General features: G+C 35.5%; 1 protein-coding gene across 1 annotated transcript; it reads left to right on the top strand.

The window, feature by feature from the left end:
- Positions 1-21,527: 21,527 nt before the first annotated feature.
- Positions 21,528-24,265, top strand: LOC131051534 (small ribosomal subunit protein uS10c). The gene is made up of 3 exons (XM_057986107.2): positions 21,528-21,710; positions 21,797-21,955; positions 23,784-24,265. The coding sequence occupies exons 1-3, from the start codon at positions 21,621-21,623 to the stop codon at positions 24,096-24,098; spliced, it is 564 nt and encodes a 187-aa protein (XP_057842090.1). The 5' UTR covers positions 21,528-21,620; the 3' UTR covers positions 24,099-24,265.
- Positions 24,266-144,179: the final 119,914 nt, after the last annotated feature.

Genomic DNA, 144,179 nt, shown 5'->3' with positions numbered 1-144,179 from the left:
CAAGGGTTAGGATTGAAAGATATTCAATCCATATGAGACTTTCAACCCAATCCCATGTTGACAAGTGTCACCATGAGGAGGTTTGAGAGGAGAGATAAGAAACATTAAATGCTTGAGGGGACATGATGGTTACCCTGGGGTGCTGGGTTAGGGTTAGGTTAATGGATATTCCTTTTATCCAAGGGATAAATGAATGTGCAAGGGTTAAATGGTTACCTTAGTCAAAGAAATAAATGATTTGAAGAGACCCATGAGTCAAAAGGATGGTTAAGTTAGAGGAAAGTATCTAACCAAAGGTAAAAGGTGAGTTAACCATAAATGGTTATGTAAGAGCCTTTAATGGTTTGGAAGACTTTAGAGGTTAACCATTTGAAGACATAAAGCCTGTAATAGTTATTGAAGGCTTTGGAGGTTTTTGAGAAGTGACTTCCTTTTATTTAGGAATGTGACAATGATTGGGATAGGATTAGGCTAATTAGAAGGAGTTAGAATAATCTAGAAGGGATTTAGGCATGCAAGTGGATTTTGTAGGAGAATGCAAGTGGGAGGAATTTTGGGATTTTCAATTGAAATAAAATCATTTATTTCAATTAAATGGTGTAATTTGCATTTGGATAGATATTTAAATAAATATTAATTTATTTAAATGTGAATGTGAATTTTGGATTTTATTTAAATAAATCTTAATTTATTTACATGAGAAAAAGGAAGATAAAGCATTAAATGCTTGAAGACTTTGAGGGAAACCATTAAAGGCTTGAGAAGACTCTAGAAGGAAGCCATTAAGTTTGAAGACTTTAAGGGAAACCATTAAGGGCTTAAGAAGACTCTAGAAGGAAGCCATTAAGTTTGAAGACTTTAAGGGAAACCATTAAAGGCTTCAAGTGGGTGAGGATAAATAGGATTTTAATTAATAATTTATTTATTTAAAATAGTTGTGTAACTTGCATTTGTAAGAAAATGCAAGTGGGTGGAGGATAAAGGTGATTTAAATAAATGTTAATTTATTTAAATGTGAGAGATATGATTTTGGGGGATTTAAATAAATATTAATTTATTTAAATGTGAGATAAGATTTAATTAAATAAATATGATTTATTTATTTAATTAATGGTCTGAATTTGGTTAAGTGAATTAAATCAAATAAATTGAATAATTTATTTAATTAATAGGAGAAGATAGTTAAGATGAATTAATTAAATATTAATTTAATTAATTATTGATTGATGGTTAAATAATCAAATAAATACTAAATATTCATTTAATTAAGTGGACATATTTATGTGACTAAATTTGCCCCTCTTTGAGACGGTGCGATTTTATCACGTCGTTTCAAAGAAAGAAAAATAGGTGTGAAGAAATATGCCCCATAAATGTTAATTTAGTGGGTGGTATGCCCCCTCGAGAGATGGGCCGATTTTTTTTTGAAAAATCGAGCGATCTCTCGAAAAAGAACGAGAAGTGGAGGGGAGGTAGAATAAAAGAAATTAACAATAACGGTGAAAGAATGGAAGAAAACAAAGTGAATACAAAGAAACAACAAGCCAACGAGTACCCTTAGGTCATGCAGGAGATATAGTGCAAATGTGGTGTTGTGCTTTTGATTGATACTATACAATTGATCAAAATTGGTTGGACAATCTGGTGCAATCGGTTTGATTGCCCCGGTCGAGTCAAAGCATGACAGTTGATGTCAGTTGTTTGCTTGGATAGGATAAAGTTTGAGTAAGTGAATCAAAGTGACCTGATGGTGACTTAGACAATTGATGTAATTGCCCGATGAAGTCAAGGTATTTGAAGCAAAATACTCGTTGAGACTTAGACAATTGATGTAATTGTTCGTTATGATTGTGTTTGATTGGTTGATCAATTGATAGTGTATGTGTTGTGATGGATGGTTGTGGTGAATCATAAAAGCCTCGTTGAGACTAGGTCATTATGATAAATGCTTGTTGTAGTCTAGGTTTTTCATAATCGATTACTTGTTGAGACCCGAAGATACTTGATCAGAGTATCTGTTGATAGTCTAGGTGTGTGTGAGTCGATGTGCCTGTGTAGACAAAGTAATTAGCTTGATTGGGTTGATGGGAGATGATGTAGGGTATGTGATGTTGATTACCAAGATGGGGAGGGTGAGGGGGGGTTTGATGTTAGATAGAAGAAATGGAGGACCTATGACACATTCCTATGGAAGAAGAGGAAAATAGAGTATCCATTGTCATTACTATGTATGCATGATATGCATATATTATGAATGTATAGATGGATGGAATGCAACAAAATGCAATATATACAGATGAGATGGAATGACGATCCATAGTGCTTTATTTTTCATCATTGAGCATGGTAGTATCAATCTTGGATGAGGCAATAGGAACCAAAGATGGAGCATTGTACTTGCAAACAAGCAGCATAAATAAATAAAGAATATGGACCCTCCATAATGGTTCATGTTCATATGGTTGAGGTATATGTTGTAGTCAGCAAGTCATAGTGATCCATGACTGTATTTTGCATAAGATCATGTAACTTAGTGAACTTCTCAGGTAGACACCATTAGTGCATGCCCCAGAACTTCATTGGAATAATTCGCAAAAGACATACAAACAATGCTTAGGAACCATCTTGACCACTCTAATCACTTGTAGATATCCCAGAGTAGTGTAGGAACCTGATATAAATGAATAAATAACCTACAAATCAACCAAGTACTTGATAGCTTAAACAAAATTTTCTTATCAAAGAAAATGTCATCTTGTCTTTGTTTTGGTAAGGAAGAATGCATCCTTGTTAAGATAGTTTGTGTGTAGATGTTGATTGTTTGGTTGATATGATAAGTGGTCATCATTTGATTATTTCACAATGTTTGTTTGGTATCTTCTTTGAAAAACATATGTACAAGGTGTTGCCATGTTTTTGTTTGTTTGATGTTTTCTGATGTTTTTGGATTTTGTGAGATAGTTTTTAAATGTTTTTGGATTTTGTGAGATAGTTTTGAATGAAGAACTCAATGAATCACAAAATAATGTAGAATCCACTTCCATCAACTAGATTAAGGGCATTGCCCCCAATTTAGATATGACTATGAAAAAGCGGGATGCAAGATGCATGAAGTACTATCCTTGATTGCAGATCAATAACAAGTCATGGTTTTGGACTGATGGATGAGTGAATGTGATTGCAACAAGTCTGAAAGACAATGGAGCCATAGCCTTTACGAGTGGCGCCTGTTTGCCAGGTTTTCACCATCGCACTTACCCACGGTGCCACCGAAGTGGTTGTTCACCGTTTGGACGCATGATTTTTCTTTACTATTTTGATTTTTTTGTATTTTCTTCAGGACATTTATCTGAATGTTTTTGGTGTTTTTCCCGATATGCATGGGAGCCTGATGCTCTGTACAGCTTATGTATAAAACTTTTTAAGGTGCATGTTGTTGATCAGATTTGCTAGCGGTTCTCCTTCTGAAGTAGCCAACTGATATGCCTTGGACCCAAATACAACAATGATAACATATGGACCCAGCCAGTTTGATTCAAACTTCCCCTGATGTTCTTGGTTTGGTTGGTTATGAGGATTCTCTCAAAGAACAAGATCACCTACCTCGAATGTGCAAGGTCTAAATCGATGATTATAGCTTCTTCTCATACGTTGCTGATAGGCCTTGAGGCGATTGTATGCAGCTTGTCATTTCTCATCAAATAGCTCTAAGTCTTGGAGATGGGATACTTTGTATGCTTCATCATCGATGAGATTGTGCAAGGAAACCCGTAGAGATGGTATCTCGACCTCGATAGGTAAGATAGCTTCTGCGCCATAGACTAGTGAGTAGGGAGTTGCGCATGTAGGAGTTCGAATGCTAGTTCGATATGCCCATAGTGCTCGATTCAATTGAACGTGCCAATCACGAACGACATCATTGACTATCTTCTTGAGGATTCTTAATATGTTCTTGTTTGATGCTTCGACTTGACCATTGCCTTGTGGGTAATAGGGAGTAGAAAAGCGGTGTTGGATGTGAAACTTCTCACAGAGCTCACAAACATCTTGATTTTTGAAAGGAAGCCCGTTATCTGTGATGATAGACATGGGTACACCATACCGACAGATGATGTAATTAAGGATGAATGAGGTGATCTGCTTGCCGGTAACTTGAGTAAGTGGAATAGCTTCAATCCACTTTGTGAAGTATTCGGTGGCGGTAATGATGAATTTGTGGCCATTGGATGAAGATGGATGAATCTTACCCACGAGGTCAAGTCCCCATTGAAAAAAAAGCCATGGTGTTGTGATGGGTTGCAATTCCTATGCTGGTGCATGTATTAGGTCTCCATGAACTTGACATTTCTTGCATTTTCTGACAAAGTAATAGGAGTCTTTTTCCATAGACGACCAATAGTATCCAGCGCATATGATCTTCTTTGTTAGGGAAGGACCGCTTGCATGAGTTCCACAAATTCCTTCATGTACCTCTTCCAAGGCCTTTGTTATCTCATCCTGTTCTAGACATCGAAGGAGAGTACCATCAAGACTGTGTCGGTATAGGGTTTTAGCAATAATGGTATATCGAGCGGTTTGGTGAATGAAGGTTTTACGTTGGTTATTTGATTGGTTAGGAGGAAGTGTGTGATCGCGAAGGTAGGTGTAAAACTCACCATACCATGGGGATTCAGAACTTACAAGGTGACATATCATCTCGGATTCGGGGATATCATAAGTGGGAATCCAAAGCTGTTCTACCAAGAACTCGTAGCGTGTTGAATTCTGTGGAAGATCTAGGAGAGATGCAATGGTAGCCATAGTGTCAGCAGCTTGATTCTAATCTCTGGGTACCTACTCAAAGGTGATAGTAGTGAATGATGTTTTTAATTTGTCCACCATTTGTTTGTACGACATGAGTTTGTCATCCTTGGTCTGATATTCATCTGTTGCTTGTCGAATGACCAGTTGGGAGTCGCCATATACTTGTAGTTCTTTTAACTTCCAGTGTATGGCTAGCCTGAGTCTTGTGATCAAGGCCTCATATTAAGCTATGTTGTTTGTGCATGGACATGTGAGCCTGTAAGACTTCGGGATGCTATCACCTTGAGGTGTGATAAACAGAATGCATGCCTCTGAGCCATGCCTAGTGTATGAACCATCAAAGTATAGTTTCCATGGTTGTGCTGCTGTGATCATGAATATCTCTTCATCTGAAAAATTGGAAATGGATGATCACCTATGAGGGGAGCATTAGTCCACTGATCTGCAATAACTTGGCCTTTGATAGCCTTACGGTCCACATACTCGATGTCAAATTCACTTAGAATCATCACCCATTTGGCCAAGCATCATGTCAATGCTGCTTTACTGAGTAAGTATTTGAGTGGATCAATCTTTACAATTAGCTGTACTTTATGTGTTAACAGATAGTGCCTCAGTTTAGTGGCTGCCAAGATTACTGCTAGGCAAGCTCGCTCAATAGGTGTGTAATTGAGTTCATAGCCAACCAGTGTGCAAGAGATGTAGTAAACAACACTCTTTCCCTTCTGCATTGTGTTGTGCCAATAGTACACCCAATGTTGTATTTGTTGCTGATATATAGAGTAGTAGAGGCTTACTCAGATCTGGTGGGATCAACAATGGTGTATTCATGAGATAGTCTTTAAGCATTTGGAATGTTTGTTGGCATCTGGTATCCCATTGAAAGCGAATGTTCTTGTGTAACAGGTGTGTAAATGGGTGACACTTATCTACCAGTTGTGCAATGAATCTTCAGATGGATTGTAGCCATCCTTGTAATGTCCTTAGTTGACTGATGTTCTTTGGTGGTGGCATGTCCATGCTTGCTTTGACCTTTGCAGGAACAACCTCAATACCTTTACTTGAGACAATGTATCCTAGAAGTTACCCTGAGGTTACTCCAAAGACACATTTCTTTGGGTTGAGTTGAACATGATATTGTTCCAGTCTATCAAAGATTTTCTCTAATATTTCTAGATGACCTTCTCTTGTTAGTGATTTTGCCAATAAGTCATCAACATAATCTTCCATTATGGTATGCATCATGTCATGAAAGATGGAGGTCATTGCTCTTTGATAGGTCACTCCTGCATTCTTTAGACCAAAAGGCATGACATTCTAGCAGTATGTGCCCCATGGACATGTGAAGGTCATCTTATGTTGATCCTCAGGTGCGATCTTTATCTAGTTGTACCCTGAAAAGCCATCCATGAGAGAAAGCATGGCATGTCCTGCTATTAGGTCCACTATTATGTTGATGTTTGGTAGGGGGAAGTCATCTTTAGGACATGCTTTGTTCAGATCTCTGAAGTCAGTACAGATACAGATGCCTCCATTTGGTTTGCCGACAGGCACAATATTGGATATCCAATCTGCATAATCAATTGGTCTAATAAAACCAACATCTAGGAGTTTCTTAAGTTTTGCTTTGACTAGTACTACAATCTGAGGATGCATCTTGAGAAGCTTCTGCTTGATAGGTTTGGTTCCTTCTGCTACGGTGAGGTGATGCATGACTAAATCAGGATCAAGCCCAGGCATGTCTGCATATGACCATGCAAAGTTGATCTGACACTTCTGGAAGAACTCTAAAAACTTAGGTTGTTCCTCTGGAGTTAAAAGAGATGCCAGATGTATGTGGTGAGGTGTTTCAGGAGTCCCCACATTGTATTCTTTTGTCTCTTCAATGATAATTGTTGATCGTTCCTGCTGTGTACTAGAGGGGAGAATGTCAAACCTTTCATCCTCAGGTGCCTTAGAGAGGTTTTCACCATTTGATACACTCTTTCTTTTTACTTTTGCGAGATCAAATAGTGCCATAGTGTGGTTTTCATTGGAAGATCCATGTTTTATTGTTATATTTTTGTACCTGAAAGGTTTGGCATCCGCCCCGAAGTATGTTGCACTATTAAGTTCAATGGTGAATCCAGCTTTGTGATCCCCACTTGGTATGTTATCCCGTAGTTCCAAAAAGTCAATGATCACCTCATCATTTTGGAAATGGTCAAGACATGGGGGATTAGGTTGGTTCCATTCGATGAGTTCAGGATGGATAATGGGCATTACCTCATGGATTAGGTTAAGTTCGTTAGATGTGTCAGTGATGGTTAAGACATTGTGGTGAAGGTCGTTGATGGTACTCTCCCTGTCAGAATCAGGCGTAGGATGTGACATAGGGTCTGTGGAAGATGTTTCCAGCTCAAGAACCCAAGAGGTCTTTATTTGTGCTTCTCCGTAAACAGGGATGTCTTTGCGGGGTGGAGGTAGTGATGTGTCTTCCTCATTTGAAGTATTAAGCTGGATGGAATCAAATTCTCATTCATGTGAGTCAGTCTCCGAGTCACTTTCCAGTATTCGATTACTATACCATACTGGGATGTCCTTTGAGTTAAACACTGCAGGTGTGATCGGTTTTGTAGATGAAATGATTGGTGTTGCAGGAAGGATTATGGGGATCAATGAATCCAATACGGGGAGTATTGGTAGTGTTGACTCTGCTGCTTTTGTTGGAACTGCTGGTGATGAATGGCGTCAAAGTACATGCTGGCTTGTCTAGTAGCGTTTGAAGTAACCATTGAGGTTTGCCATGTGTTCTAGGAGAAGTGGGCAGTTGTCCAAAACAAAATAGTTGGCTGAGATTGTATTCCCCGAGACCTTCCTCTACTATTTTCATCTTGAGCTTCTCTTGCTTGGGTATAGTGGTGTTTGAACTGGAAAGAGAGGCTGGACTTACGTATGAAGTGGATGAGATGGCTTCTCTATTGTTGGGAACGATAATCTCTGGTTGATGACTTATATTATGACAATATGCAAAGGGGTTTGCATCACCCAGGATTGTATTTTCTACACCATTATGCAGGAACTTGATACACTGATGGTAGGTGGATGGAACAACTTGCATGGTGTGTATCCAAGGTCTTCCTAATAATAAATTATATGGCAGAGGAAGGTCCAGAACTTGACAGATGATGTGTTTCACCACAGGGCCCACTCGGATTGGTAGCACCACAACTCCTTTGGATGAATGCTCTGCATCATCATAGGCTTTGATTGTTATCTTCTTGCGGGGATCCACTAATTCAATTGCATATCCCAAAGTTGTGACTAATTGCAGCGTACAGATATTTAGGCCTGCTCCATTATCGATCAAGACTCGCTTGATCCTATGTTGGTTGATAAACCCTTGAATATGGAGTGAGGCATTGTGAGGTTGCTGGAAGGATGAGTTGTCACTTTCAAAGAAAGTGAGACAAGGTGATGATCTTAGGTTTCCAACCATAGCTTGGAACTGATCTGTATTTAGGTCTGCAGGGACTGACGCCTCCGGGAGAGCTTGATCCAAGATTGTTTTATGTGATGGAGATAGGCGCAATAGCTCTAAGATAGATATCAGTGCGGGTGTTTTGTCTGACTGTTCCATAAGGTTATACTACTTTGGGATAGATGGGGTGCCCTGTGAAGCTTCTTTTATGGTAATCTTGTCGTGACGTGTAACAACATTGCAAGTGGAGCTGGGATTTTTTATGGTAATAGTTGCAGTTTGTTCACTGGCATCATATAGGTGATTCACAGTGTAATTATATGTGGCTTGCGTATAATTGGTGGTATCTATGTTTCGCCTTGAAGTGGAAGGACCCCTTTGATCTTGTGATGGAAGTGGATTTTTAAACATGAGATGATCATTGTTTGTTGTCTTTGGGTCATGTCCTTTGATTTTGATTTCACCTCAGCCAATAAGATCCTGAATAAGATCTTTCTATCTGTGACAATTTCTTGTCTTATGTCCTTTCCCTTGATGGAAGTCACAATGCTCCGTATCCCTCCACCATGAAGGTTTGACTTGAGGTTCATAATTTGATGTTTTGGGTAAGGTCACTAGATTTTGAGAAACCAACTGACGTAACACCGTTTCAATGGGTTCCCCTAAGGGAGTGTATGTTCGTTTAGGTTTAAAATTTTGTTGACGTTGTCTGGGTTCCTCTTGAGATGTATTGCATCCTTGACTTGGAGGAGAAACTGTGTTATTCTTGGGTGGGGGGTTTTTGTCCTGCAAATCGTACCACAGGTTGTGCACTTTTGATAGTTCTTGCATCCACAACCCCATCGTTGACGACGTTTTTGTTTTTGTTCTAGAAGTCAGGCTTGCCACTATTGCAGCGTGGGCGAGGGCCATCTTTTGGTTCATTATATATTTTGATAAGCCCTTTTTTGATGAGAGCTCGCTCACATTTTAAGCCTTTTGTGATCATGTCATTGAAAGAGTCGGTGTCTTTTACGTCTAAGTGAAATTCCATTTTGTCATTTAAGTTGGAAATAAATATTTCTACTAGTTCTTGTTCAGGTAACTGAAGAGAACGTCTGCTAGACATTTGACGCCATTGTTGCAGAAAGACTGAAAATAGCTCACCTGGTTTTTGTTTAGTGTTACATAGATCAGCCATTGTGATATCATGTTCAATGTTGTGTGAGTAATGTGCGAGGAATTTCTGGATGAGTTCTTCAAATGTCCTAATGCCACCTGGTAATCAGGAAAACCATGATGTGGTTGTTCCTCCCAAGCTTTGGGGAAAAAGTCGCATTAGGTATGTATCCTCGTATGCCACTTTGAGCCAAGCTGAATGGAATTCTCTAACATGATCACGAGGATCTCCTTTTCCTCGGTACTTTTCAAACTTGGGTGTTTCAAACCCTCACAGAAAAGGTGGCATATGAAGATTCCTATCAAAGGGATAGGGACAAATGTCATTAAGTGAAAATTGATTAGTTTTCACACCACTATGAAGTTGTTGGGCAAGATTCTCAACTTGTTTCCGCAACATTCCTATTTCATTTAGAGGAGGAGGAGGTGGGGGATTACCTTGATGAAGGTTGTATTTGATATGTTCTCGACCTCTTTCATCCTCATTACAACTTTGACGTTCTGATGCTTGTCTTAGTTGTGCAACATCAAAGTCAGAGGGTAGTTTAGCCCCCTCTTGAGCAAGTCTTAAAAAGTGAGCATCAGCGTTGCTCCTGAGTATTTCATCAAAAAGTCTATTAAAGAGAGGGTTGTGTTGTGCCCTTTCTATTGCCATCGGAGTAGGAGTGCCTGGATTTTCATCATTTATATTTCCTCCTAGGGCTTCTTGGAACTCATTGATATTTTCTTCCTCTTCCTCTTCAATTTCTTGTTGTCTAGATCTTGATCTGGTATGAGCCATTTTATTTATAAGTTTTTGTTGAAGTTTGATGAAAATGATGATGAGTTGGTGATGAAATGAAAGATTGATGTTTGGTGAAGTGTTTCACATATGAATCTCTAGCACTAAAGGTAGATGGTACCAAAGTTCTTTCTTGAATTGCTTGTTGTGTTTGATTGACAAAGTTTGATGTGATACAGTTTAGAGAAATCTGAGATGTATTACAGACTCAACTACCCAGTAATGAGAGGATTGCACTCATAGACTAGTTTTAACCTGTATAGAAATGTCTCTTAGGATGAGTTTATCCTAGATGTAGAGACACTCTAAAAAGTGATGTAGTGTGTTGGATTCAAGCAATATCGAAATATAACTTAGGACAAAAATCTCTTGATGTTTTGAGAGTTGGAAGTGGATTTCATGAGATATGGATATGATAATGGATGAAATGTGAACTTCAATAAAAGCTTTGTGTCACATATGGGACAAATTCTTCCTCTTCTCTTTTGGGAGTTGGTGGTTCTTTCCGAGCTACGTTATATGTGATGCAAATGTCGGGAAAGAAGTTAGGACTGATTTTGCCTCCTTTGTTCTTGTGATAACTCAAAGCTCGATATTGCATAAAATCTCTGCAGTTTAATGACTCTTGATCAAATTTCTTTGATTTACCTTGAAGATATAGATGCATGCAACGTAGGAAGGTTCTATGAGAGACAAAGATTTATCTATTAAGATAGAATAATTTCCTCCTTTTGATAAGAGCCTTTGAGCTCAACGGTCTTTTTTTCAAGTTGATGTGTTGATGAAGATTCTACTTTCTCAAGATGTGAAGAATGGTCATATAATTCGACACTTTTGTTGTTGCTCTTGGTTTTTCAATCTTTTGTTTTTGAAAATGTTTGTGTTGGATGAATACTTGTTTTGGATTTTGGTTTATGATGTTTCTTTGACAAGAAAACAAAGCAAGCACACAAACACAAGAATGTTTCCTCAAAAGGCACAAGTAAGTATGGGTCTAGATCAACCCAATCTTTTGAACTTTTTATGACCCTTTCCTTCAAATGTTTTTTTTAGGTGTTTCCCAGAGCCTGAAGTCGGCTCAATTTGCACTGGTCTTGACTAAAAAACGAAAACACTTTAAACACTCTTTATCCCTAAGGTCAAATGGCCAGTTGCGATAATTTCAACCCACATCTTGATATTTCTTTGACTTTGGTACTACATACCTTATGAATCCCATCGTGGCAGGTAAGGATGTGATATACTAAGTCTTGCGCGAGCATAACAAATAGATGATCCCTATGATGGGGGAGTCACCACTTTTATCGGGCTACAAGTAACCTTTCAAAAAAGCTATGTTTCTACTCAAAGAAATATGTATGGTGAGTATCTTGAGAGCAAAACCTTCTATGCTCTTGCACTGAATTTATCACAAATATCCTCAATCAATAGAACGGGTGGGCTACTACTTAAAAGTGTTTAGTAATTTTTGATGTTTTTGGACATAAGTTCATTATGCAGTGACTCACTTAAGAGCCTTGTAACTTGTGGTGGGGCCCATTTGTCCTTTCCGCAAGTTACACTGTAGGAACAACTATACCCAAGGCTACAACTTTAGCTCTCACCTGATTTCTATAGCGGCTCAAAGGATTTACCACGCGAGGTCGTTCCCAAAAGTGATGTGCCTCTTGACAGGCCTCTCTTAAAAAGATAAAATTTTGAGTGTTACTAACACTTTTCTCTTGCACCTAGGACCACGAAAGCCAAGGGAGAGGATAGTGTGTGTTAGAAGTGGGACCACTCAACAAACTCTTTTTGCACAAGTGTGCCAAACACAAAATACAGTTGTTCTTTTTAACTTGTCATTGCAATGATGTTCTATCTAATTAGAGATGTTGCTCCAACAACCACGATGTTCTTTTTTAGCCAAGATAGCAAAATGAAGTGTTCGTTTTATCCAAGATTGCAAAATGATTGTTCTCTTTTAAACTCAAAAAATAACAAGTTGATCGTTCTTTTTAGCCCATATTGCAAGATGTGAATGTTCATTTTAGCCAAGATTGCAAAAATGATAGTTCGTTTTAATCCAAGATAGCAATGTGATTGTTCTTTTTAAACTAAAAAAAATAACAAGTTGATTGTTCTTTTTAGCCCATATTGCAAGATGTGAATGTTCGTTTTAGCCAAGATTGCAAAAATGATAGTTTGTTTTAATCCAAGATAGCAATGTGATTGTTCTTTTTAAACTCAAAAAAATAACAAGTTGATTGTTCTTTTTAGCCCATATTGCAAGATGTGAATGTTCGTTTTAGCCAAGATTGCAAAAATGATAGTTCATTTTAATCCAAGATAGCAATGTGATTGTTCATTTTTAGACCAAGATAGCAGAATGAAGACAATGTGAATGACTATCCTAGGATTGATCAATTTTTCCAATTAGAACATGTTAAGGAAATTTTTTGTTGTTGCAAATTTGACACTTTCAACACCTGCAACAATATGTTAGAAATACACTCCTTATGTCCTGCACAAGATGTAAACCCAAAATTAAATTAATCATATTAACACAAATCACACTAACAAACAAATTAGATCTAAATTAATAAAACTAATTTAAATCTAATCGAAAACTAAATTTAAAACTAATTTAAAATCTAAATTAGAACTAAATGAAAGACTAATTTAGAAAAATCTTAATTTAAAGACTACTTTAAAAATAACAAAAAAAAAAATCTAATTTTAAATAAAAACTATTTTAAGAAACTTAAAAAAATCTATTCTAAAAGACTAATTAAAAAAATAAAATTTAAACAACTAATTTAAACGTCTATTCTAAAAAAGAAACCATTTAATAAAAAAAAACATTCTAAACAACTAACTAAAAAGGCTTATTAAAAAATAAAAATAAAAAAAATTTAAAAGCAAAATTCTATTCTTTCACGTCGGGTTCACCAAATGATGTCATGGAAATGGGGACAAGGCAACAACAAAGTTCAATGTTAATAAGTTAGTTTCAACCATAAATCCAAAACAAAGAACTAAAAACCATTCCAAACATATCAAAAGAGACTTCAAAAAGCATGAAAGAAATTTAACAAAACTTTAATGTTTCCTTCTTTGCTTGAGGAGAAGGGTTCTATTTATAGAAGAAATAGGGAAATGAAGGGTTAAAATTGAACAATCTTAATAAGGGTTAGGATTGAAAGATATTCAATCCATGTGAGACTTTCAACCCAACCCCATGTTGACAAGTGTCACCATGAGGAGGCTTGAGAGGAGAGATAAGGAACATTAAATGCTTGAAGGGACATGATGGTTACCTTGGGGGGTTGGGTTAGGGTTAGGTTAATGGATATTCCTTTTATCCAAGGGATAAATGAATGTGCAAGGGTTAAATGGTTACCTTAGTCAAAGAAATAAATGATTTGAAGAGACCCATGAGTCAAAAAGATGGTTAAGTTAGAGGAAAGTCTCTAATCAAAGGTAAAATGTGAGTTAACCATAAATGGTTATGTAAGAGCCTTTAATGGTTTGGAAGACTTTAGAGGTTAACCATTTGAAGACATAAAGCCTTTAATGGTTATTGAAGACTTTGGAGGTTTTTGAGAAGTGACTTCCTTTTATTTATGAATGTGATAATGATTAGGATAGGATTAGGCTAATTAGAAGGAGTTAGAAGAATCTAGAAGGGATTTAGGCATGCAAGTGGATTTTGTAGGAGAATGCAAGTGGGAGGAATTTTGGGATTTTCAATTGAAATAAAATCATTTATTTCAATTAAATGGTGTAATTTGCATTTGGATAGTTATTTAAATAAATATTAATTTATTTAAATGTGAATGTGAATTTTGGATTTTATTTAAATAAATCTTAATTTATTTACATGAGAAAAATGAAGATAAAGCATTAAATGCTTGAAGACTTCGAGGGATACCATTAAAGGCTTGAGAAGACTCTAGAAGGAAGCCATTAAGTTTGAAGACTTTAAGGGAAACCATTAAAGGCTTAAGAAGACTCTAGAAGGAAGCCATTAAATTTGAAGACTTTAAGGGAAACCATTAAAGGCTTCAAGTGGGTGAGGATAAATAGGATTAAATAAATTATTTATTTATTTAAAATAGTTGTGCAGCTTGCATTTTTAGGAAAATGCAAGTGGGTGGAGGATAAAGGTGATTTAAATAAATGTTAATTTATTTAAATGTGAGAGATGCGATTTTGGGAGATTTAAATAAATATTAATTTATTTAAATGCAAGATAAGATTTAATTAAACAAATATGATTTATTTATTTAATTAATGGTCTGAATTTGGTTAAGTGAATTAAATCAAATAAATTGAATAATTCATTTAATTAATATGAGAAGAGGGTTAAGATGAATTAATTAAATATTAATTTAATTAATTATTGATTGATGGTTAAATAATCAAATAAATACTAAATATTCATTTAATTAAGTGGACAGATTTATGTGACTACAGTTTCCATTTATAAAATATCATATCCACATATTTTTGAAAGCAACTCATCATACTACACATAATTTGCATATAAGTTTGCATCCTATCACTTACAGGTAAACTTCCAAATTCAATCAATATCAAAGACTCAACCAAAATACTATTAGACCATACACATCTACATCATTTCAGTTTTGGACCAACATCTAGACCACCAACACGGCAACAACCGGATCAACAATATACTCCGTACATCTCTACAATATATTACTTTTAGACCAATATTCAAAGTGCCAACAAGTATCACCAATAGAAACCACCAAGAAGTACCAACAATTTTGACATCAATGACAACAAAGACTCATACGTGGAACAAAATTAAGCTTGTGTTCATGTCACATCTTTGGTTGAGTTCTTGGAAAGTTTGGGTTGAACTCTAGCTAATACCTCTTTTATTCAAGTAGTTTGGTCTAGTGGCCCTACTTTCATTATTTGGTATCTTTGGTTGGAAAGGAATCGAATTATCTTCCAATATACAAAAATAGTGATGGTTCATTTATGGAAAAATATCATAAGTGGGCTACAAGATACTATTGTAGAAAATGTGATCTTTTGATTACAAACCTTAGTGATTTGGTTGTTATAAGAACTTTGAATATTGTTGACAATAGTTTTGGCTCCTATATGGGTAAAAGACCTCGACAGGTGAGGAAGAAGATTCATTTTGAGGGTCAGTGGCTTAGTCCTACTCAAGGAGATCTAAAGGTAAATATTGATGGCTCTTCTAGGGAGAAACTTAGACATCCAGGGATTGGTAGCATTGACATGGATAATGTTGGAGGTGTTATGTTTTTCTTTTCTATCTATAAAAGGCAACATACTAATAACCTTATGAAGGCTCTTGATATTATGTATGTAGTGAAAAGAGGTTGCTCCCTTTGATGGACAAATATTATTTGTGAATTCGATTAACAGATTGTGGTGGATATGTTAAATGAGAAAAGGTTGGATGTAGTTATTGGTAATTGGCCTTGGTGGTTAAACAAATTTTGAGTTTGGCTTGTTATTTGGAATATGTTTCCTTTTGTCATATTCATGGAGAGTGGAATAGAGTACTAGATTGCCTCATTAAATGGGATTCTAAGAATTTGGAGAGGTGGAATGTTGGGGACTAGGGACTCTTGTCTAGAGTTCCTAGAGTATTCGTAAGCTTTGGAAAAGTTAGTTATGGAGGGTAGGAATATGTAGTTGGTTCTTTCTTTGGTGACCCTCTTAGGGATTCTTTTGACTTTGTATTCTTGCTTTAAGTTGAATAAATTTTTACCCCCCTTTCAAAAAAATAAAAAATAAAAAATAAAAAATAAATGTATTTTAGTAATAAAATAATATAAAATCACAATAACTTTATATAGTTATAATAATACAATAAAAATGTTAGATTATAGTTTAAATAAAATAACATATCTAAAAAATATATTAAATAATTATGTTTATAATAATATATGTATTATTTATTAGATTAAGCTTACATATGTTAATAAAAAATATGATAATTATATATATAGCAATGGGGTTGCACCCGTTTGTAGTCAAGATAGAAATTTGCATATGCTTATCATTGAAAATGTCCTTCATTGGACTAGAGAGTATATTATCAACCCAATAGCATGCTCCTGCCCCAAAACACAATTAGTTAACAAATGGCTCACAACCCTATCCAACTCTAGAGAACAAAGGATTTAAACAACAAACACATAAACCAAAACATAAACAAACACCCTTGAGCTCTAGGGAACAAAATGGAGTTTGAAGGAAGACAAATGGACCAATCAGAGGGGGGGGGACGAATCAGTGGTAACAAAACTTGAACTTTCTAAATAATCAAAACATTAATAACAAAAATCAAGAAATCCAAGCAACGATACTAAACACACTCACAAACAAGACATACACATATCGCTAGATATACGAGGAAAAACCATGATGGGAAAAACCTCGGTGAGAAATGTTGCTAGAGTCTACTATTCTAATTAAGCCTCACAATAAAAGTAATTTGATTACAATGTTTACGGGCACCAACCCAAAGGAGCACCAACCCCTGTAGTTTATGGGCACCAACCCTTGTTCTGAGTACCTACTCAGATGCTTTACAATAAGGTTAAATTATAAATAAATTTCAAGTACCTTGTTACAAATGATGTTTTGCAACACTCTATTGTTTTCTAGCCTTGAGATTGACTCAACTATTCTTCACCTTAGCTCTTGGTTTTCTGGTCTCCACTTTTCTTCTCTCAATCTTTGTTCTCTATCCTTTGTCCTCTGTCCTCTTCTCTCTTCTATCTACTCTTCTTCTCTCAAATTTCTACTCTGAACTCTTTGTTCTCTATCCCTTGTCTCTCTTCTCTACATGGTGCGTATTGCTTTCTGATTTCGTCTTTGCCTTTTTGTATACACTCATTAGGTAGCACACCTCTCTCTCTCATTCCCTTTATTCTATTTTTCTTTTTCTTCTCTACACTATCCTTGTTAGTACACACTTACACCTTTAACAATTGAATATTTAGAGGAATGTTTTGATAGCCTTTCTCATGAATTTCTCACCAAGGTCATAATTAAATGCACTACTTGAGATACACAAAGATTTGATCTTCTGCATCTACCTTGTAGACTAATGGCCACCATTGTTAATTGCATCCCTTCTATCCTGAGATAATATTAGTTGTGTTCAGATTACTGTCTTTAGTAATCTCACCTTCACTTAGCTGTGATTTCCTACCGATTGAAGATTTCAAATCCCCTCGAGCTACACAAAGAATATTCTATCTGTTTTGTATTAAATGCAACTGACCTTCTTGAGTTCTCATACTCTGCGATCATATTTGATCAAATAACTAACCACAATTTTGGTGTGTTCATATGACTACTTTGTGTCAGCAATATCTTTCTTAGACATAAAGAATTTCATTTTTCCGTACATACCACGTCCTCGACTTTCACTTCATCATCAAGTCATCCTTGGTCAACACCTATGTGGACCACAATTCTATCAGCATTCACTTTTCCCTTTTATCGCAATATCGCAGATAGGATGGCCAGGTGGAATTTCTATTTTGCAAGGTTGCGATGATGTTTTCTCTTCTCACTGCTCGACCACAAAGGTCTTGGTAGCCTTTGTCCATTGACTTGCGAGACCGCAATAACATTTCGCTTTTACCGCTATACTATAGTAGTGTTCCATTGTGCAGGCCCACAATAACATTTTTCTACTTACCGTTGTACCGTAGGTGGGTTGATCGTGGTGATGACCCATCTCGTGGGGTTGTAGTAACCATTTTCCACTTACCACTGTACTGCAAAAGGCTTGGTAGCTTTGATGCATAGACTTGCGGGACTATGGTAACCCTCACTTCTCCCCATGGTACTACAACTGACCTGGCAGTGATGAAATTGAGACTTGCAAGGCTGCAGTAACCCTTTTGTACTTATCGCCCCATCATAGGAGGCTTGGCAGTGGCAATTATCAACCTACAGGACTGTGATAACTCACTCTTCTCTGTGCAGTATCGTTGAAGACTTAGTAGCGATGGAGTTTTGGCTTGTGGGAGTGCGGTAACAATCTCTTCCGAGTCAAACCGTCAAACTAGTTGTTCGATTTGCCTTCACAATATTATGGCCTTTGTCATCTTTGTCCAATTACATGATCCAATGCCAACAATCTCCCCTTGCTTGTTCATCCTGCTCACATTTGTTGCCATGCTGCACTCATCTCTACATTTTTGTCCAATGCATGTTGACATCAATGACAATTCAATGCCAACAAAGTTGACCACTAGATGCCATAGACCATTCTATAGAGCAAAAAATTGGATATTATCTAAGCATAAACACTACCCATAACAGACTAAACCCTTGGCATCACATGCTAGGATGCCCATGCTTCACAATAGTCAACCGAGCTTTAAACATGCATTCTAGCCCATAATTGGCATGTTTCTCTAGAGTTGCCACCTCATCCAAGTCCTTCTTCATAGTGGCAGACTCACCATTATATTTTGTCCACACTAAAATCAACCTCCTCCATCCCAAAGCCCATCAAACTATCTTCCTTGAGATAATTTTGCAACCAACCATCGGTCCCTTCCAGACCCATCCCCAACATTATTTTAAAAAATGACACTCTTTCAACAACAAGCTTCCTCCATGGGAGAATAGGAGGGTCTGAGGAGTGAATTAGTGGAAACTTGGCAACCTCCCTACCATGCTAACAAAGGATGTAGTATTCCTTCAATAATGGGACCCCATGCCCTAGGTCCATATTCTCCAAAACATTGTCCATTTCACTTAGGAAATTGCTACAAATCAACTTCTTGCAAATGGTCTTTGTAGTCACCTTCATTAAACCCACATTTAGCAATTTGGTTAGAAACATTGCTGATATATTAGTATTCACCCTATGATGATGATTTTCACTCAAAAACTCATCTCCAAGCACCATCCTCATAACATGAATAATTAAACCATGGTCTATTTTGGATATCCACGTTAAAATTTTGTTAGAAACTTCCCCTAAGGATGATATTTGTATCTTCTTACACACCAAATGTAGAGGGTTATCCATAGTTTTCACTCTCTTCACACTAACAGACTTCCAGACAATTGACTCACCAATATGTTGCCAAAAGCTCAAGGAAATAATATAAATTAATCTTACACACAATTGTCTCAAAAAATCCTCATTTGTGGTCAATAAATGACAACCCCTTAACATCACATATGTTCTTAATCATAATTGCAAACTCCTTCAACCTAGGGACAATCGATCATTAATAAACCATCAATCGAGCATGTTGAATTCCAAGTGTTGAGTTGGCTAGAGGATTGGCCAACTCATCCCAATCATGTGCCATTATGCCAATCAATCACTCGCATTCAAAATATAAGAACTTGCACAACCAAGACAAACAAGCCTTAATTGAACTGCGATTGATGTACACCAATCATCAATGGTAGGGAGGAGGTCATCCCACATAGTGACTCCATCATGTCACATGATTGTCCTTAGGATTCATAGATTTCACCCAGATTATCTGGTACCTCCATCTTGACATTTCCAATCGTGACGATTCAAAAGGAAATCAAGCTATTTAACGCCACTCCACGATTGACTGAATGCCAACTCACTACCTTGCTGCCTTCTTGGCCAATTAATCTACCTGGTCATTGCCCTCACAAAAATAATGTGAAATTTTAAAGTCGTCAAATTTAGCAATTAATTCCCAAATTGGTATAAGCCATTTTTGTAATTTCTAGTTAGGGGTGGTTTTTTGTCGAATAACATTCACCATAATTAGAGAATCTCCCTCTGAGTGTAATTTGCTTACTTCCAATTCATGTCCACACTATAGCCCAAGTATGCAACTTGGAATTTTGCATTATTATTAGTCGTGACCCCCAAGAATTTAGTTTTCCCACTCAACACCTTGTTTGTATGATATCTAGCCACACATATTGCACATTCACCATAATTAGAGAATCTCTCTCCAAGTGTAATTTGCTTACTTCCAATTCATGTCCACATTATAACCCCAAGTATGCAACTTGGAATTCTGCATCATTATTAGTCGTGACCCCCAAGAATTTAGTTTTCTCACTCAACACTTTGTCTGTATGATCTCTAGCTATACATCCTGCACCACTTGAGTCTAGGTTGTCTTTTTAGGCACCATCAAAGTTGATTTTTACCCACCCATCTTGGGGGCCATCCACATAACTCCTTCCTTGGGAATTACAAGAAGATTATCTTTCTGAACCCCATTAAGGAGGACGAATCTATATAATTATGATTAATAATAAAATAATAATATTAAATAGGTTATCTATTGATTATACAATATATTTGATATAAAAAATAATGTTATTTGAATATTAAATAGTATAATAAATATATAACATATGTATTATTTATTAAATATTATATATTAAAGATATACATTTACAATAAATATTAAATATTATCATATCTATAAACTATCAAGGCAATTCATCATGGATTGCGGAAATTTCATGCATTTAATTATTACGAAATAATAAATCTATATTAATAATAAAATAATAAATAATCACAATAAATCATATGGTTATTATTATAAAATTAATTAATAATTAGATTACAATTATAATAAAATAATATAATTTTTTTACAATTCATAATCAATTTTTTTCAGATTATTTGTCCATATTAAATAGTAGTTATGAGTCAATTATATTGAAGAAAATTAAAATTTTAATATTTTATTTAAGAATAAATTTAATATAATAAATATGAGCTATGATTTGTTAAAAAAGTTCTTTGATAACGAACTACAAATAGTCCCTTATCTATAATTCTATAAGAGGGATTAATGATAAGAGATTTCCACAGTCCGATATTAGATGATGCAGTTTGGGGATTAAATTGTGTTTAGCTTATTGGATCAACGTTTTTAATCACACTTTGTGATCCATCATTTTGATTGCTATAGCTCTAAACGTGATATGAAACTTTGATCCAAAAAACTTAATGCAATTTAATCCAAAAACAGCATTATCTATGATTAGTACTTCTAAATAATATAAATTATGAAATGTTGATCTAAAAAACTTAACACAATTTAATCCAAAAACAACATTATCTATGATTAGTACTTCTAAATAATATAAATAAATAAAATAATTCTTAAATAAAAATAAAATTCATATACAATAAATAAAATAAAATTAAAATACATCCATCCTAGTTGCAATCCTTTCAATCCTTTCATGTTAATAAAAAAAAGTCTTCCCCAAATCAGGAATTCACTTTTTTTTGGTTAATGTCGATCAACCGAACACAACCTAAGGCTAACTAGTGACCATCCTGATGGACAAGGATAAGGCTGTTGTACATCAAAATAATCCCACAAATAGAGGCGGAGAAGGAAGGAAGAAGATACCACCTTAAAAATGGCCATTGCTGTGCAGTGTGCTCTGTCCATCTCTCAAACAACCTCATTTGTCAAAGCACATTCTTTATCCAACAAGGGCATTCAAAGGGTAAGCTAAAATGTCGTTTCAATAAATTTTTCTCTCTTTTCAATTTGGAATCTTTATGGTGACATTCAATTTTTTTGTCAAATCAGGTCCAAATTGGGTTCAATTCATTCCAAGGCATCAGGTTGAATAACCATGTTAAAACTAAAGATATTCGGCAATCATCCAGGAAATCGCAAGTAGGTGTAGGACTTAGTGGGTTTTGTGTTAAAGCCACTGCCGCTACGACACCTTCAGTTCCTCCTCTGGTTGGTTAATTATATTTACTGATCATCCAGTTCATTTTTTCCAAATTATATCTGCTATTTTTAATCAATATAATGTATGCAATCATCGCTAAGTTTAGTTTTTTCCAAGGATTATGTTGTTTTTAGTGCTAAAACAATGATGAAATCGTTTGGGTAAATTTGGTGCATATCTCTTTTTAGTGCAGAAACAATCCAGAAACAATCTGGGTATATTTATTGTCTTTTCAGTGCAGAAAAAAGTAATGAAATCTTTTGGGTATTTTGTGCTTATCTGGTAGACACATGGGTTGATCATGGGATAGTATATTTAGGGTTTTGCCATGCCTTTGAAGAACTTATGAAATAAAGTCACGGTTACTTGTACCACATCCTTTAAGATTTATAAACACGGGTCATTTTGCAATGTACTTTCAATGGTTATGCCACAACCTTGACACTGTTCGCTGAAGTTATGGGCTGCCGTATTGTGGTAGGCTTTTTGAACTTGATTCACTTTCTTAAAAATATAGGGTTTTCAGATTTGCCTGTGTATATCAGCAAGTCTATGGTTGCCATTCAACAGAACTAGTTTCCATTAACTGAAGACAGGTTGTCAGCTAGCAGGAACGGTTCCGCTTAACTGATATTATGTTTCCGCTGGAAGGAACAGTTCTCCTCAACTGCATAGAAGTTACTTTTGGCCGAATTGACTCTTTTTGGGTGTATGCCGAAAAACCTCTATGCTTTTCAGTCATTATTTCCCTTAATTGAATGGAAGGTTTGTACTGACAGTATGAACATGGGAATAGGCATGCATAAGTATGGGCAGAAGAAGCAGTCTTTATATCCAAAGTTTTATGTTGTCTATTAATCTACATGGGCACATCTGGTGTGGATTGATTGACAAGGTTTGGTTTTACTCTGGAGTCTGGCCTCGAGGGTGAAACCTATGCACAATATATGTAAGGTAAGATAGAAATGCTTTCCACATGAAGGTTTTCAAATGCAAAATTGGCATGTTGGCTAGGTTGGGACCTAATAAAAATTCTTCACTGTGTTTCTTCCCCTGCGGTTCTATGGAAGGAACTTCACTAAGGTTGCCCAACCAGTGTTCAAGGGTAAACATGGAAGCCTCTTGCAGTGAACAATGATTGCCATATTTAAGATCTACTGCATGTCTTTAGGAGTATTAGTTGCCAATTACTAACTTTTAAACAAAAATTATTTACTATAGAAAGATTCTTAGTGATTCCGTGTAGATTAAAATTTTTGAGTTGCTTCAAATTTTGAGTTTCTCCTCTATAGAAGTCCCTGGAAATCTTCCTCTTACAGATTAGCTGCTTGATGTTTTTGCAGAAGATTATAATACATATATCTCCCTGTTGCCACTCTCTTGTTTGGATGAAAAATAGGACTTAAAGTTGAGTCATACCATATTGATGACAAGGATACACTCAATACATTGGATGTTTAGTTTGATATAGTTTATAAGATTTGGTTTGACATTATCTTAGCATAACCATGCGATATAAAATCATAGGAGATGATGCTATGTATATGTAGTGGGATTTTCTTTGTGAAAAGGATTTTCTATTTCTTTTCCTACATATCAACAGCACAATAAGTCATATAATTCATCTTGACCCTGTCATTTCTGCTAGTACTTTCTCTGTCACTTTAAGAGTATTTAAGTTCTGTTAACGATGCTTATCTTTTATGTTCTAGATACTTATTGTACAACTTTTTGGTTTAACCCTGTTATAGTTTAGTTTTGCCATTTGTAAATCTTCTATATCAATAAGGAAATGTAAAATTCTTTGTCATCTCACTTTGAAATTTGTTTTTTCAGACAATTCCCAAGCAAAAGATTCGAATTAAACTAAAGTCCTACTGGATTAAACCAATAGAAGATGCGGCCAAGCTAATCTTGGATGCAGCCAGGTCTACCAATGCAACAACCATGGGTCCTGTACCTCTTCCAACCAAGCGTCGGGTTTATTGTGTTCTAACATCTCCTCATGTGCACAAAGATGCCCGTGAGCATTTTGAGAAGAGAACTCACCAAAGGCTCATTGATGTTGAGAATCCAAGTGCATCAACGATAGATGCATTGATGACACTGAATATTCCTCCTGGTGTCCATGTAGAGGTCAAATTGAAATAGGATATAAAATATGATCAAATTCTGTTATTGGCGTTTGTTGTTGTTGTTGTTTGAACAAATTGCAGAGGTTGATATCTCTGCTTAATGGTTCTACAATAATCGGCAGATAATACTTCAACATTTACCAGTGCTTGTGTATATAATGGTAACATTTTTGAGTTCGCATTTATTCTTCTTGATGCTGCTACCATTTACTTACAAAAGCAAAGGTTTAGGAAATTTAGATTATTGAATGGTATCATTTTTTGTCTTCTGGTTAAACATAGCTTAGGAAAGTTACTACTCTGAAGAAATATGGCACAGAAACTGTTCCTGATGTATAGGTTAGGAGAATGGTTACATGTTTTTTCTGACAGCACTACTGTTATCTTTAAAAATTTGAATGCATTATTGGATTTAGGTTTGCAAGCTGGAAAGGGCGGTGCATAGGTTGTTGGTTGTGAGTTGTAATAGTCTAATCTTCATTGGTGCTTACATTTCTGATCGGTAACTGTGGTAAATTGAAGTAAACTGGATTTAATCTTTTTCTTCATGGGATTTGGTGCATCTTTCTTGTTCACTTACATAGAAGTCTAGCTTATTTTGTCCTGGGATTGCTGTTTCCAAAGATTGTTTGCAAGGGAACATGTCAGTTGGATAGTATCAAATGGTTTACATACCTTGGAGACCATTAGATTTAGTTCAATCACTTTTTAGAAAATTTGCATAGTATATTTTGTCATTATTGTAATATTTTTTTTGAATCTTTTGGATAATCTGAGTAATTTTATGCAACAGAGGATTTCTTATGCTCCAAAGATATCCTTATTTTGACTGGGGATAACGAATATATTATTTAATGGGCAAAAGCCAAAATATTTAATATTATCAATATAGCTGCATAGGTTTTATTCTTCCCACTGTTTGACTTGCTAACTAAATGGGATATTTGGGTGGGCCTTTCTAGGCTTGTTCCCTTATTGTCGCTCATATTATAATTATATAAGAGAAAATCAGAAAAATAAGAACCATAAAACATAGCGACTTTACCAATTTTTTCTTTCTTTGAGCTGGAAAGAGGGATTCCTCCACCTGCTTCAGCAATGTGAATCTCTCTCTCTCTCTCTCACTTAGTGTATTCCACATCAGACATATCTTAAGGAGTAGTCCCTTTTCTTCTTTAGTCCATGTTTTTCTTTCCTCCAGCCTATCTGTGCTTGTAGTCTTGGAAGTAGAACTGAAGCCCTGGATCAATCGTCCACTACTCATTTCCATTGAATTTGACGCATTTTCTTTCCTTGTTAGTCCAAATTCAATTTTACCTTTTGGGTATTACTGTTCTTGGCTTCAAAATTTAAATTGAAGGTGTTGTATGGTCAAGCTCGTTGCCTCAAAAATTTTCTGAAGTCTTATTTCTGGGTGTCAGTTGCTAAAAATCTTTGCAGGATCCACTGCATTCCATTAAAATTTAATGTCAAATTGAAATGGGAGGGCAATAAATGTTTGTAGCTGCCATGGTCTCTCACTTGTCTTTACAACTATCAAGAGATCATAATGATGAATACAATTGTTCAGGTTTTGTCTAACTCCAATTGTCTCCTGTAATTTTTGGGAGCAAAAAACTGAACTGAATACTGCATTTGTTTCCTCAAGTTAATGGTGGCATTTATAGTTCATTAAATGACAACTCTCCTGTATTTAGTGTTATTGGCTAAGAGGTCATCCATCTTGTTGACAACAAATCTGAGATAACCTTTTTCGTGGCTTCATGTCGTTAAAGTTTGTATGTTTTATCCTCGCCCCCATGTGAATTTTCATCTTTTTTGCCTTGGTCGAGTTCTTGGTTATGTTTTCATGGCAGACCAGTATTCATAATTGAATGAAAGCCAAAGGGGTTTGCTTAGCTTATGCCATCTATGTCAAGTTTGTCCATTGACTTGTTAATGGCAGACACATTTCAAAGTGGCTCGTTTCTGTCTATTTAGTGACCGAATTAATATGGATCTATGGGCTGGGTTGACTATTTAAATACCCAACTCTCGATCCATTACAAAGGTCAATATCGTTAGTATATCTTTGGTGGAAGTTTCTTGTGGAAAGGTGACATGCATATTCTTGATTGGGCCTTTAGTGTAGCAAGTCTGCATCTGAAGGTACAGGTGGCAAGGCTGAACAATTACATTTTTAACTGTGGGATCCATGGCTATGTGGCAGCATTTCATTGTTTTTTGTATATTGGTAGACCAAATCACCCACCCTTAGATGATTTGACAAAGATGTTGATCGTGGGGATAGGTTGATCCAAACCATTGGTGATCATTGATCTTATTGTGAAGACAGGAGGCATTAAGAAGTGGGATAAAATAGATTTGATTGAGGACACATGTTTGAATTTGGCTGACTTCTGTATATCAGCGAATGATTCCAACCAGTGCCTTTGCAATCTATATATATGCTTTAATTGTAGATTTAATGGCTAGATGAATCTTTGTTGATTGATTGTGGTGGATACGTAATGGGTAAAGAAAAAATATGGTTGGGGAAGTATGAAATGTACAGAAGGAAGGCATGCTTTGGTGAATAGCAGCCTATTAGTAGACAAAACTATCTAGTGCCTCAACCTACTTCTAAAACCATTGATCTTGACAGGGTAGATCAAAGCCATCAATTTGAAGCAACGTTGGATCTTGAATGGCGACATGAAGTGGTTGTGATGCAATCTATGTGGTATGATCCTATTGATATATGTATATTGGTGGGTCAAAGAGTACATTTTAGGTCATTTGTAGAAATGTCGAGGATGTTGATCATGAATGCTATCAATAAAGTTTGTTGGTTGGTGTTGAGATTCATTGAATCAAAGAAAATATAGGTAAGTGCTTTAGTCTTGAGACTTTGTGAATCAAAGGAAATATAGTCAAGTGTCGAGATAAAGGGCTATGTGGTGTGTTTTGTCTGTCTCTTGGGATTAGTGATTTTCTTCGTAGGTGTTCAAGTAATTTGGGCCACAGTGATGATCCATCTTACTAGTTTGTTTCGAAGGCCAATGTGTATCAACTGTTGATCCTGCTAAGTGTTTAATGAGTTAAAGTGGTAGATCAAGGTAATACTTGGAAAACACATGGTGTGATGTGGTTGCTTCTTTTAGGTCGAAGGATGAACATCTGGAACATAATTTTACCATGTGGAGTTGTAATGTCCCAAATATAGAATATATGATTCCTTTTTATATTTTTTTGACATTGTGAAACAAGAGAACAATAAACTCAAAACTTAATCAACTTTTCGAACAACCTCCTTGGTTAGATCTGAATCATGTTACATCAAAAGAAGGTTTGATTTGCAAACCCTAGATGCTGAAACGTACAAATGTAAGAATTACACGTGCAAACATCAAACTCACATTGTATTAAGCTACAGATCATTTGTTGACCAATTGTGGAAGGTTGTTATGCATGGATCGAACTTGCTAAAATGATGATTGGTTATTTGTGGTGACAAGGTTTGTTGAGTCAAGAGGTGATTCCCTGGTGTATACATTTTCCTTCAATTCCAGGTGCTTGTAAAAATATATGCTCAACCGTAAATAACTAAGGAATTTTTCTGATTCTTGAGTTCAAATTTGGAAATGCAACAAATCCTACCTATTATTTGTTTTGAGCAATCTGTAGTCTTCCCTAAAAAACTAGTGGTAGCATGAAAATTTTGTATGGTGTCGCATTGGGAATACCATTCGGCATAGATGACCAAACCTTAATCTAATGTTGTTTGGCGGAACATAAGAATGTAGAATATCAACTAGTAGCATATGACAATTCTTGTAATCTGCTTTTACGATTGCACTTAGGCAAAGTGACAATCATCCTTGATGATGTAAATTGTGAACAATTGAAATACTTCCTATAAATATAAATTGTGACCACTCTTGGTGAATGATGTTGAGTGCTACACATGGTCAATGGATCACTTAAACTTTGAAATTGGTAATGACACAAAACTTTGAAATTGGTAATGACACCCTTAGTATTTGTGTGCAGTTCAAATCACCCAACAGAAACTTGACATGAACTCTCCAAAATTAGCTCCTATGCAACCTTTTGTTGAGGATGCCCTAGAACAAAATGAAGATTTTAGTTTCTATTTCCAAAAGTGAAGTCTAAGAAGGTTTTCGTCTTTCAAGACCTCCAAAAGCCAAGGGTTTTCATTGTTGGTTGCAAATTTAAACACAAATTCTCCAAGTGAAGAATGCCAAATGAAGCCAAGCGCCATCTTTTTAAACATTTCCAAAATGGGGCCCTAGATTAAAATTTCCCTTCAAAGTATTTAAAAATACTCTCTTAAATTAATTATAATAATATTATTAATTTGCTCCTTAAATTATAAGATTATTGGTTAACACTTAAAACAATATTACTAATTCTTTAGCTCTAAAAGTGGGCATGACAATCCATTAACCCAAATATTTAGGTATCATTGTGCTAATATGATAAATTATGTGGCAATATACATAAAGTCTAGATCCCATGCATGTAAATTGAATTTGTTGTGAAAAGGCACTATGGGATCTACTGTCTTCATCATCCATAACATGGTTAAGCAATCCATGGAACTTAATCACTTCAAAATTTAATTTGGCCACTTGAAGAGAAATAACAAAGGAAGGAGTGTGCATGATTCACAATATAAATGCAAACATTTGGGATGCTTGTGATTAGATGCGTGATTGTGCCTTATCATCTTTGACTTGGATTATGTGAGGGATGCCATCGACTCAAAATATGTTCCTTTGGTGTGATGACAAATAAAGCCTTTTCTCTAAAGCTTGAGGTCATCCTCAAACTTCACAAGGCCAATGACTTTCTTGTGTGCTCATCACCATGTGTTTATTGCATCACTTTACTATTCCCATGAGATGAATCCAAAGCTCTTATTTGAGCTTCATAGCAATATCATTGAATTCCAAGGTATCCTACAATGATGTTGCATTTTGTATCATCTACCAAATGGTGTTGATCTAGACACAAACCATTTGTCATCTCCCTCAAATCAATATTATGGTGGTTGGAATGATTTTGCTTCATACCCCCAATAATTGTAACCTCCCACAAACACCAAGTGATTAGATTCTCAAAATATGCAAACCTATAGTTGTTCATGATTGATAACAATAGTTTAAGATATGTAATCACAAAAACCAACAATAAAAATTACACAACTACAAAACTGAAAATTATTTAGAGAAATTCACAATGTGGACAATGTAGAGGTTGAGAACACCCATGCAATGATTGAAAATACTTCATTAGTAATCACATTGAAAGGTACCCCATCCCAAGATTAAAAACATCCGCAAAAAATGTATGAATGCAAATGAAGCGATGTAGTGGTTGATAATGATGATGCTAGTAGCATTAGGGTTAGAAATCAGGTTCATAGCTGTTCTAGATATGTTTCCACTACCACTTGATAGTAGTATATTATCACCACTTGCTTCGTTAATGCCTCATTGGGAATCCATTGCACAAATATCAAAATTTGAAGTTACTCAACCATGCTTATGTTGCGCTACTTTGATATTTATGTTAACTTCTCCTTGAGATCTTGTGGTGCCAATGACTTCCTCAATAGGAAAGATGTTTCCAACATCTCTTCTTCATCTTGATGAAATCCTCTATTTGGGGGCCATCCTAGAGGTATAACATTGAAAAATATGTTTTGCTAATCTAAACTAGACTAAATATCACTATAGAAAGGTATCTCACCTATGAATGAGGTCATGATTGTCAAAAAGTGATGTTCCATGCTTCTTGCTATGACAACTCTTGGAGCTCTATCTTCTATGCCTTAAAGAACTACCTCTTTTCCTTTATATTTGAATTTTAGCTCCTTAGTTTGGTAGTTTAGGGTGAATTTCCTAAGGGAATCCGACCACTACAAACGCATAACCATGTTGGCCTCTTAGTCTAACAACATAGAAGTCATGACACATCTTATGTCTTCCCAAGGTAATGTCAAGCTTTATCTTCTTAGTACAAGGATGGTAAAGCCATTTACAACTACAAAATTGGATCCTTCAAAGTCCTCTATGCCCGATCCTCTCCTGGATACTAAGCCCACATCTATGAAATTATGAGTGGCTCTACTATCAAGCAATATTGTGATCTTTTACCCATGCAAAACCTCATGAACTCTAAATGGATGATATTTAGGACTATCAAATTGTGAAGAAAGGGCGCTCTTTCAAGTCTCTTCCTTTTGTTCTTCCTCTTCAACCTTTGGTTTTTGATCCTCTTTTTCTAACTCTTCATTCAAGAATACCTCTATCTCATGTATTTGTCCATGGGAAAGGAACGAATGACCCAATCCCATGCTTTCTGATAAGAAAAACACAATTTTTTCCTTCTAAGTTCATTTTTGGTGTTTGCTTCTTTGTTGATACCCTTTGGCATGTCTTTTGAATGAGTAACTTTCTTTGGAAGTGGTTTCTTCTATGGTCCTAAAGGTGGTTCCCTCTATTGAAATTTGTTCTTATCAACCAAAGTATCCAAGTTGAACACTCTTTTGATGGCTTCTTATAAGGATACTTGAAGCTTTAAACAACCCTTGACAAATTTAGTAAATTCTTTTATAAATAACACATACTATTATCACAAATAATCTGAAATTCAGCCACACAATTTTTCATTATCCTACCATGCTTCAATTACATCTCTTTAATATAAAATTTTGGATTCTCTAGTTAAATCTCTGTATTAACCATTGATAGATGTTTTCTAAGGTGTTGATACCTTTGAGTCACCATGCCATGATACTACTACTTATGAGACAAACTTTTTGAATGGAGGGTAGCGAACTTGATTACCTCTTTAAAAATGGGATTCAATGAAAAATATATTTCTAAAATTTGCAACCAAGACCTAGCAAAACACTTGTTTGATCCATCATATGCATGCATAATGAAAGTACCCAATCTATGTTGTATGTCTTGTTGGGGATGATCGAATTGGTTTCCGTTTCCTTTCATATACCCATTCTTTATCCTCCATCATAGAACTCATTGAAGAATAGACTAATATAGATTGCTTGACTTGGATCATTATATTCCCCATGATACCTATCCATATATCATCTACCACAAGAGGCTAAAATTGTTGTTCCTCTAGTGGATCTTCTTCTCTTTGTAGAAAATTAGTGCAACGAGTCCTTGAAGGAGGTTTGATTGAAACCCATGCTTGAATTAATTCCTTCCCCTAAATTATTTTGGATTGGTATAGATGCACTTATATTTCAATTAGACTATTGTAACTCCCTTGCTATTTTTGACATACTCATGGAATTTTGGAATTCCCTAGCTAATTGTTTTTTCCATTTAATGCATTTCAAATTTGGGTGCCCAAACACACTTGGCAAAACATGCCTATTTTGGGTTTGAGAAAGTCTTAAAAGTTGCTATTTTGATTGGTTAAGAATGAGGTGACCATTTGCAGTTGGGGGAGAGCAATTTAAGTAGTTTTGTAAATTCGTTTGTAGTCTCCTTATCTTGGTGTGAGAATTTGGATGCTTTTAATCTTGGGATGGGGTACTTTTCAATGTGATTACTAATGAAGTGTTTTACTATGGGATATTTGTCTACGTGTCATAATCTTGTTGCACATAAGACACTTAGGTGGATTGGTCACACCTATTGATTATTATGGGTCCTTAGTGGCTAAAGTAAAGTGCTAGTGAGATGCTCAAGGAAATGAGAAATAGACATGACACATTTTTAAAAATTCGCTGTAGTGGATTGATTTACCAAATGGTAATCATTTTTGTTGGTCCACTAGCCACAAGTTACAATTATTGATATAGAAAGCAATGTAAACAAACTATTAAATTTTAAAACCATTAACCTAGTAAAATAGACTCCCAAATCTTGAACAAAATGTAATAGGAGAAAGGAATTTGCCAAGCACAATAGATCATTTGCAAATTTGATTGAGAGGGATGAAATATTAATTTAAACTCAATTGAAGATATATTCCTTAATGATAGATAAGGGCTTATGGTTATATAATGAATGCTTGTAGAAATAGATGTGATTTAGGGATGCTAAGCTGCTTAGTTGAGGGAAAGGAAGCTTGAACAAGAGTGAATGAATGGACCAGCAAGAAGTATTATTAACAATACTCATGCAACAATATATGATTTGATGTTGATGTTGATGTTGATATGGTTGTAAAATATTTTTCCCTTCATCCTTTGATTTGCAAATTTTCCTAGGTGCACATGACGCTTTTGACTTGTTCAAGGAGTAATGCCTTGATAAAAGGTGAACATTATTAGAACAATTAACACTTGATCATAATTGATAAATTTAAATAGCTGTGGGAATTCACAACTATCTAAGGGTTACTCTACAATAAGTGCATTGACATATTTTCTATTTAGAGGTTGTTGCAACAAATTTTGTAACATCGAATTGAATGCATACTTGAAGTATGATGTAAGACTTGGATTCTATGTGCAATAAAATAAGAACATATCCTTTTAGGGCCTAGATTGTCAAAAACACTCCGAGACTGAGAGGGGAGGGGGGTGAATAAGTCTCGATTAAATTTTTAAACTTTATTCCACAAATCAATCTCAACTTAAGCTTAACTTTATCACCAACAATGAAAGATAAAACAATGAACACCATGCACAAGAGAACATTATATTTACGTGAAAAACTAAAACTAGGAAATGCCATGATGAGAGTCAACTCATAATATATGAAAAACATTACAAAATTGTTTTAGGCTCACTGCTCCTGGAAGGACTTGTAGGCTAAGGTGCACTACCCCAAGGCAAGACACAAGGGAATTCTAGGCCGAGTCTCACTACCTAAGGACAAGATACACATAACTTGCTGGGGAGAATCACTATTTCTAAGCAAGATACATGAGTATATGAATCAAGATGAATAAGCCTTCGGCAACACTGCCTCCAACAATGTCCAAGTTTGGAGCTTCCCTTGAACCTCTATCTCAAGAAACCAACTTCAAAACCGTCACCACATACTACCTTGACTTCACATTATATACACTACAATGGATATGATCATGTAGGTGCATACATACTTTGATCCAAAAACAATGTACACCAATCACTGATTTGATCTTATATATATATACCATCTTCTTTATTGCAAAATCAATTGGTTGGCCATAAAAGGGGATAAGCATAAGTCTTATCAAGTTAGCCACCAAACTCAACTGTGGTGAAAGAAGTCCAATCCAAGAGATAGAGAGGACCTAAAACATCATATCATATCTTTCTAAGATGTCCCAAACATTTCACATGCGAGTACACATCCTCCAAAGTCAACAACAAGGTAACATGTAGATAAACCATGTAACACATAACCAGTCGACCCAAAAATGTATCTTCTAGATGAATAAACCCAATGCGGATCCCCACACGTTAGAGTAGGACCCAAATACAACATAACACAACTTCCAAAGCAAGCAAAGACACCTAAGAGTACACCGCAATCAAGAGGACAAACTTAGTTAGCCTAACTACATCAATTGCCTTGAAACACAAATACCAGTCATAATACAAGGGTGAACTCACAATACTGGTTCCCACTTTTTGACCAACTTTGACACTTAGATGAATATTTTGAAAAAAACCTTCACTTTCTGATACCTATAACTTTTAAACCGTTAAGAATTTGAAGATGAATTTAAACTAGTGATTTTTAACATCTTATTTGTAGATTCTAAATATATTTTTTGCAAATTTGTTTGAATAAAATTTTATTGATTTTTCCATCTCCCTCAAAATGTAGTTGTTTACAACAAACAACATTTTTTAAGAGTGATGTGTATTCCGAAACACATAATTTTTTTTCTATAAATGATAAAAACTTAATTCTTTTGAATTTTGGTTTGTAACATCAATACCCAGGGCATGCACTTGGTTTGATAGTGATATGTTAAATATTTTTTTATTTTATTAAGTTTTGAAGTTTGACTAATTATAATTTGGATATAGGTGTACGTTTGAACACATAACTTGTTCTATATATATCCAAATTCAATTTTCTTTTTTTTGTTAGAAAGAAAACACCAATACCTAGTGCATAGATATTTTTCAGAATTTTCTTGAATTAGTTTACTATTTTTCCCAATGCATTGAATAAAGAAGTTCATGTTCGGTGAAAAACCCGCATTCATAAGAAATAAAATAGAAATATATTAATGATTAAATATATTAAAAGTTATACTATTTGGAAAAATTATAATAAGGACTAAATACTTAAAAAAAAAAACTTTTAAAAGAATTAATTTGACACCCCAAAAGCTAATGTAAAATTGGTTTTTTATCAACATTTGATAGATGCAAAGGAGACTCCATTGCAAGTATGATTTAGAAGTAGAGAGGTTCTATCCAAGAAATTTTGATCTAAGAGCCTTTGATTTAACTCTCTTCAATTAATTACTTCAAATGGGACCTCTTAAAGCTTCATTATATTTTTTTAAAAATGTATGATTTCAGCAAAAATCAGGACATACCAAAAAGTGGGAACCAACTTTGTGAGTTCACCCACAACACCAGATAGATCATCTAGCATCATGTGGATCATGCAAGGATGTTCCTTGAACATCTAATTTTTTTTCCAAATGCTTCTTTCCTACTATCACATGAAAAACATGCTGGCATAACACAATTGATACATATCACTTCATTGCAGAGGGCCAAAATACAAAGTCATCAATAGATCATCATTGTTAACTCTTGTAGACCAAATCAACACTTTGTTGGATATTGTTGGCATATGGGGAGATTGTTGGATATCATTGGCATATGATGAACCGGTATGTTGATATGATGATAATGTATGTTGTCATTGATGTCAATAAAGTTCAAGTAAACCGGTATGAAGAGGTAGGAAGAGAAACAGTGAACCAGTGTCAGGGTTTCACTAACTCAGCTCTATGGTTATCGATTTGGCGATCCATCTTGTGCGATGCAACCGGTGATACTCTGTGATGAGTTAGCTAAGAGATATGAATGAGATCGAGGTGCCACGTCAACCTTGTGCGCGTGAAGGATTGAGATATGAGAAGATCGACTGCGTTTGAAGTCTACCTTGGGAATGATCATTCTTCTTAGTGGTATGAGAAGAAAGTGTGATGGGTTACTGATTCCCATGAGCAGTGATGAATGAACGATGCAGATTGTCTTATGATCTGTTTGAAATTGTAATACTCTATGCAATATGTTTGGACGGTCAGGATTGGACCGCCTGTGTTTGTAAACCTAAGATGCTTAGGGTTTAGGGTTTATGCTACCGACCTATCTATTGTCTATAAGGTCGATGATGTTTGTTATTGTAAAGTTGTTGGCAAATGTTGTGTGTATCCGAGTGATGAGATACTTGCCAGACCAGTGAGTGGAAAACTACAGAGTGTGATTGCAGAGTAGAGGAAATGAAAATGATCTACCTTGGCATGTAGTGCTGTTATCAGATCAAAAGTTTTACCTGTTGTCTTCTAATCATTTCAATAGTTGGAAAATCCCTTTACCGGGTAGCTTTAACAGGCTTATTGTAAAACCTGTAACCAAGTGACTCAAGATCATTGATTTCTTCAAATCCTTCTAGCGAGGTAACCTCTAACAGGGTTTCAACCTTTAACAGGGTATATAGCCATCCCTTAACCGGGTGATCTCTAACAGGATCGGTTCCTAGCAAAACCTTATTGTAAAGTCTTTAACTGGACTAGGCTCCTAACAGGGCAAGCTTCAAAAGAGTTCAAAAACAAGCTTGTGGGTATTCATCCCCACCGTGGTTTTTCCCATTTGGGTTTCCACGTGAAAAATCTATTTGTTATGTGTTATGCATTTTTCATGTGATGTTTATGAAGTATTTGGTTAAAAGATTATGCATGCAGGGTTAATAGGTTATGGTATTACTAGTATACCACATGCATATGTTTATGGGTGAAGTTGATATCAAGTATTGATCATATTTGAAGTGATTAGCCTTATCAGTTTATGGTATCTGATGTCTTACTATGTTTAACTGGTATTGCCATGGTTAAGTTCAGTAATAGTGACAACCAGTTGGTATTGCTTTAGCTAGATAAGTTGTTGAGAAAGTTTTTGCCTGTACTGATTCACCCCCCCCCTCAGTACCGGTTGGGGTATCTGTTGTTCATCATTATTCATCAATTGGTATCAGAGCCGTCCAGGTCCTCGGTGATATAAGCTTAATCGCTTGAGGTAAAAGATCCCGCTGTAATGATGAAGAGGGAAGGTCTTAAGTTCAATAGAGATAACTTTAAGATATGGAAAGACAGAATGAAGATTTACATCAGGAGTATGGATGCTCAACACTGGAGCTATGTTGAGAATGCCTATGTGACTCCCACTGGCACTTTGACTGATGATCAGAAGAGAGAGATCTAGGAAAATGGGTAAGTCATGGAAGCCCTTATCAACAACCTGTCAGATATTGAGTTTATTGATGTACAAGACAAGGACACACCTAAGGATGTATGGGATGCACTAGAAAACATCTATGGTGGGGATGATAATGTAAAGAAAGCTAAGGAAGAGAGCCTTAGAGGTAAATTTGAGGATATGAGGATGGTTGAAGGTGAGACCATTCAACAGTATGGCATTAGGATTATGACCGTGATTGGTGATATCAAAAGCGCTGGTGGAACTATTGATGATACCACTATTGTTAGTAAAGTTCTTAGATCATTGTTACCAATCTATGCAATCAGAGTTGCTGCTATCCAGGAACTAAGGTCTATTGATAAAACCAAGGTATCCTTAGATTCTATCATTACAAAGTTAACCACATATGAGTTGAATAGCTATGATGGCAGTGTTTAGAAGACTGCGTCAACCTTTAAAGCATCTACTGTACCATCCAGAAAAGGAAAAGAAACTAGTACCAATTATGAATCCAGACAATGCAGAGATATGGATGATGAAGAGATTCTAATGGAGTTTGAAGCTCTTCTTGCTAAAAGACTTCCGAAGGGAACTGGAAAATATAGAGGTAAACTTCCTTTGAAATGTTTTTCCTGCAACAAGATAGGACATATAGCTGTTAATTGTCCTAACAATGACAATAAGGATAAACCGAAGAGGTTTAGAAAGTATAAAGGAGGAAACAAAAGAAATTGTCTAGTTGTTGTGGGTGAAGGTGTCACTGATGAAGAATCAGAGGATGAAGAAAATGAAGACATAGTGTTTGTAGTAGTAAAGGAAGAAGTGTCTGACAAGAAAGCTCTTGTCTCTTGCATTGACAACTCTAATGAGTGAATAATTGATAGTGGTTGTTCTCACCACATGACTGGTGACCGGAGAAAGTTTCTATCTCTGGAGGAATATGATGGAGGTGTTTTTAGATTTGGCAATGATGCACCATTCTTGGTGAAAGGTAAAGGATCCATCTCACTGAATGGAAAGAGTAGTGCAGATGATGTCTACTGGGTAGAAGGTCTTAAGCATAACCTGTTGAGTGTTGCTCCGCTGAATGACAAAGGACTATTTCGGGAATTCAAAAGCGGAGTCTGCAGTATAATTGGGAAGAGTGGTGAACTTATTACCATCGGTAAGAAGACCAGAGGTAACCTATTTCAGTTGAATGCTAAGATAAGTCGGTGTCTAATGGCTAAGTTTGATGATAGCTGGATATGGCATAGGAGACTCTATCATATGAAATTTGACAACATTGTTAAAGCCGATAAGGTCAAGGCGGTAAGAGGATTACCTTTGCTAAACAAACCTGAGAATTCTTTGTGCAGAGAATGTCAACTTGGGAAGATGTCTTCCTCAACTTTTAAAGGTAAGTCTTTTTCAACAGAAAATTTACTTGATCTTGTGCATACTGATTTATGTGGTCCTATGAAAACTAGTAGTATTCAAGGAGATAGGTATTTTATGATTCTTACTAATGACTGCTCAAGAATGATGTGGGTCACATTCTTGAAAGACAAGTCTGAAGCATTTGGAAAGTTCAAAGCTTTCAGAGCATTAGTAGAGAAAGAAAGTGGTAAAAAGATAAAATGCCCGAGAATTGATTAAGGAAGAGAATTCACTTCTGATGAATTCAATAAGTATTGTGAAGATAATGATATCAAGAGGCAGTTGTCTGCCCCAAGGACACCACAATAGAATGGCATAGCAGAAAGAAATATCAGGACTGTAGTTGAAGCGGCTAGAACAATGCTGATCCAAGGAAAGGTTGCTGACACCTTTTGGAGAGAAGTGGTGAGCACTGCAGTCTATACTATGAACCGGTTACTCATCAAGAAAGGCAAAGATAAAACCCGTTATGAGTATTGGACAGGGAAAACTCCCACTGTGAGTTACTTTAAAGTGCTTGGTAGTAAGTGCTATATCAAGAGAGGTGAGCATTTGAGCAAATTTGATGCAAAATGTGATGAAGGAATATTTTTGGGATATTCCACTAAGAGCAAAGCTTTCAAGTGCTACAACAATAGAACTCAAAAAATTGTTGAAAGTATCAATGCCAGGGTTGATGAATCCCCCGAGGAACCTGAGGAAACATGCAGTGAAGAAGTGGAAGATGAACCAGGTATAGCCTTTTGGGAACCGGTTAAGAAAGAAACTTGTAAATATCTCAGTGTTCCTGTACTGGTAGAAGTTGCACTAAGTGAAGAAGAAGAAGAAAAGCTAGCAGATTAGGCTAGAGTCATTCCTAGATATGTGAAGCTGCATCATGATTCGAAGCAAATCATAGAAGATAAAGATGCAGGGATACTCACAAGAAGAAAAGTGAAGGAGAACTCTTGCATGATTTCTGAATTTGAACCCAAGACTTCCAGAGAAGCTCTTACAGATGAAGACTAGATTAAAGCAATGGAAGAGGAGCTAGACCAGATAGAAAAGAATGCGACATGGTCTTTGGTTCCTAGACCAGAACATAAAAATGTCATAGGTACCAAATGGGTCTTTAGGAATAAGCTGAATGAAGAAGACACAATTGTAAGGAACAAGGCTAGGCTTGTATGCAAGGGATACGCTCAGAAGGAGGGAGAAGGCTATGGAGAAACCTTTGCTCTTGTGGCTAGACTAGAAGGTGTTCGAATGCTACTTGCATTTGCATCATTTAAGGGATTTAAGGTTTATCAGATGGATGTGAAGTCTACTTTTTCTGAATGGAATCTTAGAAGAAGAAGTGTATATAGAGCAACCAAAAGTGTTTGCCTTATCAGAAGATAGTGACATGGTGTGCAGATTACACAAAGCCCCGTATGGACTGAAACAGGCACCTAGGGCATGGTATGAAAGACTACACTCTCATCTTGTGAAGATTGGATTTCGGAGAACAAGTGAAGATATCAACATCTACTTGAAATCAGAAGGTGATCAAGTTCTAATATGTGAAGTGTTTGTGGATGACATAATCTTTAGAGGAGATGATAAAATGAATCATGCGTTTGCAGATGAAATGAAGAAAGGGTTTGAGATGTCTTTGATAGGAGAAATAAAGTTCTTCATTGGTTTACAGATTCAACAAATGAAAGAGGGTATCTTTATTACCTAGTCCAAGTATGTCAAAGAGGTATTGAAGACTTTTGGCATGGAGGAAAGCAAACCAGTTGGTACACCGATGGTGACTGGCTGTAAATTGACTAAGGAAGATGATTCAACACTAGTGAATGAAAAGGAGTACCGGTCAATGATCGGTAAACTGCACTATGTGGTGCACAACAGACTAGATATTGCTCATGCAGTGGGCATAGTAGCTCATTTTCAGAAATGTCCAAGAGAATCCCACTTGGTAGCTATCAAAAGGATTCTTAGATATCTGAAAGGAACAGTTGATTATGGATTGTGGTATCCATTTAATGGTGACTATAATCTCAAGGTATATACTGATGCCGATTGGGGAGGTAATGTGAACGACCGGAAGAGCACAACTGGTGGAGCGTTCTTTCTTGGTGGAAGATTAGTATCATGGACAAGTAAGAAGCATAGCTGTATTTCCCAATCTACAACTGAAGCAGAATATGTGGCAACATTTATGAACTGCACTCAAGTAATTTGGATGAAGCATGTATTGGAAGGTTTCAAAGTACCTGTATCTGAACCGGTGAATATATTTTGTGATAATACAAGTGCAATAAATATTTCCAAGAACTCGGTATTGCATGCTAGAACTAGGCATATTGAGCTTAAATATCACTTCTTGAGAGAGAAAGTTCAGAATAAGGAGGTTGTACTACAACATGTTTCCAATAAGGAGCAACTAGCAGACATAATCACTAAGCCCTTACCGAAGACTACATTTACCTATTTGAGAGGTGAATTAGGGGTTCTGCCCCTTCATGAAATCAATTAAAGTTGTGTGCTCCGCATCAGTCAAGTACTACAATGACAAATATTTCAGGATTGATGTGTTGAAGGATGCTACTCCTTAGGGGGAGCAACATAGTAGATTTTGGAAGCTTGTACCTCCACTTTGGCATTGTTGTCAAAGGGGGAGAAGATATCTGATGTATGGGGAGAAGATATCTGATGTATGGTGAGAAGATATCTGATAATGCAGATACACTGGTCTATGAGGTTTTCAGTTGCAATGCTACACTGAGTATTGCCATCAATGCCAAAGGGGGAGATTGTTGGATATTGTTGGCATATGGGGAGATTGTTGGATATCCTTGGCATATGATGAACCAATATGTTGATATGATGATAATGTATGTTTTCATTGATGTCAATAAAGTTCAAGTAAACCGGTATGAAGAGGTAGGAAGGGAAACAATGAACCAGTGTCAGTGTTTCACTAAGTGTGACTACCGGTTGGTAGTCTCAGCTCTATGGTTATCAGTTTGGCGATCCAGCTTGTGCGATGCAACCAGTGATACTATGTCATGAGTTAGCTAAGAGATATGAATGAGATTGAGGTGCCACGTCAGCCTTGTGCATGTGAAGGATTGAGATATGAGAAGATCGAATGTGTTTGAAGTCTACCTTGGGAATGATCATTCTTCTTAGTGGTATGAGAAGAAAGCGTGATGGGTTACTAATTCCCATGAGTGGTGATGAATGAATGATATAGATTGTCTTGTGATCTATTTGAAATTGTAATACTCTATGCAATATGTTTGGATGGTCAGGATTGGACCACTTGTGTTTGTAAACCTAAGATGCTTAGTGTTTAGGGTTTATGCTACCAACCTATCTGTTGTCTATAAGGTCGATGATGTTTGTTATTGTAAAGTTGTTGGCAAATGTTGTGTGTATCCGAATGATGAGATACTTGCCAGACCAGTGAGTGGAAAATTGCAGAGTGTGATTGCAGAGTAGAGGAAATGAAAAGGATGTGCCTTGACATGTAGTGTTGTTATTAGATCATAAGTTTTACCTATTGTCTTCTAATCATTTCAACAGTTGGAAAATCCCTTTACCGGGTAGCTTTAACAGGCTTATTGTAAAACCTGTAACCAGGTGACTCAAGATCATTGAGTTCTTCAAATCCTCTAGCGAGGTAACCTCTAACAGGGTTTCAACCTTTAACAGGGTATATAGCCATCCCTTAACCGGGTGATCTCTAATTGGAATGGTTCCTAGCAAAACCTTATTGTAAAGTATTTAACCGGACTAGGCTCCTAACAAGACAAGCTTGTGGGTATTCATCCCCACCGTGGTTTTTCCCATTTGGGTTTCCACATGAAAAATCTGTGTTATGTGTTATGCATTTTTCATGTGATGTTTATGAAGTATTTGGTTGAAAGATTATGCATGCAAGGTTAATAAGTTATGGTATTACTAGTATACCACATGCATATGTTTATGGGTGAAGTTGATATCAAGTATTGATCATATTTGAAGTGATCAGACTTATCGGCTTATGGTATCTGATGTCTTACTGTGTTTAATCGGTATTGCCATGGTTAAGTTCAGTAATGGTGACAACCAGTTGGTATTACTTTAGCTAGATAAGTTCTTGAGAAAGGTTTTTCCTGTATAGATTCACCCCCCCTCTTAGTACCAGTTGGGGTATCTGCTGTTCATCATTATTCATCACACTTGAAACTTGAACTAATACACAACACAAAAATTATAAAACATGTTCTCTACACTATAGCACCTGCAACATCCGTGTAGAGAAAGGCAAAGCATTTTCTAAACCAATCTTGACTGTGAGCTAGACTGCCAACAAACTACAATTACCAACCATATCAATTGCAACACCAGAGACCTGAAAAGATTGGAGCGCAATGTCTATAGAGCATACATATTATGTCAAAATCCACAAGACCATATCATCAAATTTAGAGGACTATGGAGCATTCTTCCAAAAAGTCTTCAACATACATTCTTGCAAGAACTTTATCACACTTCCAAGCACTAGAATATATCATAAACATAACCACCATCTTGTAGCATGCCCTAGATCAATACAAACACCTCTATTTTATTTCTATACTTCTAATCCTCATCTTAATGCTTATTAATGCATCTAATTCTTATCTTAATATGATATCATCATCATGCTTCAATACATTAGACTGAGTGTAGACATCAGACACCAAGAAGGCAGACATCCACAACACAAAGCAACTACCACCATCATCCATCTGTACTCTATATTAGTGACAACAACTTCAAACAATCTCCTCATACACAAATAATCATCATATTAGACATATTATCAATGACAACACACAACCACTACCAACAATGAAAGAAAACACATATTGTTAGACATCAAGTTGACATTAATGATAATAGATATTGCAAACAATATCTCCCGTCATTGATGACAACACCTACCAATGCTTACTAAATGCAACGTTATCTCCTTCAATATCTACATTATTTCCCCTTTTCACTAGTATATTTTCAACATCTCTCCAATATCTCCCCCCCTTTGACATCAAGGACAAAGGGCACATGTATTCATTTGAATCTACATTCTTATTTATCAACACTATCTCCCCTTTTCGATTTCTACATTTTTCCCATTTAATAACTACTAACAAACTACTCACTCCCCCTGAGAGCAACAATCACATCAATCCAGGAGACAATGAATATATCTTGAATTTCTCCCCATAGATAGCACCAACTTACGAATCTAGTTAAAAGGAGGGGCAATAATCCCTGGCTTTTATCTGAGCTACTCAAAAGTGTCCTTTGAAAGTGCCTTAGTGAAGATATCTACAATTTGATCTTTTGTGGGCACATATTCCAATATGACTTCCTTCTCTACAACTTTCTCTCTTACAAAATAATATCAAATTGAAATGTGTTTTTTTCTTGAGTGCATCACCAAATTATTTGAAATGTTTATAACACTTGTATTATCATACATGATAGGAATAGGCTCATCATACATCACCTTAATATCTTTCAATGCTAGCTTCATCCATATTACTTGAGTGCAACATGATGCTACAACAATACACTTAGCCTCTGCTATTGATAAAGATACCAAATCTTGTTTCTTTTTAGAACCAAGAAACTAATATGTCTAAAAAAATGCACTTCCATTGGTACTTTTTGTGTTGATTGACATAGCCAACCCAATTAGCAACAATATAAGCCTTCAAAGATAAATCATTGTCTTTCCTATATCACAAACCATAATTCAAAGTTCCTTTCAAGTATCTGAATATTCATGTTTGATAGCCTTGTCATGATATTTATTAGGATTAGCTTAATATCTGGCAACCAAGCACACTACATGCATGATATCAAGTGTAGAAGCAACCAAATATAGCAGTCCTCTAATCATAGACCTATAGAGAGTTTGGTCTAATCCTGAAGACTCATCATCCTTACTCAATTGATAATTAGCATCCATGGGAGTACTCACTGGTTTAGAATTCTTCATACCAAACTTCTTCAACATCCCCTTAACATAATTACCCTAAGAAATGAAGATACCATCATGTAGTTGAGTAACTTGAAGTCCATGAAAGAAAGATAACTCACCAATCATTGACATCCCTTTTTTTTTTGTATTTTTTTTACAAATCTCTTACATACACCATCATCTCCACCAAAAACAATAAACATCTACATATACAACAGCTATCAAGTGCCTATCTTCTACAACCTTAAAGTAAAGATTACTATTTGTTGTATCTTTCTTGAAGCCTTCTTGAAGTAAATAACTGTCAAACCTTGCATACCAAGCCCTGGGGGCTTGTTTAAGACCATAAAATGCCTTTTCAATCTACACACCATGTTTGGATCCTTTGTCAACTAAAAACCATTAGGCTTATCTATGTACACTTTTTCTAACTCTTTGTTCAAGAATGCTAGCATGAAATCCATCTGATATACCTTAAAGTTCTTGTGAGCTTCAAAGGCAAGAAACATTCTAATTGCCTCCATCCTAGCCACTAGAGAAAAAGTCTCTTCAAAGTCAATACTTTCTGGTTGAGAATATCCTTTACGAACCAATCTATCCTTGTTCCTTGTCACTTCTCCTTCTTCATTCAATTTATCTTGGAACACCCACTTTGTTCCTATAACATTTTTATCTATTGGTCTAGGGAATAGTTCCCATGTCTAATTTTTCTCAATTTGATCAATTTCTTTCATTGCCTTCAACCATTCTTCATCCTTTCTATCATCAAAAAAAGTTTTCGGTTCTATCTTTGATAAAAAAATAAAGATTCACCTGCTCACTTGCTTTGGTAAGTCTTCTCCTAGCCTGTACTCCATTATTATCACCAATAATTTCATCCTTTGAGTGATTATTTTGAACATACTTTGTCAGAGTCTTAGAATCCTTTTCTAATTCTTTTTCCCTTGTTTCCTTTTCTTCTTTCTCTTCATCTTCTTCTTCGACAATGCAGGGAGAACCTTCTGTTCCACAATCCTCAGGTTCTTCAGTGGCTCAGTTCTAGTTTTCATCTACTCTAACATTTGTGCTTTCAATTATTTTCTTAAGTCTCTTGTTTTAACATCTATAAGCCTTTCTTATTTTTGAGTAACTAAGGAAGATTCCTTCATTAGTACTCGAGTCAAAATTTTCAAGATCTTCTTCATCTCTTTAGATGTAACACTTTCTTCCAAAGCTTCTGAAATACTTGAGAATAGCAATTCTTCCATGCCACAACTCATAAGGGGTCTTAGAATTATTGATCCTTACTTGCACTTTGTTAAGAATATAGACAAAAATATGCATAACCTCTTTCCAATATACATCAAGCAAATTAGCATCTTTTAACATTGTCCTATCCATCTCTTGAACTATTCTATTATTCCTTTTAGCTACTCCATTTTACTAAGGGGTCCTAGGAGCAGACAAATGTCTCCTAATAACATGATATTCACAAAAAATATTAAAATAATTTGATGTAAATTCACCTCCTTTATTAGACCTTAAGCATTTTATTAGCATCTATTTCATTGTCAACCATAGACTTGAAAGCTTTAAACCTATCCAGGGCTTTTGTTTTTTCTCTCAAAAAAGTAACCCATGTCATTCTAGAGTAATCATCAACAAGTAGCATAAAATACCTTACCACTTATCCATTTTTTCCTGGTACTTATGCATAGATTAGTATCCATTAGATCCAAGGGTTTTGTGGTAGAATATTCCTTGCTCTTGAACCTTGTCTTTGTCTACTTTTGCATCCAACATTCCTTACACAATGTGTTTATAGGCTTGATAATCTTTGACATATCTCTTATTGCTTGTGTAGAGCTGATCTTCACCATGTCAAAAATTGATGTGTCCCATCCTCTTGTGCCAAAACCAACATTCACCACCTTGAGCCATCAAACAACTATCCCCTTTAGCTTCTTTTAGATGATAAATATTACCCTTAGTTCTTGTTCATTCTACAACTAGTCTTCCTCAACTACCTTTTCTAATTTCACACCCTTTCTCATGAAATGTAAGTTTGTATCCTTTGTTGTACATCTGACTGCCACTAAGAAGATTATGTCTCAATCCCTTAACATGGAGATCATCCTCTATCTTATATTATGTCTCAATCCCTAAACATAGAGAATATCCTTTAATCTTTTTCTTTCCATCAATGGTTATGGTTCCCTTGCCACAAATATTAGTAGACTCGTTGCCACCAAAATTAATTGATCTACCATTCCACTTTTTAAGATTAATTAATTTTTTTGTATCACTATTCATGTGATTAGAACACCCATTGCCAATCACCCAAGCATTTGGTTCTTCTTTTGTATGAAGAGCAGTCCACACAATTAACGATCTTTCATTGTTTTCATCACTAGATAGTGCACTAGACTCGTTACTATTGAACACACCTCACGACTAAGAGGGGGGATGAATTTCTCCAAACCTTAAAAAACTCTACTTAAGATTTTAATCTCCAAAACACAATCACCTTATCTTTAACCTTATTAGAGATAATGAAACATGGGACCATAAAACACAATACAGAAGGGAACACTAGATTTATGTGGAAAACCCTAAAGAGAAAAAAACCATAGTGAGAGTCAAGACACAATATATGAAATCATTACAAATTTGTTTTAGGCAACCACTACCAAGGAAGCACACTTCCACCTGGAAGACTTTCAGACTGAGATACATTATCCTAGGGCAAGATACAAAGGAATTTCAAGCTGAATCTCACCACTCCAGGGCAAGATACACAAACATCAAATTCATGAATAAAAAAAATAAGGTCTTTCTTAGACTCTGAAGTTTTCCTTGAACCTCTGTAACAAGCAACAACCTGCAACAACAATCACCACCACATTCACTGTCTTTGCATCACAACGCTTTGCAAATGATATGATCATGAAAGAACTTGCACATGAAAACACTTCACACATTAATTCATCATCTTTGGCACTTCACAACACCTCAAAAGACACACACTCATATTGTTTTGATCTTCTATATATACCATATGTTTTAATGGGAAAATTAGTCACATCTAATTAGATTTAAGAGAGTAAACCACTAATACTCTAATATAATTCACTGATCCATAAACACAATGAAATATACAATAGAAATCGACGACTTTAGAAATTAAACACATCAAACTCCCTCATTTCAACGCCATTGATGGCTTCCATTGCTCTTCTTCATCATTGTGTTGTGTGGCTCTTAGTGTCACGCTGGGATTACTGCATAAAGATGGCACAATAATTTTAAAGATAGTGGTTAAGAAAATTGGGAGAATGGATGTTGAATTTATAGATTATGGAGGATGATAATAGATGGTTAGATTCATTCGGGAACAAAATTGATCGATGGATGAGATTGCTTGAGACAAAACTGATTGGGAGTTAAACTCATTTGATTGATGAGTCAACTGGATTGATTGATCAGTGAACTGAGTTGATTGGTTTTTTTAACTGATTTGTTTGCCCTGTTCCAAAAAGCTAATTTGGAGTTGAAAAAGGTGATTGAGGAATGAACTGAGTTAACTGGGGAGATGACTGAATAGATTGCTTAGTTGATTGAATTGATTGCGCAGTCAGATTGAAAGTTAGTGGGAGTTAAATTATCAACATGTGCTATAGGACTTTGACATGAAATTTCATTTGATTTGCATTTTATTTGAATTTGGATTTTTGAAAAGTGAAATGCATATGTAATTAATTGAAATCTGATTAAATTGGAATTTGGGGATTTTTGGATTTTGAATTTTGAATATTTGAAAAGAATGAGTTAGTTATTTAAATAATTTAAAGAAATTATTTAATTATTTAAAATTGAATTTAATTAACTAATAAATATTATTTAATCAAAGGATTAAATCATAATTAATTAAATACTAAATATTTAATTAATTATATATAGAAAGGGTTAAATGATTAATTGATTAACAAGATAGAAATAGAATAATTAGTGATGTTGAAATGATGATTAAATTAATTTGGAAGAATTTAATTAGTTTAATTAAATAATTATTTAATTAATGAGATGAATAATTAGTGCATGATTAATGAGACATTTTTAGGTGTCTACATTTGCCCCTCTTTGATACAATGTTGGAACAACATCGTTTCAAAGAAAATGAAAAAAGTTCTTGCCCCAATGTGCCCCGACGACACTTAGGGTGTAAATATGCCCCTCGAAAAATTGGTCGAAAAATTATGGCACTAAGACCAATTTAACGATACCATGCTAGTGAGTAATAGTATCCAGTTTCATGCGATTTTGAGTTTGTTTGATTGACCTACAAGTATGTTGAAATTCAAGGGGTCGAAGAGAGAAAAACCCTAATTTTGAGCTATAAATAGAAATTTCACCCCTTCATTTTCTTATTTGCTTTCATTTGAGTTCATTGTCTTCCTTGCAATTTCAGAGTTTTCTACGAGTATTTGAGCACAATGGCTGGCTACAGAGCACGACTACACTTGTCTAAGCGAGTTTGATCATATCAGAGATCACTTGGGACTGGAGGCATGGTGAGTTTCCAAAAAAATTTGCCCATTTTTTGCCTGATTTGTCCAATTTTCCAAATTTTGTCTAGAGCTTGAAACTTTATTCATTTCACATTTGTAATTAGTTCTTGTCACATATGTTCTAAATATGTTGCATTATCTTTAAAAATTGCACTATCATCTAATTGTTTCACATAGGGCAAAATTGTGTTGCAATCGATTGGTAATTGTGTATTTGTTATTAGTATATTGTATATGTCATAATTGTTGCGCAAGCATTTTAAATGTGTCACATAAGTGATAAGTGTTGCACAAAAGTAATAATCATATCACATTCATTGTAGTTGTTGATTTTTTTAGTTGTATGCATACAATTTTTGTTGTGCGATCATATTTGACAAATTTATCATTTTTCTCTGTAGGAGGCACTTGGTGTGCTAGGGACTAGGCAGACTAGGCCTAGTGGGTTCTATCTTCAAGATTAGTTGCTTCCTGAGGATATTGCTTTGATTAGACATGTTGGAATCTATCATGCTCTTCATTTGCTTGAGGTTACGACCAATAGGGATTTGATCACTACATTAGTTGAGTGATGGCACTCCGAGACATGCTCTTTTCATATTTCAATTGGTGAGGCATCCATTACCCTTGAGGATGTCTAGCATATATTACATATCCCGATCCACAGCTAGAGAATTGTTTATGATCATAGGGTAGGTGTTGCAGGACTATGCTAGCTATTTGAGTGTGAGGAGTAGGATCTTCACATGAGCGGTCGATATGAGATAGCTTGGGGACAGTTGGAGGGAGATTATGATGATTTGACCATCATACTCTGCAGCCTTATAGGAGGTCTTCTGATCCTTGATAGGAGATGCCATGGATTTCTAGTTGGTTGGGGGAGAGTCATATATGGTATGGTCGCTAATAGACACATTACGCATGGGGACCTTGCCTCCTTGCCATACTATATTATCAGATGCATGGTATTGTATATTTAAGATATCGATATATTAGCTTTGGCGTGAATCTACTCCAGGTTTGGGCTTGGAAGCACATTGTAATTTTCAGGCAATTGTTCATGTGTAGTTCAATCTAAGGAGCCTTATGCTTATATATATGCTACAGGGATCAGACACAGGGGTATAGGGAACATCCTATATTAGAGACATTAGATAGATGTATTGTAACACTTCATTTGGAGGCCATACCTAGATTGCCCCGGTTAGGAAGATGATGCTCAATATTTACCATTTTGCAAACAATAATGTTACTTGATTGGTTAGACAATTGATACCGTTGTCACAAAATTTTGCCCCCTATCTTAACACTAGTGCTCAACAACCTTGTGAAACATGGAAACATCCTCCAAGTGTGGGACCTTGCACAAGTGAGATTGAGTCTCTGGAGACGGCTGGCTTCCTTATCAATCAAAGTGTAGCATTGGACCAACCCAACACATATAAAACATATTCTAATGATTTGAGGGGAAAAGGGGAGAAGGAATGTTGAAAGGGAAAATAGGTGATGCACTTAGATTGAAATATGTTTCTTTCCCTGCTTGTGAATGCACAAGACATCAATAAACCACCCAAAGATATACACAAATCTCAATCTTAACAAGTATCTTCAAGAGAAAATAGGAAGGTTATGATACAAGTGTGGTTGTCGTTGCACCAAAAGATCGACCTATTAATGCTCGATACAACCACTAGACTTATAGAATCCATAGGAGGCGGTTAAGCCATGTCACAAACCCGAGCACTGTGCTGCACAACACAAGGAGACCAAGGGTACACACTGATGAGACAAGATTATGGTCATATTTTCTAAGGATTTATTATGATGTCCATGATGATACTTTAGATTTTGATATTGTGATGACACTATTTTTAGTGCTATTCCCTTAGAAACTGTTATCTTTCGGGCTTAAGTTTGACCTTGAAACAGTTCATGATATTAATACATATTGTATATAATTATCTATTGAATGTGCATGTGTTGGAAAGGATGTTGTTTTTCAGATGATTTGGGAAATGTGGATTGTTTGTATGTGCTAATGTGTTTTGCATATTTGTACCAAGAAAGTGGTGTTATGGAGAAGCTTGCAACAAGGAGCAGGACTCTTACCAGTTGGTCTGTTATTGAAGAGGTCAAGGAATAACTAATGTAGAGGAGCTCTCTCTACTTAATTTTGCAACTACCTTCTAAATTAATCATGTACAATCAATTGAGTCTATTTAGGGGCATGCTGTGCTATATCTCTGTTGAGGAAGTCTTATCTGACTTAGCTAAGCACATGCATGAGCTTCCCTTTCCTCTTTTCATGCTTTCAATAAATGGCACCCTCCTTATGTTGTGGAGTTGGTCGTCCAGTTAGTTAGGATAGTTGGTAGTTTTTCTTCTATAAATAATGTTCAAATAATCTCATGTAGGAGGTTGAACATTCTGATAATGTAAGTTTACTTTCAACTTTACAGTTTAAGAGCATGCTATCAAATCTTATGTAATTCTTCTTTGATGAATAAAATGATATTCCGAGTTCTTAGCACTTGTGGTAATCTTGGAAGTCTCACTCAAGGGGGTCCACTTGGTGAGAAGTTTTTTAGTAAGCTTTGTAGTTATTTTTCATTCAATAGTTAGTATCGTTCTAGCAGTTGACTGTTCCTACAACCACAAAACTCTGCTCTGTGTCTATTCCTACAACGAAAGGAGACAGAGTAGTTTGCTGTCTATTGTCTAGAATCTCATTTTTGTACCTTGTGTTAGATTAATATTTGCATGTTTAGATTAGTGGTTGATTTAAGTTTGGTTTCCTTCATTAGTTGATTACAACATTCCAATTCTAGCATTGTCCTTTGTTCAAGTCATGATGGCCATAATAGAGTCTTAGTGCACATACAATGCTGACCCATTTCAAGTTTATGTCCCTGAGTTGATAAGTTAAATGAACCTCCATAATGAGTCTGATAGCTACTTAGTATGGATGTGTAATCTCTGAGTCATAGCTTTAAAGGATTAGTTATTGAACCATTAGAGGAGCATTTTTTGGTGCCGTTGCCGAGGATGGTGTCCAACTAAGTTCTTTAGGGTCATTTTTAGTTTATACTTCTGCAAGTTGCTTTTAGAATAATATCTCATTTGAATAACTTATGTTCATAATTCTTTCATAAGTTATTTGTGTGGAATGTGCGGATACTGAGTGTATGCATAGAAGAAGAGATTCTCTAGGGAGATTTCTTCCTATCGACCCTTATCTTAATAGTCATTTTGAGGAAGCCAACAATCAGTCCCAAGAAGAAGACCAAGAGATAAATCCTTTGGCTGATATATTTGCCAACTTCAATAATCCAGAAGATCCAACTGACCAAGAACCTATTGATAACCCATTTGCCTTGATACTTTACCAAGAAAGAATAGCTGTTGTTGCACAAAATAATCCTAACCAACCCACTTTTGAATTCCCCATCACTAACCAGTAAGATAATAATAACCTCAAAAATATCCCTGCTTCAGTCCTCCCTAAGTTTTATGGCCTTGTAGCATAGGACCCATATATCTTTCTCTTTGAATTTGATATCCTCTATAGAAGCTATGACTACAACACTGATGCTCATAGGATTAAGCCATTCCTTGCTACTTTGAAGGTAGGAGCCTCAAGATGGTTTATGAGCTTGGAGAGAGATTTTGTCAATAGTTGGGATGCCATGCAAACAAAATTCCTTGAGACATACAAAGATTTTGTGGGAGTGGTAATATGAGGGGAGACGATATCTTTAGGATGCAACAGAGGAAAGATGAAAATTTGGAAGACTACATATCAAGGTTCTTGTTCTGCCTAAAGAAATCGTCAGACCATAATCTTAATGATGAATCTTAGAAGTTGATTTTCCTTAGGGGAATTAATGATAGTTAAACTGATGCCCTAGATTTAATAGGAGGAGGAGACATTAAGAAGATATGTCATAATTACTTCTGAGTAGTTGTAAAGAAAGGAATATGTTACCAAATGGGAAAATCATCTGCTAATGGGGTCTCAAGGGAAAAAATCACTAATCTGCTTTCAAATTTTAAATAGAAAATCATAAATGATATGGCCACTCAGCAGGATACCCTGAAAGTAAAGAAGAAACAAGAGGAGGTAGAAGCAACTTTGGCAGAATACTGCCCTCATTGCAGGCATAAGAAGGACTACATATGTAAAATGGTAGCCAATGTAGATAGCAAACAAATTCCACCCGAGTTCAAGATAATTGAGGGAGATGAAGAACAAGTCTTCTATGTTGCACAGAGAAGACCATGGGCTCCAAGACAAGGTATGCCACTTGATCCATTATCTTTTACTAGACCTTACATGAATTTTTATGCATCTAATAACCAGTGGAAACACCAATATCTATCCAATTTTGGGGGGTATCCACCCCACTCTTGGAATAATCCTCAGAATAATTGGCTTGATTACCAAAATGCTCCACCTCATTGGCCACCTTCTTAGGGGAATTGGTAGCAACCCCAATGAAATTGGCAGCAAACATCCCAGTGGAGGGGTGGCCAACAATGACCGAATCAGGAAGCTGGTTACATGCATCCACCTCCACAACCTCAACAACAAGATATCATGCCCCCTCCTAATACTAACACTAGTACACCTAGACCTACTCAGTTGCCAACTCAACCCACACCTAATCCAAATAATAAACCACAATAACAACAAGTTTATTTGGCCGATCCAAATCTATACCCTGCATATGCTGTGGGTCTAGGTGATATTCACCTACATTCAAGAACTACCTTGCCTACTCCTTCCACTCCTCTCATAACTGATCTCCCTGAGGAGGAAGAGGAGCATCCAAATCTGGGTGAGGCACCTGCTCAACCAGAACAATTCAAGGATCTTGAACCAACCTAACTATCTATTCTAGAACCACCATTTCCTCAAAGGTTGGCAATTGTCAAGCAAAAGGAAGAGACCACCTTTGACATTCTGGATCAGTTGAAACACATGTCAAGATAAATTTGTTTCAGGCCATTAAAGATGTCCTAATATATGGGAAAGCAATAAAAGAAGCATGTGTCAATAAGCCAAGAAGGAAGGTGAAAGATCCCAAAACTGTTCATGTGGGTGGCCAATTGGCAAACATCATGCTTGGGAAAGTAACTATCCCCAAGTATGCTGATCCAGGTAGCCTTATACTTATAGTCAGTATCAATGGTATGAAAATAAATAATTATTTAATAGACCTAGTTTTAGCAATTAATGTGATGACTAAGGAAATCCTGTAGCACTAAATATTGCCAATCCAAGACCCACTGCTACAATCCTGCAATTTGCTAATAGTTCTACCATCCAACCAGATGGCATAGTGGAAGATGTAGTGGTTACTATTGACTCATGGTTGTATCCAACGGATTTCATGATCCTTTCCCTTAAAGCCACAATAGGAGGATATCTTATTGTCTTGGGAAGGCCATGGTTGGCCACAACATATGCTTATATAGGATGCCATTCAGAGGATATGACCATCTTCGATGGTAAGAATACTAAAAAGTTGCTTCTCTATCCACTTGCTTAACCAACCCAAGACATGGAGAATCCTATTTGGCCAAATATTAGAGAGGAAGCTGAAGATATTAATTCACTAGCTAATCTCATGATGATAGATAGAAGCCCTTTCTTTCAACACTATGATGAAGATGAACTTCTGTCCCAGTTAATCCAAAAGCATTATGAGGCTAATGTAGAACTATCCCATCATGCATTTAGTTTAGAAATCCCTTTTCCAATACTTCTTTCGAATGCTCAAGTTGAAGAAACATATATTATGCCTACACTATTACCCAAAGAATTGAAAACAACTAGTGTTAGTGAAATAGCCATGATGGAATTGACTACACAAGTACAAGTTGCAGAAGGAAAATATTTGAATATCAATAGTCATCTTACTCAAGAGCAACATTTGTCTTTAACAAATCTATTAAAGAAGCATAAGCAGGCATTTTCTTGGAGTTACCATGACATGAAGGGTCTTGATCCTAAATTATGCACTCATAGGATCTATATCAAAGATGATTGTGCACCAGTGAGGCATCCACAAAGAAGAATTAACCCCGCATTAAGGGAGATTGTGAAGGAAGAATTATAGAAGCTCTTGGATGTAGGATTTATCTACCCAATCTCAGAAAACCAATGGGTATCTCCTTTGGTAATTTTCCCTAAAAAGAGAGGTAAATGGAGAGTTTGTGTTGATTACAGGGAACTCAACGCTAAAACTAAGAAGGATCATTTTTCATATCCTTTCATAGACCAAGTATTGGATTCACTAGTAGGAAAACAATACTTCTATTTCCTAAATGGTTTTAGTGGCTACAATAAAATACAAATTGCACTAGAGGATCAAGAAAAGACAACTTTCACCTGTCCATGGGGAACCTACGCCTATTCAATGCTTCCATTTGGTCTCTGCAATGCATCTGCAACTTTTCAAAGAGCAGTGATAATTATATTTTTCATGAAAATTTATATGGATGATTTTACTACTTATGACACTAATTTTGCTGAAGCATAACAAAAAATAGAAAAAGTGTTGCAAAGATGTGAAGATCATAATCTATCCCTAAATAGTGAAAAGTGTTTCATGATGATGCAACAAGGAGTGGTCCTTGGCCACTATATCTCTCAAGAAGGAATATAGGTAGATCTAGCCAAGATTGTAGTAATTTATAGTCTTCTTCCACTTGCAAAGCAAAAAGATGTTAGAAGTTTTCTAGGACATGTAGGGTATTATAGGCGATTCATAAAAGATTTCAGCCAAATCGCAACACCACTTTATAACCTTTTGACTAAGGATGCAAAATTCCATTGGATAGAAGATTGTGATAAAGCATTTTCTAATCTAAAAGGAGCATTAATACAAGAACCTGTGCTCAAGGGTCCTAATTGGGAACTTCCTTTCCAAATTCATACAAATGCATCTGATTATGCAATAGGAGCTATTTTGGGCTAGAAAGAGGCATCACTCGAGCATGCAATTTATTTTGTCAGCAAGAACTTGCAAGGGGCTAAGTTTAATTACATAGTCATAGAGAAAGAAATGTTGGCAGTCATATATGCCCTCAACAAATTCAGACATTATATCACAGGGTATCAGACCTTTATCCATACTGATCATGCAACAATCGAATATCTTATGAATAAACCATTGATCATAGGAAGATTGGCAACATGATTACTATTGATGTAGGAATTTTATATCACAATAATTGACAAGCCTCCCAAAGAAAATATTGTAGCATATTTCTTATCTAGATTGAATACATCAGAAGATATTCAGGTGATTGATGACACTTTCCCTGATGAACATTTATTTTTAATTAACGTGCATACACCTTGGTATGCAGACATAACAAACTATTTGGTTGTAGGGAAGGTGCCTCCTCACTTCTCTCCAAAAGAGAGACGAGTTCTCATTGAGAAAACTTTCCCTTTCTCATGGATTGATGGATTCTTATCCTACACTGGACCAGATCATGTGATGAGAATATGTGTCAGAGAAGATGAAACCTATGAAATTTTGCATGCATGTCATGATGAACCATGTGGAGGACATTTTGCTGCCAAAAGGACAACAATGAAAATTCTCAACAAAGGTTATTACTGGCCCACACTTCATAAAGATGCAAGCAAGTACACAAAGAAGTGTGATAGATGCTAGAGGATGGGACGACCAACTAAATCAGATGAGATACCCCTCTACCCTCAAGTTGTTGTCACACCATTTGACAAATGAGGCTTGGATTTTGTGGGTCCAATTGATCCACCATCTAATGGTAAGTCCTATATCCTAGTGTGTACTGACTATGTCACTAAATGGGTTGAAGCTAAGGCAATGAAACATGCAAGGGATAATAAGGTTGCAAAATTTCTTTATGAGGAAATCTTCACAAGATATGGGGTTCTAAGGGAGATAGTAACAGATCAAGAAACTCAATTCACATCAACCCTTGTTACAACACTAGTTAATGCATACAATATTAGGCATAAAAAATCTACCCCTTATCATCGTCAAGAAAATGGCCAAGTTGAGGTAACCAATAAATAAATTGAGGTAATTTTGACAAAAAAAATGGCCATTCATAGGAAAGATTGGGCCAACAGATTGCCAGAAGCTATCTGGGCATACGAAACTACATGGAAAACAACCACTGGTTTTAAACCATTTGAATTGTTGTATGGAAAGACAACCATGATGCCAATTGAGTTTGAACATAAAACTCTAAGGACTGCAGTGTATCTGGAAATAAATCTATGAACAACACAAACAAAAAGGATCATCCATCTCAATAACTTAGATGAAATGAAGAAGTTATCTGTTCATCACACTAAAGTTGTGCAAGATCAACAAATAAAATGACATGATAAATACATTAAAGAAAAGCAGTTCCAACCAGGTGACTAGTCTCTTCTTTATGACTCTCGATATCAGGAAGGTGTTGGAAAATTACAAACCAGATGGCTAGGGCCATATGAGAAAGCATAAGTATTTTCAAATGGAGTTGTTCAACTTAACACAATTGACCCTATTAGATTTAAATTGCTAGTCAATGGTCATCGCTTGTGGTTATATCACAAGCCAACTTCAAAAGCGGAATTCATGCAACAATTCACCACCTCTCCTACAACTAAAGGAAGTGGACCACATGTCCATCCTTTTGGCTAAGACACATATGCATCAAATCATAATAAATATTTCCAATTCAATGGAAATTAAATTATTAGCTCATTCTGTACATCTGCCTTCATCTCATAATTCTTTCTTTTCCATCCATCTCTCCATCATCACACTCCACCTCATACTTCATTTATCACTTAACTGATTGATTGACAGGTACTGAGCACGTCATAATCCGAGAAATGTAAATGTAACTTAATAGGTACGTGTGAGAAAATACTTCTTCCATAATTATCTTAAATGACATTACTTTTCATCATGCTCATTCATTATGATATTTACATAGCATATTTTTCCTGTGCCACTCCAACCTGTGTAGACACATGCCTTACTTTAGGTTGGGGGGAGGAAAATATGCCCATTAGTTGCCCTTTAGAGATTTGAACCAATGATTTGACACTTGAAAGGTCATATGGTATCATTTTTCTTGAAAGCCTTTCTAGTACTTTTATTAATGATTTTTCCTTTGTCTTAGTCTATCTTAATCGACAAACTTGAAACCAAAAAGGATAAGTCATAGGGTCAGAAGAATCTATAAGCTATAATTCATGCAAAGAATAAGCAAATTCGATCCTTTCAGTGAAGACAGAACAGGGGAATGTTTTAGAAAGTGACTGTAGGAAAATGGGTGGTCAGTTAATTAGAAATGAACCTACTATTCATGATGCGATCCTACAAGATGCTGTTTGTTTAGAATTGTAGAAGTTACAGGGCTGTCCACTGATGGGGAACCATACCTTGCATCTCGAGATGCAAGATTAGCAAGGGAAGAATTTATTGAACCTAGTGATCAACCACTTGTTGTAGATAAACAAGGGACAAGAAGAACGTTGCTGCCAAGCAAGTGGATGCATGCAACTGTGCACATTTGCAAATATTTTATCTGTGAAGGTCACCAGTCTTGTTTGCACTCCATTCATTTCAAACTCTTAAGCCATCTAAGGCATGGGAGGATAATGAATGTGCCCAACATTTCTCTATAGGTTGCTAGAAATCAAGATGGCTGAAACTCAAAAAGATAGGACCAACTCTATGTCTCACCATTGTTTGATTAAATTGCTAATTGAGAAATCTTTATGAGAAGTCTCGGGTATGACATGGCAGGAATTTGAAAATGTGGATCAGTTTAGATCTTAAAATGTGGAATAGAGGAATCAGTCTCATAGGTCTAACAAAAGAAGGAAGGTTTCTGCAAATATTCTTGAGGATTCTACCTTTGGTGTGAGACCCAGAGCAAACCCTCCTACAACCATGACCATAGCAGTTGATTCTTCTGAATCAAAGGAAGAAGGAACAACTTCTTCAAGTCATGATGACATTTCATTTCAAAGTTTACGTCAAACTAGGGCAACAACTAGGAAAGTGGAGGAATAGCAGAAGAAAGAAGAAAAAGGGAAAGAAAAGATCAGGGCTGAAACTTCCGAGTCAGCAAAACCTAGCCCTAGCCCTGGCAAATGGAAAATCAAAGACACTATTCCTCCTATAGGAACAAAAAGTAGGGAAAATTCTGCAACCAAGACAAAGCCAACTACACAGGATGTTGGTGAAACATTGAGAAAAAGCCCTAGGCCAGAGACAACAACTGGAAAAGAGGTAGGAGCCTTTAAGGAAGAAGTACATGATAACAGGAAAAGTGCATTTGAGGGACATGCAAAGACAAGGATAAAGAAGCTTGCCTTCATTGTAGAATAGGCAGGCAGAGAAGAAATACCATATCAAGAGCAGAATGAACCCCTTCAGAAAGGATTTGAGCAGACATCAGTACCGCTATTGAAAGATGCTGCCAAATTTTTTTTGGTAGGTATTCATTGCTCCCCTGTATCTTCAAGGCATAGTATAGCGATGAAATTGTTGGATGAAACCAAAAAGAGGGATAAGGAAAACCTTAGATTGCAAAAACAATTAGAGAAAAAAGATAATGAAATTAGAGAGAGACAATGAGATTGTTAAATTAAAAAAACAAGTGGATGATGTGGTAGAATTAGTGCCACAATTAATGGAATGTAGAACTCCTCTAAGGGTTTATACATTGCATTTAAAGGAGAGATATTTAAAATTTCATCTTTCTAGGGTAATTTCCAAATTAAATCCTTCCATAAAAACCACTAAGGAATTCTTTCAAGCCTACCAAGAATCTCCAATAGAGAATATGAATCTACTATGTGAATTATACCTACATAATTATGCTGTCCCAGATGACCATCAATGGAACCCATTGATGTATATTGGAGATACCATTTGAGGACATTTATGTCTTGGATTTAGAATGAAAATAGTTGGCGTGAGCAGTACATAGCTTACAACGAAAAGGAATTACAAGAACCCTTGCCTCTTAGGGATGAATCGCATAATCCTGAAGCAATGTTTTGTGATTGGCACCAAGTTATGTACGTTACAGAGCTTAAGAAAAGGGTGTGGTGCCTCTGTAGAAAGAAGCCTATAGAGAATATGAAAAAATGGAAGACACTACAAGAAGAACAATAGCAAGACACCTTTCATAGAGATGGAATAACTTGACTCATCAGCTAAGGCAAGCCAAGCCACATTCACTGCAGAGGAGATATCCTAGATATATACAACTTGATAGGACACAAAAACATTACTGGTTCCCATTATAATTCCAGCCACCCATCATGTTGTGGCTAGTGCTAGACTACAGGTACTATCGGTATGATATAGTAGAAGAAAGGCCAAGATGGAATAGATTTGAACATAGGCATGAATTTTATTGGGATTCTGATTTAGAGGGTGCAAAACATACTATAGGATAGTTGGTAGTCGGTGATATGAGAACCCTGAGTAGGCTAAGGAACAATGCTGCTGGAGGACCAACAAGACCTTAGGTTGGGGGGAATGATGAGACACGATTATGGTCCTATTTTATAAGGATTTATTATGATGTCCATGATGATACTTTAGAATTTGATATTGTGATGACACTATTTATTGTTCTATTCTCTTAGAATCTGTTATCTTTTGGGCTTAAGTTTGACCTTGAAATGGTTCATGATATTAATACATATACTATATAATTATCTATTGAATGTGTATGTGTTGGAAAGGATGTTGTTTTTTAGATGATTTAGAAAATGTGGATTGTTTGTATGTGCTAACGTGTTTTGCAGATCTGTACTGAGAAAGTGGTGTTATGAAGAAGCTTGCAACAAGGAGCAAGACTCTTACTAGCTGGCTGATTGTTGAAGAGGTTAAGGAATAACCAATGTAGATGAGCTCTTTCTAATTAATGATGCAACTACCTTCTTAATTAATCATGTACAACCAATTGAGTCTATTTAGGGGCATGCTATTCTATATCTTCATTGAGGAAGTCTTGTCTGACTTGGCTAAGTGCGTGCATGATCTTCCCTTTCTTCTTTTCATGCTTTCAATAAATGGCACCCTCCTTATGTTGTGGAGTTGGTTGCCCGGTTAGTTAGGATAGTTGGTAGTTTTTCTTCTATAAATAATGTTCAAATAATCTCATGTAGGAGGTTGAACATTCTGATAATGTAAGTTTACTTTCAACTTTACAGTTTAAGAGCATGTTGTCAAATCTTATGTACTTCTACTTTGATGAATAAAATGACATTCTGAGTTTTCAACATTTGCGGTAATCTTGGAAGTCTCACTCAAGGGGGCCCACTTGGTGAGAACTCTTTTAGTTAGCTTAGTAGTTATTTTTCATTCAGTAGTTAGTATCGTTCCAGCAGTTGACTATTCTTGCAGCCACAAAATTTTGCTCTGTGTCTATTCCTGTAGCCAAAGTAGATAGAGCAGTTTCTTGTTTGTTGTCTGGAATCTCATTTCTGTACCTTGTGTTATATTAATATTTGCATGTTCACATTAGTGGTTGATTTAAGTTCAATTTCCTTCATTAGTTGATTACATCATTCCAATTCCAGCATTGTCCTTTGTTTAAGTCATGATGGCCATAATAGTGTCTTAGTGCATATACAGTGCTGACCCATTTCAATTTTACGTCCCTAGGTTGATAAGTTAAATGAAACTCCATAATGAGTTTGATAGCTACTTAGTATGGATGTGTAATCTTCGAGTCATAGCTTTAAAGACTTAGTTATTGATATATTAGAGGAGGCTACCACACACCTTGCAACAATGCCCCCTCCAACGCAAGCGAGGGGTTTGAACCCATGACCAAGATCTAATACCACTTTTTACAAGTGTGGTTGTCATTGCAGAAAAAAGATCGACCCGTTAATGCTTGATACAACCACTAGACTTATAGAATCCACAGGAGGCGATTGAGCCATGTCACAAACCCAAGCATTGTGTTGCACAACACAAGTAGACCAAGGGCGCACACCTTGCAACATGTTATAACCTATTTGAATGTTGAGAGGGATTGAGAAATATCCATAGATAACATACACTGGCAATGATTAACACAAACTGAAATTTGAAGACAAAAGAAATAAATGTTGCTAAATAAGAGGTGAGAAAGAAACACAATGTATTCAATAACTGAGAGAAGGTAAGACAAATGATTTATTAACATGAAGGTAAGGAGATTTACAATTGCAGAAAACAAAAAAAATTTGGAAGAGAAAAGGGAGAAGAACTTTAAAAAGAGATACAAAATTTGCCTTTATAGATCAGACATAACTCAGATGGAACACTAGGTTCAAAAACTCTAACCAGCTAGGGTTAGGTTACAAAAAAGAGAGGATCAGATAAGATAGTTTGATCTAATGGTTGCATGTTTGAAAACATCTCCCAGAACTGGGAAAGAGCAACAATCCTTGAAAAAATGGAGAATCCCTGCATTGAATAGCATCCGAATGTCCTCTGTTAGGCCCAAAAAGTCTTCAATTTTTAATAAATGAGCATGGGTAGCATGAAAGAAGCATGTGCAGAGTCATAGTGGAGTAATGGAGGCTTCCTGAAAGTGGTTGGGATAGATTAGATTTGTTTTGGTTCATTGATGGGGTCAGAAACTAATTTACGACCCATTAAGTTGACAACCACCTCGGGCAGCAAATTTGAAATTAACGCACTCTCTAGGTTTAAAATAAAGCCACCCGATCACCATCCTCACACATAGGTGGATGACTAGGATTGTGCCTTGAAAATGAAAATGATTTGGTTCCATCAGTCACACAACCATCACAACATCGCAACCAAGGGTGGGATCCAGTTCCTAATCGTTGCGAAACAACGATAACACTTCATTCCCTCATATTGTTGGCCACATTGCTCATCGCGACAGTTGTCAAATGTATCATTGTTCCTGTCTGTGAGGAAAGAACGATAATGACCTACCAAGGGATAACAAATTATAACTCCTGCTAGAATCTCTCATCATCATGTCGTGCGAAAATAGACCAATCACAGTAAGAAACAAAAGTGGAAGTTCCCGACCAACGTGACATAACGATAACCAAAAGAACTCTCACCAGTCGGTAGCAGGTGAAAGGGGTCAATCCCACCATGAAGAAGGGACCCTCCAACCAGTAATTTTTAGTGAAATGATCACCCCAACTAGTCAGAAAAGGAAAAGAACATGACCAAAAAAGGTTAAGGCAAAAGCCTTAAGGGTTTAGGGTTTTAGGCCTTAGGCCTTTTTACAAGGTTTTTAGCTAGTGAATATATTTCAGATCGGTGGTCTGCATGGCTAAGGTTGACACTAAAATGGTCAAATTTTTTGGCTACTCAGAGGGGATGGCAGGCCTACTTGGCAAAAGATCATTAGTCTGGGAGAAAATCCATTGGGCACATAGTCAAGACTAAAAATAATAATAAACCTCTGCCCTCGCAACCTGTAAAAAATCAAAATTTTTCCATTCTAGGGAAGAATGGCTCATGCTCGTGCAATTCTTGGAAAATAAAATAACCTAAAATAACTATGTACATTATTAAAAATAAGAGACAATAGATCCTTTTCCTCTATCAAAGACAATCCTTCTGAAGGAATTGATCTCTTCCAGACCATGGTTGCAGTCACCAGCCAACTAAAACAATCGAAGTCTCTTGCATGCATACATTAGATCATACATGTTGCTCATGTGATACAAGAACACCTCACCATTCACTTTTCTACCATAAGGAATCCATATAAAATAAGCCTCTAAACCACATGGAGGCACACTAGGGGAAGATACATGAGGGGTAGGTCAGGACCAGATTTAACACTTACAGAAGAGAAAGAAACCTCTTCACACAAGGGAGAGTCATTTCTATCACAACTATCCTATTCTTGGTATGAATTGAAACTAGAGGATAAGGCATCAAACTCAAATGAGGATGGCAAGCATGTCATACCTCCTTATTGATCTGCATAAGGGGGATCCTCAGGCAAATCAAAATCACGTGTTGATAGCTAACTTATCAACACAAAATTCAGGCTTATGAGATGCCTCACAAGAAGATATAAAATATTCAGGTTGTCTCTTTTTTTTTTGTCTCTTCTTCTTGGAAACTAACTGCAATAACCTTAGGTTCATGACATGACCCATCCGCCATGCTATCTGCTACAAAAACATCAGCCCCCACGACCTCCTCAACATTAGCTTGTTGCTCCCAAGCAACCACTGAGGAAGGTATAGACACATCCTTCTTCACATGATCAATGAAGAAAGGAAGACAATCGAATGAGAGGGATAGGCCCTACTCCTCATTGTTAACAATCTCTTGCTTGATGGCTTGCTACAATTGATCATCCTCTCTTTCCAAAGGTGTCAAAATACTATCAAGGTTGGAGACAAAATCCTCAACAATACCTTGGAAATCTATGCGTTGCTGACTTTATTGCTCTTTCTCGTGTTGTAGATCTGATTCATCATTTTCAACCTCATGTATAGTCGTAACAACATGTGAAAGATCTATATTTTTCTCTTCAAACATCTCTTCTAGCTGTTTAGGAATGATAAGCTGATTTTGAGCAGTTTGATAACTGTGCAAAGGTATCTTCTAAAACTTGGGAAGGCATACTGATGAACTTCCTCCTTTATAGGCTCATCTAGAATATAAGGAGCTGGTTGGGATTCTTGAATGGGCACCTCATAAGGATGTACTTGATCAAGAACATTCTCTTGAAATGAGGGAGGAAACCTAAAACTTGGAATTTTAGACTTGGGATATGCACGAGACCCACCCTGTCTAAAACTTGGAACTTTGAATTTTGGGTTCTCTTGCCTTGCAAGCGACACCTTCATCTCAACCTCTTTTGCAGCGATTTGGTGTTTGAGACTCTCCTCAAACTGTCTCTTTTGCATTTCACAATGCTGATCCTGAAGATATCCTGATAGGCCATCTCCTACTGCTATTGAAGTTGAGATTGATAGACCATCTCCTCATTGATCTCATCTATCTGCTTTCTGAAATCGAGCATCATTCTTTTTATCTCATCAATAATAGTATTTTCACCACTTTGGGGCTGATTAGGTTGCCAAAAAGGTTGAGCAGGGGTGGGTGGGTGGTAAGCATTAGGAAAATACCTACCTACTGCTGGAGAAAAGTTGTTGGGGTAAAACTAGGAGCAGTCCCAATTTGGTCTTGTTGGTAGAGAGGGGAAGAATGGCTTGCATTCTCATAGAAAGGGGGTGAATAGAAGTTACACCCATGATATTAACTCATTTTAAAGCATTTGAAAGAAATGGATTTCGTAAAATGAAATGCTTAAAAGGGAAAATGGATCTGCCCAATTAGAGACAAATAACATACCATAGACTCACCAAATGATTTTAGAGTTGTTAGGTGCTTGAAAGATGTTGCCTCCAAAAGGCTTGATGAACTGAAGAACACACATAATATTCGGTTGGTTGGGCTCAGGATTGCTTGACCAATATATTTCTTCTTAGATTCACCAGGTATGTAAAATATAGCCTCCAAAGGTATAACTTGTTGAAAAACACACCAACTACCAACAATTTAGTAAGAAAACTTGAACTAGAGTTATTTCAACTTGTCCCACCGGGCGTTGTAGAAACTGTTGTCACACAAGTTTTCACCCTTGTTGAACACTAGTGCTCAACAACCTTGTGAAACATGAAAACAACCTCCAACTGTGGGAATTTGTGCAAGTGAGGTTGAGTCTCGAGAGAAGGCTAGCTTCCTTATCAATCAAAGTGTAGCGTTGGATCAACCCAATAGTTATAAAACCTATTCTAATGATTTGAGGGGAAAATGGGAGAAGGAATGCTGAAAGGGAAAAGAGGTGATGCACTTAGATTGAAATATGTTTCTTCCTCTGCCTGTGAATGCACAAGACATCAATAAAGCACCCAAAGATATACAAAAATACAATCTTAACAAGTATCTTCAAGAGAAAACAAGAAGGTTAGAACCTATCTAAATGCTGAGAGGGACTGAGAAATATTCACAGACAACATACACAGGAAATTATTAACAAAACTTGAAATTTGAAGATAAAATAAAGAAATATTGCCAAGTAAGAGGTGAGAAAGACACACAATGTATCCAACAACTAAGAGAAGGTAAGATAGATGATTTTATTAACATGAAGGCAGGTGATTTACAGTTGCAAAAAATATAGAAATTCTACAAGAGAAAAGGGAGAAGAACTTTAGAAAGAGCTACAAAATTTTCCTTTATAGATCAGACATAAATCAAATGGAACACAAGTTTTAGAAAACCTAACCAACTAGGGTTAGGTTACAAAAAGAGAGGAACATATTACACAGATTGATCTGATGGTTGCGTGTCTGAAAATATCTCCCAGAACTAGGAAAGAGAAACAATCCCTAAAAAAAGGGAGAATCTCTGCATTGAATAGCATCTAAATGTTCTCTGCCAGGCCCAAAAAGTCTTCAATTTGTAATAAAAGAGCATGGGCATCTTGAGAGAGGTGTCTACTATTGGATATTGCTACTACTAGGATATGTTGTTGTCACTGATGTCAATATATCTCTATATTTCTATGTTTTGATGATTGCAAAGAGTTGATCTGGTTGGCTTATCTATTTGATATGCTGAATCAACTAGAGATACTTGATTCAGTGATGATTTCATGATGGTATGTGGTGATTTGATTGATTTATGGATTCCAGTATGAGGATTGTTTTTTCAGTGTTAAGTGTTGTAGTGTTCTGGTATTTGATCCGTTGTGCTCTGGAATGATCATATCTTGAGTTGCAGATTTGGGAGAGTGTTTAGGATGTTCAGGTGTATCTTCAATTCAGATGGTTCATGATTTTGTGCTCCGCAAGTTATCTTTCTAGTCCTAGTTGCTGCCGTTTGAGTGTTCTTGAGTATTAGTGTGTTGATTGATGAAGATCTGATTAAGTGGTGTTGGTACAACTATTGCGAATGGTTCTAATGTGCTTGTTGGTGTTTCCTAATTGTGTCTTATTTATTTTTCTAGTCCGCATTGATCATTGTGCGCATTATTGAAGACCTTATGGGTCGGGTGAACTCACAATACTGGTTCCCACTTTTTGACCAACTTTGACACTTAGATGAATATTTTGAAAAAAAACTTCACTTTCCAACACCTATAACTTTTAAACCGTTAAGCATTTGAAGATGATATAAACTAGTGATTTTTAAGATCCTATTTGTAGATTATAAATATTTTTTTTTTGAAATTTGTTTGAATAAAATTTTATTGATTTTTCCATCTCCCTCAAAAAGTAGTTTTTTACAACAAACAACATTTTTTAAGAGTGATGTGTATCCCGAAACGCATAATTTTTTTTCTATAAATGATAAAAATTTAATTCTTTTGAATTTTGGTTTTCTACATCAATACCCAGGGCATGTAGTTGGTTTGATAGTGATATGTTGAATATTTTTCATTTTATTAAGTTTTGAAGTTTGACTAATTATAATTTAGATATAGGTGTACATTTGAACACATAATTTGCTCTATATATATCAAAATTCAATTTTGTTTTTTTTGTTAGAAAGAAAACATCAATACCTATTGCATAGATATTTTTCAGAATTTTTTTGAATTAGGTTAGTATTTTTCCCAATGCATTGAAGAAAGAAGTTCATGTTCGGTGAAAAACCTACATTCATAAGACATAAAATAAAAATATATTAATGAAATTAAATATATTAAAAATTATACTATTTGGAAAGATTATAATAAGGACTAAATACTTTAAAAAAAAAAAAATTTAAATAATTAATTTGACCCCCAAAAGCTAATGTAAAATTCGTTTTTTATCAGCATTTGATAGATGCAAAGGAGATTCCATTGCAAGTATGATTTAGAAGTAGAGAGGTTCTATCCAAGAAATTTTAATCGAAGAGCCTTTTATTTAACTCTCTTCAATTAATTACTTCAAATGGGACCTATTAAAGCTTAAATCATTATATTTTCTAAAAAATGTATGATTTCAGTAAAAATCGGGACCTACCAAAGAGTGGGAACCAACTTTGTGAGTTCACTCGGTCTCGTGAGGTTCTTCATGATATGTGACATTTTCGATGGTGTAGTATGTTGCGGTTGATCTTGGCAAAATTTCTGGCAATGTTGCATGTTCGAGGATTTGATTTGGGTCCATGCTATGTCGGCAACGATATTGTATTGGTCCGGTGGTTGATCTATGTATCGTGTGATGCAATTTTGTAATTAGGTCTTAAGGGTTGAGCCAACTTTGTAGTCAAGGTTGATGATTTGTATAAATGGGTGTTATATTCATATAATTTGGGAATGGTGGTAGTGTTTGCATTATCAAATAGTGGTGTATGTGCAAATAAGTGAATTCATCTTTCAGTGTGAAGTGTAGAGCATAGATTGTTGCAGGGAAGGAAAACGTGCTTAACCAAAAATGTCATTAGACATTAAGAGATTCTATTCTTTTAGTTCATGTAATCCTGATTGTTTTCCGAGTCTTTGTAAGGAAGTGAGCCTTCCCTAGCATTGTAGCCTTTGGGGGTATCTTCTTATTTTGAGCAGTGAGCTCTAGGCAGTGTGCTTGGATGCATGTTCATTCCCCATTGTAATATTTTCACATACTACTGCAGAGTATCATCTTATTGTGGGCAGGTTCCCACCATGGTTTTTCCCTTAACTTGGTTTTCCACATGAAAATCTTGGTGTTATGTGTGTTACTGTTATTGTGTTTATCTTTGCTGTTGCTGCAGTTGATTAGATTTAAAATTGTGCTTAAATTGTTTGAACTGGTGAAAACCGATTCACCCCCCTCTCAGTTTTCCTTCATTGTTGTTGCCAACATCTACAAAGTCATGGTGGAGTAATGGTGGCCACTTTAAAGTGGTTGGGATATATTTTATTTGATTTGGTTCACCAATGGGGTTAGAAACTGAATTTTGATCCATTAAGTCGACAACCACCTCGGACGACAAATTTGAATTTATCACACTCTCTATGTTCGAAATCGAGCCACTCGATCATCATCCTCATGCATAGGTGGATGACCAAGATCACACCTTGAAAATGAGCTAGTCCCACTAGCAAAATAACTGTCGCAACATCACAACCAAGGGTGGGACCTAGTTCCCAATCACTGTAGAACAATGATAACACTTCATCCCCTCATATTGTTGGCCACATCACTCATCATCGTAGTTGCCAAATGTAGCATTATTCATGTCTGCGGGGAAAGAGCAATAACCACCTACCAAGTGATAGAAATTTATAACTCACGCCAGCATCACTCATTACTGTGTTGCGTGAAAATAAAATAGTTGCAGTAGGGAACAAAAGTGGAAGTTCTCGACCAACGTGATGCATTGATAACCAAAAGAACTCTTGCCAGCTGGTAGCGAGTGAAAGGGGCCGGTCTCGCCATGAAGAAGGGACCCTCCAACCGGTAATTTTAAGTGAAATGACCACCCCAACTAGTCAACAAAGGTTATATGACCGAAGTATTGTTTGAGTTCTTCAATCATTTACAAAGATGACTCACTATTAGAATTCTCACTATAGGTGGGCTCACTGCCCAGCTAAAACGACCAGAAAAATAAGGAGGGCTCATTGTCCAAAGGAAGAAAGAAAGAATCCACCATAAGGGCACAACTGCCACACTGCTATAATGCTAGAAGAAACCTTAGGCTCACTAGTACTGGTACAAAATAGCATCAACATACAACTATACTGATCAACCACTTCACAACACAAAGATAGATCTTCCTTTTACAATCAACTTCCTTCTATTGGATCCTTATATGTCTATATATTTTCATCACAATCATTCTATATATATACCGATCTCCAAAGTAGAATTTTCCATGTCGGCCAAGGAGATAATATGAAGCAGTCACAAGTGAGGAGGGACCTTGAATCAAAAGATCTATCTTCTATGTACAGTTTAGTTACTTGATTCACTGATTGATTCTAATTGATTCCATTCTAAAGAATGATTAAAAAAATATCTATATCGATCCAAAAGATCTGGTCGGCCCAAAAGGGATCAAAACCCGAAGAACAAGACCTAACATGAAAATAAAAAAGGTCGGCCTCCGCCAAGAGATTCCTCCATAAAATCCAAAGGATGAACCATAGAAGGTCAGCCACACACCAAGGAACAATGAAATCAATACCTAGGGCTCCACAAGCTTCAAGATGGGCTCTGGTAGATCACCAGAATAGGTCTTAGGAACCCGGTAACAAAGGAACAACCGATAACAAGAAACTGTCATGGAAATTGGTAGCGATATCTTGCTAGAAAGTGATCCAAAAAAGATGTGGTCTAAAAGCAAGAAAGATGATCAAGTCTTCAAGTAGAATCCAAATCCACAAGATCTGGTGAGCCAAAAATGGGACGCACAAAAAGGAAAACTGAAACTGCAAATAGAAAGGAATTTTTTTTTGGTTGATGCAAGATTGCTATGAACCGGGGATGCTCCTGCATCATAATAAAACACAATTCAAAATAGGTCTTCAATAAGCATTCATGTAGTGGAAAGGAATGAGAATTGGACCACACAACAATGCTACAACATGTTATCCAAACACTACAATCATTGGACCAAAAGATAGAGCATTTAGGGTCAACTGGACCAGGAAATAACATAGCCAACAACACATTTCCTAAGCACATCAACTTGTGCTGAATAATAATAATAGGGATACATGCATGAAGAGAAAAAATTCAAAAGTGCAACAAGAGAACCAAAAATGTAGAGAAATGCGGAAGTCTGCAAAACTCTATTAGACAATCATCATCATCACTGCATAAACTTTCAGAGCACAAATTCTGGACCACCAAAACATGAGAGTAGAATCTCAAGACAATATCCAACAACGTGCCAACACTTCATGAATACATCTGCAACATATCAATAATGTGAAGCACAAACCAATACCGAAACATAGAATCAGTACGTTGACATCAATGACAACCATATTGATACACCAATCAACTTCACATTTGCAATAGTATATATGATATTGAGGATACTGATTTTGGGTGAGCTTGTACAATACGATCACCATGAGAGAGGTGGGAGAGCTTTCTTATGGAAATTGTTTCAGGATAATGATATAGACAATTTAGAGGTTAGATGGGATGACATGGTTGACTACTATGAGGCCTTGCCATCAGTACTTGTAGGATTGATCAATAGATTCATATGTCTTGGGAGGAGATCACATGGGCTACTTGTTGGATGTGACTAGTTATGTCTTGAGTGTTTGCATCTTAGCCCATTTATATAATGATTTTCTTAGGTGATGTATGATGGTACCACCAATTTGTTAACTAGGGTGACATTGCAACAAATTTGGTGTTGGGAGCATATTGCTGTGACTCAACTAGTGTCGCAATGGGTTAGAGGTGTAGGATAGCCCTACATTTATGCATATCATGGATTATTTTCCTAGCCTAGGCTGGGAAAGCTAAAGTATTGGAGATTTGCCCTAGACCTTATTGATACAATGGCATAGAGACCATATGCAGATTGTGAGCCTTGGACAGATGATGCGACAGAGCTTCTTTATATATATTAGTCCCGATAGTTGGTAGGATGCACACCTTATGTATTAGAGAGACATTTGCTTTCACTGATGTATAGACAACTTGGCCAGACTCAGACTTAGGGAACATCCTTGTATTATTGGACATACAAGGATAAATTAGATTGGGGTCCTTCTATATCATTTGAGCTAGCACAGGATGAGTTTTTGGCATTACCATATCAAACTTGGGATCTATGTTCACATATTTTAGATCCAAGGATGACAATAGAGTATGCACAATATTTTTTAGAGAATCAATTCCCGAGACTTACAGATCCTGGTGAGACTCCACAAAGTTTTGATGATGATGATGACAAGAGTAGACTATAGAGGAGGAGGAGACATAGGGTTGCTCAGCTAGGAGGAAAAAATGGAGGAGATGACGGGGGTGGGAGTGGGGGTAGAGGTGGTAGAGGAGGGAGAGATGGAGGTAGGAGGGGTGGAGGCAGATTAGAAAGAATGGATGGAAGTCGAGGTAGAGGAGCTGGTGAGGATGTTGGAGGATATTTTGGAGCAGATGATGATGAGGGTGAGGAGGAGGGACCATAGTTGGTCTGAAAAAGGAGAGTGACACAAGTTGATATTATAATACAAGCTCTCGATCAACCCCAACAACAAGTAGGGGCTCAACCTGGTGGGGCTACGTAGCGAGATGCTATAGAGATAGTAGAATTGAGAGCCTAGGTAGCACGACTATAGGAGTAGGTTCATGAGTTGATCTTGGAGAAAGACATAGCCATTGAGAGATATTGCAGGGATAAGAGTCTACTTGAGTATGTCAAGTAGGTTGGAGTCCAAGGACTGCATTGGGATAGTATGATGGTCATGCTTCTTGCTGGAAAGGAGATTCCTTATTGGCATCAATTATATGAGTAGGCTCTACCTCCAGATTAGAGAGATGGTAGTTATGTGCCTACCTCATAGTGAGTATCTAGGCGTGCATGGATTGAGAGTGAGTGTTATGGATCCACCACATCCTTCACAAGGATATATAGGAGTAGGGCCATCTAGTGTAGAGGAGTAGGTGGGCGAGGTTAGTAGAGACCAATGACATCTAGAGGAAGCTCCTTTTAGTTATGAGACTTGAGTTGATTCATTTTTGATATACTATATTTGAATAGAGATAGTGATATTGATATCATTTCATACTTGGACATTTACTCTTTTATGATGATACGTAGATGGACATTGATGGACTCTACATATGTGTTATGAGTTGATTTGATTTTATGCATAAGATATGACGATACCTATGGTGATGATGTTGCATGAGTTATATGATAACTACGTAGATAATCTATATGATTAATTTTATCCTATCATGCTTATGTACATTGATATGATGATCTATGATATTTAAATATTGTTCATTATTTCTATGGTTACATGCTTGTGATGATATTCTATCCATGCCTATGATACTCATCATGTGCAATTATGTCTATATGAGCTATTGATGTGTGATTATGATGCTTATTTACATGATGATAATATTACAATGGTTTTATATACATATGGGATGACTTATAAATGGAATGGATACAAAATTTTATTTATGCATGATTTGTCAGTTTACAATGTACTATATGATAAAATGAAATGTATACCTCTATCATGTTCTATGCATTTTGATTATTATCTTATATGTTGATGAATTGACCCATTTGCATGATGATGATATGATTAATAAATACGTACATGTGATGATATTGACAATGGATAAATGAATGAATGATGTAAAACTAAGTGATGTGATTGATGTAACTAACATGAAAAGGATACTTTTTTTATTTTGTCCAAGTATACTCAATCAATAACTTCACATAACAACCATTAATATTATGATATAATTAAAGGGTAGCCTTATGAATATGAAATGCTTATAATAAATAATAATTAAATGCAACATTGAATCTAAATGCATGAAATTTCATCTTTTTCTACATATTTTTGTAGTGCTTTTAATCATTGAGATTTTAAAATGTTGTAAGAATATACAAGCACCTAGGTATAATTAAATTAGGATGACCTAAGTATTTCTTACATGAATTTTAATTTAGCAAGTGAATACAAGAATATAGGTATAATTAAACCAAGATGACCTGAGTATTCCTTACACATATCAATAGACACAGATTATCCCCTTTCATATATAAACCCATAATGTACTCAATGATATTTTGCCAATCATGTCCTTAGATGAGTGTATACATGACTAAAGAATAATCGACAAAAAACAAAAAAAGAAAGCAATCATGCTCCATCATATCTCCCATACTCTTAGACATCCTTGAGTAGCATAGGAAACATGATAAAAAAAATCCAAACAAAACCATTGAAGATTCTTGTCATTGATATGGTTTCTTGTCATAACAGATATAACCATTTTGATAGATGTTTTTGATGTATATTGTCGATGTTGTATGATTTGGTTGCATGTCAATGTTCAATGGTCCATGTCATGATTTTGTTTAAATCTTGTTGTTATGTTCTATATTAGAATTCAGATTTTTACCCTCTGAAGTGTGACATCAATTATCCAATTCTATAACTAGGTCAAGGATTTACACCTAGTCGAGGAAAGGACCGATTTATTATGGATGGATATGTATGGAAAGATGGATGAAAACTTTATAATGGAATGGATGGAACACGAGTAAACAAGCCATGCTGGAAATTTATTGGTGGGATATATATAGTGGATATGGGTAAGATATGGGTAGGATTGTTGTTTGGGAATATGTGCAAGGAATGCATATAGGATCATGAATATTATCAAAAAGATGTGGGTAGGAGTATATACAGTGAGTGTGGATAAAAATAAGAACCTAGATTCCAAATAGATGGAAGAGATAGCTTATCACAAGTAGCACCCGTTTCTATATTTTCACCACTTGTTTTTATTGCACTTTTTATTATTATTTTATTTTTTTGTAATATTCTTGATTTTTTTATTTTTTTTGTATTTTTCTTGATTTTTTGATTTTCTTTGTATTTTTGCCCCTTGCATTAGGGTTTTCCAAAATCTTAAGTATAAAACTTGCAAATATGCATACTATTGATGAGATCATCCTACAATTCACCTTCTTGTGTGGATAGCCACTCACCACATCCATCAACTTTATCTTAAAGTGCACCACTCCATCACCTCAAATCCCTAAAAAAGATCAACACATGCACATATCCTTGAATTCCTTCCAACATTCTCCTTCCACCACCCCATCCATAAAATATTCAAGTCATCCATCCTCATACACCCATGCCATTCTATTGGAAGATATTTGAGTTGATAGGCCCCAAATCTATAAGCAACCACAATAACATAGGGACCCAACTAGTTTGGCTCAAATTTACCCTTCTTTTTTCTATCTTGTTGATTCCTTGGGTTCTCTTTCAGTACAAGATCATGAACTTGAAACACACATAGATTCACTTAGTGATTATAACTCCTAGACATGCATTATTGATAAGATTTAAGATGATTGAAGGTCTTCTGACTTCGCTCACCCAAAAACTCAAGTTCTTGTAGTATGGAAACACAATAATCTTCATCTGGTATCAAGCCTTTTAGCAAAAATTGTAGAGAAGGTAACTCGATCTCTATGGGAAAGATGGCTTCAAAACCATATACGAGGGCATAAGGTGTGGCACCAGTGGGTGTTCAGATACTCGTGTGGTAAGCCCATAAGGTAGGGTTTAACTAGACATGCCAATCACAACTGACATCATGGACTATCTTCTTCAATATTTTTAGGATTGTGAAGAAAAATGGTTTTGGATATGGAATTTGTCTCAGAGCTCTTTGACATCTTGATTCTTAAAATGTCTTCCATTATTGGTGATAATGGTGAGAGGGATTCTGTAGTGACAAATGATATAGTTCAAAATAAATGAGGCAATTTGTTTCCCTATGATAGTGGTGAGGGATACGACTTCAATCCACTTTGTAAAGTACTCATTGGCAATTATGATGAATTTGTGGCCATTAGAAGAAGGTGGATGGATCTTTCCCACAAGGTCAAGTCCCCATTGACAAAAATGTGAAGGATATGCTAAAGGTTGTAGTTCTTGAGTTGTTGCATATATAAAATTACTGTGAATCTGAAACTTCTTGCATTTATTCACAAAAATGATATGCATCTGTTTCCATACTTGGGCCAATAGTATCATGTACGCATGATTTTCTTAGCCAAGGTAGGACCACTAGAGTGAGTCCCATAGATACCTTTGTGAACTTCCCTTAAGGTAGTTTTTTATTCATCACATTCTACACACATGAGGAGAGTACCATCAAGACCTCGTCGATATAGGGTATTGACAATTATGGTATAATGGGCAGCTTGACGGATGAAGATTTATTTCCTGTTATTGGATAGGTTGGGTGGTAAGGTATGGTCTTTCAAATACATGTAAATATTTCCATATAGAGGAAAATTAGGTCCAACTAAATGACAAATAATGTGAGATTAATGATCTTCATATGCAAGAGTAGATACTTGTTCCACCAAGAACTCATAATGGGCAAGCTTGCTTTTTTAGCATTTCAAGAAGAGAGGCAATGCTTTCCATAACATCTACTACTTTATTATCTGAATGAGGACAAAATACTTCTTAAAGTCATCTACCATACACTTGTATGACATCAACTTCTTATCCTTGGTTTGATACTCTCCATTCACTCGATTAATTACTAATTGAGAATCACCATAGGAATTCAAATCTATTATCTTCCACTCTACTGCCATCTTGATTCTTGTGACAAGTGCTTCATACTCAACCATATTGTTTGTGAAAGGAAATAGTAGTATGTAGGATTTGGGTATAGTATCTCCTTGTGGAGTAACAAATAGAATGCCCGCTCCTGATCCATGCTGTGTATAAGACCCATCAAAGTAGAATTTCTATGTTTGATTTGTGACAGTAAGGATAGATTCATCTATAAATTCTGATTTTAATGGATAATAATCAAATAGGGGTGCCTCTACCAGTTGATTAAAAATCACATGACCCTTGATAGCCTTTTTGTCCACATATTCTATGTCAAACTCCCTTAAGATCATAACCCACTTTGCTAATCTTCTTGTCAAAGCTGCTTTATTGAGAAAATATTTTAATGGATCTATCTTGTCTATAAGTTTGATAGGATGATTTAACATATAATGGCATAGGTTTTGTGATGCAAAGGCTACAACCAAATATGCTCTCTTGATTGGTGTATAGTTCAACTCATAGAAAACTAGAGTCCTACTAATGTAATAGATTGCTCGTTCTTTCTTTCCAAAATCCTATTGGGCTAGAAGAGCTCCAAGAGATGCTTTTGTAGCTGATATGTAGATAAAAAATGGTTTTACTTCTATGGGTGGAATTAGCATCCAAGGATTCGTTAAATATTCCTTTAATAAGTGAAATGTTTCTTCACACTTCTAATCCCATCTAAAAGGTACACTCTTATACAATAGATGAACAAAGGGATGACATCTGTTTGCCAATTGGGAGATGAACCTGCATATTGACTATACCTTGCCTTGGAGTGACCTTAATTGACTAATGTTCTTTGGTGGTGGAATTTCCATAATTGCTTTGAATTTTTATTGATCCACCTCAATTCGATTTGTTGAGACTATATATCCTTAAATTTTTTTGGATGTCTCCGAACATGCACTTCTTCGGATTTAGGAAGAAATTGAACTTCTCCATGCACCTCGAAAGATCTTGTATAGTATAGTTAGATGCTCCTCTTGTGTGAATGAATTTCCCAAGATATCGTCTACATAATCCTTCATAAAAGTATGCATCATATCATGGAAGATGGTAGTCATTGGGTAAGTGCACCAAGTTGTGGTACCAAAAGGTGTCACTTTTTATCTTTTCATAAAAATGTGTCATTGGCATGAAATGGTCATCCAAACCTTTTGGTTGGATGCTCAAGGAAAGTCCAACCCAAAGGGTTGGTATTCTCCAATACAAACCATTTAGTGAGCACCAAATGTTCTACATTGTTAAATTATAGGTTTTGTGAATGGGCAAATGTTTAATTTGGACACAAGCTATACCCACCCTTGAAGAAGAATATATACATGAAATATAACATTTAAGTATATTTCACATTTAGGGGTAAGGAGGTAATGAGAGAGGTAGAGAGGGAGGTAAATAAATGGAGAAGGAATAGATATAAGTCCTAGAGCCTAGGGAGAGAGGGGAATAGACTTAGGGAGAGATAGAGTGAGAGAGATATGGGGGGAGAGAGGTTGATAATGATGTAGGAAGAGAGAGGTAGAGAGGTAAATATAGACGGAAAGAGAGATCTAGGGATGGGGAAAGAGATGGTGGGAGGGAGAGATAATGATCAATAGAATGGAGAGAGGGGAGAGAAACAATAAGAGAGGGAGAGAGAGTAAGAGAGAGGGAGAGAGGGAGGGAGGGATAGATATGGGGGTAAGGAGGGAAGGTGATATAGAGAGAGGTAGAAAGAGGTCATAGAAAGATTGATATAGAGAGATCTGTAGGCCTATAGTTTGGGGGAGATAAGGAGAGTGAGATAGAGAGAGTGAGAAAAAGATGATAAGAGCATGTTGATCACATAAATTTGACTAAGTCTGAAATTTTATATGATCCTCTAAAAACTAGAATCTACATTATAACTCCTATAGAGATGAAATCACTCTCAAACATCCTGTCAATATGTACATGAAATATAAAAGACATATTGAAATGTGACTTATACTTAAATATTATATTTCATGGATATATTCTTCTTCAGGGGTGGGTATAACTTGTGCCCAAATTGGAAAATTTGCACATTCACAAAAGCTTCAATTAAACAATGCAAAACATTTGGCGAGCGCAAAATGAAAAAAAAAATCAATCTTGCCAAATGTCAAATGTGAAATTTTTGAATTTGGTGAGCGCTAAATAGGGCGAGCGCCATATTTGGGACTTGCCAAATGGGTTGCATTGGAAAACACCAACCCTTTTGGTTGTATTGTACTTGGACATCCAACCCAAAGGGTTGGACGATCATTTTAGGCCTGAGATGTGTTTTTATTAGAAGATTAAAAATTTTCACATATTTTTGGTTGTGCTCTCCAATAGGTTTGCACGTATTTCAATGCAACTAAAAAACACTAGAATATCATTAAGCTCTCTCTTAGATATCCAACCATGTGATTTGTTTCACATTTTGAGTTTGTTAACGCTTTCATCTTTAATTCCTTTTGTTAGTGTGTCCATTTTTGGTAAAAAACCAACACGTGCTATTTTGGGTATAGCTTTTTACACATTCATCGAATTTCAAAGCAACCTACATTTTTAGAAACTAGACTCCATACTACACAACTAATTTTTTTTTTGATTTTTGATTAGTTTTCAATGATTCTAGGGGGAGCACACTCAAAAATCTGTATTTTAGGATTTGTCCACTTCAAAAATCAGGAAAAAATCATATACTCATTAAAAATTTAGTCAAAAAATTTGGCATAAACTAAAAGGTTTTATCTAATTTCTCACCAAAGTAATTTTAAAAATTCTAAAAAAAAGTTAACATTTTAAAGGGGCCACAACAAATACTATGTTATGTTTTTTGCATAAAAACATGACCACTTTTTGTGGCCCCCCTTTGTGAAGCCCTTAATCTCCACCAATTTCGAAACAAATTAGTAGTTTAGAAAGTATACATGAAGCACTCTGAATTTTGTTCGTGTTGCATTTTCAAATTTGGAGTGTAACTATGTTTAATTTTTTGTTGAAGTTTAGACTTTGCTGGTTTCATAAAAACAGTGGTATCTTAAGACCCCCTTTTGGTACAACATCTTGGTGCACATACCCCATTTCTCTTTGGTACATTGTTCATGCATTATTTAGACCAAATGACATAAAATTCCAATAGTTTGTACCCCATGGACAAGTGAAAGTTGTTTTATCTTGATCTTCTATAGCTATCCTGATTTGAATGTAACCAAAAAATCCATCCATTAATGACATCATGAGCATGTCTCTCTGTCAAATCCACAATGCTATTTATGTTAGGTAAATGAAATCATCCTTTGGGAAAGATTTATTTAGATCTCGAAAGTCTGTAAACACTCTAATTCTTCTGTTTGGTTTGGAAATTGGTACAATGTTGGATATCCATTCAACATAGTCAATTGATATGATAAATCCTACATCCAACAACTTCTTCAATTATGCTTTGACCAAAAGGGATATATATGTGGATGCATCTTCCTTAATTTTTGTTTTATCAATTTGATCCTTGAAGCAATCGATAAATGATGCATGATAAGATCTGGGTCTAAGCCTGACATATCCACATAGAACCAAGCAAGATTGATTTGTTTCTTCTTGAAGAACTTGATAAAATTTTCCTTTTATTGTGCTCACAAAGAAGCTACTAGGTGAATGATCTTAGGAATTTCTTCTGTTCCCATATTGATAGGTTCTATTGGTTCAATAATAACTAAAGATTTGTTCTGATATGCTGGTTGGGGAAGATTGTCACATTGGATGCATCCTTTATTTTTCCTTTTTCTTGATCTAACACTACTGCATTGTAGTTTTCACCATTAGATCTATCATTTATTTTCATATTTTGGCGTTTGAAAGACTTGACATTTTCTCCATAAGAAGTCACGTTATTTAGTTCATGAGTGAATCTTGTATCATAGTCTCTTGCAAATGGAGGATTTTTGGGGTTCAAGTAATCAATTGTAACATTGTCATTGTAAAAGGTCTCAAGCTTAGGTGTGTTTTCTTGCCCCCAATCTATGAGTTTGAGATGCAAAAGAGGAAGGGGATTATCTGGTTGGTTGGCATCAAAGGATATGATGTTAAGACATAATTTTTTTCAAGGTTTATGATAATATCTTCAAGGTCAAGATTAATAATCACCTCAAGGCTATCTGTAACGTCAGATATCTGACCCTCCTTGTAAGAGTCACTCTCGTTATTTTGTGAATCTTTCTCTAGTGGTCTAGACCTCGAACTTTGTCCCTCATTGTAATTTTTAGTAGAGTGGTAAGAGTGAACCACATCCACCTACTTTTTGTCAGAAGACACCTCAGAAAGTCCCCCCCATTCGTGATAATTTGTCTCACCATCCTCTTGCAATTTATGAATTTGCTCAACTAGATTGGTAGTAGCTTTTTCTATGATATCCTCTCGGTAGCCTAATCCTTTTGTGCTGTTGGCAGATGAGAAATTAAGATGCATAGGCTCGATGAGACCTTATTTTCTTAATCCAATGGGATTATGGCCATCATATCCCATTATTTGCATTATAGTGAATCCCTTACCATATTTTTCAAGAGGTAATCGTATGTCTAATTTAGGTGGCTTCAAGTTATTCCCTTCATCTGTATATAGCCATTCTTTGTTGTCCTTTTCTTCACTTTCATCTGATAGAGTACCCCATTTGATAAAAGGCCCTTGAGACTGCTTCCTAGGAATCAAGGATTGTTGTCTTCCCAATGATGGTTTTCCATATGACCTAGGCGAAGGAGGTAACTAGGAAATGCAAAAGGTTTGTTCAATTGAATAATCTCCCATACCCTTGTCCTTGATCTTAATCTTTTGTTTTGTAGATTTTTATGTGTAAGGTAATGAAGTTGCTTTGATAGGAGAAGTAGAGGATGAAGCGACACGATTGTTAGTGTGTGGGGGAAAAAGTGACACTAAGCAAACATGCCCTAATCTCACTTTCAATCACACACTTGTGGAATACGAAAGAGCCTAGAGGTATCACACAATTGGCTACTTCTTTTTGTGGAAGAGAGAGCCACGGGCTACCTATTAGGATTTCTATTCCTTTGTTGTAATTTGAAAGATAAAATGATGCAAGTTCAACTATTAACCCTAAAGTGTAAGTATGAACTAGTAACAAGATTGCAGAATTGAGATTAAACAATGGAAAGCTGTAAACACAAGGACAAGATAAGAATGCAGATGTGTACCTGAGTGAAAATGTTCGGGACAGGGGCGCAGGCACCACTGTCCTGATTTTGCTCCTGAAACTGCTGTTTTGCAACCTGAAAAGCTGTCGGAAATGCTGAAACTTGCTGTCTGACAGAAGGACCAGGGCGCCCAGTGCCCCTATCCCAGGGACCAGGGCGCCCAGCGCCCCTGTCCTGGCAGGACCAGGGCGCCCCATGCCCCTGTCCTAGCTTTCTGGGCTGGAATTTGGTGTGAAGTTCAGTCTCCGTCTGCTTCCGTCGGATCTGCAACTTGCGGCCTCGTCCGAATCTTGAAACCTGCACTTATATCTGAAAAGGTATGGTGGGTGGCTATATAGGGTTTTGCCTTAGTCAAACCCTCGCTTTGGTGATTTCCACCTCCATGAATAGCCAAGTTGTATTGTAAAAGTAATGTGTGTGCAGACCTTGTGTGTGTGCAAGATCCTAAAATGCAAATAAGCAAACTAGAGCAACCTAGAAAGTAAACCCTAATTGCTTGTAAATGATAATGTAAATACCCCAAATCAAGATGTAGAATGATCTAAAGCATGAATACAAATGATGTAATGAAGCTTATGCAAAGACATGAAAACATCATGAAATCATACCCAACCCCAAGGGAGGGGTACAAGCCAATCTTCAGTCGGTGATCCCTTATTGCTCTTCAATGCCTTCAAAGCCCTAAATGGATGAATGAAATTGATGAATGCTTGATGGATGGATGTTGAATGTTGTTGAAGTCTTCAAAGATCCGCTCTTTCGCTGCATAGAAGGTCCCTGAAACCAAAATTCTGGATCCTTTCAAATGAAGAAAGAGAGCTCTTATATATGAAACCCTAGGTCTTAATTTCAACTTTTGGCCGACCTAGAGATTGAATCTCCCACCAATTTCTTGGGGTTAAGCTTTATTTTATGATTGGATCGCGCTCCTAAAATTTCAGGAAAAATGTCCGGGACCGTGTGCACTCCGGGCGCCATGGTCCCAACAACTTTTCGCCAAATTTTCAGGGCCGTCGGATATGATGATTTTAGAGAGAATCCCGAAGTTACAGGTGATTTCGAGATGTTTTGACCCCCAAAATCAAGCCCCCAAGTTCAAAATAGGACCTAATTAGGGTTTTTGATTAAATGATGTATTGGAGGAATAAAATGAAAGGGGCACACTTTAATGAAAAGGGCCCAACTTTATGATATAGGAGATGATAAAATAGGACCTTAGACCTAATTAATTTAATTAATTAAGTGCTAAAGGGGAAATGCAATGCAAATGCAAAATGCGCCAAGGTGGGTGCTAAACTAGGTGTGAAATTGTACCACCCTAGCAAGTGCGTTCAATTTACGACGGTACATTTAGCCCCCACTTTAGCGGTCATATGAACACTACGTGCATATGAAAGCTAAAGTACAGAAAAGTAAACATTATTTGAAAAAGGATATATCCATAAGTCTGTTGAACGAAGCCCCCAGCGGTATCTGCAGTACATAGTTAGGAACCGCACCCTACAAAACACACGTTAGATCACAAAATCACCTAATGCTTACTAAGGAAGGTGATGAAAATTCGAGGGTAGCTATATGCCCCCCCCTGTTTCGGCTTGCTAATTTTAGTGAGTTGACACAGGGTATCATGTTTACCACTTCGAATTGTTAAAGAATATTGATGACAAATGCTCACAAGAAGATTTGATATGAGATCAAAAACTAATGGAGAATCATTTGGTAAGAAAGAGGACTAAATCTCAATTCCAACACAACAAAGAGTGTGAGGATTTGAGAGTTCTCTAACACAAGATGAAAACAAAATGCAAAGAGAAGAAAAGAAAGGAAAAAAGAATGAATACACACATTGGTGATCCATGAGAAGAATGGTGAGAGAGAAAACATGGACTTCTCGCCCCTAGATCTTGTCTAGGTGATCCATGGGAAAAAGGATATGGAAAACTAGCCCCTAGAGTCTGTCTAGGTGATCCATGTAAGGGAGGAGAGTGAGAAAGTCTAGCCTTATGCCGCTAGTTCCACTCAACCTCGTGCATGTGTGTGTAAGTGAGGTTAGAAGCACCTCATAGGAGTCTATGCCCGAGTATGCTACAACCTATATATGTATAGTACAAAAGCGTGACATCTCGCTCTAAGAGTTTGTGCTCTGGTTCTGAGAATAATCACCTTGCATAAAAGAAAAATGGAGACATCTCGCTCTAAGAGTCTATGCTCTGGTTCCGAGAATGACCCATTTCTCAAAAAGTGTAATGTTTATGTCATAAGCAAAGTAGAACAAAGATACCTACCTTCATCACAAAAGAAGATACCCCAAAAATGCAACAATGTCATAGATCCAAGCAAGAGAGTTTTGCACTCTTTAAGCAAGGATAAGATAGTTGAAAAGGGATATCTTGTAATATGTGTAAAGGAGATCCTTAGAGGAGAAGAGATCTTTGTACAAAAGACACCTATCCCCGAGAGGAATTGTTTTAGACAAATATAACACCTTCTAGAATAAGACAAAGAAGAGAATAAGAATGCGATACTTCCTTCTTTTGCGAGGTGAAAGTGATTCTTAATGAAGGATGACACTCTTTTTAACCCAATTGGGAGAGTGAATTCATTATGGATGTATTTTACCAAGTGCAAAAGAGGTTGTAGTCAAGGACTTACACCTCTTGTAAGAGAGAATCCTTGAACAAACGACAACAAATGCATACAAGGAATAACATCAAGTAATAAAGTTCACACCATCCACGAAATAGGAAAAAGTGGATCCTTAGATAAAAATAAGGAAAGATCATTGCCTCCCAAGGATAAGGACAATGAGAAGGACTTACACAATCTTCTAGGGAGAGATTTAGACATAAGAAAAATGTACTACATACTCACATGAGTTCATGCAAGCAAGACATTAGTGCATGTAAAATGCTCCTCACAAGAAGTGGGTAGGATAAGAAAGAGAATACACATCTTCTCCCATATCTAGGAAAAGAGAATTCTAAAGGAAATATGATCAATATTTCCACACTATTACCCCAAAGGGAAATTTTAACCATAAAAGGAAGAGATGTATGAAATCACTCTTGTCCCCATAGGAACAAGAGATACATAGAAAATTAGGCTATTATGTTGCTTCAAAAATATGATTGCACTTGAAATTGTACCATCATGAATGACAATGAGCCCCCAGTAAAGAGCTACCAATGTCACATAATGATGAGCAACATAATAGCCATTAATGCTATTTAAAGACATGATAGATTGAATGAGGTATTTGAATATGACATGCTAAATTCTCAACTATAAGTGAGATCAAAAACATGTATAAAGTGATAAAAATTGAAGAAGAAAAGTTACGAGAAATCTTAGAAGAAAGATGAGTGTAATTTATTAGAGCCTTATCCCTGGAGGAAAGAACTTTATGATGAATAGGAGATAAAGATTCATAAGTGGATTTAGAAATTTGAGGGGAGTCATAAAGAGATTTTTTCATCGCCAAGATTTCCTTATGAGGGGAATGAGAGTTGATAGAAGTAGAAGATGATTTAGTTGAAGTGAGATCATCATCACTACTAAATATAGCATTCACACTGAGAGATGGTCTTTTAGATGCTTTGGTGGGCTTAGAAAGATTATATCCAAGTCCAAATGAATATTCATGCATGTTATGTTCTAAAGGAATTTTAATTCCTTGTTCATTTGCGCCACAACCATTTCCACTATAGCCACTCTTAGCCAAAATATGAAAACCACGACCATAACGATTAGCCATTTCAGAAAGAAAAGGTGGTTTTTCATAAGACAAAGAATCAAATTCTTCAGAATTAGAGGTATGAGGAGAAGAACTTTGAGAAGCAGCCACAAAATTATTGCTCATAGGTTCAGGTAAGACTGATTGATCTCTAGTTTCTTCCTTCTTTTTAACTTTAAGCTCTCTAGGAGGAACCCTATACTCACCTACAAAGGTGGGATTAAAATCAAGAGATCCCCAATCATCTTCTGCGAGAACCTTCTTAGGATCAAAAGCCTTTTCATGTGTAGATTCAAGTTGAGAAGAATCTTCTTCGGGAACTTCAGACTCATCCAAAGAATTTTGATTATCAGAGGGTGATGATTCATCCATAGGTATCTTGTTTAACGAGTCATCACTAGAAGAGGAAGGCTTAGAAGAACTCCCTTTGGAAGTAGATGTTTGCAAACAAGCTTGAAAATTAGTATCACCTATCAAGGTATATGTCTTATTATTATAAATAAATTTAACTTGTCTATGCAATGTAGAGGGGACAACTTGCATACTATGAATCCAAGGTCTCCCTAATAACAAGTTGTATGTTAGATTTCCTGACATAACATGGATAGGAGTACGCAAAGTAACAGGTCCCACTATGATGGGTAAGGTGATAATACCTAATGAAGACTTAGCCACATTATCAAAGCCTCGAATGGGATGAGGGTCAGGCTCAATAAGGGATGTATCCACGTTCATCTTATGCAATAGATTACTGCTACACACATTAAGGCCAGAACCATTATCTACCAGTGTTCATCTTATAGCAGTGTCACTTATGATAACCACAATCATCAAGGGATCATATTGATGTTAAATTTCACTAGTAGGCAACTCATCTTGTGTGAACACAATTTGAGCTTTAGGATTCATCACAGAGTTAACCAAAGACACTATATTACTAGATGTATTAGGTGGAGGAACATTCAAATCTTTCAAGGCATCTTGTAACATTCCATGATGAGCGGAAGAAGTTTGGATCAAATCCCAAAGGGATATCTTAGCAGGAGTAGTTTTAAGTTGTTCTATGAGATCATAGTCCTTACTAAGCATTTGTGAAATACGAGGAGCTTGGGGAAGAATAGGTTGGGAAGGAGGAAGTGAAGTCGGGATAACTGGAGGAGGATTAGGCTGCCTATTATTTCTAGTATTATAGGTATGAGCAACCGCATTATAACTCTCTCTAGTCAGTTGCTTAGCATACTCATAAGGGCTCTTAGTAGAATAACCTCCTTGCATAGTAATAATAGGTTTCTTAGGAGTGCAAAAAGAATCATTAGCATAACCACCTTGAACCACTAAAATAGGCTTATTTAAAGGTTGAGAATTTTGAGAAGGACAAGCACCTTGGACAGTGAAGAGAGGTTTGTTAGGTGTTTCATTCACACGTATCAAATTAATTGAGGATGGTTTAGAGGAATGAACAAAAGTGTTGCAAGAATTATTGATAGTCTTCTCTTGCACTAAAATCTTATCACAGATTAGATCAATTTTAGGAGAGAGACAAGGGGTAGGCATTGATGTTCCAGTAGGAAGAGTAATACTAGGAAAGGTCATATCATCCTTTATCATCAAAGGATCTACATGGGGAATAAAATCTCTAGGAGAAGGATCAACATTACTCTCTAAAGTCTCACTTTTGAGATGGAGATCTTTGAAAGAGATGTTAACCATCTTGTTTAGAACTAGGGTTTCCTTATGAGTAGAACCAAGTTGAGGAGAGGGAGATGCTTTATTTTTAGAGGGAGAATGATTGAGATTCAAGGAAGGTGAGAAACTATCAAGGGAGTTTTCAATCTTGATTTCATCCCCTTTGGCTATGGGTAGAGAATAATCTATACCTTCTTCTAATGGTTCATCCCAAATAGTGAGGTTGTTGAAAGGAATGTTTGAAGTATTGTCAATTTCGGGAGAGGAGATAACATTGTTTATTAATTCCTCATCCTTAGGAGGGAGAGCATCAATAGATGTGTTAAACTCATCATCTTTCCTCAAAATATGTTCAATATGATCTTTAGGGGAGAGAGAATTAAGGAAATTGCTTTTTATTTCATCTTCTTTCTCTAAGGGATGCTTATGGGTAAGACAAACTTTACGAGAAGGGTAAGCATTTATCATTAATTCATCATCTCTAGTGGGAATTTTGTTGGAAAAGGAAATGCCATCACTAGGAAATGTAGGGATAATGTCATCTTCTTGCACAACAGGATCCTCATGAAGGGAACGTTTTTTAGGAGCCACAAAGTCATCAAGGGCATCATCCAACAAAGCATGATCATGTCTATTAAAAGGTTTATCTTTTGATTCAAAAGGAGATATCTCTTCATAGAGGGGATCATTGAAAACAACCATGTTACAATATTTAGTGGAAGAGTTGGTAGGAATGTACCCTTGAGAGGAATCATTCGACTTATCTTTCTCATCACAACGAAATGGCATAGTAACAATGTTTATGAGTTTTTGGTAAAATGAAGGTTTGGTATCTTTAGGTTTCAAAAACTCATCTAAAGCTTCATCTAACTCATAATCATCACAAATATGAACATCTTGCAAATAAAAATATGACATTTTGAAATAAAAATTGCACACAATGCAAAGAAACAAAACACACTCTTTCTTTTCCTTCTTTTTTTTTTTTTTCTTTTTTTTTTTTGAAAATGAAACTTAAATGAAACATGCTAAATCTAGATTTAGATCTAACAAATGTAATGCAAGAGAAAGCAATAATAAGATTCATCTCGGGTTCACCAAAATGTGTGGGGGAAAAAGTGACACTAAGCAAACATGCCCTAATCTCACTTTCAATCACACACTTGTGGAATACGAAAGAGCCTAGAGGTATCACACAATTGGCTACTTCTTTTTGTGGAAGAGAGAGCCACGAGCTACCTATTAGGATTTCTATTCCTTTGTTGTAATTTGAAAGATAAAATGATGCAAGTTCAACTATTAACCCTAAAGTGTAAGTATGAACTAGTAACAAGATTGCAGAATTGAGATTAAACAATGGAAAGATGTAAACACAAGGACAAGATAAGAATGCAGATGTGTACCTGAGTGAAAATGTTTGGGATGGGGGCGCGGGCGCTACTGTCCTGATTCTGCTCCTGAAATTGCTCCTGAAACTACTGTTTTGCAACCTGAAAAGCTGTCAGAAATGCTGAAACTTGCTATCTGACAGAAGGACCAGGGCGCCCAGCGCCCCTGTCCCAGGGACTAGGGTGCCCAGCGCCCCTGTCCTGGCAGGACCACGACACCCCACGCCCCTGTCCTAGCTTTCTGGGCTGGAATTTGGTGTGAAGTTTAGTCTCCGTCTGCTTCTGTCGGATCTGCAACTTGCGGCCTCGTCCGAATCCTGAAACCTGCACTTATATCTGAAAAGGTATGGTGGGTGGCTATATAGGGTTTTGCCTTAGTCAAACCCCCGCTTTGGTGATTTCCACCTCCATGAATAGCCAAGTTGTATTGTAAAAGTAATGTGTGTGCAGACCTTGTGTGTGTGCAAGATCCTAAAATGCAAATAAGCAAACTAGAGCAACCTAGAAAGTAAACCCTAATTGCTTGTAAATGATAATGTAAATGCCCCAAATCAAGATGTAGAGTGATCTAAAGCATGAATACAAATGATGTAATGAAGCTTATGCAAAGACATGAAAACATCATGAAATCATACCCAACCCCAAGGGAGGGGTACAAGCCAATCTTCAGTCGGTGATCCCTTATTGCTCTTTAATGCCTTCAAAGCCCTAAATGGATGAATGAAATTGATGAATGCTTGATGGATGGATGTTGAATGTTGTTGAAGTCTTCAAAGATCTGCTCTTTCGCTGCATAGAAGGTCCCTGAAACCAAAATTCCGGATCCTTTCAAATGAAGAAAGAGAGCTCTTATATATGAAACCCTAGGTCTTAATTTCAACTTTTGGCCGACCTAGAGATTGAATCTCCCACCAATTTCTTGGGGTCAAGCTTTATTTTATGATTGGATCGCGCTCCTAAAATTTCGGGAAAAATGTCCGGGACCGTGTGCACTCCGGGCGCCATGGTCCCGACAACTTTTCGCCAAATTTTCAGGGCCGTCGGATATGATGATTTTAGAGAGAATCCCAAAGTTACAGGTGATTTCGAGATGTTTTGACCCCCGAAATCAAGCCCCCAAGTTCAAAATAGGACCTAATTAGGGTTTTTGATTAAATGATGTATTGGAGGAATAAAATGAAAGGGGCACACTTTAATGAAAAGGGCCCAACTTTATGATATAGGAGATGATAAAATAGGACCTTAGACCTAATTAATTTAATTAATTAAGTGCTAAAGGGGAAATGCAATGCAAATGCAAAATGCGCCAAGGCGGGTGCTAAACTAGGTGTGAAATTGTACCACCCTAGCAAGTGCGTACAATTTACGATGGTACAGTTAGGTACAACAACTTTTGGTGTAGGCCTAATGGTATTGCAATACTGAAAAGGATTGCGATCTCCTTGGATAGTTATTTCTTGAACATTAAGAAGAAACTTCAAGCATTAGTGATATGTAGATGGGACAAATTGCATTGTGTGGATCCAAGTATGTCCAAGGAGTATATTGCATTCCAAGGCAAGATCAAGCACTTGGCAAACCACATCTTTTTCCACTGGTCCAATTTTGATAGGTAAAACAACTGATCATTTGGATGCTCTTTCTTCTTCATCATAAGCCTTAATAGTAATATTCTTCTCGGGATCTATTGAATTTTTAGAAAAACCCAATGCAAGGACTAATTTGAAAGTACAACTATTTAAACTGACCCCTCCATCTATAAGGACACATTTGATTCTATACTTATGGATGAGTACTTCTATACAAAGGGGTGCATTGTGAGGTTGATTTATGGCCATATCATCATGTTTTGTAAAAGATAAAAAATGCGGTGTGGTAAGATGTCTCACCATGGCTTGAAACTATGCATGGTCAAGGTGAGGGTACAATTGTTTCTTGTAGATATTTCTCTAGGATATCTTTATAAGTTGGTGAGAGATGCAAAATCTCTAAGATATATATATGGGTTGGTGTTTTCTTAAGCTGATCCAAGACATTATATTGAGTGGATACAGAAGATGGTTTGGGAGGTGCTCCTTGGAGGGTAACCTTTCCTTGATGGGTGGTAACATTACACTCAGGTTTGTTTTTTATGATGATCACATTTGCATATAAGTCACATTTGGATATATGATTGATGACATAGTCATATGATTCATTTGTATAATTGACTTTATCCTTTCCTTTCATTGAGGATCTTCTCTTTTCATAGTTTGGAAGTGGATCCTTGAATGCCACATGTTCATCATTAGATTTATGACCATCAACTATTATATATCACCCCTATCTATCGAGTCTTGAATAGTGTTTCTCAGCCTCTAACAATCATTCATTTTGTGTCCTTTGCTCATATGGAACTCACAAAAATCAGTATCATTCCACCATGGTGGTTTGACAGTGGGTTGATAATCCCTTGCTTTGGGAAGAGCAATAAGATTATTTGAAAGAATCTTCTTCAATGCCGATTCAAGTGGTTCTCCCAATGGTGTAAATTTTCTGCGAGGAGCATATGGAACTCTTGGTTTAGTCATGTTATTGTTGGTTTGATTTTTGGTATTGTGTTATGGTCCTAATAGATTTAAGATGGGTTCTTTTGGTTTAAGATTTTGAGCATCTACAACACCATCATTCACAATGTTTTTATTTTTAGTCCAAAATCTTGATTTGTCATTATTGTTTTTGTTGCTTGGACTAGATGTATCCTTGTAAATTTTGATTTGTCCTTTATCTATCAACACTTTTTCTACAAGATGTCCTTTGTAATAACCTTTTTAAAAGAAGGTGGACATTGAAATTGTAGTTGATATCTCAGTTCAACATTTAGATTATGGACAAATATCTCTATCTTTTGTTGCTTTGGTATGTCATAGGGACACTTTCCTGCGAGTTGTCTCCATCTTTGCAAGAAACTAGTGAAATATTCTCCATTTATTTTTTTAATATTGCAAAGATCTCGCATTGAACCCTCATGTTCTATACTGTAGGATAAATGAGTTATAAACTTGTCCACTAGCTCATTGAATGATCTAATTCCAGGTGGTAAACGGTAAAACCATTCTATATCTTGACCACCTGGAAGCTCTTTGGAAAAAGTCACATTAGATATGTCTCATTGTGAGAGACTTCCAAGAGAGTAACACAAAATTCTCTAATGTGGTCATTTGGCTCTCCTTTCCCCTTGTACTTGTCAAATTTTGGAATTTCAAAATTTGGAGGAAAGGGTATCATTGCCAAACTTCTATCAAAATGGTATGGAGATATATCCTCTAATGAGTATTGCTTTGGTGAAGATCCTTCTTGTATCTTTGCAAGTTTTTGTTGGAGATCTTGAATTTGTTGCACAAGTGTACTTAAAGGATTCACTAGAGGATTCTTATCTTTCTTGTTCTTCTTCTTATATTGATCTCAACTTCATTTGTGTTTGTGTTGGCATTTGTTTCATTATTAGTTGCTCCTTTTAATTTTGAGACATCAAAATCATGTGGGAGTTTTACACCTTGTTGTACAAGCATAAGGAACTATTTCTCTCTATCCTTTTCCAAAAGTGTAAAATTTTGGGTCTTGTGATGCATCAAGAACATGTCCCTCTAATATATCACTAGAATTCTCATGATCACTATCGAGATCATGTATTTGTCTTGAAGTTTCTCCAAAAAGATTTGTTGGATATAGTTCTTTTGTGCTCTTGATTCAACCATACAAGATTTTTGAAATGATGATGAAGTGAATCTAGTGTATGAAGTTTGTATAGATGTTGGATGAATGATTGTTTGTTTTGATTTGGGTGAATAAGACTGAACCAAAATTTTAAAGTGTTGTCTTGATATTGTGTTGAAAGGATAATCTTGAACTATTAAGGAATAGTGATGCAAAGTAAGTCAAATTGGAGATGATAGATCTCTCTATGGTGGTGACTAAGTCAAGATTTGATACTAGTATAGCTCCTAGGTAAAGGAAGATAAATCCTGATAGGGGAACTAACCAAGTTGTGATAATGAAGATCTCAAAAGCACTAAGAGAATCTTAATTTCTGCCTAAGTTAGGTTTCTATCTATGAAATGTATTTTTTAAAAATCTGTCTCATATGGATCTAGTTTGAATGTATGGTTTTCTGAAATGGACTTTTTATGAAAAGAGTATCTGAATCTGATTTTTATTTTCTCCCTAGACTTGTGTTTCTACTCTTTGTTGCAAATGCACTAAAATACAAGCTCTAAAAAAATTTGTAAAATCACTAAATGATTGCTCAAATGCGCCACTTTATGTTTTAAAAGCGCTACTATTTTTGGCAGATGTGCTACTCTATGTGACAAATGCGCTACAAAAATTGTCAAATGCACTAAATAAAGTCTCAAATGCGCTAAAATATGTGTCAAAAAGGCTCTAATAACTTCCAAATGAACTCTCAAATGCACCACTCTGTGTGTTTCCTAAGAATTTTTGCTATTTTTGTTTAAATTTTTCAATAATTTTGGTCAACTTTTTTCTATTTTTTTTATGTTTTTGAGATGATTTTTTCTATTTTTGACAAGAAAAACACAATAAGAAAAAGATGACACAATGATTATTTGAATAATAAAATAAAAGAACATACAACATTTACAACCTAGAGGTTTGGCCAAGACAATACCTGTTGAATCCCCTTGCAATAGAACATTGCATTTAATCAGATAGATAGAAACTTGGTAGCACTATCTCGGGCCCTTACAAGGCACCCACTTCTTGGGAATACCAAGCTTCAAATTTCTAAAGATCTGAAGATCTTGAGAAATTTATCTCAAATTGAAGAGTACATGAAGGGTGTCTTCGGAACGCATGTTTCACAATTCCCGAGTCAACAAGTAGAAGGTGGGCTACTAAAACAATTGGTTCTTGGTGAGGGAACTTCAATGGAACCTGGTGTCTACCCATGCGGTAGTGACTCACTTAAGAGCTTGTCCCAATCCTTGTTAAAGGATTTTTATGCATCTCACACAAATGTGGATACTGGGGGAACCATCAGTGTAGATGCATGTCACCAAGGAATCATGGTTTTCACCTGACTTTTTAATTTATATAGTGGGTTGAAGAAATACCGCATGGGTCGTTCCCTCTCACTTGGCCTTAAGGGATTCTTGGGAGGCCGACCCTCTAAATGGGTTTTAACAAAGAAAATAAAAGAAAGTGAGTTTGGCTTTCTTATCACCTAATTAAGGGGAGAGTATCTACCTATCACTTTTTGAAGACATAAAAACCACTTGTTAATTACCTTCCTAGATTAAATATAAGTGCAACTACTTTATCAAAGAAAAATATTGTATGCAAGTTGTATGCTGTTAATTAAACCAGCTACTTTAAATATGTTAAACAAAAGATGATTGAATTACAAAGCCCTTAATTAATCTAAATGTGATGCAAAGTTGTTTGTTCATTTTTAGTAATTTCTGCACAAAAAACCTGCATAGAAAATGTTAGTATAAAAAATTATCTAATCTTTCCTATCATTTTTCTTTCTTTTTTTTCCCCTTCTCTATTACAAATGTGCCACAATGGAGTCTATATGCGCTAAAAAAATAGTAAAAGAGCTAGAAAACTAGATGAATGTGCTAGTATGGAGAGTAAATGCACTGGAAGATGGGGTGGATGCGCTAGGAAAAGTGGTAATTGCACTAGAGAAAGTAGTAAATGCGCTAGAAAAAATAGCAAAAGTACTAAAAGAGGAAATTGTCATGAATGCACTCTGGTGTCAGTTTGAGAAATTTGGGTCTCTGTCACAGATGCGCTAGACTAGAGAGTAAATGCGCTAAAATGTCCTTCAAAACTTACATGCACTTCAACTTCAAAGAAAATATTAAAGACAAGGAAAATCCCCACGGTGGGTGCCAAAAATGTGATGTGGAAATCTAATTAATTGTAAGACTAGCAACAAAGCTACCACAAGACTCTAAAATCTTATAAAGTAACCAAATCACCAATGAAAAAAAATTAAAATAAGTAAACTTAAAGAGTTAAACCTTCACGTTGTTGGCAATTTGGAGGAATTTATTATGTGTTGCATTGATGTTTTGTCATTGATGGCAACACTAACTGTTTCGGTTGTTTACCGATTTCCAGTTGGTTTCGGTAGAATGGTTGGATTATGATATTGATCTGGTATGCTTCGGTATGTTTTGGTATGTGGAATTGGTTTAGATTGGTTATTCATGTGTTCTGATGCATATCACATTCAGTTGGTTCGGGATTTGATGAATCAGATACTATCATTTGTTCTAGTACAACCTTTTGGTTACCGGTAAGGGTTTTACTGGCAGCACTTTATTGAAGATATTTTGAGGAATCTGATAAATGGTGTTGGTGCAGCTTGTAAAAGGTTATCCGGATGCTGATGGTTATCATGTTCATGTTCCAGTTGTTCATGGTGTTTCATTTGGCTTATGGCGACCTATTATAGGTCCGATGGTTATTCTGCTAGGTTATGGACCAGTTTATGTAAGGTGTGGGTTGATGCTGCCGATGCATTACTGATTGGATTCATTGATTGGATTATGTTGTTTCGGTCTTAGGCCAACTTGGTTGATCATTAGTTTGTGAGGTTAAGTTATGAATTTATTGTATTATCTTTTAGGTGGCCGACCTAATTATTTAGGTCCTGGGTTGGTATAAATGTGATGTAAGAACTTTTTGTAGATCATGTATGGTATGGGTTATGGGATTATCTGTATGCGAACAATGTTGTAATCATATGCATAGGTTTTGGTTGATCATAGGTGATCGAATTGGGTTTGTGGAAGAGATTTAAGCCCTTTGGTATTAGGCTCAGCCAAAACTGTACTCATGTATGGGAGATGCTATACTTGTAGTTCAATCTTCATTCCAGATTGTTGTTCGATGTTTTCTGTAGTCAGTGAGACTCCTTTTGTGATGAGCAGTGTGCTATAGGTTGTTGGCCTTCCTGCATGTGCAGGCCCCTTATTGTACTATTTATTCATTTGATCAGTGGATAGATATTGTGGGTCTCTAATCCCATCGTGGTTTTTTCTATTTGAGGTTTTCCACGTATAAATATGTGGTGTTATGGTGCTCATCTTTGTGGTTGCATTGTTTCTTATTGTTGTATGCTTTTATGTTTACCAGTTGCTGAGTTGTTGTATCAATAAGGTTAAATTTCTCCATTCTGGTAGAACACTGATTCACCCCCCCTCTCAATGTTCTTGGATCCCATCAATTGGTATCAAAGCCTGGTGCCTTAGAGTAAGTCTAACAACTTGAGGAAGATCATGTATCCAGAATCTATGGAGATAAGTTTAAGGAAGGAAATTCAAGTAGAACTTGAAGACTATGATGTTGAAAGATTGAGGAACATGAAGTTGCAAGATGAGTTGAGATCTACAAAGGAATTTATTTTTACTCTACAGGATAGGTTGTCATCTGCCCAAGCTAAAAGGAAGGAACTTTTACAAAATTAGGATGATGAAGAGAAGGATTCCCTTAAGGAAGAATGTCAGAAGCCGAGTTAGGAGAATATTGTCATGAAGAATGAAATGCAAGCCCTAACTATGAGGATGTCTAAGGAGATTGAAGACCATAAGAAGAATGAAGAAAATCTTGCTATATCTCTGAAAGATAGATATGAGGAATGCATTAGGTTGGCACATGAGAATGATGTGTTGAGAACTAAATTGGTGCAATCACAAAACAATGAGCAAGAATTGGAAAGAATGGTAACAATCCTAAGTGTAGATCTGGATACCACAAATCAAGATTTGAGCATGGAGAAAGCTTCGATACCACAAATCAAGATAACACATCTGGTTAGAAGGTCAATCAAAATTAGAGGTCACTGGTAAGGCAACCCAATGCACATAGATTTAATGGTAGATGCTTTGTTTGCAATAAATTTTCTCATATGGCAAGACATTGTAGAAATAGAGAAAATCAGGATAATAAGGCAGTTCCTGGTCAGTGTTCAAATTGTAATAAGTATGGTCATAGGACAAAAGATTGTAGAATGAATGTGAAATGTCATGCATGTGGAAAGTTTGGACATATGGCTAATCAATGCAGGTCAAGGAATGGTCAAGGTTACAATAAGGCAATTTTGAAGAACAATGTCACTTGTTATGCATGCAACAAAGTAGGACATATTGCTAAATTTTGTAGAAGAAAGAACCTACCGACAGGAAGTGATAAATCTAATGAGAAGGGAAAGAAAAAGGTTGATAACATTCAGAAGGAGCATGAGAAGAAGTGGGTTATGAAGTTTGAGGCTCAATCAACAAAATCAATTGCCCCAGATGTTCATTTGGCTGAAGGACTTACCTCGGTTACTCAACCGACAAAGCAGAATGTTCCTGTACCAGCAGGAAACTCATCCAATAACTAAGGCATTCGCCTTAGGGGGAGGAAAATTGATGAAAGATCTTGCATTGCCCCTAGTAGTGGTTTGAAAGCCTTTTTCAGATCTTTGGAAGTCAGTTTGAAGGTTAACTGATATAGATTTGTTGGATCTTGGATCTAGTTTGGTTTATCGGTAAGTCAATTTATGAGTTATGGTTTGGTCATACATCTATAGTTAAGTATTTCAGAATCTCTAGTAGTGAATTGGAAGTTTGATCCTAGATGTGATGAAGGGATATTTCTTGGTTACTCTAATAAAAGCAAAGCATCTTGCTGTCCTTTTCTCTGTTGTTGGTTTTTTTGCTGGTCTTTTGCAGCTGTCTTGTTTTGTTTCCTTCTTGAATATCTTTTGAATGTAATCAGGTTTCGGGTCCCTTAAAACCTGTTTTTACTTAATCAAAAACAAGAGATTGCAGAGAATTATGGAGAGCATAAATGTCAAGATGGATGAGCGGTACAAAGGTCAAATCAAAGTGAGAACCGGAAGTAGAAATGGTCATAACTAAACTGATAGCACCTGTACCGGGATAAAATGTTGAACTAGTTACCTCGACAATATCAGAAAATTCAACAGTAATTTAAGATCAAAGCAGAGAAACAAAAAGTCAAAAGATTCCTAGGTATGTAAGGTTGAAATATTCAGAAGATCAGATAATTGGACAAGAAGAAGGTTGGTAGCTGATGAGGTATGCTTAATTTCTTTAATTGTACCGACATCAGTTATTGAAGCTTGTAAGGATGAATGTTGGATGAAAGCTATGGAAGAGGAATTGGATCGGTTAGAAAAGGACAATGCATGGACTTGGATGTTATTGGAACTAGGCTTGATTGGTTTGCAATGGATATTCTCAGAAGGAAGGAATTGATTATGTTGAATCCTTGCTCTAGTAGCTAGGATTTTCATATATTTTCAAGGATTTTCTGGTATGGTTTTTGTTTTATGATGACTTTACACTATGAGCATGTTCAGATACAGACTGGGCTAGAGATATAGGTAACCAGATAGGCTCATCTGGTGAAGCTTTCTTTCTTGGAAAGAAACTTGTTTCATGGATCAACAAGAAGCAGTCATGTACTTCTTTATCTACTATTGAAGCTGAGTTTGTTGTTGTTGATACTAACTATAAACAAGTTCTATGGATGAAGAAAATGTTGAAGGATATAAAGCTAGATTGTAATGAACCAGTAGTTATTCATTGTAATAACTCTGTTGCTATGGACATTTCAAAGAATCTAGTATTTCTATCAAGTAAAATTTTCTAAAGGAGTAGGTGGAAGAAAATGAAGTCAGATTGGTTTGAGGAATCATTTGAGTACTTTAGAGACAGGTTGGGGTTTTCTGTCCCTCTGGTAGAGACCCGAGTGATGCTGATTGGAATCAATCTGGTATGCATTATCAGAGCTATTATTCATTCCGGATTGATGTGTTGGTGCTACTAATCAGAGGGAGTAGTCAGCTGTATGGTTCAGAGGATTTATGATTTTTCTTTAATGTTTATATCAGATTTCTGGCATTGATGTCAAAGGGGGAGATACATTTATGTGAAAACAAAGCTTAACATAGATATCACTCTAAGGGGGAGATTATTGGCACAAGAAGGAGGAAATGAATTTTAGATTGGTTGTATCCCATTGGGGGAGTTTGGTTCAGGTCTATGGATGGTTAATTGGTAAAAAGATACTTGGTTCAGAACCTCATTGTCATATCATCTTGGGGAGATTGTTGGCTGTCTTCCATTGGGGGAGACTTGTTTGACATTTCTTGGCACTTGGATGTTTTTCACATCTAGTGTTGCCATCAATGCCAAAGGGGGAGATTGTTTGCAATTTGGAGGAATTGATTGTGTGCTGCATTGATGTTTTGTCATTGATGGCAACACCGCCTGTTTTGGTTGTTTACTGGTTTCTGGTTGGTTCCGATAGAATGGTTGGATTATGATATTGATCTGGTATGCTTTGGTCTGTGGAATTGGTTTGGATTGGTTATTCATGTGTTTTGATGCGTATCACATTTAGTTAGTTCAAGATTTGATGACTTAGATACTATGATTTGTTCTAGTAAGACTTTTGGTTATCGACAAGGGTTTTACCGACAATGCTTTTTTGAAGATCTTTTAATGAATCCGATAAGTGGTGTTGGTGCAACTTCTAGAAGGTTATCCAGATGCTGATGGTTATCATGTTCGTGTTCCAGTTGCTCGTGGTGTTTCATTTGGCTTATGATGACCTATTATAGGTCCGGTGGTTATTCTGCTAGGTTATGGACCGATTTATGTAACGTGTGGGTTGATGCTGCCGATGCGTTACCAGTTGGATTCATTGAATGGATTATGTTGTTTTGGTCTTAGGTTGACTTGGTTGATCATTAGATTGTGGGTTTAAGTTATGAATGTATTGTATTATCTTTTAGGTGGCCGACCTAATTGTTTAGGTCCCAGGTTGGTATAAATGTGATGTAAGATCTCTTTGTAGATCATGTATAGTATGGGTTATGGGATTATTTGTATGTGAACAGTGTTGTAATCATATGCAAAGGTTTTGGTCGATCACAAGTGATTGAATTGGGTTTGTGGAAGAGGTTTAAGGCCTCAGATATTGAGCTTAACCAGAACTGTACTCAGACATGGGAGATGCTATACTTGTAGTTCAATCTTCATTCCAGATTGTTGTCTGATATTTTCTATAGTCAGTGAGACTCCTTTTGTGATGAGAAGTGTGCTCTAGGCTGTTGGCCTTCCTGCATGTGCAGGCCCCTTATTGTAATATTTACTTATCTGATCAGTGGATAGATATTGTGGGTCTCCAATCCCACCATGTTTTTTCCTCTTTGAGGTTTTCCACGTATAAATATGTGGTGTTATGGTGTTCATCTTTGTGGTTGCATTTTTGCTTATTGTTATATACTTTTATGTTTATCAATTGGTGAGTTGTTGTATCAATAATGTTAAATTTCTGCATTCTGGTAGAACACTGATTCACCACCCCTTCTCAGTGTTATTGGATCCCAACACATGTATGTTCCATTGTGTCCTATCAACCATGATCTTGTTGTTAAGATTACTCTCAGAATGCACATATATTGCTTCAAGATGACAATGAGTTGAATGGACTTTGTGGTATGTGAAATACAATTGAGTGAAACTAGTACAATGCAACTATAATGATGATAGTTATGATAAAAAAAATGAAAGGATGAAGCTATTATGAGATGAAAATCTGCTAAATGTTCTTATACTAAGCCAAATACACACTTTTAAATTGCTTTGTTTGCTCGAAAACTATAATGCTTGAATTCTCTAATAGTGAATAGTCTCAAATGTTGGCTAAAGGCTTCCCTTTATATGTTTTCATGGCTAAAATTAAAGGTGGCAAAGATCAATGGTTGAAAGCGAGTCTTGAGATCATGGATGAATGAGATGTGAGAGATAAAGGGGGAAGATGTTCCTCCTATGATGACAAGATGGAGGACAAGGTGGAAAGAGATACACTTGACAACATTCTCACCTTGACCAAGGATGAAGACTCCAAAGATGTAGGATAGTTGGAGAGAATATAGGTTTCCCGAGACATGAAGGATTCAACAATCCATGGAGGTTGGAGAAGATTTAGATTTCCTAGGACAAGTGGACAATGAGTCTTTTTGACCAGGTTGATGTGGACAAAACCACCCTCTAAGATATAGGGATGTGAGAGGGAATATAGGAAATAGAAGGACACATAAGTCTCCTCATCATATTGATTAGTGATGATGTTGAATATAATTGTGGAATTAAATATTAAAAATATTTAATTTGTTTAGCCACATGTTGATGAAGTGGCATGATGATGTGGGAGATGAGATGGAAGAAATGCTGTGGAATTTATAATTGAAGACTTAGGTTAGGTGAATAATTAAACAATTTAGGATTAAATTTAATTAAGATTGACTTTAGAAGAATTATGATGAATTTTAATTAAATAATTATGTTTAATTAATAAATTGGTTTAGAGGAATAAGACAAATGAATCAAATAAATAAATTATTCAACTTATTCATTAATAGAAGAATAAAGCCATTAAATAAATAATTAATATTTATTTAATTATCTCTAGTCATTGTTAGGTGTATATACTAATAACCATGTTTTTCAAATAAGGATGGAAGAAAATAGGAGAACTCTAGATGATAGAGCTCGAACCTTGAATGCAATTAACTCCAATATGAGTGATTTGGGGTATTAATAGTAGTCTTGTACTTTTGTGCATGGACAATTTAATATGTGGTTCTCCATGGCAGTCAATGTTCAAGAGCTAATGGTCAACAATAAGATGTCAATTTTGAGAATGATTTCAAATTTGATTCTTTGTTATTCTCTTTTCTTCTTACATTTTATTTCTATCTAATATAGCCTCTAGCCTCTTTGAATTATGAGAAGTTTTTAAAGATTAATAAAAAAAGATTTATTGCATCATTTTTATTGGGGTTGTGGAAGCTTTACTGGGAGTGGAGGATGGTCAAATTGGAAATAAAGGTATTTATATTTATATTATAAATGTGTGGTTAGTAATGAAATAATATTCAATGGGATCATTATTCACGTATACATATTATCTAATTAATTGATACTTAAAAATATTTTGAATAATTAATTATTTTAATTTACTTAATATTTATATAATTCAAGCACTTCTTTATAATTTAATATCTTTGGTTCCAAATACTGTAAAAAATCACCAATTATTATGGTACAATATTTTCTAATTAATCACTAGGAGACCTCTTTTTTCATTTAAACAACAAGACATAAAATAATTGATTTAGTAAGTCCCCACCCTAAACCTAAAATATTCGAATGCTATGGATGTTGAGTTGTTATTTTTAGGTTAGTATTGTCATGCCTTTATAAGCTTTTCATTTCTCAAGAGGATAGTCTCATTCACAATGGGTAAATGTTTTCATACGAATTGAATCACATGTGCCCATTCATATTTTGTTTCATTCAATTTTTTTCGATGTCTCAATAGATAAGCTTGCATCTATCACCCCATTCTCATTTCCTTATGTTGTTTTTAAGTATTTAAATCAAGATCTCAAGGTACTTCAAAAGTATCGTTGTTCCTCTTTATAGTTACCCATGTCCAATGTTACTACATATGTGTGTCTTCTTTTTATTTTCTATATTGTTCTTTCTTTCCCATGTTTTTTTGTTTCTACAATCTTTATTTATTTGTACTCCTTCCCTAGAAATGTGTAATTGATTGTTATTTGTTCAGCCTTTGGCCATTCATGATTTGTAACTCTCTTTTGTGTTTAATGAAATTTTACCCATTTTCAAAGAATTGTTTAAAATCATTCATATAAAAAAATCCAACCTCAAGAGTTGACACACAAAACCAAGCTTGAATTTCACTAAGAGACACATAGTTGTAGTCATCCACCACCCTTCCCATTCATCTTGGATGAAGTCTTCCATCTCCCTTCACTTTAATGAAAATAGGCGAGGTCTTGACCACCTCCCTAGGCCTCATAGATTACTTCCCCTATGCCACCTAGGAATACGAGGTACTTTAAATTAATTTAAAGTTCCTATATATGGACAACGTCCATGGTTCTTCCCAAATTTTCCCTATGATATAAATTGCCTTGGGGTGCTAGACATAATTAACAAGATAATATTAAACATTGAGAATCATAAAAGAAGTCCTACTAGAGCTTCACAATCTTTCGTTTAAATGATTTCAACTTAGAACAAATTCTTATAAAGTTGGGCAATGTTAAAAAAAAGGAAGGTGGTCTAACTTGACTACATTGTCCTAATACTGTGCCTTCTTCTCCTTTCTCCTTTGATGCCTCTCTTCCCCTTAGTATGTAGATTATAAAAATTAAACAATGCAACAAGGATTGGGATAAAATCAATGATTTTTTCAGTAAAAATGGGATCAACCACTAAACTATCATCAACAACCTTTTTTGTGAGTTTCCCCTAGTATATACAAAATCTCTCTGGGTTTAATTGTCTCACATTCATAGCAATTTATTTATTTTTTGTTATACTTCTCTAGCTTCTTTTATGGTTTTCCTATCTTTGTCGACTTCTCCCATTCTCTCATATAATCTTGTCGTGCAGCTAGTTGCCCTTTACCACATTTTCTTGCCTGCCAATGACTCATTTCTCTTGGTTATTTCTTTATTCAATAGGAGCCTTTGATATCCAGGTTTTTCTTTATTCGTCAAAATTCTATTACACCAATTTCAATTGCCAATCATCAATCATTTAGGTGGAAGCACTAGTTGGATCTTATCATTGGTGTACCTAGAATTTGATGGTCTATTTGACTTTTTTTCAATTTTAGATCATATATTACAACTTAAAAATTTATTAGATTGTGTAGTTTGATTTGTTATATTATTATAAATGTCTATACATATGACATTTTTATTTTATATATATATATATATATATATATATATATATATATATATATAAAAGTGGCAAAGCCATTGAATAATATTATAGGTAAATATATTATAGTATTCTAGTTTATAATATTAATAAATATCATTTATAATGTTTATTATTAAAATATATTAATTGTCAAAAGGTTGTAATTTGATTGGTTGAGTACAATTATTGAGAATGATGGTATGTGATATAGAAGCCATTCACGAAGGTTCAATCTCTTCAGAGGTGCATGAACAAACCAGGTCCAACCCCTAGGTGAATTTGATAGACTAGATCCTTTGTGTTTGCTTAACCAAAGATTACTTGTGATATATATATATATATATATATCCACAATATAAAGGCTTATATTAGATTATTATATTTTTATTGTTTATATCAAAAAATACTTTGTTAATTTAAATTATACATAATAAAGTATTTTAAATTTGTAATTAAATTATTTGTAGTACTTGATTAAAGATAAGAAATTATATTATTTTATATTTAATATGCATGATTGAAATTAAACCCATGCAAATATTTTACATAGATTATAAAATAATTGATAAATTATATCTTTCTTAATACATCAAATGAAACGAATTTAAATGATCAAACTATCATAAAAATTTCATATGATAAGTAGGGGCGATCATCAAATTCCAAGCTTGATATCACCTATAGAATGGGATCCCCCCTGGACTTTAATAAGGTGAAGAGGATAATCTTTATACAATTAATTTTATTAATATATTCTCTTTTACAATGAAAAAGGAAATGTTAACACTATACATTTAAGAAAGGAATCAATAGTTTGATATACTTTTGTGTTTAAAAATCATTACAAGGATCTTGAAGGAAAATAATTCTTATGAATTTCTTGAATACTGATGAAAAAATATTGATTGTTTGATTGATGTAAAATGAGTTCATGTTTAAATAAGAACAAAAAATGCAATTGAAATAGCCATTGCACCATTGCCTATAACTGTCACTACACAAATAATATAATAGAACTGATTTATGCTAATATTTCCCAACTTATTGCATTGGTCCTACAAATGTACATGTAAAATCACAAACTTCACCTTGCCAAGGGACCTCCCACCCTTAAAGCTTACATCACAAAACTTATTGATTACATAGTATGAATATATATTTTTGTGAGGCTATTTTCCTAAAAATATAAATCTTGAGTCAAGTGGGGCTTCATCAAATTGCCTCATGAGATTCAAAAGGATGTATCTTTGAGCTGAATTCTTGAGTTCTTAGTCCCAAACTCTTAAATACAAAAGTATTGAATAATTTGACAATCCCTATTGAAATACGACAAAGCTCCATCATTGCCTCATCTGTGAAAGGGTATAATTCTTGATCATAATCTTAGAAGCTCACTGGACAACAATCCATATTGAGCTCAACACCAAATCTTGAACTTGTCTTCAAAATCAATCTTCACAATCAATGCATTTTTCAAATTTGTCAGCACAAACAAAGAAAGATAAAAAGGAAAAACATTCTTACCAAAACACTAAAACCACTTCTCAAGAAAGACATCATCTCAAAGTGAGAAGCTAACTTGATATGATGGAAATTTTTCCATCCTCCAATACCACCGACCTCCAAATATGAAGGCTTAAAGTATGTAAAATAATGAAACACCTTCAATTTTGAGACCAAATTACTTCAAGCATCTTGAATAATCTCAGGATCAACCAAGAAATATATATATTTTTTTTCATAAAAGTGGTCAAGCCACTAATTTTTTTAATTAATTTTAGAAATTTTTACATCGGGTTCAAAAGGCATACCGGCAGGAAAGAACCTGCAAGAAAACCTCTGGTTGTCTCCTTACATGTAAACCAAAGAACTAATCTACCCTTACAAAATAGCTGGATCCAACTGATCCGAAATCCCATCCAAACCCATACAAATTGACCTACATATAGAGGTCCCTTAGGATATATCCTAGATACAAAAGATCCTCAACTGATTATAACTCAGTTGGTTACAAAATGAAGAGTTGCACTATATAAAAATTTCCTTGAGAAGAACCAGAAGCCCAACAACTGTTATCAATCAGGGAGGAGCAGCAAATTAAAAAAGTGGACATCATAAAAATTATTTCCTCAAGAAGATCATGTCGAGACACCAAGGAGCCCATAAATTTGTACCAAGGGGAGTCAAAAAACTGAAATACACCAATTATATCCGACTCCAGAAAATTGAGCCAAGAAGAATCGGCCAAAAACCTGCACCATTAGTGTAATGTGGTTTCCAAATCCAACATCCCATAGACAGCCTGCCAAAAAAGAGTAAGAGATACTTGCAAAAACATGTAATCAAAGAGCCATAAACCAATTACTCGAGCTTTCCACAGGTGGAGTAGGCCGAACATCATCAGGAACAAGAGCCTGTATCAGGACTGCGGGGAGAGGAGAAGCAGATGAAACAAAATAGAAATTAATCAGAGCATGGAGGCCAATTAACACATCCCGTGCCCTAGTCAAAACCTGAGGAGAGATGAATTCAAGCAACCTCTCCACAACTTTTAATGCTTCATCAATAGTATCGTAAATTAGGCCCATTCTAATTTCAAAGAGGAATTCTCCACAGAATCCATTCTCCAAAAGCTCTTGAACAGAAAGGAAACCCCCATAAGGAAGAGTACCCATATCAAAGTTATAACTATCCAAAGCTGACCCAAGATAATGCATATCAAGCCATGGAGGAGCCACAAATTTTGATGCAATAAGTTGGACAAAAGTCTTATCCCACAAAAGATCATAACATATAGTAAAAAAATGAGACAAAACTTCTGAAGAAGAGATAAAAGAAGGAGAAAGAAGCCAACGATTCCCCACCACCCTACAAATTTCAGACTCCAATTCCAAATTATGCAAAACAAAAATTCTCCCAAGCTTCTCACAATCATACCCATAATTATCAACAATTTCTACCTCTGGAGAATTTAATGAAACATGGTAAATCGGAAGTGTAATAGACATAAGAAGAAATTACCTTTCCCATAGAGAGAAATACTCACCAAGTTACCTTCGACACAACTGTTAAATGAAACCTGCACCAAAAAACAATATATAGCCGAGGCAAAAAGGTAGCTAATTTCTAAATTAATTTACCACCTTACACAATAATGAATGATCTAATCGTGTGAAAGCCAAGTATCCAAGAAATCATTCCAAGAGATGCATCTTGGCCGATAAAAAACTAAGCCAAACCGCCTATATTAATTAACCACCTTACATAATAATGAATAATCCGCTCGTGTGAAGGCCAAGTATCCCAAAAAAACATTCCAAGTGATGCATCTCGGCTGATCTGAATTAAACCAACAAATAAATAATGATTGTTCCTTATTATCACCGCTGTGAGAAGTACCAAAATATCACCACCTAAGCTAAAGAATAATACAATAATAATCATCATTTGAAAGGACAGAGCACAACACAATTATCATGTCACAAAATGAAAGCACCTCATGCGAGAACAATTTGGAAAGACTTGAGATAAAGTAAGAACAAATCAAGCCACCACTCAAAAAGACTTTATACGTAAATAAGAACATAACTGAGCCGCCAATATAATGGCCAATAAACATAGCCACCCTTATTGCCTATGTCAGCTCGAAACCAAGCTATATATAAGAAAACATATTCCCACATACAAAGCCACATTGCCAGCTAAACATAAACAATAAACATGCCTACCCTGATTGGCAAAAGAGAGGCAATTTTCAAAAAATCAGATACCAAGAAAACCTCATATCATTGCAAGTATTCCAAAATTGAAACAGGAAATTCATCCAAACTTACACCACATAGGTTAGCATTACTGTCAATAGCTAGATTAGCCAAAAAATCTGCTACCCTATTTATCTCTCAATAGCAATGAGTAATGAAGAAAGAATCAAATAATTCCAATTGCTGGAGAATATGATCAAGAAGATATTGCAGCTGCCAACAATGATAGTTCCTCTTTAACACACTCTGAATGATCACCAATGAATCCCCTTCAATGATAAGGTCTTTAATACTTAGGGAAATAGCCAACTCCAAACCTAAAGACAAAGCCTTAAATTCAACAAAATTATTAGTCTGAATACCAATTGAATGACACCTAGCATGAATAATACGAGTATGATGGTAAAAAACTACCATACCTACCCCAGCCAAAGTAGGATTTCCATGAGAGGCTCCATCGAAATTCAACTTAAATTTACCAAGAGGAGGAGGTTTCCAAGAGGCTAGTTTTCTTTTATTTAAGGCATCATCCTTTTTCAAAATTGATCCATGAGAGGGAAGGGCAGATAACATACTTCAAACTCTAATCACCCTTCTATCCCAATGTGAGAAGGATGTGAGGTTTTCCGAATTCTTGCATATATGAGACAAAGCAACCTCAGAAATGGACGATTCAATTTTCAGTAAGACCTCTGGAAGAGAAGAGCTAGTATTTCTAAAAATCCTATTATTACGCTCTAACCAAATATTCCAAATTAAAATAGATGGGGAAATAACCCATAAACATGCATAAAAGGATGAAGTAAACAAGAGTGGCCAAGAACTAAAAAAGGTAACCGGATCTTTTCCCATCACAAAAACCAAATTCAATTTATCAAACAACCATTGCCAACATTGATATGTGAAGTCGCAATACAGAAAGAGATGGGAAGAGGATTCCAAGTTTTTATGACATAACACACATGTGAAGGCAACAATGATACCTAGCCTATCCAACCTCATACCTGTAAGAACCCTATCTTGAATTGCCAACCAGGCAAAGGCACCGGCTTTTGGCAAGCAGGCCGAGTGCCAAAAAAGCTTATCAGGCCAAGAAGGAAGATCATTCTTTCTCATAAGGGAATTATAACCATCCTTCACCATGTATTTGCCAGAAATATTTTTAGTCCAAACCAGTTCGTCCTCTTGATCAGAGAGAATAACCACCCTCTCACTCAAGACCTTGGTATACTGCAATTTCAATTCTTGATCAATCTCCAAAAAGTCAATACATTTCCATTTAGCCAACCTCACATTTCCACTATGTATTATGTCAAAATAATCTGCCACAAAGGTTGCCCAAAGGGAAGAAAGAATAGATATCAGGGGAGACCAATTCCTTAGGATTCGTAATGGAGGGTGCCCATTCCACCTTTCTTCCCAAAATCTAACCTTTGTGCCTTTATGGACAATCCAGGAGAGATTAGGCAAAATAATAGATTTGCATTTACATATGAAGTTCCACATAACTAATTCTGAAGGTAAGTTAGAAATCTGAAAAATATACTCCCTAGGACCATTATTAAGATACTTGTTAAACATAATTTCTACCCAGAAAGACCCGAATTTCTCATACAAATTCCAAACCAGTTTAGCCCCTAAAGCTAAATTCCGTTTTTCTAGATTTCTGATCCCTATACCCCCTAATTCCTTAGGCAAACAAACTTTATCCCAAGCCACCAAAGGAAGTTTTTTCTTCCATCTTTATTGCTACTTCAGAGAAAGGAGCTCAAAGTATCCTGTAAGCTTACCAACACACCCTTTGGAGATTTTAACACCGGCATGAGATAAATAGGAACTACATTCAAGACAAATTTGATGAGAACAATTTTCCCAGCTAAACTCAACCATCTGTGATTCCAAGAAAGAATTCTCTTTGAGATGACATAAATGATTTTATCCCAAAAGCTTAAATTATCCTATTTGATAAAGAAATGTATACCCAAATAAGTACATGGAAGATTGCTAGGCTCAAAACCCCAAAAGGACAATAATCTATTTTGGATGAATTGTGGGGTATTTAGAAAGAAGATTTTTGACTTTTCAGTATTCACTTTCTGTCCTGAAAATGAAGCATAATCCTGGATAATTTCTTTCATGACTAAAGCTTCCCACATAGATTCTTGACCAAATAACAAGGTATCATCTGCAAATAGGCAGTGTGATATGGATCCTGGAACTCTCAGGATTTTGACCCCCAACCAAAGTTCTTTCAATTTCACAGCCTTAATAGTCCAGCTAAAAGACTCGCCTAAAAGTAGAAATAGAAATGGTGAAAGAGGATCTCTCCGTCTTAAACCTCAAGAGGAGGAAAAAAAACCACAAGGGGATCCATTAATTAAAATCGAGAACCTTGCAGAAGAGATACATGCATTAATCCATTTAATCCAAGCCTTAGAAAAACCTAATTTTTCCAAAACAAGTCCTAACGCTCGCCATTCCACTCTATCATAAGCCTTCATCATATCTAACTTCAAGATCATGGTTGGGAATCTCTGAATAGAGATAGAATGTAGAACCTCATGAGCCACAATAGCTCCCTCCGGAGTCTCCCTGTTAGGTACAAAGCCACCTTGTTCCACCGATATTAGTTTAGGAAGGATTTTGGATAGTCAAATGGATATTGCCTTAGTGAAAAGCTTATATAAGGTATTACATAGAGCAATAGGACGAAAATCAGCAAAGGATTTAACAATCTCCTTTTTTGGAATAATAGCAACTATCGTGGTATTAAGTTCGTTCAAAATTGACCTATTTCTCCTACTTTCTTCAAGAGCTAAGAGCAGATCTCTACCCACAAAATCCCAAGACTTCTGAAAAAATAAAGGGGCTAACCCATCCGGACCCAGAGCCTTATCAGGACTCATAGCAAAAACTGCCAATCTAACTTCCTCAAGGAAAAAATGAGACATCAACATCTTGTTATCCTTTGAAGAAACTAAAGATGGTATATCAGAAATAAAATCATCTTTAAAATTGCCACATTTAGAAGATAGCAATGCCTTAAAGAAACTTACTGCCTCCGCAACAATCTCCTCAGGCTCTATAAGCACATTCCCAGAAGAATCCTCTATACAAGAAATCCTGTTCCTACTCCTTTTTAATTTAGTAGAAGAGTGGAAGAACTTGGTATTTCTATCTCCATCGGACAACCATACTTCTCTAGACTTTTGTCTCCAAAATATCTCTTCCCTAGCCAGAATCTCTTCAAGGTCTATTCTTAAAGATTTTAATTCATCAAACGCCCGAGGAACCATACCATGATCAAGCACATGCTTATTAAGAGTTTCAATCATATCCTGAATTCTCTATTTTATTTTAATAAGACATTAGATTGTGTTATCATTTTAATATAGAGTTTTGAAAAGATTAGTTGATGAGATTTTGGAAGATTTTTGCTCTACTAGGGTTTCTTGCTTGCTTCTGTCTATTGTCTGTCCTTCAATGTTGCATTTGTTGTCATACTACATTTATTGCAAGAATTAGTGTTTTATGATGGCCTTGATCGATCTCAACCCAACAGTTGATGTTGGTGTTGGAGTTTTGGCAGTGAGCGACCATGGCACCCCTGAACAAAAATTCATTCCCAAGAATTTTTATGAGGTACATATTCTAGTACCCCTGATGTTGTTTTTCTTGTTCAGGATTTTGATAGTGCATGCTAATGGCTTGAATAGTTACTTTAATAGGATATTTTGTGGGGAGGGTTCCACCTGAAAGTATGTTTCATGAATAGGTTTCTAAGTCTTGGGTCCCTCATGGGGTTAGTCTTGACAGTGTCCAAAACCTTACTAAAGGTTTTTTTGGTTTTGCTTTGTTGAGTCCAACAATGTCTAGGCCATTATTCAACATGGGCCTTGGTATGTTTGGTCATCTTTTCTTGTCTTTCAACCATGGCCACATGGTTTCTTTGTTTCTAATGGGCAAAAACTCAAATTCCCCATGTGGATTGAATTTTCAGGCCTTCCTTTGCCTTGTTGGCCATTTTTACAAGTCATTGCTCAATGCCTCGACAAGGTGGTTTGTGTTGAGCCTAACCATTTTTATCATGAATTCCCTCAAAAGAGGGTCTGTGTTGAGATCGGTCTTGCTCACAATCTCAAAGACACTGTTGATATCCAAATTGGTGGCCTTTGCAACACCTAGAAGGTGCTTTATTTGAACTTGCTAAATACTTGTTTCCATTGTCAATCTTCCGAACATAAGATTAAGGACTACCCTTTGGCTTCCCCCAAGGCAAATTCCCCTCCGAAGGAGCCTAAGTAATCTCAGCCTTCACAACCTATCAAATCTACTGAGGATTGGACTTTATTGGCCACAAAGGGAAGCATAGTGCGAGTTCTTAGTAATAACCGACTGTGGTTTCTTCTCGACCTTAGCTATAGCTATAATTGTAATCATATCCACAAAAACAGTCAGTGTAGCCAAACACACAACCTTATCCCTAGCCATCCTCTCAGTCCATTGTTTCAAACCTTGTTTCTTAGGGGAAGGATTCAACTGGTGTTAGTGGTTCTCATCCTATGTGGGTTTGCACCCCTCTCCTAGCAATAGTAGTTTCAAGTCAACCCACTACTCTTTGGTACTCACGTAGCCCTTTTGGGTGTGATGCAAATGGTGGTCATGCTCTTGAAAAATGTAAAGTTTCATACTTTAGTCTTTAGAATGATTCAAAGTTCTTGTAGAATAGTTTCTCCTCTCTTGAGGATGAGGATACCATGTACAAGATTTATTCATGAATTTCTTATCATGGAATCTTTGTGGTCTTATAGACCCCGCTAGGAAGTATTCTATGAGAAATGTTTGGTAGAGATTTTCTGGTTTAGATATTCTTTGTCTTCAAGAAATTAATTTTTTTAGTTTCTTCTTGATGTTAAATGTCGTTATTTGGTCAACAAGCCAATTTTTTGCTTCTAGCCACCAAGTGGGTCGAGGGGTGCTGTTACTTTTCGTGTGCCACATTGGTAGTCTTGCATCAGGGCACATGGTTTAGATCCTACTCACTAGGCGGCTGGGTCCTTTTTTTTGTTGACAATCATTCTTTTGATATCATTAAAGTTTATTCTTCCAATGATGTTGATCTTGTCTATGGTAGTGGCTTGCAGATTCTCTACCGCCTGCTACTTGGATTTTGTGAGAGGATTTCAATATGGTGGAAGTTGCTTCTGATAAGGAAGTATTATTCCTTTTTGCTAGACAACTGGTGAGTAGGAAGCATGGTTTTACATGCGAAATAAATTGGGCCTTTATGTCCCCAATACAAACCATTGCCATCCTAACTATATTTGGCATACGTCCAGAGTAATTTTTAAGCTAGCTCTAATAGAATTTTAAAATAGCTTGATCATGTCATGATTACACCTCAATCTTTCTTTTATTTTGAGATCTACCATGATCTCTTGGTTACGCCTAACCCTGATATCACCTTGTTAGATAATTTTCCCATTCAATTTACTATTGTTTGGCAAGTTGGTACTATTCACCTGCCTAAGACTCGGTTTTTTTTAACACTTCTTTGCTAAGTCACTCCTTCGCATTGGCTCACATTTAATGGGTGTGGAATCTTGAAAGCCATCTATCTCGGTCTGATGGATGGATTGACAGGTGGAATGGCACTTGTAGACACCTAAAACTATCTCATTGATCATGTACTAATTATTCCTCTAATTAGTTAAATAATTCTTTAATTATTTAATTAAGTTAATTAATCTTATTCTTCTAATTTCATGTTTCCTTATCATCTTACTAATTAATTCAATTTTAATTCTTTCATCAGTTAATCATTTTAACCATTTTCTAATGTTAATTAAATATTTATTATTTAATTAATTTTGATTAATTCCCTAATTTAAATAATCTTTATTATTTAAATAAATTCTATTTTTAATTTCTATCTCTAATCAATTAATCATTAACCCTCTTCTAATATTAATTAAATATTTATTATTTAATTAATTATGATTTAATTCCTTTAATTTAAATAATCTTTATTATTTAATTAAAGTCCATTTCTAAAATAATTAAATAGTTTCTTTAAATTATTTAATTAACTAATTAATTTTCCTAATTCCAAATCCCCAAATTCTAATTTCATTTAATTTCATTAATTTTCCAATTTCTTCCAATTTCAAATACATGTGCATGATTTCAAAAATCAAAGTCAAGTTCTAAATATATTCAAATAACAAATTGAATTAAAAATAAATTCAATATTTGAATTAAAATCTCATGCAAAGATTAAATTGAAAATCTAAGTTAAAGTACAAGCACACGCTAAATTAATTGATTCAATCAATTAATTAATTAAATCATTATCTCTCCAATCTCTATTTCTATCTTTTAGTTAACTTTTTCTAAATAAATCTCTGAATCAACTTTCAATCAGTTAACTATTTCATCTTCTTTATTTCCTCCAATCATTCTTTTTCTTCCCTCAATCAGCTTTTTCTTGACCAATTAACTAATTTAATCCATTAAATCTATTGAGTTTCACCTCCAAATCAACAGTTCAACTATCAATTTTCATGTGAACTCACCTGAGTTCCATCTCTTGATCAATCTGTTCCACCTTTCAATCAATCCTCTCCAAAAATCTATAAATTGAGCATTTAATCTCCATTTTCAACAATCATGAACTTTGAATCTTTGTGTCATTTGGAGGTTGCCAGCGCGGTATCTGAGAGCCACCATACCACAGAGAGGAGAAGAACAATGGAAGCCATGATGCACAATAGGGAGTTTTACATTGTTTAATTTTAGTCTATTTTGCATCTATTTCATTGGTTTGTGTTCGAATTGCTTAAATGGTTAAGGGATTCATGATTTTCCTTATTTCCTGTTTAGCAATGATGAATTTGAGCATAACACATTTTGGTGAACCCGATGTGAACAACAACTAATTAACCTTCTCTATTTTCTGTGTTATTTTTGCATAATCATACGATTTTTTTCTTTTTTTGCAAGTTTTGCATGGATTTCAAAGCAGATCTCTTCGTCATGCAATCACGATTGAATCATTATGCAATCACATAGACAAAGATACACAATCGAGTAGACATGGTTATGCATTCATGTAGAACCCATCACACAAACGCCCTTATGGGATTACACAATCACCTACACAGGATCACGCAATCGCTCTGACATTATTACGCATTCGTTAGGAATATTGTTGTTCTGATACTTTTGTTCTTATTTCTTTTCTGTTCTCTGATCTGTGTAATTCTGCATGAAATTAGGTAAATTTGGAAACAAATTTTTATTGCATGTTTTTGTTATGACAATTTATGGCACGTAAGGTACAATTTAGAATTTCAAGTGCCAGAAGGACAAAGAAGCAAAGAAGACAAGCCAGATGCCATCAACAAATTCTCAAAGCAGAAAAGAAGATACAAGATCTAGAAGACCAACCAGCCATCGACAGATACAATAGCTTAGTTCTCTCATATCGGGTGAAATATGATTTGATTAACATTGAATGGATGATGAGAGACCTTGCTAGAGCCTCACAATCTGTTTTGCAGGTTTCTGATCAAAATTAGCTTCAAATTTTATTTTTTGTGTTGTCTACCTATGGATCACGCAATCGATCTGTTAGGATCACACAATCACTCTGTCATGATCACACAATCACGTAGGTATCATCACACATTCATTTCTGTCATAATTGAGTTCTTTTTTTTTTGTGGATTTTATTTGGTTACTAATCATCTGTTTGTAGCTTGCGGCGAATTTACAGAGAGGATCGGATCAACGTTAGATCATAAACACTCATGCTCTCACACTTCATTTTTTGGGCTTAAAATTAACAATGGTTTAAAATGGACATGCATGTTCAACACTTCAGTTTGGGCTTAAAATTAACAATGGTTTAAAATGGACATGCATGTGTAACACTTCAGTTTGGTCTTAAAATTAACAATGGTTAAAATTGACATGCATGCCTTCACATTTCAGTTTGGTGTTTAAAATTGACATGCACATGCGTATTGAACACCTCAATTTGGGCTTTAAAATGAATGTGAATCAGGCTGTACATAGATTAACTCACATTTGATTTTCTTATGTGAAATAACTTTTATCGTGTTTGGGGTGGACCTACTATTGCATTAACTACCTTTCCACCCGCCTTCGAGGTCTTGGGAGAAAGGGAGAAGGTGACAACGATGCTCAATTTTATTTTATTTCAAGTAGAGAGGGGTATCATTGACTGGGGATTTCATCACCCCACAGAGGTACTTCGAATTGGGATGCGTTGGGGATATCATCTCTCCTAGCATACTCTCGAGCGAGTTTTTCGAGCCGCTATATAAACATATTGGTTAGGCGGCTAGAGTGTTGAGTGAATTTGATATATGTGGGGGCCTTCCTTGCACTAATAAGCTCAACTAAAGTCTTAAGTGGCTTTCTTTGAGAATCCGTCGTTGCATCGAGACCCCTCAAAAGTTTACAATAAGAACCAACTTAGTACCCCAAAACCCTACATTCAGTGATTCTGGGAGTGCGGATCATGCCCCATAGATACCCTTCATGTACCTTGCATTATGATACAAAAATCCCTCAGTAATAAGATCTTCAGATCTTGGGGGTAAGAGAGATTGGCATGCCTGAGAAGTGTGTGTCGTGGAGTGGATCTAGTGTTGCTAGACTTCATATACGTTTGTCTTAGTCCGTCATCATTTGCATAATCATCCTAGAAAGTCATACCCCAAATGTCCAAATCAAAATTAGAGGATCAATAAAACTCAACCTCAACTCAAACAAGTTTGTCAAGCTCAACAAATCAAACATTGTCACATTCAGAGAAATGGAGAAAACATCTTACATGTTCTAATCCTAGGTCCAAACCAATCAAGAAAACATCATGGATTGGCATTATACATTTCGTAGGGAAGGTGGAGAATTCGTCCCTTCCATTCCTATTCCATCGCCATCCATAGAAACCTTAGCTCAACAGATCAATACTTTGCAACAACAATTGATATACATGACTAGTCCTAACAACCATAGGGGCTGGTTAGAAAAAAATGATGAGAGAAGTGATGACCACAAGGGAATCAGTATCAGGCCAACCTTCTTCTTCTTGTGAGACCATTCAAACATGCCAACCTTCATTTTTCAACAAAATTGTTCCTACCTCAGTTCAACCAACATTAGAGTTATGTAAACCTTCTTTTTCTTTCAACCCACTATATCAATCATACCAATAATATCAACCCAACAATCAAACCCCTTTCAACCAAAATCAAACCCCATTCAACCAAAGTCCAAAATAAAATTCATATCAACCCAACAATCAAACCCCTTTCAACCAAAATCAAACCCCATTCAACCAAAGTCCAAATCAAAATTCACACCAACCCAACATTCAAACCTCTTTCAACCAAAATCAAACCCCTTTCAACCAAAGTCCAAATCAAACCTCTTTCAACCAAAATCAAACCTCTTTCACCCAAAATCATACTTCTTTCAACCAAAATCAAATCCGTTTCAACCAAAGCCCAAATCAACTATATCTATCCACCAATTCATCATCCCCTAAAGTCACACAAGACCAATCCATGCCATCTCTATCCAATAACACAACTTCCCAAGGGTTGTCCATCGTACAAATCCAATCCAATTTAAGTCATGATTCAGAGGATCTCATTCAAAATCCTTCCTCATCAAGCCAATGTGTTGAAACATTCCAATAATCTCCCATGCATATCCAAACTCCTTCCTCGTTTCAAGAGGATGATCCAAAATCAAAAGAAATGATTCCTGAAACAAATAAAGATCAAGAACAAACACTTCTATCCTACCCAATTTTCGATCAAGATCCCACCGACCAAGAATCTTATGATGATCCCCTCGCTCTTTTCTATTCCATTTATAATGATATCCTTTTGTCTCAAGAACAAAGTGTCCTTTCAAGTCCCATCCAACATCCACCTCCTAAGCAAGATCAGGACATCCCTTCCACCCTTCATATTAACCCCTTTCCACGCCAAGATCAAAGCATACCTTTACCTTCATATCCTAAACAAGATCCCATTATTTCTCCAAATCCTGATCAAGATCCATCCATCCCTTCATTTCCATGTCATAATCCTCCATTTCTCTCACAAGATTCCCTCTCAAATGAATTTACCATTTCTTCTAGTGATCCCAATCCCTCTACACAAGTTGTTCATGAACCCCTTATCAATGAAATCACCAATCCAGATCATACTACACAGAGCAACTTGTCAACAATTGTATGTGAGCCATTATCAAATGTCCATGTGGTGACATAAACAAGCATGGCACCAACTAATGAAATCAACACCCAAATTGTTTCACCATCTTCTTCATGCACAAGCATAACACTAGCTAATGAGATCGACACCTGGTTGGCTTCATCATACTCTTCAAGTGCATCAATAAAAATAGGCATAGTACCCGCTCATGTCATAACTTCGAAACCAAAATCAATTTGCCTCATATACCCACCCTTGATAGATTTGGGGTAAGATAATCTACCATGGTTGGATTTATTTGAAAATGATAAGGCTATAGATGAATTCATGGGTTCTAGAGATGTATTTCCATTTGATGATCCACAAAATCCAAAAACTAAAGAAATCAACATTGGAGATGCTGAATGTGTACACTTAGTTGAGTCCTTATATCCTATTGGAAAAGACATCTTTATCCGACTCTTCAAACAAAGGCAATGAACTAGCTACACAAAACTTCCTGATCCTATGAACAACATGCACCTTAAACGATATTATATCTAAGGGCTGGGTCAGTTTAGGTTTTACTTTCCGCATTGCATATTATTTTATTCAAAGTATTGCATTACATATAGTTTCTTTTTCAAATGCATCACATTCGCAAAGTTTCTGCATCAGTATATAACAACATCAATAAAACAAGGTAACTGTATAAGTTGGTCATCTGTTTGCATTTAAGAGAAGCAAGGATCATCTCCTTTCTTAGATATTCAGACATGAAGTCTTTGAGGTCCTAAGGTCATTCATTTTCAACATTACCCTGTGACAACACTTTACTTATGGTTGGGTAGTGATTTCACTATTTGAGACTTGTTTACCCAGAATCTATCAATTGCTATATCTCAAACACATTAACAAAATCTCTAATTCATTCTAGACACCTAGTTGATCATATGACTAGTGAAAAATCTAAAATTCTACTTCAGTACCGTTGTAATTGTCACACCCAAGTAGGTTTCATTACTTACAAGTCAAGGCAAGAAAATAAAAAATAAAAAGAGCTACGCCAAATACTCATCTCAAGGCAAAAGAGAAATGATATATAACTGAAATATCACGCATACAAAGTGTGACAAAAAGCTTGACCATGGGAACATTCAAGTAAATCCATTAGGGCTATGAACGCTTGCTGGCAATGGAGCAATATTTTAAAAATTACGGTCTATAACCTCGTCAGAGCTCTAAAAGCTTGCTGGCAGCGAGGCTCTATTCAGGATGCTTTTGAAGTTAGGATAATCCATGTAACTAGTCATATAGGATGCTAAGGATCTTTAGTGAACACAAGAGCAAGAATTAACTCATTTGCACACACATGGGCAAAAGAAGATCAAAGTTTCAAGAACCAATGGGGAAGTTTTCCACGTCTCCATTTATAAATCCTAGTCACTAAGTGTGTTAATTTGGATGTTCCAAGGGACCTTAAGGATCGATTGACCGCTTATCTACTAAATGTTTTGTACCTCCAATTCAATGGGTGTATTACAAAATGCTAAACAAAAATAGTCATCCTTGTTCGAATAAGAAATACATTTTTATCATGCATATCGCATTAAAATAGGTCATATCAAAGATTCATTGTCTCCACATGCATTCTGTAGATCATCATGTCATACAGGTCTGCACACTGGGGGCATAACTGAAAAAATCCTAAAAATTATTCAAAGTCGTGAAAAAATCAACCAAAAACATTCGGAAAAAGTCCAAAGACAATCCTAAAAATCATATAAAGTCCTTCAAAAAACCAAAAACAGTGAAAAACATATAATCCAAAAACAATGAAAAACTTAAAATCCTAAAAAATCATATAAACGTCCTTCAAAAATCCAAAAACATTGGAAAATGCTTCAAAAATCCAAAAACATCTGTAAAAAGTCCTAAAAAATAAAAAAACATCTGCAAAATGTTCTGAAAAAATCAACCAAAAACATTTGCAAAATGTCTTGAAAAAGTACCAAAAACATTCAAATATCGATCCAAATAATCCAAAAACATCGAAAAAGCTCTTGGAAACGAACTAAAAATTGAAAATCAATCAATCAAAAACTTGCTATAAAATGTCTTGTGAGAAACAAATACCCTAACAGATATCCAACAAATTCTTCACATGAAGTTAACAAAGGATACGACTATCTAGTCAAACATCTGCAATCAACTAATCAAACTGTCTTATCAATCGTATCATAGCCATATCAAGTGATCATTATCTTGTCTTAAACAAAAGAGGATACACTCGAAATCAGACAAGTCAGTCTTAAACGGGGTTCGCAACTTTCTGAGACAAGCCATTATCAACCATCACATCAAGCAACTGAGAACGAAGGCACAAGGTCAGTATAGCTGCTGAATTTTGTCCGAGTTAGTCTTTATCTTTTATCATTTGGCGACAGATTATGTTACTATGCTACTCAGGGATGTCCACAAGTGACTAGAGGAGCCATGATGGGCATTATCTTTTTCTTTGTTTGCTATTTGTGGTATGAACCGATGAAGTTCTAGGGAAATTGCTCTAGTGGGTGTGTGTGATAGGAGCATTCATCTTGTGAATGCCACACATACCTCGACCCCTAGTGTATTTCCCAAAATGGAGGGGTTCACTCCTTGTCTGCTACGTGTTTGTTTCTTCAATGAGATATCTTTACATCTTGGTTCCTTATACCATGATGTGCTAAGCTTCATTGTTCAATAATAAGGCTCAATGATGAATATATATTGCACAATAAATAATGACACACGTTCGTGAATCAATCATTCTCATTTCATCTCATTTGCTTATTGCTACTTTGCTAATTCTTTTCTCATCATTTCTTTCTAAATCATTTTCTATCATCTAACATTATTCAATTTCTTTCATCAATTTATTCTCTCATATTCTATCTCAATATCATCTTCACATCACCAATCTCTATCTCTAATCAACTAACTATTTTTATATCTCACATTCTTCTTTTTTCGAGAGATCATTCATGTTTTTAATGCACAAACAATCTCTCGTGGGGCCATTACACCCTAAGCATCACCAGGGCATACTGGGGAAGAATGTTCTCCCTTTTCTTTGAAACAACATCATTTTGACATTGTCTCAAAGAGGGGCAAATGTAGACACCTAAAAATGTCTCATTGATCATGTACTAAATATTCCTCTAATTAGTTAAATAATTCTTTAATTATTTAACTAAGTTAATTAATCTTATTCTTCTAATTTCATGTTTCCTTATCATCTTACTAATTAATTAAATTTTAATTCTTTCATCATTTAATCATTTTAACCATTTTCTAATGTTAATTAAATATTTATTATTTAATTAATTTTGATTAATTCTCTAATTTAAATAATCTTTATTATTTAAATAAATTCTATTTTCAATTTCTATCTCTATTCAATTAATCATTAACCCTCTTCTAAATATTAATTCAATATTTATTATTTAATTAATTATGATTTAATTTCTTTAATTTAAATAATCTTTATTATTTAATTAAAGTCCATTTCTAAAATAATTAAATAGTTTCTTTAAATTATTTAATTAACTAATTAATTTTCCTAATTCCAAATCCCCAAATTCTAGTTTCATTTAATTTCATTAATTTTCCAATTTCTTCCAATTTCAAATACATGTGCATGTGCATGATTTCAAAAATCAAATTGAAAATCAAAGTCAAGTTCTAAATATATTCAAATAAAAAATTGAATTTAAAATAAATTCAATATTTGAATTAAAATCTCATGCAAAGATTAAATTGAAAATCTAAGTTAAAGTACAAGCACATGCTAAATTAATTAATTCAATTAATTAATTAATTAATTAAATCACTATCTCTCCAATCTCTATTTAGTTAGCTTTTTCTAAATAAAGCTCTCAATCAACTTTCAATCAGTTAACTATTTTATCTTCTTTATTTCCTCCAATCATTCTTTTTCTTCCCCCAGTCAGCTTTTTCTCAATCAGTTAACTCATTTAATCTATTTAATCTATTGAGTTTCACCTCCAAATCAACAGTTCAATTATCAATGTTCATGTGAGCTCACTTGAGTTCCACCTCTTGATTAATCTGTTCCACCTCTTGATCAATTTGTTCCACCTTTCAATCAATCTTCTCCAAAAAAATATAATTTGAGCATTTAATCTCCATTTTCAACAATCACGAACTTTGAATCTTTGTGTCATTTGCAGGTTGCCAGCATGATATATGAGAGCCACCATACCACAGAGAGGAGAAGAACAATGGAAGCCATGATGCACAATAGGGAGTTTTACGTTGTTTACTTTTAGTCTATTTTGCATCTATTTCATTGGTTTGTTCGAATTGCTTATATAGTTAAGGGATTCATGATTTTCCTTATTTCCTATTTAGCAATGATGAATTTGAGCATAGCACAGGGCTATCCAGTGCACAAATTGTTTCCTTAGAATTTATGGCCAACAACTTGCCATTTTTCAAAGCCACTTTTTTCGATCTTCGTCATGCCACAAAGGATTTGTTTGCTAACCCTTTCTCTCTTGCTCTTCAAGTTTGAGTGGTAGAGCTTTGCCATCAGAAGCAATTTTTTGACAGTTATGCAGCTTGTGGTGCTCAGATTAAGGCCAAACTTCATTGACTTAAGGTGGGGGATCGAGCCTCAAAATAACTTTTTTTGGGCCCTTCGACCTCATCACTCCTCACCTAGCATGTAATGCATTAAAGAAGGCCACACAATGCTCTCTGAGCTACTGGATATTTTGCAGGCTTTTGTGTGCCATTATGAGAAAGTTTTACCTCTCAAGCCCCTTCTTTGCAAAGTGATTGAGCTCTTCATGATTGTCTCTTTGTTGTTCCTTCTTGACTGTCAAAGGCCCAAAGAGCTTTCTATGAACAAATGCTTACCATTGATGATCTCAAGGAAGCTGATTTTTCCATGGCTGATGACAAAGCTCCTAGTTGTGATGGATTTCCTTGTGAATTTTACAAAGCCTTGAGGTATGTGGTGGGTCCGAACTTGCTTAAAGTCTACCAAGAAGCTTTTTACATTAAATCTCTAGGACAATCAATCAACAATGGCGACATAAAATTCATACTTAAAGTTGGAGATCTAGAAGACATTTGCAATTGGCAGCCTATCACTCTCCTCAATGTTTTTTACAAAATAATTGCCAAAGCTTTGGCCTTGAGAATTAGGCACTTGCTTTCTCATATTGTGCATCCCGAGAAAACTAGTTTCATTAAGTCTCATTTTATCGTTGACAACATTATTGTTGTCTGGGAGGGTATGGAATAAGCCAGGAAGTCAAAGTAAAATGCTATTTTTGTCAAGAACGATTTTGCCAAAGCCTATGACAGAATTGAGTGGCCCTTCATCCTTACCATGTTTCATTGCATTTACTTATGTTTGTTTCATTTTAATTTAATATTTAAATCAATAACTTATCTTAATTCTTTTTAAAAATAAACATTTATAAGATAATATATTTATTTTATTATGATTCAACAGTTAAAATCTGATATCTATCTATTTTATAATACTTTATTTCAATTTGAAATTTCTGATATCTATCTATTTTATAATACTTTATTTCAATTTGAAATTTCTTTTTTCATATCAGTTTTTTCTCCTTGTCAATGTTTAAGTCATTATAATATGTAATATAAGCCAAAAGAAACTCAAAAAATAAAAAATTCTTAAATGTCAATCATTTTTTCATCTAGGCTGATAAATCTACTTATATAAAACAAGTTTCTGGACTGCACATATTTTTCTCCATTAGCGGACCAATGATATGAAGGTACTATCTGTATGTGCAAATTCTACGTACAACAAGAAAGGGCGCATGGTGGGATTTCCAAATGGAATAAGACAAGGCAAACAAAGCAGATAAGCATGAAGACTTAGAATAGTGTAATGTCATTATGTATTGATCTTGTTTTCTTCCTGCCAAAATATGTCAGTATGAAGACACAGAATAATGTGATGTCATTATGTATTGACCTTTTTTTCTTCCTGCTAAAATATGTCAGTATTTATTTCAAATGACTGCTCTTTTGTGATGTAAATACTTTTTAATATTCGTACCAGGGCTCGATCTTCTTTAACTTGCTTAGAAATTGTTTTAGAAGTGGTTAATTGTAATTGGCTAAACAAACAGCTCCTAAATTTTCTGAAATATTTATCTTTAGACAAAAGTTAGGTACCCCACTCTATGGGACAATAGAATAAAGAAATTGTTGATTCAAAGTTCAATAGGCCTAGCACCCTGAGCATCTAATGCTCATTTGCTCAAACATCTGGCCTCTTCAAATTTAACAACCCTCTATTGATCATTGTTGTTACTTTCTATTTTGAGAGATACTTGGTTATATTTGGCTCTTGTTGTAGGGAAATGGTTATCCAATAGATAAAATAGTTATGATGTGACCCTTTATTGATCATTGCTGTTTCCATTTTGACAGATATTTGACTATATTTGATTCTCATTGTAGAGAAATGACTATCTAGCCGACAAAAAGACTCTAATGTGACCTTCCATTGATCATCATTGCAACTTTCTATTTTGACTCTAATTGTAGCATCATTTGTATTTCTATACCCACATCACCCATAGATGTAGCCACAAAAGACCCAACCAGAGTACCAGAACCAAGAGAAAAGGGAAGCCCTTGACAGAAGAACTCCCAAAACTTTGCCCCAAAAAGGAAGAAACAGGGGCACATCGCCAAGATCATCAACGCCACCATCTTCATCAGCACCCCCCAACCTCGCCAAGAAAAAGTCCTCTCCGGAAACCACCATGATTCACAACACAAAAGCCCTCAAAGAAGGCGAGTAGGAGCCCTCTATGTTACAAGACATATAGAGTGACATATTAGAAACTTGGTTAGCAATAGAAATTTATTTTGTTTGAGAATATCTAATCATCTTGTTTTCCCAACAATTATCTAAGAAGAGGGTCCACTCTTAGTAAAATGATGAGTTATCTTCTTCTTCTTTTTTTTTTTTTTTTCTCATTTTGTAATTGTACAAATTTGTGAAATAAAATTAAGTTATTTTGTGCTTTCTTTTCATTATTAATAATAACTATTTCTTTTCCAATGCAATGTTACTAATGAATTTTGATTAATGTGTGTCATGATGTGAGATAATGACTATGAATTAAATCTAATTTACTTTATTTTTTGTATAGGTAGTTCTTCCTACAACCATATTATAGTCATTGCATAGTTCATGTAGCAAGAATTTCCATGTTCCTATCACCAGTTAATGATTTTTATAATAACTTAGCATTTAAACAAATTATAAATAGTTTATGTATTTCAAATCGTAAGTTTTATTATGTCAAACTCATATTACTTGCTCCAACCCTTGAGAAAATCTATTACGCCTTTGACAAAGTTTACACCCCTAGATTGACATAGGGTAAATTAAACCATAAACTAAAATATTTATAAAAATTTGTAAATGGAAATATCACTTTGAACATCCCAAACTACTATCTCATACTCTCAAATAGTTTCCACAAATATGATAAAATACATTTCAGGTTTGAACCCCAAATGATGTTTAATAATTTATAAATTCAAAATGTGAGTGTAAAAGAGTGTTAAAGAGTGTTAACAAGAAATGAGATTTTTTCAATAAAAAACCTTAAGTAAAAAATACCTGAATACAATGCCATTTTATATTGAATATCTAAACCTTATAAATCAAGAAATTCAAAATTCCAACCAAAATTGTTTACATGTTTAAGTAATTTAAGTCCTAATCAACTACAGTTTTCAACTCTTGTCCATTCATTTTCCATGTTTCATAAATGAATTTTAAAACCATGAAATCATTGTTAGATTTTTTTAATTTTTAATTTTTTAATTTAGCTATTTAATTTCTTTATCATTATGTTTTTCATTGCCCCAAAATGTAGCTTTCATAGATGTCTACACAATAATCTTCACTAACAACTACAATTACAACGTGATAGACAATATTGTTTGCAATTTGATGGTTAGATGTTATTTATAGTTGAAACGTGAAGGTAAGTAGAAATATTGATGAAACATTATATTCTTTTTTATATTAAAAGAAGAAAAACAAGGGTGTTGACCTTATAGAAAGATATCTCAAAAAGGCCACAAACAATTGGTCAAGAACAAACCTCTAACAAAAGAGCTCAAAACAGACCACTTACAACACACTAGCAGAACAACTAGTAACCCACGTCAAAGGTGGATAGAACAAACACTCACAACCCAAATGAGAGTTTGGGGAGAGAGGGAAGAATGATCTTTCCATTATGTTGTTTCTATTTGGATCAAATTATATTTAGTTATCCTTGTGAGCCATGTCAACCAAACTATGTCAATTATGAGCACCCATTTTTCTGTATATGGACAAGATTATTCATCCATAGTGAAATATTTCAGATAATAACATCTATGAATAATTTTTTTTAAGTATCATCCCTCATCACATTATAATAAGGTGAAGAAGATAATATTTATACAATTCATATTAATTATTAATATATTCTCTTAAACAATGAAAAAGTCTTGGCAAACACTATACATTTAAGCTAGGAACGAATTATTTGATAATAATTTTAAGTGTTTAAAAACCACTAGAAGGATCTTGGAAAAAATTAATTCTTATGAATTTATTAAATAATAATGGAAGAAGCTTGATTGTTTGATTGATGTACAATGCGAATCTTTATATAAGAGTAAAATGTTGTAGCTGAAATAATCATTGCATTGCTGCCTATAATTTTCACTATGCAAACAATGTAATACTAATGTTACACTAGCATTCCCCTCCCGGACCCCTTTATTGTATTGTTCCTACAAATGTACACTTCAAATCACAAATTTCACCTTGCCAAAGGACCCCCCCCTTAAGGCTTGCATTACAAAACTTGTTGATTACATAATATGAATACACATTATTTAGAAAATCTTTTCGTAAGGAAACAAATACTGAATTATTTGACAACAATCCCTACTGAGCTACGACAATGCTCCATCATTGTCTAATGACTGCAAAAGCATATAATTCTTGATGATAATCTTGGAAGTTCACTGGACAACAATCCATATTAAGATCAATACCAAATTCAGAACCTATCTCCAAATTCATTCTTCACAATACATGCATTTTTTGAATTTGTCAACACGATCAAAGAAAGTTAAAAATTAAAAACAAGATCAATACATACAAAATGATTCTCAAATAAGATACCATCTCAAAGTGAGAAGATAACTTGAGATAGTGAAAATTCCTCCATCCTCAAATGTCACTAGCCTCCAAATGTGAAAGCTCAAAGTACATAGAAGAATGACACACCCTTAGCTTTGAGACCAAAATATTACAAAACATGTTAGACTAGCCTTAGGATCAGCCCAGAGAAATCTTACACTTTAAAGAACAATTTTTAACAAACCCAAATCATTTACCAAAATAAAAAGAAATATTAAGTAACCATGCATCACTATGACCAAAATTATCCAACCCTTTTCTCCCTTGCAAATTTGATTTCCAATGTTGGATCAAGTTGCTCAGTGGTACTTCTTCAATAGGAAGATTGACTTCCCATGACATCTGGAAATCCATATAGGCACTACTTCTCCTCCAGGTTTAATAAAAGTCATCCACCATATAGGAATCACTTAATTTTGTAAAATAAGCTAAGAATAATTATAACATTAATGACACCTTATTTCTCCAATTTTTTTTTAAGCTCAAAACCTCAAATCTTCTAATTATTATAAAACGAATCACAATGGCCTTGGTTTCAAAATTTTATAGAAAATGTCTTTTATCCAAATTTCTTAGAAAATGTCTCTTATCAGTGAAGCAGAGAATCCAACAAACTTAACCAACTAGGTAGATCCTTCTCCCAACTCACCAAATCAATAGATGAAACTCTTCATTAACTTCACAAACTACTCACTAGGCTTCAATAGACCAAACCCACTCAAGCCTCTCAATCTCTTACCCAACCACACTCGCACATCCTTCCATACACATATAACCTTCTTGACCCCACAATCTTGTTCCACAACTCACAAACACCCTCAAACTTCATATTGTGACTCAACTAGGATTGCCCCTTAAACAAGACTCCTTCTCTTCATCAAATACCAACTCACAATGTGTAAGAATTCTCTCAAACACACACACAACCTTTGTAAATCCTTCAAGGCTTATCAAAAATTTCACAAAAGACCTTCTCTACCCACCCATCCCCCATGAATACACAAAGAAAATTGCTACTATATCCTTTGTTTTAGGACAACCAATTCCCATGTTGGGGAATCATAACAAGTTTAGGACAATCATGTATTAGGGAATTCTCTCCACTCTCCAAATATTCCAATAGACTTCTAAGGACTTAATAGGGTCCCTCAAACCCCTGACCACAATTTCCAATCAGAAGAACCCAACCAACCCTTATTTAACCCAACAAACAAGAAAGATTCACAACACTGTCATATTAGGACAACCATGTATGAATTCTGGGACAGTCATACTATTTGGTGTTTGTTTTGTTTTTATAGGCTCCAAAACCTTAGGAACATGTCCACACACTCCACTCTCACCCTCTAACACCCTCATAATCTTTCCAAACCTTTCTCACACTTCTACGCATTCAAAACTCCAACACTATATTGCTGTTCACAGTCATCTCTCTGTGACAGTCACATTCCTTTTTTTTTGCACGTGCCAAATTTGACTTGAAGGCCTGCACACTTTATTGTAAGTAATAATAAACTATAATACAAAGTTACATTCATTTTTGAGGCCATTCAATTTGGAAATAACTCGTAAATCATTTTTTGTCTGATCACTGGATACCCTAATGAGGGTTTGGACAGATTTTAGTAAAAATGTGAGATCTTCCTAAAAAATGAATGAAATGACATGATAACAAAAGAAAATGAAACTGCAGTCACCTCAACATCATGTCCAATCAGTTTTCCAAGAAAATGAAAAGGTTTTGGTAGACTGTTATATAGAGAAAACTCAGAAAAGTGCAGCAATCTTCCAAATTTTATTGATTTTCTCACAATACAATAATCAACAACCTCTTCCACGAGGTTGGAAGGATATTTATATATCAACATAACCAAACCAACCACCAAAAACTGAATTATAACTCCCTATTATCATTAGAGACACAAAAACACTTTTTTGTGTGTTATTGACACATGACAACATTATGACTACTTTTTCAAAATCGACAATTTCCAATCCTAAGCCCTTCCATGACCTAAAATGGATCCAAATAGGTCCAAATACATAAAAAATACACTTTTACATCATAAATCCCTTTACATGGATCATTTTCACATATTTGCACCATATTGGCAACTTTTGACAATTTTGTCAATATTACAACTCTAGGACTCAAAACCTCAACAAATGGACTCATTGACACTTATTACATCACAAATGGTCATTATTGACCTTATTACATCATAAATGGTCCCAAAAGACCTTATTTACATCTTTGACACTTCAAAACACAAAACTTTCATACTTAGCCTCATAGAGGCTTGAGGGCAAATTAGGTGCTCCTGCACCAACCAACAAACCATCTTGCAACAATTTATAGACTACAAAAACCTAGAAATCTTTAAGAAAACCAAATAATGTTCATCATTGTAAAGGATCACCACTAGTGGCCTAGGTTCGATTCTCTAGGTCGCTTGTCGATTGAGAGTCTTAAGAAAATTTACCTATCCTGCTAGTAAAAATAGAACCACTTATCATGTCATAGAGAATCTCTAGGCTCTATTGATCATGTCATACATTTGAATTAAATTAACATTAACACAAATTATTTGAATGGAGAGTTTGGATGCCAAATGCCAAATGGAAGTCCAATTATTTTTTACCTTGCAGAGTACTGTACGGTTTCTCTACCAAGAAGTCATTCCATACAACCTAGTAGTGCTGACAAATGTGATAGCCAACAAATATTAGGATCCTTTATTTCATTAATAAAATAGGTATGTTTCAAAAGTTACATCTATTAACAATGTCTAGAGAGGATCATAAAGGATCAAATAACTTTATAGTGATTTTAATAAAAAAAATTCATTTAGAAGGATTATATAAAAAACTATCACGTCAATGGCTTACAAATTTACATATACTAGCGGTTGGACCTGAGAAAGGTCTAATTTGCACTGCCGAGAGCAATTTATCAGATGAATATGACATTCGATACATAAAATAAAATGTATTCAACAAACGATTTCTGTCCATTTATTGGACTCGATTAGAGAAATTGAGTTTTTTTTGCATAATGTGAGTTCAATAACATATAAAGGATATGCGATAGGATGTTAAAGCTATGGCTTGAAATAAATGGTGGATCTATTCTTATAAAGATGAAAGCCACAATTTTGAGCAAACAAGAAATAAAGAGCACATGGTAGCAAGCATCATTGACAGATGGGCATTTTTAGGAAAAAGATAGTGTTGTATATGTGGAAATAAGACTATAGATTTTGGTTTGTGAATGAAAGGAAGGTGTATTTTATGAAATTTATTTAAGGCCAAAGGAAGAAACATAATAGAAAGTTATAGGAACATATTGTCAAATCAAAATGTTATAAATGTTCTCTAATTGTGTCTTCTTTTGTAGGTACAAATCACAATATATGATTTGATATAGTTTTAAATTAATCGTAGCTGAAGTAATGAAAAGGCAAGGGAACTATTTTAAAGAATGCTTCAAAGAAATGTGGTCACATGGAATGCCATGATTGCAGGATACATAACGAATGGAACTCCTAAAGAGCCTTTAAGAACTTTCAAGCAAATGCAATTGGTAGATATGAAGTCATACTCCAAATCCTTTGCCAATATCCTTCCTCCCTATGCCAAAATGAGAGCTTTGGAATAGGGTATGGGCATCCACCAAAGCATAAATGATAGAAAATATTGTCAGATGTTGTACTTGCAATTGCCTTGCTGGACGTGCCATGATTGCAGGATACATAACGAATGGAACTACTAAAGAGGCTTTAGGAACTTTCAAGCAAATGCAATTGGCAGATATGAAGTCATACTCAAAATCCTTTGCTAGCGTCCTTCCTCCTTGTGCCAAAATGAGAGCTTTGGAATAGGGTATGGGCATCCACCAAAGCATAAATGATAGAAAATATTGTCAGATGTTGTACTAGCAATTGCCTTGCTGGACGTGCTTCCAAAATGTGAAAGCACAAACAAAGCATTCCAAAATGTTTTGACAAAATACCTCAAAAAACTGTGATCCCATCGAATGCCATGATTGCAACAACTTCAATATTTGTTAACTTAGGTAGTTAAATGATCAAATTAAGATTTATTACATACATAATCTTATAGCTAATCTTTTCTATAATAGATTCATTAATCAAAAGGCTATACTAACAATTTTTACCTTTTTAAGATTTAAATATTATTTTTAATTTTGAAGATTTTGATTATTAATAAATATGAAATATTAACACTTAATGTTATTAAAAACAATTATTGTTTTCCAATTTTTTTTTTTCAAAAAGAAATTTATTAATGATATTCAAAATTAGTTATCTTTAATTTTAATTTTATAAATACAAATTTTCATTTAGCATACAAAATAATTATTATTTTATCAATTATAATATCTCTAAAATGATTTATACAACAAATAATTTTTTAACATTGATTTAATGTTAATTTTTTTAAAAAGATTTTTAAATAGTGAACATTTATTAAAAATAAAAAATTGAATTACAAATAATCAACACAATGCTTACTGTTTAGAAATCATCCCAATTGATTACATTAGTCAATTATGCAAATAAGATATTTATATTATTTATTTAATATAGAAATTAATTATTATTTTTGGCAAAGACACAGGTAGCAACAGTAAAGAGGCAATAATGACCTTTAGGAAAGGCAAATCCTTTGGGCACGTGGGTATAGCTAGGCTTTCCAAATGGAAGGAATATCTGATAATCACTCTAAATGAACTGCTCTAAACACATAAAATAGATATTAGCAAATTGACGCCCTAGATGTCGTAGAATGAACAGTTTGTAGGTTTTTCTGAATGCATTACCAATATTCATGGATTTTCCACAATCTCTCAAGGTCCACTTTAGCTTTCTTCAGTGGTTGCGTTAGATCTGTCCAAAAATTATTTTTTTGCTATATGTGAACCATGGACTATGCAGATTCTCGATTTGTGAAATAATGGACTCATAGGTAAGATTCCTTTTGGGTTTATAGACTGCACTTATTTTGATGTATTTAATTTGGGGAACAATTGTTTGGAAGGTGAGTTCCTAGCAAGTATGGCAAACATGTTATAAATGTGTAAATGTATTTTGTATTATTGATATTTTAAAATCTATGCATTGTCAAGTTTGAGCCGAGTTTTATTGAGTTGAATTATATTCATTGTTTTTGTGTTAGTGAGTATGAAAAGATCAATGAGATTTAGTAATTATAAATGAGTTCAATGAGTATGATCATGGGAGGGATAGCCAAAGGAATGCAATTAGAACTATTTAAAGGAAAGAAAAGGACAAACCATAAAACCATGTATCCACAAATGCATGGAACAAGTGTAGAATATGTAAGAAAAGAGATGAACCTGATAATTTGTTTTCGTACCTATCTCTATCTATACCAGGAATATCTACAACAATAAGAGCCATAGCAACCGTTCGTTACATGTGATCAAGAATAGATTCAGGATCCTTTACTTCATGATAAATCCAACCAGTTCTTTTTGTGGTCTTCCAAGTTATAAAGCTTAGTACCAACTTAAAAAATAAACATTAATTGCCAAGAGTTCCAAAAATGAAACTCCTCCAATCTAAAATTTTCTAGTTTTATAGCATATGCATAATCTCATTGGAGCTCAATTTTACAATGCAAATGAAAAGAAAAGTATTTCAACAAAGGGAGCTGATGTTAGACAATAAGGACAAGTGAGAATGGATACAAGTTGCATCCATTAAACATATGCTCTCAAGATTACATTTATTTATCAGAATAGAATTATAGGAATGCAAATACAAGAAAAACTAAAAAGCCCTCAAGGTGCAAGTTCAAAAGTAAACAATTTCTGGGCACCAAGAATTTCAAATAAATCATTCACATTTTACATTTTTTTTATTGAAGTTTCTTATATTTAAAATGCCTTTTTCTTATTTAGAGACAGAGTTCTATTATTTTGGATTCCTTGTTCACAAACACATCCTTTGATCCTGCACAATCATGATTACTGCTCACTTTATTTTTTAACATTCACTAAAACCAATGCCTTCAAATTATGAGTATCAAATACATGTGATACGAGTATTATAGAACAAACCAAATATATAAAACCTAGACCTGTAGGCTGTCATGATCAAAGACTAACAAGTGCAAGTGTAATATTTAACTTCCTTTGTGTTGGTCCCTATAAGTGTATTAGAGTAATTCTGTAGACACCATTACTATGAAGTGTTGATAATAAATAGATTTCCAATATGGATCATAATTAAGTTGGACAAATTTTCTTACATTTGAATAGATAATGCGATTTCTTGCCCATAATTTTAGAGAGTGTAATGCAATGCGAAAACTATGGAGCAATAAACCTTGGGAATTTTAATCTTTGAACTTCATAGACATATTACAAACAACTATCAACAGTACATGAAGGAAATCCACAAATTGGGAGATATCAATGATGTACAAATTGGGAGATATCAATGATGTAGTAATAAATAAAAATTAGAGATGAAAGAGAATACTCCATTAACATGAGTATGCACATAGCATTATCTTAATTATTTTTTCCTATCTACTCAATGTCTAATTGATTGTTCAGACATGGTCACTCAGCAATTTAAACTTATAATTATCACTCAACATTTTAAACTTACCCTCAATGATATGCAAAATGTGTGTCAATCTATAATTGGGTGTAGACAATACTTGTGGAACAACATACTTATCCACTTGGAGATGTCAAATGTACTTCACAGGAGAAATTGACAACTGATACAATGTATTTTTTTAACGAATGCAACATGTTTAATATTTGTCAATGAATTAGAATTTGCATTAATTAAAGTCAACGAATCAAGAAAACGAGCAGATGCAGGTCATGGTACTCCTTGCATTCCTTGTATTGAAATCAAAGATTTTATTAACAAAGGTGTCCAATAGTCTATCTTGAAAGAAGACAATGGAAAAATATTTTGTCTAATAAATATTCAATGCGTTTCCCACACATAGAGAGTTTTAAATCTTGAAGACAAGCCAGTGGATTCCATATCCACAATTAGGAAGGCTTTACCCAATTTAAGATGGAGAATAAGTTCATTCACAAAGTACATCATTTTTTTGATTTTTAATTATTTGCAACAACTTGTAAGATAGGATTATCAAATTTACAAATATGTAGATGTAACTGAGAAACCTTTGCAGAGACCTGGAATTGTTAAAACTGCAAATAAGCTTGGTAGAACACCAGTTCAATTACCTGCAGTAAATTCTAGCAGTAATTCCTGTTTCATAGATGAAATTGAAGAAAATTAGTCAGATTGGAGGAATACTTTTGAAAATTGATAGTGTTATGTTGCAAAGTGGACAAAAAAGGACAAACAACACTTCATATATAAATCAAGGAAGGGAATACATATTTGGTGGAAAAGACATTAGGACACAACACAGTTTGCATTGAAACGTTCGACAATGATAAAATGTCGATTAATATTGAATTCTTTGAAGACCCCATGGCGTGTCTTTGTGACGTAGGGCTACCATCAACTACATAAAGGAGTCCAATATAATGCAACAACCAAAGAATTTATGTTCCTTGAGCATGTACAATTTTCCACTGAAAGAAAACAACCATATCGTCATAGGAAGAATTAATATCATAAGCCATACAAGTTCTCCCATCCATGGACACTTGGGTGCCACAACCAAATGAATATGCTGCACCAAATTTGAATGCAAGTGATACTAAAGCTACCCATAATGCATTGAAACTGAATCCCGTAAGCAGGGGACCAAAGTACTAGACAACACAAACTCTTTGAAGATAAATGCATTTATCAGTGCGGGAGTTGGGTTTTGAGATTGAAGGCCTCCTGGTAGAGTAAAAGCAACTTTGAAAGTTACTATTACAGTGAACACTACATTCATAACCCTAACTCTAGTTAAAAAATAAAATGGTCCTATAGAGAGCACTGTTCTAAGAACCTGCTATAAGATGCTTTATTATGAAAAACAACCTCATTTTTTTCTCTGAATTTGATCAATAAGAGGGAAACTATGATCAGAACCAACCTGTTAGAACCAATAGTGCAAACCCAATCAATATCTTAGCCTCCCCTGTTTCTTGTTTGCAGAAACTCCCTGAACATTGGCGCACTGGTTTGAAAGGCCTATTGTTGTAGACGTTTGGATTCCAATTGAGAAGCTCTTATATTGCATTTAGGGATTTGAAAATTTCAAAGAATTGTGAAAGGCAGGGCACATAGGGAGGGATTGAAGCTAAACAAGTATTCAACTGGGGATGTGGGACAAGTTTTAACATCTCTTCTTCCTTTTGCTGTAGAATGCATAAAAGATTCTCATGCAATGGAGTATTTTGGCTGAGAAAGGCGGTTTGTAGAGAGGCTGCAATGGTTAAAGATATCTGGCATGAAAATTCCCAACATTCAAAATTTGTCCAGCGAGAAATATCTCAACGTGACACGGTTTTCAACGATGTAAAAAAAAATTTAAAATGAAAATTGGCAAAGAAAACTAACGGCAACCGAAAACAAAGATTTTACGCACCAAGCATGTGGGCAGCCACAACCATTTCTAACACAATGTAACAGATTTGCCCATCTGTTAGGGAAGAAACCCTATTAAGCGTTTTGTGGCGGGATATTTTTATGGCACCAAACACGTTTTTGGTCGCAGATTTTCCCACCTGCTTGGCAAGAAACCCTGGTAAGCATTTCGTGGTGGGATATTTTTACGACACCAAACACGTTTTTGCCTAGTGATCAATTTTTCTTCCCGACGTGAAGCCTACCTGGCATGATGGCGTTCACATCTATCGGCTAAAAACGGAAATGGAAAAAGTCTGGTGGATGTGAAACCATTCTCAACAAAGTGTTTTCAGGCAGTAGGTTCCCAACGTGAGACAATTCCGGTGGCGGTGTACCCCCACAGGGGATTGCCCATCGACAAAATATTAATGTAATTTTAAATGAATTTGATTCTTATAGGTCTATTATGGATGTAAGGGTGGATTATGTAGGTGAATTTTTCATTTATGGAATGAAATGGTCACATGAAGTTAATATTTATTGGGGAATGTCAAGAGATAGTATTCATAAGTATATTTAAAATTATGTGTATAGTTTAGAACATATTGAAATAATTGACTATAAGAATCATGTTGTTAGGTAGAGGTGATAATAATTGTCAGTTTGGGGCTATTGAAGGGAATCTCTTGGCCATAGTATGTGGATTGTATTAATGGGCTTTGAATAAGTAGTAATGATCTTATAGTCCAATTACCATGATAATTAAATAGTTGAATCATATATCAAGTATATATGTCTTCCAACAAGTTAGGATTTAAGATGACATAGATTTTTGTTTTTTCAAGAGACAATCACTTACATAAATTATCAAGAATAGTATGTTCAAAATAATAATATGAGAAAAAAAGAATGGATCATTTGGCAAATGTAGGGGTATATCTTTCATGAGAATATTTATATATTCAATAGGGGGTTATTACTATACTATTTGAAGCTTGCTCTAGGAAATTAAATTTGAAAGTTGTTTGTGGGGGATTGGGTTTAGATTTCCTACCAAAATAGATCTAAGAAGAAAAATAGGCCTTATGTTTTCGATTAAGATAAATGGGTTTTATAGGGACCCGAAACCAAATCCAACACATAATAAAGCATAGAAAAAGGAGTCTAACCAGCCTCTAACCAGCTACAGAAATAGGGGAACACTCCATAACAGAAAACCACAAAAAACAGACCTAAAACAGGATGCAACAACACAAAACTAAGAAAGAGCTCTCATAAGCTTAGCCTTTTTTTGGATAGCTTTGTCATTAATATGCTGAAGTTCCTCCATAATAAACCTCGAGCTACCAGTCATCTAATGTTTTTTCCTGGTCTCGGTACGGTCCTGTGGATGTCCGCACCTCCTAGTTCATCCTAGTCAAGTTAGTATATGGGGATGTTTCAGCTCTGACCATCTACTCTTTCTGCAAGGCAATTTCCTCATTGACTCTCTTCAGGCCCTCGACGCTGCTATGCATGGATTCCTTACTGACCTCCACCAAAACCTTTAGTTTGCTCTTCAATTTATAAATTTCTTTCTCCAACCTGTTAATTTTTGCCTAATGCTCAGTCTTCATAATCTTGATGTCTTTCACAATTTGCTGGGAAAGCTTTAGAAGTTCCTGAGTCTTATGTGGCACAGGGTTCTCAATGAAGGTGGTGACGAGGTCTTTAATCCCCTATTTCAGAATATTGATTTCCCCAAAGAACCATCAAAAACACTTTTCCTGATACATCAACAATTTCCCCAGAAGCAAATCAACATCGATTTCATTATCTTTGTTCTTGTTGGGGTCCACATTGAAAGGGATGTCGAGCTTTATTTCATTATCCTCCTTGTCAAGAATCACTGCCATACCAGTCTTCTATTTTTTCAGATTTTGTGGTCCCACAACGTGGGTCTACGAAACATGGGTTTTCTTCTTAGCAGCCCATCTAGGAGGGTTTTTTCTGCTGCTACTAGTACCAGGGGCGGTCTTTTTTAGGGGACCCTCATCCTCTGAAGGTTTATATTCCAAATCGTCCAACACCTAGACATCATTCCAATCCATAGCTTTCCCACCCTCTGTATCATCAAACTCTATATCCGACACATCATGCACCTCCTGACTGGCTAAAGACTTAGGGGTTTTCAGAGAGGGGGAAGTTTGACCTCATGGGCCTTCACATACTCCATGATTAAGAGTATTAAACCCTCATGAAGGATCGGGTTATCCTCATTCTTAGCATGATTTCTAATACTCCAGAGAAGATAACAAGTAAAACGGAATATAAATTCTCTTGCCATGTCTAAAATGGTTCAAAATAGTGAAATGGTAACAAAAAATACTAGCAAAGCGCCCGTCGAGGGTAATGTACCTCATGATGAATTCCGCCATGTCGGCCTAGAGACTCTAAAGGTCCAACCGGTTGTAGCTGTCATTTGGGTTCTTCTTAACCCCACTCCTTTCACTCTGTTTATTGTAGAAAACAAAGAGGGCTTCTTCCGAATTCTTCCTTTCCCTAATTTTTTTTTCCCCTCCATACTGAGCCCAGTAATTTCAACAATGAATGGTTCATCGATTCTGAACTCTGCCTCGTACACATGCAACACCCCATTATCCCAAATAGTCACAAATAAGTCTATGAGCTGTTGGTCCTGTCCATGAAGTTTCAGAACATAGGGCTCCATATGCCCATCCTTAATCTCCCTCCAGGCCTCCTCGTTCTTCTCCCAGAGCTCTCATGAGGATGACTCCATTGTGTTTTTGTCTCCGCCCATTATGGTACTATTTCTGTGATTTTTTCGGCTAACACCAAAACTAGACTTCAAGATGATGCTAAACAAGTAGAGCCACATGAACAATCTTGAAACTTGCCTTCGCTATTTTCTATGAGAAGCACTACACATGTGATCTGTCATCATTAATTGCCAAGCGATGAAATATTTTTGGTCGCCAACTTGCATAACTGGAATGGATAGGAATCCCCTTCCTACAACCACTTTTCATCATTTCTAATCACACCTAGATTAGCCACGTGGTCAACTGGCCTATTACCCTCCCTCATAACATGTGTTATTTTAATATCCTCGAGATTTTTTATCATTTCAAAGAACTCCTACATTAAATGGTTAATCGTCCAGCTAGGTGGAGAATTTTTATTCAAACAATTTATTATATTTAGCGAGTCACTTTCCAACCATACCTTCTTAAATCCTCCACGACTTGCCATTCTAAGCCCAATGTAAGCTACATTTGCAATTATGTTGAAAATTATGTGGTTTGCAATTAATAAAAATATTTAAGAAATAAATTTATTTCTTAAATCAAATATAACATTTTACTATCATATCCCTCCTTGTTTATGTCACTTCATGCTAGTGAAAATATTTGTATTAAGAGTTGTGTTTACTTAGTCAAATGAAAAGTGGATAAATTTTATGCTTCAATAGCGATTATAGATGGATATATCTACTCATAATAAAATGTCATATTAGGTTACATGAAATTGTTCAAGATGAATTCTCTACTCTATGATAATCATATAATATAGATAAAAAATTTATAAGTTCTTTCCTCACAGACACCTATTACTAAAGAGTAGTTGAAGCAATTAATATTGCTAAATTAGTGTCATGGGGATTTGATAGTTGGAGAATTTATTAGAAATGACACATATCAAAAGAATAAATAGGAAATGTGAATTAAGAGATTGGCATGCATTTGCATGTGGTTTTTTGTGAAACTTAATAAAGAGATAGAAGACTAAAGTTCAATTCAAGTGATTTCTGGTATTTATTTTGTATTTTGTCTCTTTTGGTTTTTTGGGAGAATTAATTTTCATCTTCCCTATTCTAAAAACCTATATAATTGTAAATTGAATGCACTATAACATGTGTTCAAAACCTATTGTATACAATATGAGTTTATTTTTCTACTCCCAATTTTCATGTATTTTTCCCTTCATGGTATTCAATCTCTAGGCATGTTTTTTATTTCTCACTTCATGAACTTATTTCATGGATTTAATTAGTTTTTATTATGTGTTTCATATCATTGGTGTCTTGTTGATTGTCAAATATTTTGAATGGTCAACTTGAGTACATATGTAGTTTGGAAATGAATATTTTGCAATATTTTGTGTGTAACTGTGAGCTAATGGGCATGTTTATCTAATGCACATCGTTCAATGAGTGGTTGGAAGAGGGAATTTGTGGTTCAATTATCCTTAAAATATTTTACCGTATTTGGCTATTTCTATGCTAACATGGCTCATGTCAAGAGTTCTTATTGCAAAGTTTTTAGTTCAATAGACAATATATAGAGTTTGAGAAAGATATGCTTAGTGGACCTTTAGTCCTTCTCTTCTCTCCTTCCTATTTTACATATTTTTATATTATTGTTAGTATATGATTAAAATTAGAGTTTAATGATGATATATTGCATCACAATTAAGGTAGAAAAGACACGTTATTTTTAATTTCTATGCTTCATAATTTCCATTCTATTGGGCATTTTTATCTAATGCACACTGTTCAATGAGTGGTTGGAAGAGAAAATCTGCAATTCAATTATCCTTAGAATATTTCACCATATTTGGCTATTTAAATGCTAACATGGCTGTAAAGCGGAAAATTGAACCCTAGGTGTTCCCCCACTCCATGGAGAGAGAAAGGAGGTCACTAGGATTGGCGGTTTTCACTTAGGAGAGACTTTACATTCAAAAGAGGGGTTGAAACCCACAAGATCCAATCCCACACAATGCAAGACTGGATTCTAAATGAGTTTCAAGGGTTATGGCAGCAAGGATACCCTCTTTTGTAAAGAATGTAGATAGAAAGGATTGAACTAGGAATGTATGTAAAAGTAAGAAAGATTCGCTTGTAGACGGAGCTAGGGACACGGGATGAAGCTACGGACCTGAAATTAGTAGTAAAATGTCGAGACAATGCTGTCCTGCAAGTTTGAGCGAAAGTTGACGGGACGATGGTGCCCGGAGTGCACACGATCCTCCGAAAAATCTGCGAAACGAAGGGGGGTCTGCTCGTCTTTGCACAAGGATTCCAGATCTTCAATTACAGCCGTGTACCTGCAACCTACACACAGAAAAGAGAGGACGATTGGGGGGTTAGGGATTAGGGGTTTGCCTTTAGGTCAAAACCCGGTTTTGGAATTAACCAAGAAATGAGAATGCTGTAAATGTAAGTGTTTGTAATGTAATCAAGTACTGATACCTTTTTGTAAGAATGTTTGTATTCTTACATGCGAAGGTGTAATGATGTTGTATGTTGTATGTTGTAAGTGATCTCCTCTTCAATGGTTGAATCCTTGTCTTGAATGCAACACCTAGCCTTGAATGGAGACTTAGAATGCTCAATTGCTTGAAGGAATGCTTGAATGCTTGAATGTTTGAATGTTTGAATGTTTGAATGTTTGCCTATCGCTTCCGCCTCTTACACACATATGTTTTTTTCTCCTTTTTCCTTTTCCTCCCTTTTTCTGGGAGGGGAAATGTAGTTTATATACTTGTCAATTAGGGTTAGGAGACTAATTTTTCCGACCTTAGGCCGACCTAGGAACATCATTTTCCAAATTGCAAACCTAAAGACCCGATGCCCAACAAGAGACCGGGCCCAAAATAGGGCCAGGGACCAGGGCACTAGACGCCATGGTCTTGAGGGACCAGGGCGCTGGACGCCATGGTCCTGAAGGACCAGGGCGCTGGGCGCCATGGTCCCACCTCCTGGGACAGTAGGGTGCAAGGAGGATCAGGCCAAGGTGCAGAAAGATGCAGTTTTTGATGTCGCAAGCAGGTTTCGGGGTCTCCATTCAGGTTCAACGTTGCGCTGCCATCATGAAGACCCAAATGCAGTCGAAATTGCAAGTGTCACAATTTTAGGACGCTACATTAGCCCCCACTTTAGCGGGAGTATAAGCGTACGCCCATACTTCCGGTAAAGTACAAGGAAACAACATTGAAAGACTTTCACCACGTCAAGGAGGCAAGATACACCAAGCCCCCAGTGGACTAAGGATCTTACGACTTTGATTGACAAAGTAAAAGGGAAGATCACGAGGGAGAACTATGATTGTCAGTAGTAAGGTTCCCTCACTATGAGTCATGCAAGAAAAATATCAAAAATTTTCAAGGCAAAGCTAAATTTGCCAAGAAATTTTCAAGTATCTTGAAGAGATATGAACGGAGTGTATGCCCCCCCTACGTTAAAGCGATCGCACACGCCTCATCGGGGGTGATTGCTTTAAGGTAGTGATACATATAAGAAATGAGAAGGGAAAGGAGCATGTTATCACAAAGATTTAGCCCCCAAGTGTGAGATAAACCCAAGGATAATAGACACAAAATACAAAGCACGAGGTGACTTCGCTTTCCTTGGGGTCAGTATGCTGTATGATAATTCATGTATATCATATGTATGTATGCATAATTGTTCTTCATTCCCCAATCAAGGAAGGTCACCTAGAAGGAGGGAACACATGTGTCTTTTGAGTCAACATGAGAGAGACCAAAAGAGATCTCAATGCTTTGCATCGTCCTCAAGTAGACAACACTAAGGACAACAAATAGAAGAATGAGAATAACACATAGAAGAAGTAACAAAAGAGATCAAGAGAGGAGGAGGGAGTCTACAATGCTAATGAACTAGTCTAGTAGGTCATCCACCCCCTGATCTTGCTGATCAATATTTCAGGAAGGCAGGAAACATGCTAGAGGAGGAACATCCAACACAGCAAATGGAGCTATCACAAGATCTAAACAAGGGCTATGTTCATGTTCCAAGCCATGTTGTTCTTGTCTAGGAGCTAGGATAAGTGCTTTAGAAAATTCGTTAGATAAATGGTTATCAACATCGACATATTCATATTCACTATCAGAAGAAAGAGGAGTAACATTTTCCTCATGAATAACATTTTCATCTATATCATCATCAAGATTTATAAAAATAAGATCTTTAACTCACACAAGATCAAGACCATCATGCATCTTATGTTTAGGAGATTTTGGCTCAATTTCCGGCAGAGGAGAAAATGGAATAATACTAGTTGAAGGTGTTTTTGGGGATTGCAAAGTTTGAGAAGCAGCTGCCTGAGCTCTAAGACGACGCTTTCGTCGGCGTTCACGTGCAGAACGATTTCGTCTAGTCTTAGTAGGAAGTTGAGAAGATTGAGGAGGAGGAATGTTCTCATCCTTATCACTTGGGTGTTTAGGTTCACTTAGAGATAGGATCATATTCTTTTTTCCACTTTTGATAAGATTTGAAAAGATGATCACTTCGCGATGGAAGAGATTGAAATTGTTTAGGCCAAAAATAATCAATAGGAACGCTAGAAGTTCTTTCAGCTGGTTTAAAGAGACTATGATTGACAGTAACAATTTCACCATTATGGGGAAATTTCAAACACTTGTGAATAGGAGAAGCAATAGCTTTCATGGAACATAGCCAAGGATAGCCTAGCTTCACACGAAATTGTTCGGATGATGGAATAATAGCAAAGTCCACATCAAGGGGTTTGTTATGGACCTCAATAGGTAATGCAATATAACCAATTGCAGGAGAAGAAAATGCATCAAATAACTTCACAACCACATTTGTTTTGTCATAGATCACTTGATTCAATTGCAAAGTAAAAAGAAATTCTTCAGTAATGACATTAACCATACAAGAAGGATCAATAAGCACTCCACGACAAGGTGTATTCTTGACTTTTGCAACTGTATATAAAGGACCATCAGGTGCCCTGATAGTTTCACTAGAATCAAATGTGATGGAAGGTTCTTTAGGGATTTTTTGCTGCTCCACAAAGTTAATCACATTCGGAGTCATAGACACAAGACTATCAGGTGAGAAAGAGGAATCATTAGTCTCAATCACATTAGAGGTATGAGAAGGTAATGGATCAGTAAAAATCTTAAGATTTTGGTTAGGAGGAGCTACAGATGTGTTGCCTTTATCATTCACACCTGAAACAGAGATAGTATTATTATCAATCAAATCTTGAATTTTACCCTTTAAAGCAAAACATTTTTCGGTAGCATGCCCAGGTTGACGATGAAATTGACAAAAAGATTTGTTATCAAAATAGGGTGAATTAATCTTTGTAGGATCTATTTGCTTTATAGGAGGGAGAGTAAGCACATTTTCTTCCAATAACTTATTCATAATACTATGCAATGATTCGTTCAAAGGAGTAAACTTTCTTTCTTTCTTGAAAAACTTAGAAATAGGAGGCACACCTGATGCTGCATTCACATTGTTGTTGATGATGTTTTCATTGAACTTAATGACCTCTCTGTTTGGTTTAAACTTCCCAAATGGTTGTTGACTACTATCACCCTTATCACTCGGAGCCATAGGATTTGCTTGTTCCATTTGACTCATAGTCAGTTGATAATTGTGAAGAGTTGCGCACAACTGTTGGAAAGAAGTAAACTCAGAAAACAGAAGTTTTTCTCTAATATCTTTTTGTAAATTAGAAATAAAGACTCTTTGAATATCATTGTCAGGTACTGGAAAAGAAATTTGAGCATACAAATGCTTATATCTACCAATGAAATCAATCACTTTTTCTTTAACACCTTGTTTACAATGCATTAAATCAATCAAAGTAACTTTAGGACTTATATTGTTTTGAAATTGTTGAATAAAAGCATTTACAAGTTGTTGGAAAGAAGTAATAGAATAGGAAGGCAACGAGCAATACCATTGCAGAGCTTTATCTCTTAATGTTCTAGTAAACAGTTTTGCAAGCAACCTTTGGTCATGAGCAAAATCAGTACATATTGTTTGAAAGGTCTTAACATGTGTTAGAGGATCACCCTTACCATTATAAAGTTCCAACTACGGGATTTCAACATGCTTAGGGGGGATAGCTCGAACAATGTCAAGAGAAAGTGGGCTCGCAACATCAAATGTGGGCACACTAAACTTAGATTGATTCATAGAGGCAATTTGTTGCTGTAAAGAAGAGACAGTTTGTGCAAGATTGTTAATGGTCACTTCAGTCAAAGAGTTCATATTAGATGTGTTAGATTGATGGAGGTATTATGTTATGAAAAGAAGGTATTGATTGAGAGTAAGGTGGTGGGACACTATGATAGTTAGTCATAGGAGATGATTGGAAAGAAGGAACACTACAAGGAGGAATGGAAGGGTTAAATGAATTGTCCCCTTGCGTCATGTTCATTTGTGGAGATGAAATAGGGACACTCATTGAAGGAATGAATGAAGAAGTAGGATTGCCCCCATGACTGGTGATCATAGGTGGAATGTTTTGTATTGAAGTAGTCATTATGTTTGATGTAAAAGTAGGTATACTAGCAATAGAAGTTGTCAAAGGGGTAGAATGATTGACTTGAGTAGGAGGTTGTGTATAACCTAAAGTTTTGGCACGACTCTTCATAGGCATCACATTCGAATCCACGATGTGTGCAATACTACATAAAATATCAATTCCATTCTTATCACTTTGAACCATACGTTTTAGACCCTCAATTAATGAAAGAGCTTGACTATCGAGGTATTCTTGAGACATCCATTGCTGAAAATCATCAAATTGGTTATCCAATTTCGAAAGTTGTTCTACAGAAACCTCATGGAGAGCTTCTTCATCATTAAGAGGATTAGAGGAATTACCCA

Source organism: Cryptomeria japonica, chromosome 3, assembly GCF_030272615.1.
Source record: "Cryptomeria japonica chromosome 3, Sugi_1.0, whole genome shotgun sequence".
Taxonomy (NCBI): Eukaryota; Viridiplantae; Streptophyta; class Pinopsida; order Cupressales; family Cupressaceae; genus Cryptomeria; species Cryptomeria japonica.
This window is presented reverse-complemented; position numbering and strand designations above follow the sequence as displayed.

What these genes read in the sequence shown, in the direction of transcription:
- LOC131051534 (XM_057986107.2), top strand. Translation starts at nt 21,621, where the DNA reads ATGGCCATTGCTGTGCAGTGTGCTCTGTCCATCTCTCAAACAACCTCA. An exon ending in CCAACAAGGGCATTCAAAGG is followed by an intron (nt 21,711 to 21,796) that starts GTAAGCTAAAAT and finishes TTGTCAAATCAG; the next exon opens with GTCCAAATTGGGTTCAATTC. An exon ending in CACCTTCAGTTCCTCCTCTG is followed by an intron (nt 21,956 to 23,783) that starts GTTGGTTAATTA and finishes TTGTTTTTTCAG; the next exon opens with ACAATTCCCAAGCAAAAGAT.